Genomic DNA, 144,179 nt, shown 5'->3' with positions numbered 1-144,179 from the left:
ATTGACGATGTCTGAATAGAATTTTCATTTTTTTTTCTGTAAACATGGTATGTGTCACCATAGACTACTCCGTAGTCCACTTGCCCATTGTCATGATTGTGCATACTGTGGATATTGCATTTAAGCTTAAAACTCCGATTTAATTAATTTGTGCACAATTGATAGATTTTCACAACTGATCATCTTTTCAGTCACCGTACTCCCTCTGTATGTTAGCTTCCCAAGTGGAGTTTTAACTCGTAATAAACTGGCAGATTCTAAAATTAGAATTGTTCAGTATTGAAGTGCCATTATAGTTATGCCATTATGATATGTTGCATTCAATAATATAAGCCTACGTATACTCTACTTTTACTGTAACAAATATAATTATATTTTTCATAACCATTTTATACTAGTATTTTAATGTAATAAATATCAGTATAATTTCGAGTTCAACTGAATGCGTTCATCATGATTAAACGCATTTTTATTTATCAAAAATCAACTATGGCATAGTCTAGTGTCACCGTTGCTCAAAGCCAAATCCGAAAGCTAAAAATAAAAATTCATTTGCAATGAGACTTTAAATTAACATTTTGTTATCTGGATTAAAATGGGAGGACAAATGGTAACAGGAACAGCCATTCCACTGTACCGCGTATACAAAAATAGTATGGCCTTGGACACACACAATGGCTTAGAGCTATTGTGGTTTGGAAAATTACTCCCTAAAAATATCTTTGATAATGTTTTGTTTCAACTAGTTTTCCTCAAGTGTTTCATTCGGCGGAAATAATTTACATGCTAAGAAAGATTAGTATTTCAGCTAAATGGTGGTAGGTCCCTTTATTTCAATAGGCCTATATTTACTGATTTATGAGCGATCTTCAAAAATCCATAAAAACAGGCAGTACTGAGCTCTTTAAGGGATCTAGAATGAGCGTTTATGGCGTTTCGACAGTATTTTTTTATGGGACATGAGAGCACCTCAGACGTATCGAATTGCATTCTGAATACGAAGCATGTCTTTCTGATATCAAATACTTTTCATTTTTTGAAATTCACGATATAATACAAATTTTATGACAAGTTACTAAAATTTTATATTTTTCAAATTTTTGATATATAACAGTCCTCGAAATAAATTTTATAAATCTAATGATATATTCTTAAGGGCTGGGGTATGAACGTTTGGACAGTATTTATTTTGGGACATTAGAGCACATCAGACATATCGAATTGCATTCTGAATACGAAGAATGTCATTCTGATATCAAATAATTTTGATTTTTTTGAAATTCGCAATTTAATACACATTTTATGGCAAATCATTAAAAATTGATATTTAGCAGTACTTGAAGTAAACTTTATAAATCTGATGATTTATACTTAAAGTGTATGTAGGTGGGATGAAAAGCCGACGATCAATTGAAAATTTTTGACCTTTCGTATTGAAGATATGGATTTTTTTCCCAAAACACCAAAAAAAATTAGGTCTTTTAGAAATTATGTGAGTAACCAGATATTTGAAACACCTAGTAACGTAGTGTCCATTGGTGCTCCCCATTATGGGTAGGTCACAGTAAGGCTTTGCACCCCCAGCCTCTTGACTTGTAATGAGTACCGCAGGTTAGTTTGCGAAACTCCCCTGGTCGGGTAGTATCCCGGGGGTTCTTGCCTAGTAGCTAATTTGCATGGACCGTTGAGCGTTTTTGGGTTCGGCAAGGATAAAGGCAGATTCCCTTCTAAAAACCAATGGCAAGTTTATATACATGTACTGAGTTTACATTCAACGAAACGGGTTACTTTTATTTATGAATATTTACTTCGTTATGCTAATTAAAATTCAATTTGCATAAATCTAACTGAGCACCAGTGGTATTATATGAATTACTGTTATACGGCAGGCGCCCTCTATAATTTTCTCTTGCCATGTAACATTTGCATTTAAATCGAGCTGTAAATGCATTTTTACCCAAAATTCTATCTGAGACTTGTAACCAACTCGGATTCTACATGTATGTTGTGATCCTTTCCATCGTGTTTCTAGAATGTCCATGGTATTCCTTTTGTTTAGCTTGCTGCACGAGACCGTTATCTTGAGCTATTGTGTTGATAACGGTCTCTGGGCAGCTAGCTACCTCCATTACTCTAGGTAATGGTCGAGGCAACGAACCTCAAACAAAAGGAATACAATGGATAATCTGTGAATAGAAAAGGGCTAGACGTATATACCAAGATAACACTCATTGAAACAGCTCAACTGATTAAATCGGATCTTCTCTGGCTGTGCACATGTGACTGTTTTCATGTGCGATATCGCAATAAAGTTTGCGTATTATAGCTTCAGTTGGGTAACCGATTATAAAGGAAACGAAAGGAAACAATGGTATGTGTACTTTTGTTCACGAAATGAGACAAAGACCTGCTTTTTGTTAACCAGCATTCTTCAAAATGAGCAACATAATGATTGTTGACTTAACACGGTTAGGAAATAATTTCTTCATATTTTTGGTGTTATCTGTCGTTTACATATCCTTCCTAAAACACAAAAGTGCGACCCTCTCCAAACATCTAAATTAGCTAAAAATTTAGGACATGTTACAAAACTTTATTTTCTAGAACCTATTTAGAATAATTTAAATGTAGCTTTTACCGTTTTTTTTGTGGCATCCTTCAGAAGTGAGCGGTCCGATACCAATATTTTCGGTCAAATCTCCATTCAATTAACACGGGGAGTTGGCTAGCTATGCCTTGCCCTCACTCATATTTTACACAAGTGCGACCATTTCTGAACATCTAACCTAGCTGTAATTTTAGGTCATGTTAGAGAAATATATTTGCTAGAAGTTTTGGAGAATAAATAAAATATTGGCTGGTTATTTTTCACACAGTGATGTTAACTAGGCAAGTGTCCATTCTCCCAACATACATCATTTGTACAGGTCACGCGTCAATGGTGAGAGCACTGCATGTGTATTGTGTATAGGAAAACGGACAGTAACTGCAGTATGTTCGACGAAACGATTACTTTTCATTTATGAGTATTACCTCGTTATGCTAATTAAATTTTAATTTGCATAAATTGAATTATGTTTATTAATTGAGCACCAGTGGTGTTATATAAAATATTACTGTTAATGTTATACGGACTGCAGTAGCCCTCTATAATTTTCTCTTGCCACATAACATTTGCATTTAAATTGAGCTGTAAATGCATTTGTTTTGTAAGTCTACCTGAGACCAGAAACGAACTCAGATTCTACATGTATGTTGTGATCCTTTCCATAGTGTTTCTAGAATGTCCATGGTATTCCTTTTGTTTAGCTCGCAGCCCGAGACCGTTATCTTGAGCTATTGTGTTGATAATGGTCTCTGGGCAAGCTAACCACCTCCATTACTCTAGGTAACCGGGGGCAGAATTTTAAACAAAGAATACAATGGATAATCTGTGAATAGAAAGGGCTAGACGTATATTTGCAGATATACGTCTAGCCCTTTTCTATTCACAGATTATCCATTGTATTCCTTTTGTTTGAGGTTCGTTGCCTCGACCATTACCTAGAGTAATGGAGGTAGCTAGCTGCCCAGAGACAGTTATCAACAAACGGTTCAAAACAGACAATCACCATAGATAATCGGTGTCTTGTTGAGGTAATAGGTATCATGGTGGGTTCGCATGTTAGTCGCTCGGAAGGCTCGTCAGCAGGAAAGTCTACGTCAGCAGGTCAAAATTTGACCGCGGGGGGGGGCACATCAAAATGTTTGGTGGGTATGTACCCCGGAATTTTGAGGAGGTGGGTCTTTGGGAGCTGACGGCGTACCGGTAAAAAGGGGTCTTTTAGAGCTCTAAACCGGGCTGCGAACAAGTAAAATGGGGACTTCTGGTGCTGCGAACTGTCAAAATCAAGGGTTTTTCTTGGCTTTTTGGTTGAAAATCGCCTGAAAAAAACAAACCCAGAAATATGAGGAACTAGGCCCATGTAGAAGAAACTGAAAAGAAAGAAAGAAGCTAAATGGAACTGCCCAGAAGGGACAGGTTTAGAAAAATAAAATTTATTTACTTTTTCAATGATTCTACTTTTCAGTAATTCCTTCCCCGAATGGTCATTTGTGTTGAGTGCCCCCCCCCCTGGAATTTGACCCTTTTTCGGCGTTTTTGCATAGGCGTAGATCCCGGGGGCATGGGGGCAAATCCGGCCCCAATATTTTGCCAGGGGGAATGGTCCATACAATCACCCCCCCCCCCCATGACGCCTATAGGCCTATGTGGGTTTTGACTAAATGACCTCATAACCAAATAACCTAATTTGACCCCTTGAATAAGTTCATCAGGACTGTTAGATATCAATTAGGCCTATTGGTAAATTGTGCTTTACAAATCCACTTGATTAGGCCTACTCACGTTTTAGACGTTTCATCTTCCGTCGGAAGACTTCATCAGTTGTTATGTGATGAACCAGCGACACTCCTACTCTCATCTCCAGAGGGTGTACCATAGTTCTTTGTAATACCTGATCATATAGGCCTACTATATGATTGAGTGAGTATGCCCCTTCATCGCGGTTGATAACGTTGGCCCCCCGTAGTCTTACACTTACACTTATTCTTAGATTTGATGGGTTAAAATTATAGGTTTAAGCCTTTTAGTTCCCTATATCCATTCTTGCTCCAAAACTTGTCAATTTTGCCCTTGAATTGGTTTGTTGTCTTAACATTCACTACTTCTTTGGGAAGTTTATTCCATGTATCTACCACTCTCTGGGAGAAGAAAAACTTCCTCATGTTTAGGCCTTTGTGCAGCTGCTTCTTGAAGAGCTTAACGTTGTGTCCTCTGGTGTCTGTGTTGTGTGACTTGGTGAAGAGCTCCTCTGGTCTGATGTCTTATAGGCCGTTCAAGATTTTGAATACCTCTATCAGGTCTCCTCTTAATCTTCTGACCTCTAGCGGGTAAAGATTCAATTCTTCAAGCCTTTCCTGATATGGTTTGTCTCTTAAACTTGGTACCAGTTTAGTAGCTCTTCTTTGCACCTTTTCGATTTCTTTGAGTAAGGACTCCATGCTTGGACACAATACTCCACATGTGGACGAACATAGGCTCTATACAAGATGGAGAAACTCTCTTTATCAATGTACTTGAATGTTCTCTTGATGATTCTCAGACTCGTCATGGCCTTGTTGGCAGCCTTTGTACCCTGCATTGGTGGTTTGCAGTCATCTGTGATGTAAACACCCAGATCCTTCTCCTCTTTGGCCACCACAATTTCATCATCTCCAAGGACATAGGATCTCTCAGGGTTGTCGTTTTCCAGGTGCATGCATTTACATTTTGATGCATTGAAACGAAGGAGCCATGTATCTGACCAGTCCTTGAGTTGGTTGAGATCATAGCATCACTTCCTTCAGAGCTGCCTTTCTTGACCCTGTTGTACAGCTTGGTGTCGTAAGCAAACATTTTAGTTGTTGACGTAACTACCTCTGGCAAATCATTGACGTACAATACAAAGAGTATTGGCCCTAACACTGCTGACCCTTGCGGTACGCCACTCATGACTTTGGCCCAGTCTGACAATTCTTTTCTCACTCCAACCTGTTGTTTCCTATCCTGAAGGAAATCCTTGATCCAGTCTAAGATCTTGCCAGAAATCCCATAAGCTCTCAGTTTGGAGATAAGCCGTTTATGAGGAACTGTGTCGAAGTCCTTTGCGTAGTCAAGATATATGACATCTACTCCAAATCCTTCATCCAAGCTTCCTGTGATGTCTTCTAGAGTGGTGAGTAAGTTGGTCATGCATGATCTTCCACTTCTGAACCTGTGCTGATCTTCTGAGAGCAGATTGTGTTGGTTGACATGGTTGAGAATGGCATCTCTCAGTAGTGACTCCATGATTTTGCAAGGAACGCTGGTAAGGCTGACTGGTCTGTAGTTGCAAGCCTGATTTTTTTACCCTTTCTTGAATATTGGTGAAACTCTTGCCAGTTTCCAGTCGTCTAGGATACAGCCTTCCTCAAGCGATTTGTTAAAGATCCTGAACAGAGGGACAGCCATTTCATTCTTGCATTCTTTGAGAACGTTAGCATGTACTTGATCTATAATACCTGGTGACTTATCTTGCTTCAACTTATCCAGCTTCTTCACTACATCATCAAGAGTAAACTCTGCTCCACTGAGCTCTTCCATGTCTGGCTTACGGTCTGATAGAGTTGGTGGTTCCCCATCAGGTTCTTGTGTGAAGACACTCTGAAAGAAGTTGTTCAAAACATCAGCTGTTTCTTTGTCAGTCTTTGTAAGATCACCCTGCTCATTCTCCAATTGGGAGACTCCTGACTTGACCTTTTGTTTAGCACGAACATAGCTGTAGAAGGCTTTCAGTTTCTTCTTAAAATCTCCCATGATCTTCTTCTCATAATCTACCAGGGCTCTTCTAACTTTCTTCTTGGTTATGTTACTCTGCTTCCTATACGCCTCATAATGTTTGTAGGTACTGCTGTGTCTTTCTGTATCGCTGATACATGCTGTATTTCTTCCGAATTGACCGCTTTACTCCAGACTTCAACCATTGCGGCTTTTTGCTTTTCTTCTTCTTGAGGGGAACATGTTCTTGTATGGTTGTTTCATACGCTTCTTTGAAGATGTTCCATGCTTCATTGCAATTCTTATCTTTGAATTCTTCTTCCCAATTCACATTCTTGAAGTGGTTCTTGACCTTAACATAATCACCTTTTGGATAGTTAAATGACGTGGTCTCATTGTCGACTCCTTGGAAGTTAGACTTTGTTTCATATTCCCAGAATAGGCCATCATGATCGCTGTTTCCGAGCGGTGCTAGATGCTCAATGTTGTTTACCATCTGCTCGTCTCTGGAGAAGACAAGATCAAGCATGGATGGTCCACATTGCTTCTCCGACGGAAGTTGAAACGTCTAAAAACGTGAGTAATCAAGTGGATTTGTAAAACACAATTTACCAATAACCTAATTTGACCATTTTCTGAATCTGGATCACACTAGAGTTTTAGCCCCAAAAGTGCAAATTTTCACGCGCTTCGCGCAAATATACCGGGTATTCCACTTTTGCAACTGCATTTCAGTCGTCTTAGCTTAGACCTAGGCCTAAATGGCTAATTTGTCGCATTTATAGGCCTACTATAAATTTATTTTGGTCGCGAAAAAGTACTGGATTCACTTTACTTTTAAGAATTCATAGGCTTGGGAGCCCTGGGCGGGGGGGCGGTTCAGCCCACAATAACTTTGGTGCTGGGGCTGGAATACCTTTCAGCCCCCCCCCCAATAATCCGAGGTGAAGTTAAACAATTGTGATAAAAAAAAGAAGGAAATGGGTCTTTGGGACCTACCGGTATACCCCTCGCGCACCCTCCCCCAGTGTGACCCACACAATTTCAGCCCCCCCCCCCCGGCCATGCATGTTGAAAATCTTCCTAAGCCAATGGAATTGTTTTCCAACCCCATCCCCCCAATGTCGAATCACTTTTTTTTTGTGACGATATGGGTAGGGCCTACCAAAATAATAATATCCCAAGAACCCCCTATTTAAAATCTATGATGCAACTGAGTCAGTGCATCCAGAGAGCTAGAGTTGCATCATCATAAACTTTCTCCCTTTGTGTGACGTCATTGTCATGTGAGAGCAAGTCACGGGATCGCCACCCGGAAGTAATGTAACCACGCACGATCCAGTTCAGTTGTTGTTTTGTAAAGCGAAGCAGTAAGCGGCATTTGTTACACAAACTTCACTACAATCAGTTGTGTATTCGGTAAGTTCTACTTCTTAAAATTATCTTGGATTTACGAAAACTATATAAAGTATTTTATTATTGGGCTAATGTCGGGGGTTTACCGTGGACAAGTGATACAAGTCATGACAAATATTCCGGGCAAATGCATGAATTGAAGTTTATGTTGCGATCAAGATTTGCACAGTCATCATCATCATGTCATGTGTCATAACATTGTTCATCATTAGGCCTATTCAACATCATCATGTTCAATCACATCAATAAAATAAATGAGTGGTATTTACGATTGTTTAATTTCTATATATTTATGGTATATGTATTTTAATTTAGACATGGTCTATTCTTATACAATTGATATATTAACTACGAATGTGATATGAAGTTTTATGCATTTTTTTGTCTTGTCTCGGTCCCAGCCGATTTGTGCTCCTTCGTCACTAATCAAACCATCTGGCGACAACCTCATAAAACGTTAAGTTCCTGATTGGCTGAATTAACGCCGTAAAATAGTGTGTTGCCAAATAAGGCAAGTGATGGACAGCCATGCGGTGATATAAATCCCTGTTATTTTAAATCAACACAATGTATACATGTGGATGATGTGAGTACGTGTTGCAAGTCGCTGACATGAAAGGCGATATCAGACGATTGGCGCCTCGGTGGCTGCAGGCTAGCGTACATTTCGTATTTGCAGTATCTACAAAGTACGATGTTCATGTCACTTGAACATGTCACGCCCTAATTCATCATCCATACCATAGCCAATTCTTATTTGGAAATTCAGGTTTGTTTAGTGAAGGAGGAACACAAACCGGCTGGGACCGAGACAATTTTTTGTCAACCATGTCCATGTAACTCAAGAGCGGTCCTGCACAATACCCATCAAAAATTTTGAAATTTCAGTTCATGAAGCCCAGGGCTATTTTCACTTTCAGGGCTCTCAACTCTCATGCATGAGCGTGAGACTCATGAATAATGCTTCCTGGCAATTTCTTGCGTTCTCGTGTCGAGGTACATGTAGTAAAATTTCATGTGGAGCTGCCAAGTAGCAAAAATCTGATGGATCATCAAAATATTTTTGTACATGAAAATAACCAATATAGTAAAAAGGTGTTTTATTCCGTTAAATTACACATGAATTCTAAACTCAGCTCGGATTACTGTGGCTCGACTGCAAAAGTCTTGTGAATCATTCATTTGACTCAAAATTATAAAATGATGATGCAAATTCTAAAATTTGGGTTAATTTTTTAACATTATTTCCATGCCACAAATTGAAATTAGTAGGTTTTTTGATTTTTTGGCCATGTCATAGACCTACCTGTAAATGAGTACCGTACCGGTACATACATGTAATTTTAGTAATTTTTAGGTGAGTAGTCAATTACTTGCTAGCATGATGCTATTAAAGCGAGTGGTCGATTCACTCTCTAGGCCCGGTCTGAAAGAATGATCATTCATATTAACATGATCAATATGAAACAATTGAAACAATCACATTCTCATTGTAATTCTTATGCAAGATATAAACCGAGAAAAAGAAGATAAAGAAGCGACACTCCGTACAATTTACGTGCAAATGGCCTATACCAATGTAAGGACAGAAAATGTGACTCTCGCGCTAGTCTCCCACACTGACACTCGTCGTTCATACCGCTAGGACCACATAATTAACCGGTTGTGCAGGAGACCAGCTCAAGAGTCACATTTTTTTGTCTTCCGGAGTGTCGCGGTCCTGATATTTAATCTTGTGTGACCAATCAATTTCATCTGTTTCATTACGGTACTTATCAAGAGATAAGCACCTGATGTTTACTGAATGTGAATAGTTTCCTGGTATTGTTGTCTTTTCATATGATACAGGATGTCATTGGACATGTTGGTGGTTTATGTACACTTCCTTTTAATCTTGTGGGCAGGGCCACTGTTCCATGAGCCAAAAATATTGTGTGTGGAAGTTGCATGGTCTGATCACAGATAGTAATGCATCCAACTCCAAATAATAATAGAATCTATGGTCCGACTTCCAAAATCTAGAATCTGTGCAAAAATAGTTTGTGGTTCCAAAGCAAAGATAGCGCACATGTTCAGTTTTTAAGTTCATTGTACATTATGTACTTGCGTTCAATAAAACATTGAGGATGTTACATGTGTATAATATTATTGGCTGTGTCTAAAGAGTAATCTCAGCGAAAACGGACCCATTCAGCTGATGAAATTGCATTACTTCATAACTACTCAACATTTTCATAGGTGAAAATGTCAATCAGAGCAATTGCACCATGAAAATTTGCCAGATTCCGAAATTATATGCACATTTTTCAATGTTTTATTAGGTAAAATATCTTCTAGGGAACCCAAGAACAGAAATTTTTTTGCCGACTTAATGCCTTTGCTGGCTCCAGTTTTATAAGAACCTGTGCAGCAGACTACAGTAATTAATTGATTAATTTACAAATATCCGATTTCAAACTTGTATTATTACAGCTTTCTCTAGTTTTTATACCAATTTACAACCATGTTGCGCCTTCTGCTAATATGCGCCCTCACATTGGTGGCGCTCGCTACACCAATCCTTGACACCAAACTAGACAAACACTGGGAGATGTGGAAGGACCACCATAGTAAGAAGTATGAAGACAAACACAGTGAGCTGAAGAGAAGGCTAATCTGGGAAGAGAACTTCAAGGCAATCAACCTACACAACCTAGAGCACAGTTTAGGCATGCATACCTTCACACAGGAGATGAATGTCTATGGTGACTTGGTAAGACAGTTTCATGTGTGTTTCAAAAGATCTTTAAAAGGGCATTTTGTGATCCACGGCCTCATCCACCCACTTTTCTCAAAAAAGGTTGAGATTTTTATACCACTGGAAACCCCTAGCTACATGTTTATGTACAAAAATTGTTTGCAGATATAATTTGTTTGGCAAAAATATCGTCAGATTTGTTCTAGTACACTAGAACGTAATTACAACACTGGCCTAACACTGGAGGAATATTATAGGCCTACACCTATTAAAAAAAATAATGCATAGCTCGTAAGCACAAAATCGGAATCAACTGAAATTTTTGGAATAAGCTTTTCGTTGATATCTTCTGAAAAAACATCACTAAAGGGTACAGACCGTACAGTCTCCTACTTACATGGTACTACACCCCTGGCCAATTTTGTGCCTATTTTAGAATTTTTCTCAAAAATTATAGCACATTTGGTGACAAGTAAGATATTTATATATTTTAGGGGCAATGTACTTAAAATTGAGCAACTCAAAGCAATTAGTTTGATTTATTGATGAAATATTGGTTTTCCCTCATTTTTCACTGTAACTCCACATCTGTTGTCTGTGCTGAAATAAAATGTCCAGTGTAGCAGAATGTAGTCCTTGCCCCTATAATATACATATCTATACTTGTCCCCAAAACGCTAAAATTAAGGAGAAAAATGCTAAAATAGGCCCAAAATTGGGCAGGGGTGTAGTACCCCCTTTTAAAAGGCAACAATTTTGCAAAAGTTAATTTAGCTGTATACAATAAAACAACAGTTTTTTGGCCCTTTGAATTTTTTGAAAGAATTTGTTGGCAATTTTTTCCCCCAAAATGCGGTGATATTTTGCCTCAAACCGAATGACCTACATGGCAAGTCCATCCACCCATAGAACATGTTGTTTTTTTCTGTACCTAAGGCAGTAGCTTAATTAAATGTACTGCCTTGAACAGTAACTCCACAACAAATAGTGTATGCATAAAAGATGCAAGTCATACAAGTACAATCAAGGGTGTGACTTTGGACTGAATAAATTGCCTGCAATTCAGTACACAAAAGTGTTCCTGTATGCAGGTAAGGGGTCACATGACAAAGACATTGGATTGAATACACTCACTGACTCACATGACAAGTGGTATTGTTTATCTTGGTTTTGTGATCAGTGAAATGGAAATATCACAAACAAAGGATATCCCTGAACCCAAGGGTTGACTTGAAAGGTTGCAAGGCATGCATGGCAAGATATCTCAAGTACAGTGACAGTGTGATGATGTCATATGCGAGGAATGCACCCAATTTACAATATTTGGATGCATAATACAGAGCAGCTTGATACCTTCCAAACAGACATGATAGCAATATTGCTGGGAACAAAATGTGGGTCAAACCATGGATGTACTTAATACGACCATGGTCCAACTTGTTGCTTTTCAACCAGCACACTAAAGCTGCACTTTATTTTTTGATGATTAGAGAATAGAATTTGGAGAAGAACACCATCTTTCTTCTTACCTATTGATTTTTCTCCCTGCAAGGAAGTGCCAATAGGGCCATATTGAAAAGTGGCAACACTGTCAACAATATCAGAGCCTCGTTGATCTTTAACCATAGTAACCTCTTGATGGTAATGGTCCAGTAGATATTCTTTGTGTTTGAAGGAAACCTGGATAGTTGTACTGTCTGAATCAAATGACTAAACATGCGATGCCTCTATTTATAACCACAAATATCTGAAGGTTTCGTGTCACATTGTTATCATGTGATTTCTGTTCAAGGTCAAATGATCCATTTCTTTGTGAAGAAAAAGATAAAAGTTTGACAAGAGAACAAATATATAATAAGGATGTGAAAAGGCAAAATCGTGAACCTTAAACCATAAGATGTGTCCAGTGAAAACCATACCTGCTAACAACTTTTTATTCAACACTCACAGAAGCCCCTTACCAAAGTTGTAGAAAATATGCATGGACAGCCCTATCTGAAATCTTGGCAGGGTTCAAAATACACGAGGGGAAATGTAGCTCCCTGTAAAATTTCCCAAGTACACAGGTTTCAAGTGGCAAGCGGTGACCCTACAATGTCCTTTTTTCTGACTTTGGTATGATATCGGGAAATATATGTACATGTATGAAATAGGGAAACTCACAAGACTGACAATCCTCCCACTGAAAATTGTGGTTCGGTATTTAAGAATCACATGGTTGCATATCTATTGTTGCTGAAGGCCGATGAATGCACATTCATACATGTGACCAACAAGCAAGGTAACTGACACAAAATATGAATAGAATTCTCCATAAAGAAATATACAATTATAAATTTTCTTCTATGTTTGGGAAATTATAGTCCAGCTCTATAATTCTTTTGTTTTCTATGGATTTGTGACAAGTTTAATGGACCAATTCCTTTTAGCACCTCTTGTGACTCTCTGTTCATTTTGTGGGAACGGGTCTCAATTTTGAGTTTGCGACACATCCAGGGGGCACATCCCTGTATGTTTGTAAGTTTAGATTTGGCCCATTCTAACCATTTTCATGCATAGTCTCAGTCTGATCGTTGATAGTAATCTTGAGTACAGTACCTTGAAACTACAAATACTTTGGTTTCCCATTTCCGTGCACTTGTTTGGTCTGAAATGAAACCAAGTTTTGTTTTCAATCAGCCCTATTTTAGTTGAAGATAAAGTAATTTGTCATTTTTGGCCTTGCAAGCTAAAGCTTTGCATGCTGGCCATATACAGTAAGCAAAAGAATTAAGGTAGCAGTTGTGTTCATCCCTGTATATCCTAAATAAAGACAAATGTGTCAAAATTAAAACAAGCAGCAGATGCCTGCACTCTTTATCTCTGATTTAAGACCTTATTTGTTGAAATTGGTTGAGAAGTAAAAACAGTGATCCAAAACCTAATGAAGATATGAAATAAAAAGTTGTGTTTTTGTCTTCTAATCAATGAAAGCATGGCACTTTGTGTACAAGATCAATAGGGCATGCAATGTGGCAAACTGCAACTTTTAAATTTGAATCTTCCTTGGGTTTTTTGATCGTTGTGTCTTTATTTCTTGAACAATTTCAATGAATGAGGTCTTAAATCCGAGCAAAGATGCAGCTATATTGGCTGTTGGTTCCCATTATGACATGTACATGTATCTGCCTTTGTTTAGGATATATAGGGGTGAATGTAACTGGTACCTTAATTATCTGGCTTACTGTACATGTATGCTTCAACATGAAAAGGCAAAAGCCCAAGTTTTGAGATATATTTTCTCAAAATATCAAAAGCTATCTCAAGAACCACTGAACCAATACAGGTGTTGTTTATACTCATTTTAATGCATTTTTCATGCTGATTCCAAATATGGTCATTAAAATTTCACATACACAGGCAACATTACAGTGCAGTATACGTAGTGCATGTCATGTAGTAAATTGAGCACTGCCTTTTTAGCCATTAAACATGTCAAATTATTATAAATACACACTAAGTATGACAAATTGCACCTACAATTGTAATTAACCAATATATTTCAGTTTTTATGTTTAATTGAAACCAAAATAAATTATCAAAACCAAAATATTAGATATATATGTAAATAGAAAAATGTAGATATGTACCTAATTATGTACATTTTTGAGAAATGCTTGATATTTTTTCCTAGTTTTAGTATCTATTCCCTGATGATAAGTTGACATAGATTTGATGAAACAATAAATTATTGGCAATCCAAAGCAAATACTTATCTTATGTTTTTTGTCTCCATGATTTGATAGCAAATTATTACCAATCAGTGAATAACAATTAAAGTACCGTAATAACAGTTATTATATAAATGGTAACAAAAACAAGTATATAAATAATCTCCCTGCTGATGTTAAAACTAATGTAATTAACTGATTTCCAATTTTGATTTTTCTGTGAAACAGAGATCGGAAGAGTTCGTCCAGAGAAATGGTTTCCGTCAGGGACTAAAGAAGACGCTCCTTGGTTACAAAAATGAATTTTACCAAGCAACCGCTTTCCAATGCTGATTTGCCAGATACAGTTGACTGGAGAACCAAGGGCTATGTTACACCTGTCAAAGATCAGGTAACTATTATAGGACTTTAGGTTATTCCATTTGAAATTCACAATCCCCCTGTGGAATATTTAGCTGTTAGTCTTCCACAGAGGGAGTGTGTGTTTTAAATAGTACAGACAATTGGGTTTAGACATATAGCAATTGGAAGTTATAAATTCCATTTGAAATACTCTAGTTGTGGACGATACATGTAAAGGCATATACAGGAGAGTATTAGGTTCAAAAAAGTTAACCCATGCCAATCAATTTGAAAAACATACTCCCTCTGAGGAAGACTATTCTTATATCTTCCACAGGGTGATTTCAAATGGAATACCCAAATAGCAAATTTTCAAAGTATGTCAATTTTTATAGCATTTCCCCATTGTCAATTCAAATATGGTAGCCCATCCAGTACTATTGTCATTTTGTCTCTTCAAATATTGCCACACTTGCCGAGAGCAGTATTGATTGTTCGGGGGGAAATTATCTGGCTAAGCAGTCGCTTACTTACACTGCAAGGCAGTGAGAGCATACCGTAGAAACCCGTCTATAAGGAATAGAAGCGACTGTGATGATAGCATATTTCACGCTAGCGCCCTCCACAATATTATATCATTATGGAATTTGAGCAAATCATTTACCGACACAAGCAGGTATACAATGTATTATTTTATCTTTATTTCGCATCTCACGAGCATAGCTCACTTGGCAAGGCATAAGACTTTGGTTCTTTAGATCGGAAGATGGTGAGTTCGAGCCTCATCACGGTCACACAAACTTTTATAAACAAAATATTGTTCAAACTTTTCATTTATATTTTCTTGCATTTTCTAAAGACTCCTTTCGTGATCATTTTTTTTTCATATTTAGTTTAATTTATTCTATTGTTTTTCTTTTATTGTTTCTTTTCTTTGTCTTTTTTTCTTGTTTAATTTTATTTTTTCTTTATTTTTCTTTGATTCATATAATATTGGCAGGATAAGGAGAGGAGGAACTAAAGACCCATTCAGTGATTTGCTCATCCGGACGATCGTAAAAATCATCAAAATTCACCTTTGTCATTGTCATAGATGTGGTAACATAGCCTGCTAGTGGTTCAGCAGAAAACCGTGTGACACATAATATACATTTGGCTACATTTTATTATACGATAAATACGAATTTATTAAACATGGTAACAAATATTCTCTAGCAGATCGGTACCGCGGTTATACGATGGAACTGGTAGGCATAGGCCTATTATAAATTCGGGATATTAAATATCTTCCTGACGAGACAGATCTGCGCATGTGGTCAAAGACGATTCCTTACTAGCCACAGACCGTCCGCTGGAATTAGTTGAATCGCTATGGCTGTTGGTCGGACCTCTCATCTCTCCACATCGATTGTGACCTATCCCCGACATTGCCCTTATGAACTCACATCCTCCTGTTTTATTTCAATACGCTGGCGAAGTTACGTAATAATCGGATTAACTACCATAGCAATAGGTGAAAACAATTTTTGAATATACCGCGTTATACACTGATACGTTCAGGCGGTACCTCTTCATTGAACCATATCATGCTGCACCTGTAAGATCTTTGAAAATACCAGTATTGTATTCAATCTATGATTGCAGACATACACAGTACAGGTGATGAGTGTAACCTGCTTGTAGCGCAGCGCGATATGTTCAAAATTGTTTTCACCTATTGCTATGGTAATTAATCCGATTAATTACGCAACTTCACCAGCGTATAATGGCCGAATAAATTCTGACCATCACTTGGCTTGTTGGATTCGTCTATACTACAATTCGCTGTCGCAGTGGCGTAATAATCGCAATAACTACCATCAAGCAGATTGCACTAATCACCCGCGTATGTCACCAAACATAGATTGAATACCACTCTTTTCATAAATACTAATCTTACATGGCGAGTGATTAGCATTTCTTTGACAACTATGGTTTAATGCATAGGTGCCACGTGAACGATGAAGTGCAGGGCTATATATTCAAATTGTATTCATCAATTGCTATGGTAGTTAATCCGATTAATTACGTCACATCGACAGCGAATAGCCTATAGTATGGGTTCAAGTGGAACAAAAAATAGTGTACATGTCCATTGCTAGCTATGGTAATTAATCATGTTAGTGTTTACATCACTACTTGGTGAAGACAGAGAAGTGTGCCTTCTCTACCAACGCCTGTGATATAACAGGTGCAAGCGAAACAAAATTGAATGACCAGAATAGTTTCCTTTGTCAGTGAATTGATTGAAGTTTTTGAAAACACTCTATTCTTGATGGGACAATAGATTCAAATATGGAATAATTATTATTCCTCATCTATTTTTTTTATTGAAAAAACTGCAATTGTGGCAACAGAACAATATTTATTTTGATTTCATTTCAAGTAGAAACAAAATCGTGCTTAAGCCAAAACGCACCCTACCTCAAGAATTGGGATGGCACAAAGGTGCAACATAGGTTTTTATTGCAAAGACGAGGACAGACAAGTAGTTACAACACATCTGTCTAGCCGTGGGTTTCGCTATTATTTAGAATAAATGCTTTTACTAGTTTCTATAAAACCACAAAATTACTAAAAAAAACTATAAAAAAACTAAAAAAAACTATAAAAAAAAAAAAAAAAACACACCTAAAATTAAAAGTAGAAAGGTAGATTTGAAGAAAGATAAAAAGAACACGTCAAAAGTTAAAATTAAACGAGAATGAAAAAAAGGAACCGGTGCCCGGACCATGCTCTCTTCAGCATGTCTTCAGTTCCAAAGTCTGACGCTCTATCAATTGAGCTATACGATCCTGATATACTGAAACAGTCGTTATTATGTCAATACAATTGATTGGTGTTACAACATACTTAGATGGAATGCATAGCCACCCAGTGCCAGTATATATTTGCTCAAACTCCAAATACAACAAGCAACCAATTTTATTGAGGGCGTTTCTTAGGTATATCCTTGTAGACGGGGTTTTACGGTATATGTAGTATGTGTACATCCTTATCAAAATGATCCACTTGTCGGCTGCTACATGTGTCTCTTTACAAAATAGTTAGGGACAAATACCAAACTCAAGTGGACGTCACTTCAAATCATTCCCAAGTCACATGGTTTAGGAATACAGAGAACATTCCATAATCATGTGACTTGGTGATGATTTGAAGTGAAGTGGCATCCATTTAAGATGAGTCTGGTATTTATTTCCAGCTATTGTGTGAAATGAGGCACATATATAGCAGTCAACATGAACATGTACATCATTTTGGCTATGGATGTACACGTATATAGAAAACTCTCCTGACCCAGGATTTGTAAACGAGAGCTGGAAAATGTCTACAATATACATTACATGTACATTACCAGTCGTTATCCACAGACCCGAAGGAGGGTCTACATCTCAGAACCGAAGGAGGGTCTACATCCCAGAAAGTACAGCCAATGACGGGCTTATCTTCATTTTACAATGCATTCTTTTAACAATATTTCTTCTTTTTACAGGGACAATGTGGTTCATGTTGGTCATTCAGCACTACTGGTGCCTTGGAAGGCCAGTACTTTAAAAAAACAGGCACACTAGTATCATTCAGTGAACAACAACTCGTAGACTGCTCAACGTCTTTTGGTAATATGGGCTGCAATGGTGGATTGATGGACCAAGCATTTGACTACATTAAACAATATGGAGAGGAGAAAGAAGCTGACTATCCATACACTGCTGAAGTAAGTATGATGGCCATGTTTGTATGTGTTAAATGCTGTGCCATGCCATTTCCACACGGAATTCTGCGCACAGCATTCACAAAATACACAAAGAAAATGTCACACAGTTAGTGTCAGTGGGTTATGGGTAATGATACTTGGAAAACATCACTTTGCATTACTATTAAATCAAAGAAAAGTCTTTTGAAAATTAAAATTTGGCTATACTAGCACAAATGTGACGTGTCATGTCAAAAGGAGACACTTTTGGGCAGGATCATAAATGGAGATATAGCCAAAAATCTGCCGGTGGGTGATTTTTTCACAATTTGGGTTTGTTGCGAATTTGTGATGTTATTAATGTTAAAAATATTGTCTGATAGTTTCAGACCGGGATATAACTAGCATCTTGTATTTTTTGAGACATTTTCAAGTTAATTCCTACTCTCAACATTGTCAATAATATTTTTAAAGGCCGATATCTCAATTTCCAATTTTATAATACCATAACTTCCGAACTCAATATCTTCGCTTAGAAATGTCCGATTTCATTGGGGAAAACGGCGTTGTGGAGCAAAATATCTCTACATTTAAGATATGTAAAAACCTCAAAATTCAGAACCTGCCCAAAAGTGTCTCCTTTTGACATGACACGTCACAAATAGGTGAAAACAACATTATAATTTATGCCCTCCTTTGTGCTTTCATATCTTGGTATTTTCCAATATTTCATACCTTAGCGTGTAATGCTTCATGTCTAACTTGCCAACTTTTGTTCTCTTAGTAATAAATGGCTTTGCTCATCCCCATTTTCTGCTTTTATGAGGAGGAGGAGGTATACATTTTTCTCATACATTGGCAAGTCGTCACTGATTATTTGTCATTGTACTGTTTTAATTAGGATGATTCCTGCGTGTATGATGCAAGCAAAGAAGTAAGCAAAGATACTGGACATGTTGATGTCGAAAGTGGCTCAGAAAGTGATCTGCAAAATGCAGTAGCCACAGTAGGACCAATCTCAGTCGCCATAGATGCCAGCCATTCATCATTCCAGTTCTATTCCAGTGGTAAGTATAGGGTCCACAACTTATAAGTTCCCCCAATAAGTCGAAAAATATTTTTACTGAAATGTAAAAAGGTATGTATAGCTCTATTTGTTTTACATATGTGGACCAATTTATAGTGTCACACATCATTATGCGTTCAGTCACAATGGCTAATTGTGTAAGAAAAGAGGCCGTTTTAAAATTTGCACCTGAGTCCATAGCAGTCAGGTTTTCTTTTTCAAACACATGAATAGACCTGGCCTACTGTATTGTTTGAGAGTTGACTCCTATGGGCTCAGATGCAACTTCTAACACTGTTTGAACGCAATGACGTGTGGCGCTATAACTTCAAACTGGTCCATATGTGTAAAACAAATAAGGCTACCCATACCATTTTACAGGTGTGCATTCATCAAATATTTTTCGATTATTTGCAAAGGTATATAGGGGGGAACTTATAAGTTGTGGACCGTATATAATCGAGACTGAATTTAAAAAATCAATTTGCTTCTGATGTCATCTGTCAATCAAACTCGGGCATGGTTTGTTTACGATTTGTCGTGATGATTGAATTTCTGAACGCAGTAGATCACAGCGTGCCCAATGATTATTTTTTCACTTTCAAACAATGTAATCGTCGCAAAAGTTAGGTCTTAATAATAGGTTGAAGACATAACCGCCTCGGCTGAAAGATGAATATTAATGAACCAAAAAAATGTACAGCAAGAATTTTTGCACCACATCAAATGTTAGGGCTCAATGTAAGATAGAATGCATGAAAAAACTGGAGCCAAGCATCTTTGAACTTCTTTTACTTTGTTCAACCAGTGGCAAGACTCATAACATTGTGTTTTGATATCGATTATCAAGTATAAACATTAAAAGTAGGGTCCCACCCTCCACTTAAAGGGGAATATTGGAATGTCATCTTTCCCTGGGAAAGATTTGACAGCAGGCCAGACCATGGCCAGAGGGTAACATGAGTAGGTTTCTTTCACCTTGAAGGCAAGGATAGTCTTGCAAATATGGGCTAGCTTTCACATAGGCCATCCAATATGCCATGAATTAATAGGACTACAACTGGTATCTACTGGTATACTCCTATTTCCACATCTGTTGCTTTTATGTGCGCCTTTAAATCTACGGGCAAATGATGATTTTTTGCGAAATCCACTTTGTGTACGATGCAATAATGCGACCTGCTCCAAGCCCATGGTGGCCATCTTGAATGTGCAGTGAAGGTAAATTTCAAAACTGCTCATGAGGAATAATCATGGTGATGGAGTACTTATATGTGACATGATCAAGGGAAATGAGTCACTTGTCGCCCCTGGTCGAAAGTGAGTTTTACATACCGTATTTCGTCAAATAAACGCCCCCGGGGGCGTTACATTTTCCCAAGGGGGGCGTTTATTAGAGGTCATTTTTAGCACGAAAATTCACGTTAAAATCATTTGGTAAGCTTAAAAGTCACGCTAAAATGACGAACTATGACCTTTTGACACCGACTTTTGGTTCATTTCCGGGTTCGGATGCAGATTTTCGCCATTTATTGCTGCTACTCGTGAGCAACTTAGTAAGCTTACTACACAAGATAGCATGGAAATATCGGAATTTTTGAAACATCTTGGTTGAAAAAAGTGGTGGGGGCGTTTGTTTGAGGGGGGCGACTATTTGACGAAATACGGTATGTTTCTAAAGAGGACATTCAGAGCTTTCAGAAACTGAAAACCTCATCTTGATATGACTTTTTTTTGCAAAGTTATGTTAATTTATCAATCGCTGAAAACAATATAAAACAAACAAATTTTGACACCTTCTTTGCCAATACCTCAAAATCAATATCAGCCACATCCGACTCATTTCCCTTGATCGTGTCACATATATAGTTTCCCCTCACCTGCATAGCCAAAATGGCCGCCATTGTCCTACGCTCAACTCGCAATATTGGGATATGCACGTAGAACGTGTTAAGCCTAAGCCCCTGGGTGTATGCTATATCAATTATAGAGTTATGTGATGCAGGCAATATTCATAATTGTTTTCTAATTGTTATTATGAACAGGTGTATATAATGAGCCCTCATGCAGTTCACAACAACTAGATCATGGAGTCCTTGCTGTTGGCTATGGAACTGAAGATGGCCAAGATTACTGGCTAGTCAAGAATAGGTAAGTGCGATGTACCTCTAATTGCAGTAAGAGTCGGAGGATGATATAAGTACTACCCAACACCCCATGCACCTAGCCTAGCAATGGAAGGATACATGACATCACTGGTCTGCTACTGCATAGAATTGCATGGTTAAATTTGAATTTGGACAGTTTGTCAACAAGAAAAACGCTGTGATGATGCTGGTCGATTTCACATTTTATGTTATCTACAGAAGCTGTGAATTATCCTTTATGTGTGTAACACATCATTTTTGTTCTGAAATTGACCAAGTAATAATGACACACACACAATTTTAAAACAACATCTTTTGCACAGAATCCAGTGGGAATTGGAAAGTAAAATGTCAGTTGAAACTCTGATAACACAATTACAGTGTATGGTGGGAAGTCCTTAAATCATTCTCTGAGTAAAGAGTGTTGATGATGTGGCTCCTTCATGGATGCTTTGCTGCCAGGTGTGTTTGGTTTTTAGTGGCTGCACGGCAAATTCCTGATTGGTCAAATTCGCAGGCACAGTTTTATCCCTTACATGTTCATGTTAGGCACTTCTTTAACTTTTGAGTGTTGATAGGTTTGGAAAAAAAACCTCTCAATTTGCAATATTGTTTTCCACCCACATTTGGGGAAAAAATGGTATCAAAGGTTTGAACACATCCATTTTCTCAGGACTGTAGGAAAAGTGATTGGCTTCTGTATTTGTAAGCAGTTCCAAAGTTATGTAAATGCAGGAGCTTGAACACTAATTGCCAAAGACCCAAAGCAGTAGTGTAGCACCTTAGTAAGGGCCAGTACAGTGGGATAGCCAGTGTACAACAGCCCCTAGTTATGAAGGTCAATCGGTACACAACATTCCCTGGACTGTGTTTACTGATAATCCATTGACAAACTTGGTCAAAATCTGTGATGGACCTCTTCCTTTTGATCCTCTTCAGTTCAAATTAATTTAATTTTGACCCATTTAAGCATGAATATTGTAAAATTTGGTTTTTTTGGTGAAATTTGGGCTGGTACGCCACTAAGAGCTACTGAAGAACAGTTTTGTCAACAATAAAAACACTGTGAATATGCTGGTCGATTTCACATTTTGGTGTGACATGACATGCTTTTCGTGTTTTTTTTCCAGTACATTCATATAAATGTTTTAGTCCCCGCCCCTGTTCCGAAAACCTGGTTATAAATGCTACTGGGCCAGTATATGGTTCAACACTTGAGTGCGTAAAAGTCATCACATGCACAAACAAATTATAACTGGCCCAAATGGATCTAACTTTACTTTAATGGTTTATGGGGTTGATGTCTCAGGCCAGTTTGATTTTGCATAGTTATATCACCAGTATCTATGTGTGTAATTCTGCCCATTAAAAGTCAATCATGTTTTCCTCTTTTCTTTACACAGCTGGAACACAAGCTGGGGTGATAAAGGCTACATCAAGATGTCACGTAACCAGAATAACCAATGTGGTATAGCTACATCTGCTAGCTATCCAATTATGTAAGAACACAAGCCCAGGATAGCATACCACAGCCACCTTACAATTAGAATAGTTAGGGAAACTTTTGTATTTTTTTTTCATTTTTTCTCTCCCCTACAGGTGTCTTACAAATAACGATGTTTTTTGTTAAACAAAATGACAAGATAAATATCGGTACTCTTTTTCTCATTTCATTCTAAATTGGGGTTTATGTTGGTTTTGGTTGCATAAACCTGGTTTTGGATGCATAAACCTGGTTTTGGATGCATAAACCTGGTTTCTACCTTATGGAAACCAACAGTTTATGCGAAACTGAACCCACACACCACTCAGGAAATGAGAAGAAGTATAGGATGTTTCATGCAAACCATAGTGTTCAAAGGTCAATAAACTTTTGTTCTTTTTTGTTGTTTTAAAGAAACCATTTTGTGCCTTCTAGGTGCTCCTTCATTCATCGCTAAAGTAATGGTGGCTGCTATCATAGCATATAAAAGATCTTTATTTTCTTCTATTTAATATTTGGTGCAGGGTAACTTATTTTGTTTACACAATTTTCTGGTATGTGTTATTGTTTTGAGCAATAAGTATTTTTTTATTGTTATTATTGTTTAGTTTTTTTTCATAATTTCATTTTGCCTGGGTTCCACACATCTGTATAAAGCCTGTTGTACCTTGTGTATAATTTGTTTCTAAACATGTTAACAAATTGTAGTTAAACTACTGGAGAATATGCAAGTTTTTGTATGTGTACTTAAGTTGGGCATACTAGGCTAAATTACCAAAGGGGAAAAATTGCAAAGTCATTGTGCAGAGATGCATCCAGAGCAACAGTTTGATGTGTCACTGCCAAGTGTGTGAAAATGTTTAGTTTGCTCGCTTATTTGATCATATATGACTTAGTTTAACAGAGACTTAATAGAAAAGATGTGCACTGTTAGGTTTGATTAATCTTGTCCTGAATTTTTGAACCAGAGGGAGCAGGTTGCATTGAAAAGTTAGTATCCATAAGTTGAAAATTATACTTGCAATATAAAGTGTGCAAATTATTACTCAATGATGTTGCCACTCTCACAGTGTCACTGCAACTTGACAATTATATGGTCTTTGCCACTAACTTTATCCATTCAAAGGAGGGTTGGGGGACCTGTGGACAGCGAGCAGATCTAAACTTATGCCAGTGATAACACCCAGGGTACTACCTCTGATTACTATAGGGTAAACATTTTGTATCAGGGTAAATTTAGACAAGAGGGTATGGTCAAACAGTGTAATATTTGATTGACAAAGTAGCCAATATGGCTTGCATTCCATTGAATTATTTATTAACTCTGGTGAAGTTGTTTTTTTTCCAAAGTAGAAGTCGGTTTTAAAGTTGTAATATATAGCTCATTCGCTCTGTCATTAATACACCATATCAGTTTTTGGTATTTTCTATCACCCATGCATTTTATTGCACTATCATTGTACGCCTTTTGGCCAGAATTGCGGTTGGAAATTGAAATCCTTTGAACGAGTTTCAATAATACTTGGGATTGCATAGTCATCCATTCCAATGTTCACATAACGGTGATTTCAATTCCCTGTTTTCATCCCCTCTTGGGATTTCATTTCTCATGACGTAGACATAGCCTGTCATGATGCATGTGATATGTTATTGGGATGTTGGTTGGTATCATTGCATGGGTGAAATGAAATACAGTAAGTATTGTAAGACAATTCTGAAATACTGAAATACATGTATCATAGCTCTACGTTGCAAGGTGCTTGTTTACCCTTATCATTAGTGTAGTCTTTCAAGTCATGTATAGAAATGCTGCTACAGATCTAGATACCCACATCAAATTGTCACAAGAAACAACTTATTCGAAAGTTCAAAAGACCTTTCCCAGTAAGAATAGATTTCATTTAAACTGGTGATAATGCATCGGTGTTTGTGCACATTAAGAGCTTGTCGGATCAGTGTTTGATGACATTGTGCTGAATTGAGCTTTTACGGCATCCAAGTCTGGCTTGTGTGAAGTTTGTAATTTGTAATGCTCTCAGTCGTGATATAGTAACAGTCTTTCTTAGAAGTGAAGGTTACAATTCCAATTTGGAGTCACGCCACATGATTTACTAGCTTGAACTTCTCCATGAATATGACACATTCTACAATGTCACTGTGATTCATACTGATATCTTATCGGCCATTAATCCGACTATATTTGCATAACAGATAAAATAACATTGTTACAGCCATGGTGGGTACGTATGTGAACTATAATGACAATTATTATTATGCTTGTTAGCGGGTTCAAAGGGCTATGAATGTCATACACCCCCTATGGAAGACATGACATTAATCTTCCACACAGGGAGTGTGAATTTCAAATGGGGTTACCTGAATGGGTGACTCTATTTGAAATCCACACCCCCTATGTAGGTGATGAAATGATTAAGGTATTGTCATCTAAATGGGGTGTATGGATTTCAACTTGAATAGCCCAAGCTCCTTTAATTCAATGCTTAAAGCAGACTCCATTATGTTTCTGCTTGATTTTTAAAGCATGCTTATTGTTCTGCCTTTTTGATACAATCATGTCTAGTGTTGTGTGGTATAAATATGTAAAGAGTTTCTAGTAACAGTACAGTGACTTTTGTATAAAACAAAAGTGTGTCACTATAAAATAATTCATATAAATCAGACATGTTAAAAGGGCGTCACCAATTCCTTGGTCAAACAGTCAACCAGATATTATAATAACAAAAGGTACACAAAGTATGTTAGATTTCTTGTAGATTTAGTCAAAATTACAATCAAGAACTAATTGAATAATTTAATTGTAGGTCAGTGTGATAGGTTCTGGTTATGTTATAAGAAATCTTGCACACTTGTGTGATACATGGGTAGTGCAACTATTACACTATGAAATTCGTACACTCCCTATGGAAGACATGATCTTAATCTACACAGGGAGTGTGAATTTCAAATGGGTTACCTGAATGGGTGACTCCCATTTGAAATCTACACCCCCTGTGTGACTTCATTAAGGTCATGTCTTCCACAGGGGGTGTAAGGATTTCAACTGGAATTGTCCATTACAATGCTACCACCAGCTTTCTTGATAGCTCCATTGGTAACAATTCATGGGGAATGTAGAAATGACATCTGGTTACAGAAGATTTTCAGTGTTGTCCAACAGCATCTCTATTTTGCTGCCATAGCGAACACATCATTCCTTGGTTAATGGTCCATGCTTGGTTTACACACCTGTTAGTAACCCATTGGGTTTGTATTGCGATCGTTTTGATCATGGTTCTGAATGTAATTATAAGTGAACCAGTCGACCTGGAATTGGGCTTTGTCAGCGAATACATGACACTTCAGATATTCTCTATCATTTTGGATATTCTCTGTTGCCCTGGGCATGCATTCTCAAATCAGGGTGTTCTTTATTGTTGCAACAATGGTGGTAATATTGTGTTATTCCATTGTCTTGCGATGATGGATCACATGACCTCTAATCATTTAAGATGTTCCTAAAACAGTTGCAAGAAAGCAGACCCACATTTCCATGTTATGGGATATACATGTTGCATCGTGTATACAAGGTTCTTCCTTTTGCATCTTAAGAACGTAGAGAATATCTCAACCTTTTTTCTAAATCCAGTGCTAAATATTTTGTAAAGTTGAAATGAAAAATCTTGATGGTAAATTTTGTAAAGAAAAAACATTTTAAAATGATTGCAAAGTAACTATATCATGTTTATTGAACCATTTTGAGATGTATAATAAATAATGTCATTACTGTATCATAAAAGTGTTTTTTGAAATTAAATAAATTTTTCATACAAATAATAATAAGTTGTAAAGTGCAATTTCTTTCCAATTACATGTAGTAGTCATGCTACATGTATGTGTCATTCTTTGACTGTTACTCCCGATTTCAGGAAAAAAACAGCGCCATTTTTATTTGTGGATTAAAGAAATATTATCATCGGCAAATGAAATGTAGCTACATCCTGATCATTCAGTTAGCGCTAACTACCATAGTAGCAATAAAAGTAGGTTTTTTTTTTAATTTTTTAGGAAAATGGGCCAAAAACTTTTCTTACAATTTACACTTGGCACGAGTCTTTTAAGACTTGTGCCAAGTGTTTAAAAGCATTTTTAAAATCTTGAGTATAGGGTAAGAGTTTGCTCATAATTTTAATATTTTATGTTAATTTCGATAATTTACTGTAGAAAAGATAAGAAAATATTCAAACTTGTAATCAGTCTCTGTACAAGTTCTAATGATGCATGTTTTTGGCCCATATTTCCAAATATTTCATGATTTGCCAAACATTCGACTTTTATTGCAGATTTGGCACAACAAAAATATTTTTTGATCCAAAAAAATTAGTGATGTTAGGGGGCTGGCATTTGTTTTCTGGAAGGGGGTGGGTCCCAAATATAGGCCTACTGGGGGTCATACATTTTTGGAAAGAAAAAATAGGGGGTCATAAATTGTTTGATGACCAAAATGTAGGGAGTCACAAGATGACCAAAGATAGTGTGTTTATTTTATTCAACATGTTCAAAAAGACTGATTTCAATACAATTTTAGGGGGTTACGGTATGTAGGGGTGTGTGTGGGGGGGGGGTCATAAAAGTTTTGTTGCCGAAATACTGGTGTCGCAATTTTATTGACGCCAACTTTTTGTAAATTTGGGACCCCTTCCGAAGAAAATGCCAGCCCCCCCCCCCACTCTTTTTCTAAAGGATACAGGCCATCATGCTTACGAGCTTGACTTGAGTAAACATCGGAATAATATAAATGCCGCTTTCGAAATGTATATACCGCCCTCACCAAATTATTTTTCGGCAATTTATTAAGGGGTGGGGTATGAACGTTTGGACAGTATTTATTGTGGGACATTAGAGCACATCAGACATATCGAATTGCATTCTGAATACGAAGAATGTCCTTCTGATATCAAATAATTTTGATTTGTTGAAATTCGCAATGTCATACACATTTTATGGCAAATCATTAAAAATTGATATTTTTGATATTTAACAGTACTTGAAGTAAACTTTATAAATCTGATGATTTATACTTGAAGTGTATGTAGGTGGGATGAAAAGCCGACGATCAATTGAACATTTTGACCTTTCGTATTGAAGATATGGATTTTTTTCCCAAAACACCAACAAAAATTAGGTCTTTTTGGGAAAAAAATCCATATCTTCAATATGAAAGGTCAAAATTTTCAATTGATCGTCGGCTTTTTCTCCCAGCTACATACACTTTTAAGAATATATCATTAGATTTATAAAATTTACCTCGAGGACTGTTGTATATCAAAATGTGAAAAATATCAAATTTTAATAATTTGTCATAAAATTTGTATTATATCGTGAATTTCAAAAATGAAAATTATTTGATATCAGAAAGACATTCTGCGTATTCAGAATGCAATTCGATATGTCTGATGTGCTCTCATGTCCCACAAAAAATACTGTCGAAACGTTTAAAATGCTCATTCCAGATCCCTTAATAGGGCCTACTCTTTTTTGGCGGCGCTCTGCAATGTTAATGTCCTAGACAGGCCTGGTCCTAGACAAACTGGGCGGTCGATGTACCATTTTCTGTGGCGATCCGCATACAGGAAAATCTACCTGCTTACAAGCTCATAAACGAGCTTAAACGGATCCCCGGTAGATTAATTTCTTTTTGCAACCATAAGGGGATTTTCATAATGAAGGAGGGAGGTTTTCCCAATGTAAAATTAGCATTGTTAGTAGTTTTCGGGCTTTTCCAAAGTGCTCGAGCAAAAAAAGAAGGAGGCCATTTTCCCAATAGTGAGCCTGAGGTACGGTATAACCGGATAAACCCCATATAGGGTAGCTGCAGGTAATATGGGACAGCAGGTAATATGGGACACCTGTTTTCATTTTAACAAAAAGTAGCTTAGAGAAGGTAAACACTTTAAGTTGATTTGTTAAGTGTTTAGAGACATCAATTGTGCTTCTAGAAATGCAGTTTTGGAGTCTGTGTATCAAACTCTTGGAAATCAATGCCAAAAAGAGTGAAATTACCCAAAAATTATGTCGTTTTTTTGGCCTGATATAAAATCAATGACGTCACATTTTATGATTGTGTATCCAAAAACTCTGGTACTGAGGGGGCATTTGTCATTTTTTATGATCTTTAGGTGATGGGTTAAGCTTATCAGCAGGTAAAATTCCACTGACAAGTGACACTTTCCTTTTATAAATGATTATTTTCTCTGATTTTCAACTGAATGGGTGCAAGTAATATGGGCCACATAGGAAATTGTGTGCATTGTCAATGCGAAAAGCATAACTATTTAGAAAATTGAATTTTCTTGTAGAAATTTGCATTTAACATTCAAAATCATGTAACAAAAATGTTTTTAGAACAAAAGAGTGATTTTCTGAACTTTCATAGCGTCCAAACAAACATAAAAACAAGGTAACATTGCCTGTTTTATTGATCTTAAAGGACAGGTTGTTCATCATAACAATCTCTTGTGGGCATATCTTCTTTAGTTTTTATGCAAATAAGCTAAACGTCCTTAATGGTCCCATATTCCCTGCAGGTACCCTAGAATAACACACCGACTTGAAAGTGATAGGCCTACCTGTTCTCTCATGATGCACTTATGGTCCATGGCAAGCCCGATTCGACCTTTGTGGCATTAAACCCAGTTAACAGGATATTAATCCAGTAAATCGATTCAGTAAAGCAAATAAGCTCATGCATTCGATCACTAACGACAACCAGCTTCGGTCGATTACCCCAGCTGCAGCGTGTGTAAACTCTAATTTGCATAGAGGCTGTACGTGAAATTATTGATTGGCTCCAAACAAAGGATTTGAACCGGTGCACCGTAATCATGTCGCAGTGCAGTCCATTCAATCAAATGTTGTCATCAACCTATTTGATCGCAGTGCATTGTTATGTGTGTGAGACGAACTGTCGCGGTTGATTGCAATCAAACAAACGATGTCTTATGTATTACTTTGTTCCGTGATGAAAATCGTGATGTTTTATTTAATCACTCTCGAAAAAAGTATATATTTCTTTTGTAGGCCTATTACTTTGTTTTGTGATGAAAATCGTGATGTTTTATTTCATCACGCTCTAAAACAAACGATTTCTTATGTATTACTTTGTTTCGTGATGAAAATCATGATGTTTTATTTCATCACTCACGAAAAATTGATTTCTTATGTATTACTTTGTTTCGTGATGAAAACCGTGATGTTTTATTTCATCATCACGCTCTAAAACAAACGATTTCTTATGCATTATATTTGTTTTGTGATGAAAATCGTGATGTTTTATTTCACCACGCTCTAAACAATAATTATAGTTAAATGCATTTTAAGAAAAAATCTTATTAAAACAGTATGTTGTTTAGAAAAAATGTAGAAAGTGATGATGATGATGATGATGATGATGATGATGATGATGATGTCTCCAAAAGTGTCCCGGTTTTTTTTCTTGCCCTAAATCGTGCGTATCTATTAATAAGGCACTTCAATAATCAATAATCAGTCCCGTGACGGCCTCCACTAACTAGCTACTAACTTGGGTTATGGGCGCTGAATTTCATGTTCACTGTCACTTACTCATCAGCGAAGTACGACCCTTTTTCAACCACCTACAGTACCCAATTTCGGCATACTATGTAAGAAACTCATCATGACGATCGAACAGAGAGTACTTTAAATGTAGCTTGTACCGTTTTCGTGTGGCATTCTTCAGAAGTGAGCGGTCCGTTTACCAACATTTTCGGTCAAATCTCCATTCAATTAACACGGGACGTTGGCTAGCTATGTCTTGCCCTCACTCACTATTTTACCAAAGTACGAATATTTCTGAGCATCTAACCTAGCTGTAATTTTAGGTCATGTTAGAGGAATATATTTGCTAGAAGTTTTTGAGAGTACTTTTAATATTGGCCGGTTATTTTTCACACATTGACGTTAACTAGACAAATGCCTATTCTTCTAACATGGCACGATTTGTACAGGTCACAGCTCAATGGTGAGAGCACTGTGTATTGTGTATAGGAAAACGGACAGTAACTGCAGTATGTAATAAACTTATTTATAATGTCCCGGTTATATGTAGCTTCCCGAAACCATTCACTGTTGCTAGGCCTAAACTTAAGTTACTCAAAAAAGCTCCGTCAAATTAAAATAAGTCATAGGCCTACAAGATATAATTTTTTATTCAAGAAAACTAAATGCTGAAATGGTGTATTTATATTGCCAAAAGAACAGTGTTTCAACATTTTTTTTCTTATTATAGGCTATTCATTTTGTAAAGAATAAGAAATTGCATGACAAATGGTGAATTTATGATTTCGTGTTTTATCGTGATTAAATTAGTCATTAACGTGTATTATTAATTCAATGACTAATTATTTATCGAAAATATGATTTTCGATTATTTAAAATGTATTTACTATAAAATATGAATGACGCAAAAAGGGGTAATTTCACGGTGTTTGATGAAAGTCTAAAGGCATGGCACATAACAACAGGAAATGAAAACAGTCCTTTATTAGTTCATGGCATAATTGGATGGCCCAGAGTAAAATTAGCTTCATATTTGCAAGACTGAGCCGAAGGTAAAAATACTCATATTATCATATGACCACGGTCTGGCGGGCTGTCTGCTGTTTTCCTGGGAAACAAGAATTTCCAATTTGGGCCTCTAATTTAGTAAAGAAGACAAGATTGCTACGTGGGCACGTCGCAAAGTAAAATATAACTAGAGGCAAATGGTGGTCATAGACCACAAACCTAGCTGGGGCATGTTAGTATTTTGGAGGTATCTGACCCCTGAAAGATGTTCCAAAAATGTTCCCCTGGTCATGAGGTTTGTTGTCACGAGTTTGAGTCTTGTACTCCTTACAAATGTCCAGAAAATATAATTCTAAGATTTGACCCCAGATAACCTTTGACCTGATCCCTGCACAGTGTTCCAAAGTGTTCCCCTGGTCAGTAAGTTTGTTGTCACATAGTTTGAGCCCCGTACCCCTTACAGATGTCAAGAAAATGCATTTCAAAAATAAATTTGACCTCTGCATGACCTTTGACCTGACCATTGCAAAATGTTCCCCATGGTCATGAGATTTGTTGTCACAGAGTTTGAGCCCCGTACCCCTTACAGATATCCAGAAAATGAAATTATAAGATTTGACCCCAGTTAACCTTTGACCTGACCCCTGCAAAGTGTTTCAAATGTTCCTTTGATCATTAAGTTTGTTGTCACCAAGTTTGAGCCCGTACCCCTTAAAGTTGTCCAGGAAAAGCATTTCTAAAATTTGACCTCTGTATGACCTTTGACCTGACCCTGAATTTGAATAACTTATCCTTCCCTTTTAAGCAATTTATGAACAATTTTAAATTTTTACACTTTCGCTGGGATCCATGAATGGGTCTTTAATGACCTTTGACCCCAATTCCGTGTGCAAGTTATGGACACTGGGTAAAGCCGATGCACATGTGTAAGTGACGTCATTGTGCTATGTAATATGTGGCAGAAGGAGCATTTCGAAGGTATTTGGTTATATACCAGAAATGCCCCCTTAATGACCTTTGACCCCAATTCTGTTTGCACCTTATGGGCACTGGATATAGCTGATACATATGTGCAAGATACGTAATTGTAGGGTGTAACCTGAAGGAGAAGCATTTTGAAATTTCCTAGTTTTTGTTGCCAGAAGAAGAAAGCAGAATCGGATAGCATTAGAATACCCCAGCTAGGTAAGGGGTGGTGCAATAATTGTGTGTACCCCGGGGGCTGAATTATAGGGGGGCAAAGATTTTTGGCAGGCCAAAGGGGGGCAAGCAAGCATTTTGGCAGGTCGAAAGGGGGTCAAGCGATTTTTGGCAGGTCGAAAGGGGGGCAAGCAATTTTTGGCACAGATATTTTGGGCACCGTTTCTATATTACGCCCTAAAAGGCGTAGGAAAACGTTACGAACACGTTCAAATATGCAAAATTTCATTTTGGGCATATCAAAAGGGGGGCAAAGGTTTTTGGCACGTCGAAAGGGGGGGCAAAGGTTTTTGGCACGGCCAAAGGGGGGGCAAGCGATTTTTGGCAGACCATTTTGAGAATTCACCCCCCCCGGTACACATAATTATTGCACCACCCCTAAAGAAAGAAAGAAAGAAAGAAAGGATCGGATAGAAAAACAGGCCCTAACTTGGCCTTGGGGGTTGTTAACCCCCAGCTAGGTAAAAACCTAAGTGTACAGAGCAATGTTGAAATAATTACAGTACAATACATACAGCAGAATATGAAATGGAGCTGCATTAATTAAAACATTTTTTATATCTAAACCACAAAATGTAAAAAGATGCACACATTATGATGGTTGGACTTACAGCACTCATTTTAAATTGTTGAATTGACATATTTATGAATATCGACACGTATTGATCTAATCTAAATTTAAGTCATCCACCCAATATTTGAATTACAAAATTAATACAATGAAATCGATATAATTTTCTTACCTTGTTTGTTGCTCATTCAAGATGACAAAACACAGAAAATACAAATAAGTTTACATCAACTAAATATGTAAACAGTTATAATAGCAAATGCTCAAAGATCGTGAACCCCTTATACTCAAAACATTTCAGATTTGGGATTACATCTATACTGATACTTGAACAGAATACAGCAGAACTAAAACTGGTTACAAAAATTTCACAAAGTAATGTCCTTGTGCAGATGGTATGGTACTGAAACGAGAGTGTTGGTGTGGATGTGATCCCAATAATCTCACTCTCTTATATGGTTCAAAATCTGGTTTCTATTTCAAAACCAATTTCACTGGTGACCCCGTTCTTATCACAAGAGTTTATAAAATGTGGTGTTTTTCTTTCAATCATAAAAAGGATAATTGACCAGACAATTCTTGGGGACCATAAATTTGGTCAGAAATGTTCCTTTTTTATTTATTGTCTTCGCTCAGAGCAGTAGTGACCCACTGAAGGCATAATGGGTCGATGAACTGGTATATGCCCCTAAGAGTGTACTATATCTGGTATAATTTATTATAATAATGGTTGTAAACTGACATATTTTCTGTACAGAGATGTAAAATAGGACACTCTGGTAGCTTTGCTTTCACCTGCCATTATTTTAACTATTGCTTACTATACACTCTAAATTACAGGGATTTGAATTCAAATCCAAAAGACTTACTTACAAAACTTTCAAAGACTGTAGTTAGGACCAATCAATATAGGATTAAAATAAGTCTTTACAAAGTTTTATCAATTTCAGTCCCACAGGGATTTAAAAAATAAAACTTTCAGATTAAAAGTTTAAATTTACAAAGAGCAAATGTTAATACTTCGAAGACTTATTTTCAAGTTTAAAAGATTTAATTTTTAAATCCAAGGCGGACTGTAATCAGTGACAAAACCTTTGGATTAAAAAATAAGACTATCCTTAGACTTAAAATGTCAAATCCTTGAAAGATTAAAAATGCAAGTGACAGCAAGTCCATTGGATTTAATATTCAAGTCCTTTAAGATTTACTTTTAAGCATATCTGGGATTTATTTCAAAATAATATAAATCTTTATGGGGATTTAAATATCGATATTAATTACAAGTCTGTGTGACTTCTTATCAAGTAATACGTCTATTCACAGAAGTAATACCAAGTCAGGACTACTTCTTTCATAAAGTTCAAGCAATAGTCTGCAGTGCCATGATAATTCCAGTGTCACTGCAGTGGCCGAGTATGATCCTTCATGGAAATAAGCTTACCCATAACCCATTTATAAATTATATATGTGTATAGGTAAGCTTATACAGCAGAAGCATAGACTACTACCTTGGCGATTGAAGATAATGTTCACATTGGCCCTTCGTGCACAACAATGTAAGCTTTTTCATGGAAGATATGGTCACTGACATTGGCAATTACAGCATTTGGGATGCCATTCTGCAAAACAAATTCGTCCATATCACTTCATTCATTCGCTCGCCACCACACAAAATCGCAAAAGAAAGATGGCGGCTGAGCAGTCCAGGAAAACGTTTCGATTTGATCACGTGCACGCACCATCGCGTTGTGATTGGTTTAATGTTTAAGTCTTTCGAAATATTTAAAAATAGATTTTCATTTCCCGATCCCAAAAGTAAAATTTAAATCCAACCCCGCGTAAAATAAATCTTAAAGACTTAAAAATTTACAAGTCTCAACCAATATTTCAAGTCTTTCTAATTTAGAGTGTACACCAATCACTGTCACTATTATTCAAGTTTTTTGCAATAACCTTTCAATTCCCACTGAGCCCTTCCAAAATCATATTAGCCATCAATCCTCTCATACACACATTCCCTGGGCTTGGATGACGAACAGATGATAATTGCATTTTGAGAACAGGGTATGGGTTTTTTGTACCCATTATTGTCAAAGGTTATTCAATGAATATACAAATATATTGGGGTTCAAGAACTGTGCCCTGATAGATGAGCAAAAGAACATGTGCAATTTCACTTTGTTGTAGTTCGCAACACAAACTTAAATAACGGGCAAAACAGACACATCATTTATCGGTATGCCCTATCTATCTACCTATTGTGCAGAGCTACTACGGTATGGGTTCCTCGTACTAACTTTGTTGCCAGCGGAAGAAAACGGGAAGATTACAGTGGTTTGTTGCCAGCGGAAGAACCAAACGATTACAATACCTAGCTGGGGGGTGTAAACCCCCCAGCTAGGTAAAAATATTTTTCCGTAAACTGTCGGATGCGACACTTTAGGACGTATAAAATAAATGTTGGTTCTCGTCCAGAAGAATATCATGAACTGATGAGGGAGGGAGTGTTTTTTTGGGGGGGAGGGGCTATTTTCAACGGTAAAATAAGCATTGTCAGTAGTTTTCGGTCTTTTCAAACAGTGCTCGAGGAAAAGATGAGGCCTCTTTATTGATTTTTGTTTTTAAATGTGAGATTCTGAGGAATATACCCCCTATAGAATACCACAAAAAGGCTTGGAAGTGATCCTTGTTCTCTATATAAACTTATTTATATGTACGAAGTTTTCATAAATCATTCGGAAGTTTAAAAAAATTTAAAAATTAAAAAAAAAAAAAATCTGAAAAATCCCTGAAATTGAGGAGGGAGGGACGAGAACCAAACCAGTAGGGGAAAGTGGGGTAATGCCGGACTGTGGGGAATCCCGGACACATCGATTGCAGCTAAACGGAGAAGGGTGGCACTATTATACTACCTTAGGGTATTAGCTACCTCAAGGTGTACCTCACGTGTACTACTACCAGCGCTTTGGGTCTCGTCTTTCTTTGTGAAAATTACGAAAAAAACGAAATTGTCATTTTTGACTTTTTATCTGAACAGTGATTTATTAGCTGGGTGACAGTTAAAGCGACAAAGGACACAGATTAAGTATGGCTGAAAATTATGTTTGATACTTGATTGTTAGCTGGATGTATGAATTCTGGTATCTTAAAAATGGATTAGTAGAACAAGCACTGAAAAAATAAATCGAGACCGTGAGGGGTAATCCCGGACACACATGGGGTAATGCCGGACACTTGTTATTTCGAAAATATAGACAACAACAACAGCCCCCATAGTTGCATGCTTGAGGTAACAGAAGTACCTAATACATTCAGGGGATTATCATCCTACTCCACTTTCCCTCTTAGCAACAATCATGTGTCCGGGATTACCCCGTGTCCGGCATTACCCCATCATTTTTTTCCATTTTGTTTTTTAATTATAACTTATTAACTATAGATGTTGAGTTATTAAAAACTGGTTACTAGTTAGAACATTACTCCTGCTTTGCATTGATATGATTTTCACTGATGAACTTTATTTAATCTTGTACCTGTGTAGCCTTAACGAAAGGTGCCCGGGATTACCCCACTTTCCCCTACTCTTATCCCATACGGCATTACGTAAAACTATTATCTCCATTAGTGCACGGGGACTTAGTGGTGTGCGCCCTTTAAAGCGTTATTAACATGCTCGCTGACCTTTGTTGCCATAAATATCCAGTATTAGGGTACCTGCAGGTAATATGGGACCATTAAGGACGTTTAGCTTATGTGCATAAAAACTATAGAAGATATGCCCAAAAGAGATTGTTATGATGAACAACCTGTCCTTTAAGATTAATAAAACAGGCAATGTTATCTTGTTTTTATGTTTGTTTGGACGCTATGACGTCAAAATGACGTCATCGTCAAGTGTCCCATATTACCTGCATGTGCAGGTAATATGGGACACTGTGTTATCTCTATGGTGAAAATCAAAATGTTCAGAAAATCACTCTTTTGTTCTAAAAAACATTTTGTTACATGATTTTGAATGTTAAATGCAAATTTCAACAAGAAAATTCAATTTTCTAAATAGTTTTGCTTTTCGCATTGACAATGCACACAATTTCCTATGTGTCCCATATTACCTGCACCCATTCAGTTGAAAATCAGAGAAAATAATCATTTATAAAAGGAAAGTGCCACTTGTCAGTGAAATTTTACCTGCTGATAAGCTTAACCCATCACCTAAAGATCATAAAAAATGACAAATGCCCCCTGGATACACAATCATAAAATGTGGCGTCATTGATTTTATATCAGGCCAAAAAACGACGTAAATTTTGGGCAATTTCACTCTTTTGGCATTGATTTCCAAGAGTTTGATACACAGACTCCAAAACTGAATTTCTAGAAGCACAATTGATGTCTCTAAACACTTAACAAATCAAGTTAAAGTGTGTACCTTCTCTAAGCTACTTTTTGTTAAAATGAAAACAGGTGTCCCATATTACCTGCTGTCCCATATTACCTGCAGCTACCCTATTAGCTATTATTTTGATACAGCTTCGAGTATATTATTTTTCCGGTCAAGTTCAGATTATTTTGACGAGATATTATTCATATTATCTATATTATCACTCCATGCCTTATTATAATCAGAATTTCAAAAAATATCACGCCCAAGCCTTGTTTGCCGACATCCAGCAGGTAAGCATGATTTTTATTCCCGTATTTTGTATTAATTTGACTCGGAACATTGTTAAGGCTTTTTTTAAATTTTAATTTCATATGCAAAGAACGTGTAAACCAAATAAGCTCAAATAGCGCAAAGGTCATATTTGTTCAACTTTGTGCAGATATTTGTGGCTCGATATTAAAAAAGAACTGTCTTTAAAAGAGGCATCCGCGATATTTTATAACACGATTAGTCCTTAAGGGGCTATCATTTTCTTCGGAAGGGGGGGGGGGTCCCAAATTTACAAAAGGTTGGCGTCAATAAAATCGCGACCCCCCTATTTCGGCAACAAAAATTGTATGACCCCCCCCCCCATACACCTTACCCAAGCAGGCTAAAATCGTATTGTATTGTATTGTATTGTATTGAAATCAGTCTTTTTGAATAAAATAAACACCCCCTATTTTTCTTTCCAAAAATTGATGACCCCAGTATATTTGGGACCCCCATAAGGACCCCGGTACCGTTCAATATTTAGGCCTACGCCGGGAGTTTTAGGGGGTCGATTTTTTATGTTATTTTTTAATTCATAAATATTATTGTGTGTACTTGGATTAGGCAAAAAAAAAAGGGATAAAACATTTTACAAAAGAAGCCAGGCCTACAAAGCTTTTAAAATTAAACAACCTAGGCCTATATGCGTTTTCCTTTTCTTTTAATGCAAATAAAATATAATTACGAATGAAAACATTAACTCATTCTTATATCCTGTATATTTTTCCAACAGACTGTGCAGATGAACATGGCATCATCATCCAAATCGACCACTACGCCGCGCCGTCTAATTCTATGGACGATGCCTCGATCAACGTCCACCGTGTTTCAGAAATGTTTCAGTTTCCTACCAAATACACAAATCTTACACGAACCTTTTGTCTGTGCCTTCCATTTTGGTCCAGATAGGCATCCAGCACCCCCTGGTAGTTTTGTAGCTGATGACAATTTAGACCAGCACCACCAGGAGCTGAATAAAATCAAGGTGGAATTTCCGATGGCATTCAACGTTGCTCAATGTACTTATAAATTTCTTAAAGACGAAATGGAGATTGATTTTCCCGACAAGGAGCTTGTGTTCTGTAAAGATATGGCCTACGCTCTTGATGCTAAGTATGAATTACTACCAAAGGGCTACCGTCACACATTTCTTATCCGAAATCCATATCGTGTGTTTCCTTCTTACAAAAAAATGCTGGGCAAATTAATTGAAAGCATTGCAGGCACAAAAGAATTCAGATTTTGTGATCTTCAGCCTCCAATGCTTGCTAAAAACTATTGTTTTCAGGAGCAATACGAATTAATGACTTATGTCCAAGAACGTGGACTTGAATCGAATCCCATCATCATCGACGCAGACGATTTGTTGACGAATCCCACCTCCATCATGCGCCAATACTGCGAACTGCTTGGTATTCCCTTCAGCGAGACAATATTAGAGTGGCCTTCAGGTACAGAGATCATAAAGTCCTGGAAAGGAGCAAGAGAGCTTCTATTGGGGAATCTGCATGAGGCAGGTGGTTACTATGATGTAGCGATGAAGAGTACACGATTTCATCCACCTACAGAGATGCCGAAACGTGAAGATTTATCAGAGGACATACTAAAGTGTGTTGATCATTCTATGCCATATTATCAGAAAATGTATGACTTGAGATTGAAACCATAAGATTGGATAGTGATGCCTAGGCCTACATATATGTACAGAAAGTTTTTGGTGCATGTAATACATGCTCCAAATAAAGCGGGCCCTCGGGCACCGCCTGGCAATTTTGACAATTTAGGCCAGCACCACCACCAGGAACTGAATAAAATCAAGGTGGAATTTCCCATGGCATTCAACGTTGCTCAATGTACTTATAAAATTTCTTAAAGACGAAATGGAGGTTGATTATCCCGACAAGGAGCTTGTGTTCTGTAAAGATATGGCCTACGCTCTTGATGCTAAGTATGAATTACTACCAAAGGGCTACCGTCACACATTTCTTATCCGAAATCTATATCGTGTGTTTCCTTCTTACAAAAAACTGCTGGGCAAATTGATGGAAAGCATTACAGGCACAAAAGAATTCAGATTTTGTGATCTTCAGCCTCCAATGCTGGCTAAAAACTATTGTTTTCAGGAGCAATACGAATTAATGACTTATGTCCAAGAACGTGGACTCGAATCGAATCCCATTATCATCGACGCGGACGATTTGTTGACGAATCCCACCTCCATCATGCGGCAATACTGCGAGCTGCTTGGTATTCCCTTCAGCGAGAAAATGTTAGAGTGGCCTTCAGGTACAGAGATCATAAAGTCCTGGAAAGGAGCAAGAGAGCTTCTATTGGGGAATCTGCATGAGGCTGGTGGTTACTATGATGTAGCGATGAAGAGTACACGATTTCATCCACCTACAAAGATGCCGAAACGTGAAGATTTATCAGAGGACATACTAAAGTGTGTTGATCATTCTATGCCGTATTATCAGAAAATGTATGGCCTGAGACTGAAACCATAAGATTGGACAGTGATGCCTATGCCTACATATATAACTGTACAGAAAGTTCTTGGGGCATGTAATACATGCTCAAAATAAAGCGGGCCCTCGGGCACCGCCTAGCAATTTTGACGATTTAGGCCAGCACCACCACCAGGAACTGAATAAAATCCAGGTGGAATTTCCCATGGCATTCAACGTTGCTCAATGTACTTATAAATTTCTTAACGACGAAATGGAGGTTGATTATCCCGACAAGGAGCTTGTGTTCTGTAAAGATATGGCCTACGCTCTTGATGCTAAGTATGAATTACTACCAAAGGGCTACCGTCGCACATTTCTTATCCGAAATCCATATCGTGTGTTTCCTTCTTACAAAAAACTGCTGGGCAAATTGATGGAAAGCATTGCAGGCACAAAAGAATTCAGATTTTGTGATCTTCAGCCTCCAATGCTTGCTAAAAACTATTGTTTTCAGGAGCAATACGAATTAATGACTTATGTCCAAGAACGTGGACTTGAATCGAATCCCATCATCATCGACGCAGACGATTTGTTGACGAATCCCACCTCCATCATGCGCCAATACTGCGAACTGCTTGGTATTCCCTTCAGCGAGACAATGTTAGAGTGGCCTTCAGGTACAGAGATCATAAAGTCCTGGAAAGGAGCAAGAGAGCTTCTATTGGGGAATCTCCATGAGGCAGGTGGTTACTATGATGTAGCGATGAAGAGTACACGGTTCCACCAACCTACAGAGATGCCGAAACGTGAAGATTTATCAGAGGACATACTAAAGTGTGTTGATCATTCTATGCCATATTATCAGAAAATGTATGACTTGAGATTTAAACCATAAGATTTGACAGTGATACCTACATAAAATATAATATGACTGTACAGAAAGTGTTTGGTGCATGTTTACAGCACAGGCTCAAAATAAAACGGGCCGGAGGCACCTCCTGGTAGTTTTTAAGTTGATGACAATTTAGGCCACCAGGAACTAAAAAAAATCATGGTGGAATTTCCCATGGCATTCAATGTTGCTCAATGTACTTATACATTTCTTAAAGACGAAATGGAGGTTGATTATCCCGTTTCTTATCCGAAATCCATATCGTGTGTTTCCTTCTTACAAAAACTGCTGGGCAAATTAAGGGCTTGGGTATGAACGTTTGGACAGTATTTATTGTGGGACATTAGAGCACATCAGACATATCGAATTGCATTCTGAATACGAAGAATGTCATTCTGATATCAAATAATTTTGATTTTTGAAATTCGCAATTTAATACACATTTTATGGCAAATCATTAAAATTGATATTTTTGATATTTAACAGTACTTGAAGTAAAATTTATAAATCTGATGATATATACTTAAAGTGTATGTAGGTGGGATGAATAGCCGACGATCAATTGAAAATTTTGACCTTTCGTATTGAAGATATGGATTTTTTTTCTCAAAACACCAAAAAAAATTAGGTCTTTTTGGGGAAAAAATCCATATCTTCAATATGAAAGGTCAACATTTTCAATTGACCGTCGGCTTTTCCTCCCTGCTGCATACACTTTAAGAATATGTCATTAGATTTATATAATTTACTTCGAGTACTGTTATATATCAAAATTTGAAAAATATCAAATTTTTATAATTTGTCATAAAATTTGTATTATATTGTGATTTTCAAAAATGAAAATTATTTGATATCAGAAAGACATGCTTCGTATTTAGAATGCAATTCGATAGGTCTGAGGTGCCTTCATGTCCCACAAAAAATACTGTCGAAACGCAATAAACGCTCATTTTAGATCCCTTAATGGAAAGTATTACAGGCACGAAAGAATTCAGAGTTTGTGATCTTCAGCCTCCAATGCTTGTTAAAATCTTTTGTTTTCAGGAGCAATACGAATTAATGACTTATGTCCAAGAACGTGGACACGAATCGAATCTCATGGAGGGAAAAGCCGACGGTCGACTGAAAAATTTAACCTTTCATGTTGAAGATATGGATTTTTTTCCCAAAAAGACCTAATTTTTTTTTTTTTTTTTGGTGAAAAAAAATCCATATCTTCAATACGAAATATCCAAATTTTCAATTGATCGTCGGCTTTTCACCCACCTACATACACTTTAAGTATAAATCATCAGATTTATAAAGTTTACTTCAAGTACTGTTAAATATCAAAAATATCAATTTTTAATGATTTGCCATAAAATGTGTATTAAATTGCGAATTTCAAAAAATCAAAATTATTTGATATCTGAATGACATTCTTCGTATTCAGAATGCAATTCGATATGTCTGATGTGCTCTAATGTCCTACAATTAATACTGTCCAAACGTTCATACCCCAGCCCTTATTAAGTCCCTGGAATTTAGAGAGTAGGCATATACCCATGATAGCAATATTATACTATACTGCAAAGTAGTTAATCATAGGCTTTTGTTAGTTACTGAAAATTTGAAGCTCGTGAATTTCAGTTTTCGTTTTGGTAAGTTATATTGATTTTTTACATAAAACCTTGAGATGTGCGGTTGGGTGCCAATCTAGACAAAAGAAGAGTCTAAATTTTACGGTCTTAAATTCGCGGTAAATTGTACGGCTTCAATTGACTTGTGTTTGGTGTATATGCACTTACGCCTAGACGTAAGTGGCTTGTAAAAAAAGTCTTGCATTGAAATATATACTAACCATGTTGCCAAGTTATAAGCAAAAGTCTTTCATATTGGCGATGAAACGAGCGTCTAAAATAGTCAAATATCTCCCAATGAGGCGCGTACAATTTGGTAATCATGTTTTATATTGAAATGCAATACAAAAGAATTGCATTGGAGCAAAGATAATTTATTCTATTCATGGCAAGCTAATCTGATAATTGGTTGGGCCTATATGCAAGACTCGGGTTTATTTTAAATGTTTATTTTTGCAGAACTTATTTTCAGTCATGGATCATACTGATAAATTTCGCGAGGGGGAGGGAGGGAGGCCGGGAGATACTTAAGTTGAGACTGAACAAGCGAGAGTGGGAGGGGGTGAGGAAGAAAGAGAGGAGAGACGGAAAGACTAGAAAGAGAAGAATTCGAGAGGAGAGAGTAGGGACCGGGGACCGGGGAGGGAGTGGGGAGACTGATCATGGGGGGGGGCAGGAGGAAGCAAAATAGGGAGATAGACATTGATACGAGGGAAGGGCGACACTATGGCCCTGCACAAGTGCATTGGGGTGCGATATGCTCATAAGCGGGCCTTTTGTGATTTTAGAGCTTATTTTCAACGTTTTAAAGAAAAAAGTGGACTTTGTCATTCGGATTGGCATGCATCAAAGACGAGAGGGCGCTAGGCCATTAAAAACAGCGGTGTTGTCTCTCCGGTTACGGTTCGCTATCTCTAAGGTTCGCTATCTCTAAGGTTCGCTATCTCTAAGGTTCGCTATCTCTAAGGTTCGCTATCTCTAAGGTTCGTTATCACTAATTACGAAAAAGGTTCGCTATACCTAAGGTTCGATATCACTAATTTTGAAAAAGGTTCGGTATTTCTAAGGTTCGATATCACTAATTTTAAATAAGGTTCGCTATCTCTAATTTTAAATAAGGTCCGCTATCACTAATTTATTGAAGGTTCGCTATTTCTAAGGTTCGCTATCACTAATTTAAAATAAGGTCCGCTATCTCTAATTTTAACAATCCCGGTATCCCTAAGGTTCGCTATCTCTAATTTTAAATAAGGTCCGCTATCTCTAAGGTTCGCTATCTCTAAGGTTCGCTATCTCTAAGGTTCGCTATCACTAATTTCAAATAAGGTTCGCTATCTCTAATTTTAAATAAGGTTCGCTATCTCTAATTTTAAATAAGGTTCGCTATCTCTAATTTCAAATAAGGTTCGCTATAGCGGTCCTTATTTAAAATTAGAGATAGCGGACCTTATTTGAAATTAGAGATAGCGGACCTTATTTAAAATTAGAGATAGTGGACCTTATTTAAGATTAGTGATAACGAACCTTAGGTATAGCGAACCTTAATCGAAATTAGTGATAACGAACCTTAGAGATAGCGAACCTTAATTAATTAGGGATAGCGAACCTGAAACAAAATTAGTGATAGCGAACCTTAGGTATAGCGGACCTTTATTGAATTAGTGATAACGAACCTTAGAGATAGCGAACCTTCAATAAATTAGTGATAGCGGACCTTATTCAAAATTAGTGATAGCGAACCTTATTTTAAATTAGTGATAGCGAACCTTATTTATAATTAGTGATATCGAACCTTAGAACTAGCGAACCTTATTCTAAATTAGTGATATCGAACCTTAGAAGTAGCGGACCTTTTTTTTAGGTATAGCGAACCCTTTTCTCTATTAGAGATAGCGGGATTCTGATCTCCATAGACTTTACACGTTAGTGATAGCGAACCTTAGAGATAGCGAACCTTAGAGATAGCGGACCTTAGAGATAGCGGGATGTCACCGTCTCTCCCGCTTTTATTGACATAAGCAACTGCCTCTTTTGAAATAAGCTGATTGGTACTTCAAAGTTAACAATGAAGTCATGTTACAGTAAACTTACTAAATCCCTTGCGGACTTACGGAAACTGAAAAGATAAAACGAGCCTAGCAGCCATGACACGTTGTTACGGGTAATCGATCAGCAACTCTATTGAATTTATTTAAATGAGGTGCCTAAATTAATGTGGGTATACGCTGGCGAAGTTACGTAATAATCGGATTAACTACCATAGCAATAGGTGAAAACAATTTTTGAATATACCGCGCTGCACTGATACGTTCACGCGGTACCTCTGCATTGAACCATATCATGCTGATCACTTGCACCTGTAAGATTAGTATCTTTGAAAAGACCAGTATTGTATTCAATCTATGACTGTAGACATACACAGGTGATGAGTGTAACCTGCTTGTAGTGCAGCGCGATATGTTCAAAATTGTTTTCACCTATTGCTATGGTAATTAATCCGATCAATTACGTAACTTCGCCAGCGTATATGTAGTAAATAATTATACATCGACGGTAAAGTGTGCTTTTGTGTGCTGGCGAAGATTCAAGCTGAACATGCGCAAGGCAATTTCCCAAGCAATTGCCTGTTGCAGACCACTTTGGAGCACCTTGCAACAAGATTGCGCCGTGTATTTTGGATTTGCAAGTTGAAATTGATACCCCGAGCAACATCCAAAAAAGTAGAGACATGCTCTACTTTCAAGGTTGTTGCATGCAATCTAACCTCCTCCAGCCAATCAGCTGATCGGAAACACCAGCTGGTCAATGCATTCATGTGGGAAATGTAGGGACCAACTTGATTCACCATTGGTTTAATAAAGGAACGTGTGTGTTTATATTACATGGCAGAATGCTTATCAACATTATACATACCTGTGTGCTTTATTTTGTATTATCTTACTAGTGGTAATCTCATTCCAACGTTGTTGTCTTTGTATATGATTCAAAAAACCACCAAGTCCAAAATTTAAAATGAACCCTATAAAATCCCTGAAATGCTAATCGTCATACTTTATACAGTTTAATACACTCATTTGCACGTAAAACTTACCATATTAACCAGGTAAATCTAACTTAAGGAATTAAAATGATACACAGGTTTTTCTCTCAAAATCACTTCCCATGGACTTGAGTGGGTTTTGTATTCATGTATTCATATGTTGTTGTTGCTGTTTGGATTTTTGTTTTCATTCTCCGTCTCTTCTTTATGGTAAGTTGTGTAGATAATACAGGACAGGATGATGATCTTTTGCTGTCTGTACAACACAGGAGCCATTTTGATATGATTATGAAAATCATTAACCACTATGTTTTGAGTATATCCCCAAATATATGCCCATGCTCAAGGAATTGCAAGGCCCCACATTGCTCCGTGTATTTTGACCAATTGCTGAGCTTCATGGTCAGTGAGCTAAATAATGGGCCTGGCAATTGAACTTGCCTCGTGTATGTTCAGCTTCAATCACACCCGTGGGTTGTATGACAACATAAGGTACCTCTCACTCAATTGGGCGCTTTCGCATGACATTCTTTTGATCACTTATTGACAGTAGCCTGTCAGCGTTAATGTCAGGTTAGTTATCGATTTAATGGCGGAACCCTTTTGTACTGAACAAAAGATACCCCTGGATGAATACCTTGTCGGAAAATCAAATCGGTACAAAGGAACAATGCGTTACGTAATCTATTGCGCCTCCACGGATGATAGCTCCATGGTATCACCACAGTGGTATCACTCAATTTAGAAAACCCAACCAATTGTATTTCTTACCGTACCGTGCCCTGTGTATTAAAATTATTTCTATAACGATGACCTTAATAGAATAGTCTGATGTACATAAACGGTTCCAAAAAGTAAGTCCCCCTAAGACATTTTGGTATAATTCAAAAACGGCTTGGTCAATTCTCTTGTTTTAAAGTTTTGAACATAGACTAATTAGTTATCCATCAAGTGAGCTCGTTTCTGTTGCTACTTTTTATCATCATCGTTCCAAAATGCAACCATTTATAAAATTTTCGGCATTTTTCTACATAGGCTCTTTATGCTTCAGTTTGTGTTTGACAATTTTTTCCCTTTAAAGTGAGTAATTTAATCAAAAAGAAGCATAATTAAATTTAATTAAATTTAAGCTTTTCCTGATTTACACATTCAAAAACATTTTTTACGGTTCAGTGAATAAATTTAAATGAATGCTGCAGCTTATTAATGTCTTTCAATAATGAATAGGCCTTCCTTCATGGGCGATGGCTTCCAAGCATCGTTCTTCTCTGTTGTTGGTCAAGCTGGTTCCTCGCATGCTGCAGAATTTGCTGCAAAGTCCTTTAAGGTGGTGTTGTCCGCTTGTAACATGTTGAGTCTTGATAACGGCCACATGACCAATGAAACAAGTGTATAGGGATCCAGCATAAAAGATCTAACCAGGAATCTGTTGGTCCATTGGTTAAATTAATCAATGATCACAATATTTATCATTGAAGTTACAGTTGTTCCTTCCTAATAAGTTTAATTAGAACGAAAAACCTGTTAAATTCACGCATTTTAATGCATACAATAAGCTAATTAGAAAAGTGCAACTTTTGTTGATGAATAAAATTTCATAAATGGCTATATGATTACTCACTGAACCATAAAACATGTTTGAAATGTGTAAAAGTTAATTAATGAACATCTAAGTCTGGAATGAGCGTTTTGACAGTATTTTTTGTGGGACATGAGAGCACATCAGACATATCGAATTGCATTCTGAATACGAAGAATGCCTTTCTGATATCAAATAATTTTCTTCTTTTTTTAATTCGCGATATAATACAAATTTTATGACAAATTATTAAAATTTGATATTTTCAACATTTTTGATATATAACAGTCCTCGAAGTAAAGTTTATAAATCTAATGATATATTCTTAAAGTGTATGTAGCTGGGAGGAAAAGCCGACGATCAATTGAAAATATTGACCTTTCATATTGAAGATATGGATTTTTTCCCCAAAAGACCCTTTTTTTGGTGTTCTGGAAAAAAATCCATATCTTCAATACGAAAGGTCAAAATTGATACAACAATGGTGGTAATATTGTGTTGTTTCATTGTCGTACGACGATTGATCACATGACCTCCTCTAATCATTTAAGATGTTCCTAAAACAGTTGCAAGAAAGCAGACCCACATTTCCATGTTATGGGATATTAGATGTTGCATCTTGTATACAAGGTTCTTCCTTTTGCATCTTAAGAACGTAGAGAATATTTCAACCCCTTTTCTAAATCCAGTGCAAATATTTTGTAAAGTTGAAATGAAAAATCTTGACGGTAAATTTTGTAAAGAAAAAACATTTTAAAATGATTGTAAAGTGACTATATCATGTTTATTGAACCATATTTGAGTTGTATAATAAATAATGTCTAGTGTTTTTTGAAAGTAAATAAATTTTTCATACAAATAATAATAAGTTGTAAAGTGCAATTTATTTCCAATTAGTAGTCATAGGCCTACTATGTGTGTTACTGCCGATTTCAGGAAAAAACAGCGCCATTTTTTGTGGATTAAAGCAATATTATCATCGGCAAATGAGATGTAGTTAAATCATAATCCTTCAGTTAGCACTAACTACCATAGTATTTAGTAGCAATAATAAAAATTCCTTTAAAAGGAATAGGGCGGGCAAATGAAAAATTGTCAAGAGAAATGAAAGAATGAGTAAGTCTTCACAATTAAAAACAGGGAAAATATGACACAACATCGATTTCCAATGGGGGAATAACACAAAACGTATAAACAAAGTTAAAAGAGTTTTTAACTTTATACGTTTATACGTTTGTTATTCCCCATTGAGGTTGTGTCATATATTTTCCTGATTTTAATCTTATCTATTGCTTATCCTTTGTTCTCTGCTGGTCAGTTGGAACAGATATTTTCCCTGTTTTTATATTAACCCTTCACATCATAACAGAAGACGTTTTATGTTAACTTTTTATATAAAACATTGTTATAAAACTTTTGTAGATAATAGTTATTTAAAACATTTTCGTAATCATACCTAGAATTTTTTTATCATCAGATAGAAAGACTTCTGCTCATCTTCTCTGGTGAGACAACAGGGCTGGGGTATCTTTCCATATCAATGTTTAAAAATCTGTCATATCAATTTCCTCAATATGTTGTTTTGATACAACTTATGAGGGGAAAAGTTTGATTTTACAATATTTCGATATTATTTTTAACTTTGTAACTTTATTATGATTAACATAACTGTATTTCAAAGCGTCAAACTATATCATTATTTTGTCCCAACAAAAATAATCCAGGGAATAAAATATTCATTCATATATGTTTATTTATTTTATTCAACCTGGGCCATTTCTACTGGTGCACATGCATACTAATAATTTGTCTATTGTCTATAATACCTTATACAAGCATAATTTGTCATAAGATTTGAAAAGTAAATAGCCTATGTACACACTGAACACAGTGCACATACAAGCTGTATTTAGGTACATACGAAAGCTGTTAGTATAAAATAATATATATGACCTTCACGAAGCTATTAATTTAGCCCAAAGATTAGGAAAACTAGCAAAACTGGTGAACTGGTACTGTTCAAATAAAAACATCTGCAAATCTTGCTGCAATTTCCAAATAGTATTTCTATTACTTAAATAATTATTTTTGTTATTTCTTTTAATACAAACACATTACTGCCTATGACGACTTTATCGTATTACTTACATATCAAAATCAAGTAATAATTACAAAACTCGCCGTAAACTATCACCTCTGTGGGTGTTTGGGATATAACCGGCACGAATATTTTCTCAACACTGCGGCATGTGAAAAAGTAGGTCAATAGTCAGAGAATATAGGGCGGGTGCGGCACGCCGCACCCGCCCAAAAATAGTTTTTTAATAAAGACTGCACAAAAAGTAACGCAGCTGTTATAAACTCGGCAATAGCGTCAGAACTAACAATTGTGTTCACAAGATTTCAACATTTATTTACGCGCATTGTGATACCCCATTTGTCAAATTTTGTTCAATATTAGCAACACAGCAGTGATTTTGAAAGAAAAATGCCAGAATTTAAAAGTTGCAGCTATTTGTATTGATTTGAAGTCAGCGCGAAGATAATGGAGGGTCTTACGTGCCACAATGTTTGCGTAATAACCACGTACTGATCGCTGTGAAGGGCAACTTTTAAATTAGGATATTTTTCTTTTCAAAGTTTAAAAAAATAAATCTGAAAAATCCTAGAAATTGAGGGGACGAGAACCAAACCAGTAATTTTATCCCATCAGCCTTACGTAAAACTATTATCTCCAAAGCCTTATTAACATACGGTACTCACTGACCTTTGTTGCCATAATTATCCAATATTCTATATTATTTTTCCGGTCAAGTTCAGATTATTTGACGAGATATTAATCATATTATCTATATCACTCCATGAAAATAGGCCTACTGTCGGTTGCCTTATTAAAATCAGAATTTCAAAAAATATCACGCTCTGAAGCCTTGTTTCACCGAAGTCCGGCAGGTAAGCATGATTTTTATTCCCGTTTTTTGTATTAATTTGACTAGAAACAAGGCTTTTAAAAAAATTTCACACGCAAAGAACGTGTAAACCAAATAGCGTAAAGGTCATTTGTTCGACTTTGTACAGATATTTATGGCTCGATACTAAACAAGAATTGTCTTTAAAAGAGACATCCACGATATTTTATAACGTACACGAATTTGTAATTTTTGTGACTGAGGGGGTAATGTCACGTGCGTATATAGCCTGATATAGCGCTCGAGTGGGACATAATGATAGCGCATAATGAATTTATTATCGAAAAAAAAAAACCCAGATTGAATATTCACTCTTTTTTCCGAAACTGAAAGTCAAAGTAGATTGGGCTTATAGATTGGGGGGGGGGGGGGGATCAAAACCCAGGGTAGGCCCTAATAGGCATATTATGTCTATGTGGTAAGTGTGCCTGAGGCTTGAACAGACGGCTATGATCTTATAGGTAGGCTTATCTACCTTCTTCTTCATATACTAAACTAAAACACGGCTTAGAACTCTGTCGACGCTCCTCTGTCCCATGCAGCCGCGCCTTTGTCTTTTCACCCAATCAAATTCCATAATTCATCATACTTATTATTGTGTGTACTTGGATTAGCCCCCCAAAAAAAAAATCTCTAAAACATTTAACAAAAAAGCTGTGCAGGCTTAGCCCTACTATATTTTAAAAATTAAACAACCTCTGCGTATGTGCTTTGCATCACGGGCATTTTTGTTTGTTTTTTGTTTTTGAGTGACAAACTTTTGTTTTTCTTTTAATGCAAATAAAATAATTATGAATGAAAACATTACTCATTCTTTTATATATTTTTTTTCAACAGACTGTGAAGATGAACATGGCATCATCCAAATCGACCACTACGCCGCGTCGCGTAATCTTATGGACGATGCCTCGATCAACGTCACCGTGTTTCAGAAATGTTTTAGTTTCCTACCAAATACGCAAATCTTACACGAACCTTTTGTCTGTGCCTTCCATTTTGGTCCGGATAGGCAACCAGCACCACCTGGTAGTTTTATAGCTGATGACAATTTAGGCCAGCATCACCAGGAACTGAATAAAATCAAGGTGGAATTTCCCATGGCATTCAACGTTGCTCAATGTACTTATAAATTTCTTAAAGACGAAATGGAGGTTGATTATCCCGACAAGGAGCTTGTGTTCTGTAAAGATATGGCCTACGCTCTTGATGCTAAGTATGAATTACTGCCAAAGGGGTACCGTCACACATTTCTTATCCGAAATCCATATCGTGTGTTTCCTTCTTACAAAAAAAATGCTGGGCAAATTAATGGAAAGTATTACAGGCACGAAAGAGTTTAGATTTTGTGATCTTCAGCCTCCAATGCTTGCTAAAAACTATTGTTTTCAGGAGCAATACGAATTAATGACTTATGTCCAAGAACGTGGACTTGAATCGAATCCCATCATCATCGACGCGGACGATTTGTTGACGAATCCCACATCCATCATGCGGCAATACTGCGAGCAGCTTGGTATTCCCTTCAGCGAGAAAATGTTAGAGTGGCCTTCAGGTACAGAGATCATAAAGTCCTGGAGAGGAGCAAGAGAGCTTCTATTGGGGAATCTGCATGAGGCAGGTGGTTACTATGATGTAGCGATGAAGAGTACACGATTTCACCCACCTACAGAGATGCCGAAACGTGAAGATTTATCAGAGGACATACTAAAGTGTGTTGATCATTCTATGCCATATTATCAGAAAATGTATGACTTGAGATTGAAACCATAAGATTAGACAGCGATGCCTACACAGTAAAAAATATTTTAAACAACTTTTTAAACAACACTGTTTACGCCGGTCACTCTAACAACTTCTGTTCAAAGTTTAAACAACCTTGGGTTGTTTAAACTTTAAACATCCAATTGTTTAAAATTTTAAACAATTTTTTAAACAACATATTTTAAACATCTGGATGGGTTGTTTAACTTTAGTTGTTTAAATGTACACAATTTTTTTTTTTTCTTTATACCTCAGTGAGGTTGGCGAAACGCCTTTATTTTATTTAGTTTATATATCAAGCTCAAAAACTTGCTATTCCACAATATTGCGGCTCAAAAGCCACGACATGTAAATTAACATTATCAAAACATTATGTATAACTTATTACAGTATATTCAAATGAACCTTAAGTTCATCCCAGACATTTTGATTTTCTTTTATAATTGTTGGCACATTTTCTGCATTTGTTGTTATTTCATTCAATCTTTCTACTTCATTAATAAAGAGCAGTGGTATAGGAGTAAATATATTGGTTTCACTATATCTTATTTTGGCCTTGTAAACTGAAAACGATGCTATAATTAAGAGCAGGTTTACAAAATCAAAATGTGAGTCTTTCTTGTTCCAACCATAAATAATATGTTCTAGAGACACGTTCAAATGTGTGTGTGTTGTAATTAACACGCATTCTTTAAAGAAAATCCAAAATGATGTATTTTTCCTGCATGATATGAAAAAGTGTTCATAGTCCTCACGACAATTGCAGAAACAGCATTCGTCCGAATTACTAATCTTCCATTTCAATAGGTTTTTCTTACACGGTATTAGGTTATATAAAAGGTTGTATTGAAAGTGTCCAATTGTTTCGAATTCTATTTTTTATTTTAAAAGTGAAGATTTGTCTCCAAGATGATTTACTTGTATTACAATTGAAGTGATCTTGCCAATATTTAACGCAAATTGGGTCGCATTCTGATGGCATTAAAAGTTTATATATTTGTTTTGTGGATAGTTTTGAAATGTGTAGTTTGGTTTTCCCAACTTGAAATAATCGATCATTGCCCTTTGTTTTGTTGAAATCTACATGATTATTTAAAATTAACGTTTTCCATTCTTTTGGTATTGCTGTCAGTAATGTATGTAAGTTAAAAACATCATTTGGACACCGAACTATTTGTCTTAGCTCAAAAAGAGTTATAAAACGATTATTGATTACAATATCACTTAAGTACATGATACCAGCATCTTTCCACTTCTTAAACATAAGCAACTTATTTCTAAATTTTATGTACCATTATTGTACCAGATTATTTGATCATGAAGTACTCTTGCTTCGTGTAAAGAGGCATCAGCATTCTTTTTTTTTCAACATAAACCAAGATTTTAGTACCTCTGTGTAGAACTTGGGAAATTTTTTCTTTTGTTACTTCCGATACATTAGAGGACTTACATTCCAAATTAAGTACAAAATCTAGGCCTCCTATTTGATTAAACCAAAATTTTGCTATTTTTATCCAAATACCATGATCATTTTCGCAAAGTAATCTTGAAATCCATTTAATTTTTAGAGCTCTTATTTGGCTTTGCAGGTCTATCATTTTCAAGCCACCATATTCCATGTATCCCGTTATCGTTGTTCTTTTGACTTTTTTCCTCTTTGAACCCCAAATAAATTGAAAGAGCATTTTGTTTGCTTCTTTTATCACATAATCTGGTACATGTATAGAATATGCACAATATAGTAGTTGTGAAACACCAAAAGTCTTGACAACTGATATTTTACCATAATATGATAGCCTGGCTTTCCATCCGTTCAAAGCAAGTTCCATTTTCTTTAATTTTTCAGACCATATCAATTTATGACATTTCTCAATATCTTTTCCAAAATACATACCTAGACTTTTAATAGGTTGTGTTGACCACGAGATAGTTGTTTGAGGAATGTTAGGGGGACTGTCTCCCGACCAAATACCTTCTGTTTTGTTTTTGTTAAGCCTAATTCCCGCAGAATCACTAAATTTTTCAATTGCTTCCAATGCTTTCAAAACTGATGTTTCATTTCTGACAAGTAAAGTAGTATCGTCAGCCAATTGGACTAACTTAATCTCTAAATCAGACTCATTTCCAATTTCGATACCCTGTATTTGCTGGTTTTGTTTAATATCCCCAGATAAAAATTCTACCGCTATTATGAATAAAAGGGCCGAGAGAGGACATCCTTGCCTAATACCTCTGCTGATTGTAAAAGATTCGGATAACCATCCATAACAGAAGCACAACTATTAATGTTACAATATAGAGTAGATACCCATTTTCGGAACTGTTCACCAAAACCCATTTTGATTAAACATTTATCATGTTTATCAATAAACGGTATTTCTAGCGTATCGAAAGCTTTTCGAAAGTCAACAAATAATACTGCACCCTCCTGTTTATTATTCGTACAAAATTCTATCGCATCTTCTATCAGACGAATATTTTGGCCACTAAAACGACCATTCACATACCCTGTTTGCTCCGGATTTATCACTTTATCAAGAACTTTGTGTAATCTCAGTGCTAGAGCCATCGTACATATTTTATAGTCATAATTGAGCAATGAGATAGGACGCTAATTATCTAAATTCGATCTATCACCCTTTTTGTATAGTACATACTGCAGTTACTGTCCGTTTTCCTATACACAATACACAGTGCTCTCACCATTGACGCGCGACCTTTACAAATAGTGTATGAAGAAGTATATTGCATTTGCCTAGTTAACATCAGCTTATAATTTGCTAGAAGTTTGGAGAATAGTTAAAATATTGGCCGGTTATTTTTCACACAGTGATGTTAACTAGGCAATGCCCATATACCTATAACATACACTGTTTGTAGAGGTCACGCGTCAATGGTGAGAGCACTGTGTATTGTGTATAGGAAAACGGACAGTAACTGCAGTATGATTTAGTAGTAGTTCATTAATACGTGTTTTGGCGCAGCGCCAGCCTTCTATTCTAGCTTAAAAATAAAAAATATGCAAATGAGGTAGCTAATTTGCAAATTTTTCGACAAAAATCACATGGGATCTTAAGACTGCCCCTTACCACCATCCCACCAAGTTAAATCTCTATACGCCTCACCAGTTCCAAAAAATGGCAAAAAGCCTTTTAAAAATAAACAAATATGCAAATGAGGTGGCTAATTTGAATATTTTGCGACAAAAATCACGTGGGATCTTAAGACTGCCCTTTTACCACGACCATACCAAGTTACATCTATATACCCCCTACCAGTTCCGAAAAATGGCAAAAAGTGTTTTTAAAAATAGACAAAAAGGGAAATGAGGTGGCTGATTTGCATATTTTGTGACAAAAATAGCATCTGATCTTAAGACTGCTCTTAACCATCACCCCACCAAATTACAATTCTATATGCCTCACCAGTTCAAAAGCAATTCAACAAATAAAAAAATAGGCAAATGTGGTGACTAATTTGCATATCTTGCGACAAAAATTGCATCGGATCTTACGACTGCCGCTTACCACAACCTCATCAAGTTCTTCGAAATTGCAACAAAAAAAAAGTTAAATATGCAAATTACCTAATTTGCGCCAAAAATTGCATCAAGTCTTAGGGCAGCCACTTTTTACCACCACCCTACCAAGTTATACCCCAATACACCTCACCAGCTCCGAGAAACTGCCGCTTACTACAACCTCATCAAGTTACATCCCTATACGCCTCACCATTTCTTCGAAATGGCAAAAAAAAACCAACAACAATTTTAAGTTAAATATGCAAATTAGCTACCTAATTTGCATATTTTGCGTCAAAAAATGCATCAAGTCTTAGGGCAGCCACTTACCACCACCCTACCAAGTTACACCCAGATACACCTCACCAGCTCCGAGAAACTAACCTGGAAGCCAAAGGCATTTAAAAACAAAGTTCACACAATACAAATGTATAAGACCCCATTATAGCATAAGGCAATTTATAAGTCATTTTAAATGATTTTAAATGTGACGTATAAAATTTGTCTTTAACACAGGGAGATATAAAATGTAGGGATGTGGGTACTTTTTGTTCAATTTTTGTTTGTCTGTTTACCCTGGGTCGCTGAAACAAAGAATTATATTAATTAAATCACCTAATTTATAATTAATAAAGGACAAAGAAAGATAAAAGCAAAAGTATGCTTCATTTAGTTAAAACAATAGTAACATCCCTGTTGTGTACAAAAATATAACTCTATACGACAATGCAAATCAGGATCAATTCATGGACTAAGTGCACAGGGAAATGTTGAGTATGTAAATTAAATGGAACAGCCAAAATGCCAATGAGTATGTAATTTAACTAGAACAGCCTTAAATTGATATCGATATTAATATTGACGTCACAGATTCGATTTGTCACGTGATCGTCAAACCTGTACTAGAAGGTGTCAGTTCTGCAGGAACTGACACAAAAACAAACCCTGTAAAGAATTATTGCACTGTACAGATCACCAATTTCACTTTGAACTTTGCTCTAAACTGAAATCTTTTGTACTGGGTTTCATAGGTGTAAACTTTAACATGGTATTTTTTGGAGCGGAAAATCCTATCAATTACATTATGCTATAGGCCTACGTATGTATTCTGTCGTCATTAGTGTGTATACGACATTGGTAGCCAAACGAGAATAGGGGAAGATTAATTGCTACAAGTTTTTGTGTGCCGTAAACCAGGTAACATTTTCATATTTGATCGCCAAATGCACGATATTTTAGTAATTAATGAGGCCAATATAAGGCAAAATACTATACACAAATCTTTCTATCTTTCAATATAGAAAATTATTATATAAATTATTTTGCCATAAACTCATCAGACTCTAATTAAATGGGGATGGAACTAATGGCGACTTTTTAATTTGTCTGTGTTTATATGAGGCTAGATTGCGCTGTGATCAGTTTTATAAGACGGATTGTTTGCCATTATTATTTCCTCTTAATTATCAAAAGAAAAATAAATTTATTATGATTAAAAATCTACCAGGGTTTGAACCCACAACCTTTGGATTCATAGTCCATGCCTATAATAGATCTGTGAGAAATGCGTTTGTTCATCATACTTATTGATTACGGAATAAAGCCTATACACACGATATACACTTGAAATCTTGAATACATGAATTTAAAACCCACCCAAGTCCATGGGAAGTGATTTCGAGGAAACAACCTGTGTATCATTTTAATTCCTTCAGTTAGATTTACCTGGTCAATATGGTAAGTTATACGTGCAAATGAGTAGATTAAACTGTATTAGGTATGCCGATTAGCATTTCAGGGGCTTCGTGGGGTTCATTTTAAATGCTGGACATGGGTGGTTTTTTGAATCATATACAAAGACAATAATGTTGGAATGAGATTACCACTAGTAAGATAATACAAAATAAAACACACAGGTATGTATAATGTTGATAAGCATTCTGCCATGTAATATAAACCACGCACTTTCCTTGATTAAACCCATTTTTTTCAAAAGTCGCTCTCCAGTAATGAATGTGCTACATGTGGACTTTTATACATACTGGATTTCAATCAATGTGTTCCAAGACTCAAATCATGGACTTTGGTGGTTCTTTCATACATGCTATTTTTCACATGCTCAATAAACACAGAGGATGAATTTTAGTTGTTCTTTCATAAATATGACAGGCCTATATATAGCAACAATTTCCCATGCTTAACTCAATTTGGCCAAAGTATGGACTTGGGTGGGTTTTGTATTCATATATTCACTTGTCTATTACTATAGTACGTTTAAGGGACCCTTGGACTATGTTTGCCGGAAGAGAGGTAGAAGGTTAGATTTGAGGTGCATGTGCTTGGTTAGAATGTTAAATGAAAGTTTATACTTGGCATAACACCTACGGACATGCGCAGATGTTTGACGATGTTAACCTTGCGTGCATGCTTCATACCTAATTCGTTTATTTACACACGCCACACAAGAAGCATATTCGAAAGGCTAGCCTCGGGCGACGTCGCAGTAGATGTTGGTAGATGCAAGTATGAATACAACATCATCCAAGTGTATAATCTCTTATAATCTTTAGGTCCGAGAAGTACTAAAGTTTGTTAATGATGTTCTATATACGTCAGTGGAGAATTATGCTATGCCACCGCATCCGCAGTAGGCATATATGATACAATGTCATCATACACTCGGACAAGTATTCAGAATCAAAGGTCTTTTGACAGCAACGGTTGGGTACACATTCTCTAAACGCTGAATAAATAGACAGATTTGCACTACAGCCCTTTAGTTCAGGCCACGCACACAGAATATTTTGTTTACTCCCCGACAAGCATTACAAATGCAGGCGTGTATTAAACATGTTTAAGGGGTTGTTTGGAATGACAGGTGAGTCAGGGGTCAAAAACAAAATTTTTACCTTTTTGACCTCAGCACATGTGTATGTATGATCTGCCATACAAAAATTAAAAAAACAATACCTCAAAGTATCATTTTTTAATGTTTTTAGTCATAATCACGCTTTTCTACAAATATCATCTGTTTGTACCGGGGGCGTGTCTGTTGCCAGGTAGGCCTACATGACAGCATAGACACACGTTACAACCTTGAATAATAATACAGAATTGTGACGTTATATTCTTCTTAACCTATCTTAGAACTGCCTATTATTTCAATTGTTATACTGTTCTGGTTGGTTTATTGCATATACTGTATAGAAATTATGCAATATGACGTCGAGCATGACAGAGTCATCTTCATTCAAATAAAATTCAGGTACCCGTAAGGTACCACGGAGCAATTCGCACGATAATACAATAAAACAGATGAAAGGTATGAATGGTTGTGGAATCGAATTGCAGACCTGTCCCTCTGTCACCTTAGAACTGCATCTCGTAGGCAATGGTAGGTAATAAACCAACCGGAACGGTATAACAATTGAAATAACAGCATGTCTTGGTCTCAATTCAAGATGTGCAATTTGGACACACATGGGTGACCGGACAGCGTTAATCTGCATTTTTGGGAAATCATTTATTGGGGAGTTGTGAGTTAGTTTGCAGAGTTTTGCACGTTTTTAGACGTAACATGATGATGCATGTATGGGTGGGGGCTTGTGTTAGGATGTGGTTACCTCATCATTTCGGCTTAAAATGTTCGGAGTGATGTGTGCTTTGTGTGATAGCACCTGTGCAAAGTTGAGGACTTATTTCATTTATTATTAATTTTCTAATAGACAGACACGTATAGCAGAAACAGTTTCACCTTAATTTACTGGTCTTCCACATGATAGTTATTTATAACAGGAATGTACAACATTTAACACCATAATGTGAAATTCTTGTCAAATTTGAATCTTGAAAGATGATGAAATAATATACGTAATAACATTTAAAGCCGAAATGATGAGGTAAATGAAATAAATAAATAAATAATTAATAATTAATTAATTAATTAATTAATTAATTAATTAAATAAATAAATAAATAAATAAATAAATAAATAAATAAATAAATAAATAAATAAATAAATAAATAAATAAATAAATAAAATTCATCCGTTATCCTCTATAAAAACAGCAACTTTATTTGAGTCCAATAAGGTGCCATGGGGCACGTGTAAAATTCACAAATATGTTTTTAAAAAAAAGGTTTGGGAAATATCAACGTTAAAATTTCACGTTCAAACGTCGTCACTTTATGCCTTCCAAATAATGTACATTTTCCTGATTTTTGCCCTTAACTGGTGGCATTATTTTCATAAAGTCATTGAGGTTAAATGTTTCAGTTAATTAAACATTAATGCAATATGAAGGTCTTTCTTTTTGTTCACAATTAGGATAAAACTTAATTAATATTCAAGACAGTGGTAAGTTATGGGTTACACGCCGATATTCTGGAGGTCATTAGTCCAAAACCCAGTAATTTTGTTCTATACCCTAAACTTCACTAACTTATAACCTAAGCTTTAATCCTAAACCTAAACCTAGCCCTATAACCCCAAACCTTAACCCATGACTCTCTGAATCCTAACTCTCACTTCTAACTCCTCACCCGGCCCCACGCAACCCTTAATACACACACACCCCCACCCACCCACCCCACACCTCACACACCGCGTAGCACCCACATCCACACACCCACACGCCATCGACCATGTCGACTTCAAACATATCCCCATATCCCAAAGACCTCACTCTGCTCTAACTCCTATTCTACCATATAATAACTCGTCATTAAAAAACTCAAACAAAATTTACATGCTGCTGGAATATGATTTTTAGCTGTTGTTTTGTTGCTCCTCCTACTCGTTGGCTGATTTATACTTCAAGTGACAGAAGTCGTGAATTATGGAGGGTTTCATTGAACTTCTACCAGCAAAATATGGAATAATACTAACACAAGACACCAATCGAGATGATGATACCAGCCATAATGGAAGGCTTGTATTTGACCTTCTTATGAATCCAATTTCGTGGCGAGAAGTTATAAAGGTAATGTATATTTCAAGAAATTTGGGTTCAAAATTCCGTATCAGCTCGTATCATCAATTCCGTAAATATGGCGTATAGAGGCACAACTTGACAATAAACTGAACTATTTAAACGTAAAGGACGCACTGGATACACATAAATTTGTGTTTCCTTGCTGGCGGAATAGTTGCAAAACTCTTTTTTGTCAAAAAAGTTGGACAATTTATGAATTATGATTGGCAAAATAGCGAAAGGAAATAGACTTTTCCAACCATGTAAAACTACACTGGGTTGTTGACATGGTCGACATACATTAAGGCATATGCATGTTCCTAAAGTAGGAGGTAAGTACTATAATTAATTGTTTAAAGTACTCAACATACCAGCAAAAAGTCATATGGTCATCAGAGTACAGGGACTTTGTGAAATACTGGGTACAAAAAGAAAGAGCGTGAGCCGATTTGCAACATCAAATATAAAAGCCGATTTACATAATTTTCCATGACCTTACAGAAGCGATCATGCTCAAATATAAAACTATAGAGTTTGGTCCTTGATATGCACCATCAATTGTGTACTTGTGATCAATATTGCTAGGCAAACAATCACAGCAAACATGCCAAAATCCTCCCATTTCTCCTCCATTTACAAACAAATAAACCCATCCCTTAACGGCAACTTGTTCCCACAAAGTATTCTTCACACAATTGATATATCTCCCATGCCATTACAGTTGATATAAGACCCTTCACCAACCATCACACAGGTATTTCATATCTTTAAACATGGCAAATATATCTGTGACATTATTTCCAGCTTGAAAACTTTCTTTCTTTCTTTGAAAAAGAAAAGGTGGAGGGAAATCCCATTTTGTTTTAGACTATGTTTTCACTAATACAAGTTATAGGCCTATGATGTAAAGGTATTAAAAGAAAAGAAATTGGTATAATATTATTAAATGAAGAAGAATATCAAAGAAATCATCCAACTCACACATTACACTTGAGGCAGGCCTTTAATTATTATCATTATAAGGCCTACAGTAAAAATACTTATAAGATACTGTATGCTAGTTCCGCTAAACAAGAAACTTTTCGTGCTTGGCTGATCCTCACTTGATGAAGGTCATATTGATTTATCGTCTACAGAGATGCCTCCTCTCCAGGCCAATGGTATGTTCAAATCAATCGGTTGGACGATTATTATAATAAATACGTATCTCCGATCAATGATGAACCTTGCCTCCGGCTATGCTATTTTTGCTTCGTAGAATTGAAGCAGGACTTGTGAAGCATAGATGAGAGGGTGTTTTTGCGTGTATATTTTTGATGGTTAATATATTTTCAATCTTAAAGGTTTTAATTTTCATAATTGCAATTTGTTAATATGATACAAAAAGCACGTATAAGTCTATAATTGTAAGAGTATTGGATAATTTTTAATGTTAATAATTGTGAAATTCCGGCGGGAGAGATAATTAATAAATGTGTATTTCAGCGATTTCCGCGATTCCTGCATTACCATTTATGAATAGAATACAATAGCGAATTTCAATAGATTTGAAGTGGAAATCTATTTCGGATAAATAAACCTCGGTTGCGTTGCTAATTTTCACTTATTCTTTTTCATTAACTAACCGTTATTTTTTAAACTTTGGGAAAACTCGACCGAGTTTTTTTAATAATATCATAACGAGCTGCAAACAGTCATGAAGATGACAACATATTTTAATGCGTAATTTTTAATGTTCTTTTTTATACTTCATTTATTGCGTCTTATGATATTTCCCGGGTGATATTTTCATCAATTTTTCCCCACTTCCATTCATCAATTAATTAATTTAAATCTATAATATGATTTCAAATGTCATTACAGCTCTAGTTTTGATCAACCATGTTCCGTCTTCTTCTAATAAGCGCCCTCACATTGGTGGCGCTCGCTACACCAATCCTCGACACCAAACTAGACAAGCACTGGGAGATGTGGAAGGACCACCATAGTAAGAAGTATGATGACAAACACAGTGAGCTGAAGAGAAGACTAATCTGGGAAGAAAACTTCCAGACAGTCAACCTACACAACCTAGAGCACACTTTAGGCATGCATACCTTCACTTTGAAGATGAATGTCTATGGTGACTCGGTAAGAGAGTGACAGAGAGGGAGAGAGAGAGAGAGAGGCTTTCGTATTCCCGTAATTGTTTGGACACCAAACGTGTTTTCACTATATAAGTGGGGACAAAAATTACAAAGTGGGACATGGCCTTGTCTCCACAATTACGGTAGGCCAGAAAAGTGAGAAGCGGTTTTACAGAGTGGGTACTATTATAGGTAGGGGGTCCCCATGTATCTCGTCGGGGGTGTAGGGTATGGGGACCGCATTGAGCAATTGCGCCCCTCCAAGGAAGCGATGAAAGTCAAAATTTTCGCGCGCAATTCAGCGCAAAATCATTTGAGAAATCATTTAAGATCGATATTCAACTTCATTATAACCAAAATTAATTAGAGGTACGGTAGGCCCTATTTGTCCAAATATTCTCGCGCTTCGCGTGCAATTGTTTCAAGATAGGAGGGCGCCACTGTGTATCCTAAGCCCTGGGCGCCACAACCCTTAGCTACGCCATTGCCTATTTGTGATATAAATATAAATTAATGCTAATTTCAAGGCTAGCCAAAAGGTGCGCTAATAGTACGCTAAAGACGCATCTTTTTTGACAAATTGCAAATTAATGTTCTAAGTCAGACGGGCGCAACTAGTACGAATAGCGCTAATTAGCTCTACATAGCGTTTCAGCGATACTAACGATAATTAGCGGTACCTAGTACTCTGTCGCTAAAGTACTAAATGGAAGATGACCCAGTGCTCTGAGAGGGGTGCAATTAACGTTAAATTAGCGTTAAATAGCGCGATCTAGCGTTTTAGCGTTAATAACACTAATTTGTGATACCTACCCTGTCGCTAATTCGCTAAATGAAAGAAGGGTCAGGGGAAACGCTTAATTTTCCGTTTAAAAAATCTAAAAAGTTTTATCCTGTAAATTTTCTCCGGGCCTGTAACTTTTCAGAGTTACAGGCCCGACTGGCCTGTAACTTTTTGAGATATATTTCTAACACTGTAGACCATTTGGCACCCAAAGTATGAAAGATCGAATCCCGGGACCGAAATGACCAGAACGCTAACTAAAATGAACACTGACCCTATAAATAGGGATATTGCAATGATTATACATCCATTTTATTAACACCTAACGAATATCAAAAACATATGTCACTTAAATGACCCAGGCCAAAATCACCTGCTACCGAGTTCAATCACCACCAACACGCAAACAAACTGTTTATTATATCATCATCATCATCATCATCATCATCATCATCAGCCGTATTCAGCCCACTGCAGGGCGAAAGCCTCCCCAAGTTGGCACCAAAGTTTCCTGTCATTTGCTTTTTCCATCTACCTGATCCCTATGAAACTTGCTATCTCATCCCTCCATCTGACTTTCTGTCTGCCTTGGTGTCTTGAGCCCAGCCAAGGCCTCCATTCTGTGACATTCTTTGTCCATCTATTATCTGTTGATCTTGCAAGATGGCCAGCCCATGTTTGGCTCCTGATCCATGCCACTGTTTTCCTGTCCCTTTTGGTGTAGCCCAGCATACATCTTTCCATGCTATGCTGTGCAGTTTTCAGTTTTTGCTCCATCCTCTTAGTAAGTGACCATGTTTCAGCTCCATAGGTCATGGCTGGTAGTACACATTGGTTGAAAACCTTTCGTTTCAGACAAGTTGGCATCTTACTTCTCATGATGTCATTGAGCTTGCCAAATGCACACCAACCAGCCCTAGTCCTCCTCTTTACTTCATCCATGTGATTGTGAGTCATGTTGATTAGTTGTCCTAAGTACACATATTGGTCTATTTATATAGACCGACTTAATTATTATTTATTAATTAGTGCAGTAGCGCTATCAATCAAATCACGATACAAAATCATACAAGAATAAATCTAAATATTACTACAAAAATCTCTTTTTGCTATGGTTACTTATCTAAGCCTGTTGATCTTGAGATCTGATGAGATTCCTTCGATGGTCTCAGTTCTTGATCCAAGATCCAGCAATTTCCAAGATCCTGTCTACCCAAGGGAAACCCCTGATCTACTACCACATAACAGTCTCATTCCAAGTCCTGAAGACTATATATGTTTTCACTATCCTAGCTGCTATGCTAGTGTTTTCCAAATGGTCTTCTATGTTAACCATAGTTATTCTCCTCTCTCGGAGATCTCTTGAGCAAGCTTTCTGCTCCACTTGACAGACAGATAACACAATATGTTGGTCCAGCAAAATACCACAGTTCGTTGATTTCGAGTCTGTCGCTTCTTTGTGTCGACAGCACAGTCAATCATTATTGGCTCTACTACCGCCTTTAACGTATTTTATTCTCTGCAACACACAAGAAACGCAAACCGAAGTTTGAATACAATCATGACAATGGTAACTTTTGTACCACTACTGGCTGACATAAATTTCACAGAGTTCCCTCTTAAAACTTCAATCTCCTCTCTAGATTATTTATTATCAAGGTTTTATATCTAATTTTTTACCATTCTAGAATAATATATGTATGGCATTTAATCATCCCCATATACATGTATGGGACATTACATCATTCTAAAAATAACTAATTACCTCAACACAAACCAATCAGAATCTTTCACCTGTGTACATGATTACTCTTGTGGTTACCATTTATTATGTAGGATTAGTTTAAGGGGTACTACACTTGTGCAAATTTCAGATTATTTTTGCATTTTTCTCAAAAATAATAACACACTGGTAACAAAAGTTATGTAGATTATTGGGGCAGGATCCCAATTACTACACTGAAATTTCAGTGACTCAAGACAAGCAGTTCAGTATATATGATCGGAAATGAGGTACATCCTAGCGGTACCTAATTTTTTTATCATAAATAACGAACCACTTGTCTTGGGTCACTGAAATTCCAGTGTAGTAATTGGATTCCTTGCCCCTATAATATACATAACTTTAGTTACCACTCTGTTATTAGTTTTTGAGAAAAATGCAAAAATAGACACAAATTTATCGAGGGGTGTAGTACCCCCTTAATAGAATTTCCAGAACATTCCATGTATAGACAAATGGAGATAAATATCAAAATAAGTGAAAACTAATATCTGATGACAAAACACATAACTATTATAGAATATCTTGGGGGCACATAACAGTCTTAAAATGAAAAACAAAAGACGAAATCGCTTTTACGATTCAGTAACCAACGTCACGCGAGACGAAATTGACCAAAGATTTGACAAATATCAATGAATGATACAAATGTGAAATATACTGATACAAATATGAAATTCAATGATCGAATAATGAACATGGTTTTCAGTTTGTGCGATTTCGAATTTTTTTTTTCGGACGAATTTAAACTTAATCCTTTTATGGATGTGAATGACACAAGTGCGAAATACTCAAATAATAAATCACGAAGTTATTAACTGATTTTAATTTTTTTTGTGTGTGTGTGAAACAGAGACCAGAAATGGTTTCCGCCAGTCTACGGAGAAGCTCCGATTCATTGGTCACAAATGTTACCAACGAAGCAACTATTCCCAATGCTGATTTGCTTGATGGTGTTGATTGGAGAAAGGAGGGCTATGTTACACGTGTCAAAGATCAGGTAAAGATAGACTTGAGGCTATTCAATTTGAAATTCTCAAGGGGTAAAATCGGTTTCAAATAGAATAGACAATTGGGTAACTTCCATTTGAAATACTCAGTCCGATTGTAGAAGATAATGAGAAACATAATGAGCAAAGGAGCAACCATGTGAGCAAGATGAGCAGCAGGATGAGCAACAAAATGAGTAAGATGAGTAGGATGCGGGGTAGGATGAGCAGTAGAATGAGCAGAAAGAGCAGACATATGATGATACTATATAAAGACTAGTTTCACCCAGTTCTTGTCATTCGCAGATTAACCTTCGAAGAGTCAACATGGCTGATATTTTCGCATTCAAAACTATGACAAATGTTTTGATCGATTCTATAACTTTAGGAAGCAAGTGAACACAATGCACAATGAGTAAGAAGAACACTCCCAGGTTAATGATTAGGAATCAGAGAATTCAGAGATGTATGATTCCGAACGGGGAGAGGCATCATCTTAACACGTTTGGAGACCTCTTTGTTTAAGCGTGCCCATTCTTCCTTCCCCCCATCTGCCTTTGTTGTCTTTCTATCATTAGCTAGGTTTAAGGTCTGCTGAGAGATCCATGGCTGTTTCCGTTTCTTCTTTCTGGGGATGTACTTCTTTGCTGTGCTCTAGACTGCTTCTTTCATGTCTTCCCACAATTCATTTGGGTCTGCTCTTCTTCATTAACTTTCAGTAACTCGTCAACGGTCAAACGTGTTCTTCACCTCTACTGAATATTGAGTGGGGATGTTGTCAACATCATACCTGGTAGGGGGTGCATTATCTCTCTTAGCTTTCAATCTTAGTTACACAGCCGTAGTTACACAGCCGTGACGTTAGTCACGGCTGTGTCTTTTTTCTTACAGGTTCTTCTTCTTCTTTCTTCTTTCTTTCTTCTTTCTGTCAACCATTACATTTGCACTAGCACTCACATGCTTACATCGATTTTGACCTAACTTGGTCACAATGATCATTGAACGTGCCCCTACATGTCACATGAAACTTGTTGTGTCAAAGGTCACGCAGGGGGTCATAGGGGTCAAAAACGTGATTTCAACTCAAAATGCATCTTCTCCTACAAATTACGTAGGACAGTGACGCCACTTGCACACATCTATTGTTATTATCCAGTGTCTATATGGTGTACACAGATTTGGTAGGGTCAAAGGTCATTAAAGGGTCACTTCCGGTATAAAACGAAATACTTTCAAATTTTTTTTATTAGCTAAGGAAAACATAGGACAGTAACGGTATGTTCACATATGAGTTGCAGTTATCCAATGTATATGTGGTATTTTTTATTTGGTCATTAAGGGGTCATTTCCGGAATAAAATGAAATACATTTAAAATGCATCTTCTCCCACAAATTACGTAGGACAGTGACACCACTTGCACACATGCATTGCTATTACCCAGTATCAATGTGGTGTACACAGATTTGGGGTCAAAGGTCGTAGGGAGGACAGTTTTTATGGTCTACTGAGCTCAGCAATGCTCTGCTGTCTTCGATACCGCATTGTATCGGAGAGGTACCTGGCTTTTATCAAAGCCCAAAGCCATTAAAGCCTGTAGCAAACTCTTTTAGGCTCCGCTCAATTGACAACTCTGCTCCGATACAAAGCATTGACCAAAATATCGATCGAATCAATTTTACGACCATGCTTGAATTAACAACCACTTGAAACCTAATTACACCACTTTATGTAAACATAAACTTACACACATTATTTACTTTCTATTGAGCACAGACACGACGAGAGACATGCTTATTTAATGACCACTTGAGTAGTTGATAAGTGGGTCGTTATGTACTTACTGAACACAAAGGAAATTGATTTTGGTTTTACCATCGACCGTGTTTATAATCCTGCTGCTCTGCTGAACGCTCCGATAGATATCAGCAAACTCGTATACTGTTCGCTTGTTCCTATCGAACGCTCTAGCGTACATGAACCATTATGGAAGAAAGCAAAGCATTGCTGAGCTAAGTAGACCATAAAAACTGTCCTCCCTAAGGGGCCACTTCCGGTATAAATCGAAATATCTTCAAAAAATTGTATTAGCTAAGAAAAACATAGGAGAGTGATGGTATGTTCACACATGAATTGTGTTTAACCAATGTATATATGGTATTTTTTATTTGGGGTGAAAGGTCTCACAAATTACGCAGGACAGCGATGCCACTTACACACATGCATTGTTATTACAGATTTGGGGTCAAAGGTCATTAAGGGGTCACTTCCGGTCTGAGACGAAAAACCTTCCAAAATGGCCCTTCTGCCACAAATAACATGCCAAAATAATGCCACGTGCACGCATACATTGACATTAGCCAATGTCTATGGGGTTTTCATATATTTTGGGGTCAAAGGTCTTTAAGGGGTCACAACACGGCTGTATTCGTGGTCTTAGACCACAGCTAAGTCTAGTTTCACTTTGGCTACAAGTAGCTGATGGTTTCTAACAGTGCGTCCAGAACCCCCTCCACACTCTGGTTAGGATTACCCAAATTGGGGACTTACTTACTTAATACAAAAATATAGAGAGAGAGGAGAGATAGTCACAACACCAGTGACGTAACTTCTATGGGCTCTGGGGGCCGCGCCGCGCCCCTGGATACCCTTTCGACACGATAATACTTTGTTAGGAAAGAAGTGGAACCTTTACCCACCATGCGCAAAAATTGACATTTGCGACTCTAATTCAACTTGAATATACCAAATTGTTATGCACATGCGCGGTCGCACCACTGATATTGTGTATTCTTTCCTCTGTGCGCCACAACCCCTAGCTACGTCACTACAGCTAGTGACGAATCTGCAAAAGTAAAGACATTAGAGAAGATGAAAACATTTTTTATATGAACTTTGAAACATGAAATAATTTTGATCTGAGACACTGTAAGTTATTCGGTAGGTCTATGGCTTTAGCTCTGCACCGTGCCCACATAGTCCGATGAGTAGGACCTGTTTTTTCTTAGTTAGCAACTATATGCTCCAGACTCTGATCGCTCAAGAAAGATTAATTGCGAGCGAAAGTCCACTAACCGCCCCACCCGAAAACAAGAAATGTCTTTAAAAAGACAATGCCACGGATGCAGACCATGTGTAAATTAATTTCCGGATGGGACATACATGTATGGGTATTTATTGGTAAATACCACCAAGGATATAGGAAATACAAATTTACTCTTAAAATGCGTGATAAGTATATCTAATTCCGAATTGTATAACAAAAATCTCCATGTATATCAATCCAAGACAATCCGACAATCGATATTCAGTTGACCTCAGATAAAAGTATCATTTGGTTCAATTACAGTTTGAGGCTACTTTTAACCAGCCGAATCACATGAATGTTCTATTATAAGATGTTTTGCTTAAATCTTGTTGGACCAAGGACATTTATAATTAATAAATAAATTTATTAATTAATTAATAAATTCATACAATAATTTATTTATTTACCTTCCTATCTATAAGTACAAGTCAAATGGGGTACATTTGTTCAATATTATAGCCTACGTGTACATGGTGTATAAATTATGCCCATGTCATAACTATGCCCTAAAAACTTTATTTTGCATGGGATTTTTCCTGTTGGAAAGACAAAACTGATGTTTTTAAAAGATATCAATTATTTTATCAATAACATTTTGAGTCCTTTTTTATCCATAAAACGATAAAGGATAGGAGATTTACTGACTCCCACATGGTCCATACTAAGATTTTTTAATTCTGTATACAATATTAGATCTGTTATCAACATGATCACAACCAAACATATCATGCTCTGCTCAGCGCTCTTGTAGGTCTGCAAGGATACTACGATCTGTGATACTACTGACAACTAAAGTATTGTTGATAAGAGAGAAAAGATGCCAAACATTACTTCAGAAAATATCTTATTTTCATCAAAATGTTAACAATTTGAACATGTTTGGTGTCAATCTGAACTGAAATTGAGTCATGCACCTGATTTTGTTGATTATAGCCAAATTTATCCACAAACAAAACACATATCCAGCACATTTAATAACTGCCTAAATTATTCTAGTTAAACAAAGTTATCGCTACTACTCCTAATCCTCTATATATGTATACAAATACAAAACTGCTGGCGAAAATTGTTTATCTGGATCTCATAGACGGTCAAGGTCATGTAGATAAGATTTAACTCAATAGTCGGTGAATCCCATAGTGCATGCATGTGGTTGAATAGAACTCAGGACGAAGCATATAGGTACAAACAAAGGAGCCAAGCTTTGTCGACTAACATGAATTCAATTTCATGCATAAGCAAATTAAGCAAATTCCCATGCTAATCTGGCAACAATAGCAGTATGAGGGAGTATGAGTCCAAATTAATGACATGAATTCCACCAACATCGGGTGTAATAAATAAAGTAATTAAAAGATAAGAGACCCACATAGCACCCAATTGGGCTATTTTAAAGTGGAAATTCCGTATTATAGTCACTGCCGTGGCAAAAATTTTGGCACGAAGATATAGGGATGATGACGCTGTGCCGGGCACCCTGGTCCAAAATTACGCCACTGCACAACACCCGTTTGCATCACACTAGCTTTGACCTGACAACTGTATCCTATAATTGAGTTGTGATCATCCCAAGAATCGGGCGCCTCTAGCCCTAGCAAGTAGGGTGAAAGGCTAGTATCCTAGACAAACCATGGATTGAACAAACTTGCAACTAACCTAGCCAAATAGGTTTGGCACAACAGTCTTAAAATTAATGACAAAAGACGAAATTGCTCTTAGATTCAGTAACCATTGTTACACGAGACGAAATTAAAATTTGACGAATATCAATGGTACAAATGTGAGATATACGAGGGGCAGTCAGTATGTTTTAAGAGTTGACTCGTGACGTCATATGTGGATTGTTTTCATGGCATTTCTCAATGATTACATAAACACTGTACCTTTGTCTTTCAAACAACACATGTAAAAATTATATCATACACATATTTACGTAACAGCATTAGCATAAAATCAATATACTAGGGACACTGCGAAATCACGCAAAAAGGCGGGCCTTTTAAATTACAGAAAAAACACGTGTTTACAATGTCCGAAAACAGCAAAAGTACAAGGTGCATATGGCTAGTTTTGGGCAGGAATAAACACTAGGTCTTCCGTTTGCATTTGGTAAAATATGAGACTTGTCATTAAACTTTGGTGGAAATGGGACGTCTGGAAACTTCAACAACTTTAGGGCTTGAATGGAAGCAAAATTATTCTGCAAAATGGCGAAAATGAAAAAGCAGTTATTACAAATTACATTAATTATCTCCAAAATGAAACAGACTAAAATATAATGACTGGTCACGTGTGAGAGCTGGTACTCAGTGCGATGATAACTGATGTAAATGAAACAACAATCTGCGCATGCGCAGGTGGGATGACCGATACAACATGGTGGAAATGCATGAAAATTGCTAAATTCCATGTAAATAGGGCCTAAAATATTACAAAATGCTATGAAAATTGTAATTTAAATATTCATATGAATTTTTATGGATGATCTCAACCTGAAATGAACAGAAAAGTTTTAAAATAAATTTCTCATTCAAACGATGGCCTCTCTCTTTGTACCTCTACTTTTTGTATAAATGTAACAATGGTAGAATAACAGTTATATTTTAATCACGGATTCAAATATTTTCTAGGGAGACTCCCGTTTAAATGTTTGGATTAAAAATTAAATTTCCACGTTTGCTATTTTTGGCAATATCAAGATTTTTAAAGAAAGAAAAGCCTTGTTTTTGTCAAAAATAAGACATATTTGACCACGCATTTTAAATAAACTAAAACCTTTACAGCCCAAGAAACATGGTTTAATGAACTGGTAGTTTGTGTTCTATTACTGTTCCAAAAAGCAGCATTCTCCATTCTTTAACTAAGTTTAATATATACAGAAAAAGATGCCAAAATTCAACCATTTCTTTTATCCTTCTTCAGAAGGAAATAGAATATTATCATAAATTGGAAAGATTCATTCTTTTAAAAGATTCAAAATACCGAGTTTATCAAAATAAATGGCAGGTTTGGAAGGGACTTTTCAACTAAACATTTTGTTCTTATTGTAAAAGCTAGACAATTCAAATGCTATATAAATATGTATGTGAGAGTGTGTGTGTACTGGTACTGTTTATGTATTGTTTAATATTTAAAAAATACCTGGTGTATAAAAATCAAAATTTCTGTATTTATCTGAGTAAACTATGATTGTAAAATGTACACTGGAAAAAAAGAAATTAAAAAAAAAATTCTTTAATTCCCGAGAAAATATAGAAAATACACCAATACCTCATTTCAGCCTCTTATTTCCCTTAACAAAAACGCCTCAATTTTACCAGGTGACTCTAGACCATTGATTTTATGCTAATGCTGTTACGTAATCATGTGTGTGATAGAATTTTTACATATGTCGTTTGAAAGACAAAGGTACAGTGTTTATGTAATCATTGAGAAATGCCATGAAAACGATCCACAAATGACGTCACGAGTCAACTCTTAAAACATACTGACTGCCCCTCGTACTGATACAAATATGAAATTCAATGATCGAATAATGACATTGGTTTTGAGTTTGTGCGACTTTAATTTTCGGGAGTATTTAAACTTTCCTTTTATGGATGTGAATGACATGTACGAAATACTTTGGGAAAACTAGGGAGAAAGGGTGATGTCAAGGAAGTTGGTTACTTTCAGATTGCAGTCGATGGTGATTTTTAGGCCTAAGTCGCTGAATGTCTTAGCGATATCTTTCCGTGCTCGATCAGCTGCGGTGCCCGATGTACTTTTGATAACTGCAAGTCCGTCGTCGCCAAAGATATTCCGTAAGTATTTCTCTCACGTCCGCAATACCCATCTCATGTCGCCCTCTACGACAGACCAAATTTTTCTATCACGTCCGCATTAATAGGATAAGGCCTACGGTAAGTAGCGTATAGCCATCAGTTGTCTGATGATCGCATTAGCGAGAAACTCAAATAAATAAATAAATAAATAAATAAATAAATTATGAAATTATTATCTGATTTTAAATTTTTATTTTTGTGTGAAACAGAAACCAGACATTGTTTCCGCCAGGGTACGGAGAAGCTCAGATGCTGATTTGCCAGATACAGTTGACTGGAGAACCAAGGGATATGTTACACCTGTCAAAAATCAGAATCAGGTTAAGATAGACTTTAGATGAGTTGACCTCAATGTTTATCAACAAGGGCCAGGGACTGGTATTTCCATATGCTCCAACGAACCATGTGGCGGGAATTTTAAAACCACGGGCCCCGAACAAAATATGATGCGCGCGCATACTGCCAGGCAAAAAACAATGGAAATTGTGATGATGCGTGCGCATACTGTCAGGCATTGACGTCAGAAGTCAACTCATCTAAAGGTTATTCCAGGTGGTGGCCGCATTGCATTCTCTAAATTCAGTAAATTTTCATCGTCAACCGTGTAATTGAACGTGATTATTTTTAAATTTTAAAACACTTGAAATATCACAAACAAATAGGCCTATGATGATAAATAATATAAATACAAGCTAAAACCGTTGGGGTTCGATAATGAACCCCACAAAACTAACCGGCTATATTGGAAAATGCCATACGGCCGGGCGGTTTCACAAGTTGCCGGCTCGATCATGTCATCCGCCGCCTGGGTTATTCCATTTAAAAGTCGCATTTGAAAAGTCTTTTACAGAAAGGATATAATGGGTTTCACATAGAATAGACAATTGGCAGTGGCGTCACAAGTGGGGGTGGGGGAAGCTGTCCCCCAAAAAAAAAAACTGTGAAAAACAGCAAAAAATAGGGAAGGGGAAGGAGACAAAAGAGGAAAGAAAAATTGAAAGAAGAAAGAGAAAAGGAAAGAAAAAGAAGGGATGAAGGATGAAGAGAAAGGGAAAAGAAGAAAACAAAAAAGAGGGAAGAAAGAAAAAGGGAAGGGAGAAGAGAAAAGGGAACATCAAGGATAACTGTTGCACAAATTTTAGTGCAGATTCAAACAAATCTATACTACTTTCATTGTGAAATTTGTACTCTGAAATTCTGATGTTTTAGCGTCTAATATGCCAAAAACCAGGAGCTTCCTCCGCCCCGAGACGCCCTCCGGGCCTTTGCCCCTGGACCCTAAGACGGACCTCTGGATCCCACCCGTTTTACGCTTCACGGCGAGCCGCTCGCTCGCACATAAATAATTCAACTTTTGATCAGAAATTGGGAAATTTTAAAATCTCCCCCCGGTAGGTCAGGTCTGGTTACGCCAATGACAATTGGGTATTATAAACTTCCATTTGAAATACTCAATCCGATTGTGAAAGATAATGATCAACATAATGAGCAAATGAGCAACCAAAAAAAATGAGCAGGATGAGCATGAGCAGCAGGATGAACATTGAACAACAAGTGAGCAAAAAGAGCAGGATGAGTAGTAAAATGAGCAGAAAGAGCAGACATATGATGATACTATATAGTTTCACCCAGTTCTTGTCATTCGTATTAAACTTAATGGTGTTTGCCGCAATGCGCCTCATTTACTCATATTGTGTCACATAGGCCCTATGGTCAAATTAAATGCACATTGTGCATAATTGTTTTTTGTTGGGAGCATAATCTTCAATTTCAAAATAGGAAGTACCATTTGATTTTTGATTTTAAAAAGGAGTTTTTCTTCATCTTCCCCTATTCCTTTTAACCATATTTCTTCTTTTTACAGATCATGGACACAGCAAAAACACTGTTTAAAATGCCCGTTAAAATGTCGCTGTTTAAAACGATGTTGTTCAAACTAAAAGACAGTCCTTGAATTTTAAACAGTGTGTGTTTAATTCATGAATAATAGCCTACCAAAAAAGGAACTTTTAAACAACGTTGTTTAAAAAAGATCGAATTTTTAAAAGAGGGGTTTCCTTCCTTGAAATCAGGGTCAGATTCATCATCATGGCGGATGACTGTGTGATTGACTAGCTCCAAAAGTGGGAAATGCCAGACCTAATTGATACATTCAGGGGTAAGTGTTTGGTTTAAATATTGTTTGATGTGATAGAGTATTATATGAACACACAGTTGTGTGTTGTACTTGTACATGCTAAATGATGCAAGCTGTGCAGTAGTATGCAGCCGTGACATTAGTACAGTGTGAGTGTAAGCTTAACCACATCAATCAATATTTTTAACACTCACCTCTGAATGTATCACATTCACACTGTTCATGCACAGGTGCCCCGGACAGGTGCATGGGGCTGATGTGCATGTTTTACAGTTAGTTCTTCTTGCCCATTCTCCCAAGTAAATTTATTTCAACAAACAAAAATGTTAAAACTTTTAAACAAGTTTAAACAACTATGTATGTTTTAAACAATTGTTTTAAACAACAGCTTTAAACAACTGTGTACATTTAAACAACCAAAGTTAAACAACCCAGATGTTTAAAAACTGTTGTTTAAAAAAATGTTTACAATTTTAAACAATTGGATGTTTAAAGTTTGACAAAGTTGTTAGAGTGACCGACGTGAACAGTGTTGTTTAAAAATTTTAAACAGTTGTTTAAAATATTTTTTACTGTGTACAGACACAATGTGAATCAGGTTGGGCATTCAGTGCTACTGGGGCATTGGAAGGACAGCACTTTGCCAAAACAGGCACACTAGTATCATTAAGTGAACAGCAACTCGTAGATTGCTCAAGGTCGCTTGGTAATATGGGCTGCAATGGCGGATGGATGGACCAAGCCTTTCAATACATTACAGATAACGGTGGAATTAACACAGAAGCTGCCTACCCATACACGGCTCGTGTAAGTATGATAAACCATGCCATGATATGTGTGCCAAACAGAATTCTTTAACACATGTACGAGGGCTGGGCTGATATTCATAAAACCACGCTAGGCCTAGTTGACAGCTAAAATTGACTTTAGCAAGCTGCTAAGCCTAGCTGATTGCTAATTCTTATTCATAAAACCCAGTTAGAGTTAGCAACATTCTAAAATTTTGCCAAAACTTAGAGTTGATCTGGGGCAGCGCTATAAGTCACTAGTTGACAACTAGTCTTAATGATTTTGAACTAAGTTTGACATGATTTATTGTTTTAATTTCATATTAACTGTTGTCAATTATGAAAAATAATGTTCTCAGAATATTCTGTTTCTGAGGTCTTCAGTGTGTTTTACACATAAGAAACTGTCTTAAAACACACAACAAATTTAGGGTGAATGAATAAACATTGAACTAAGCCAGTATTGTTTAACCAAATTTGCACAAGAAAAATGATTATGATATAGTTAAGTGGATGCATGTTGTTTTCTATTTGATGAAGCAATATAGTATGTATAGTATGTTGTTACAACAAACCAAGGACTTAACATGTATATGAACTTTACTTGTTCAGAGTATCTTTTTAATTTAATTTGCCGTAACAACCTTGTAGGCCTATATAGCTTACAAAATACACATGTAATTTTATTAACGAAATCTCAATGAAGACCATCAGCAATGAGTCATTACATTTTGATCATTTTGACTGTGGTTCAGAGCTCAAGTATAATAGACATGTATTATATAAGCCTATTGTATTAGAGGTTACACAACTGTTGAAGGCCATATCACCCAAAACACCCAAATAAGTTATCAGCTAAATATTTCTAGTTGATAGCTAGTTAGCAAAGTGTTTAGCAAGGTTTTATGAATAAGAAATTAGTTGATTGCTATGTAGCTATCAACTAGTGGATTTAGCATCTTGCTAAGCACTAGTTGGTTGCTAATTTAGCAAGGCTTTATGAATATCGGCCCTGGTCAATAAGTTCCCGCAACTATGGTGTATCTCCGCTCATGCATGACTTGGATGGCTGTTACTTACGCTAAATTCAAGTTTGTACTTTTGTCTTTCAAAACGAATATGTATTAGCGATGCTGAATGCTTGATTACGTAATGACATTAGCATAAACACAATAGCGTATGGGCACTGCCTGATTTATGGTGAAAAGTAGTCAAGAAAATCTCGCGCCAAATTGAGGTATTGTTACATAATTCCAAATATCTAGAGAATAAAAGTATAGAATCTGGCACGGTTTTTGCAGCTTTATAGAACGATAACATAGGCATGATGCTGGACTCTTTTTAGACATATACCATTTTTATTAAAGAAAAGAAATCGTGTTGAATATCTCCAATTTTGAGTAGGCTTTATCACCCATTGTTCTTTACATAATAAGAGATAGAAAGATTAATCGATGACAACATTTAACCAATGGTACCTGTTTTGATTGGGTATCTACTGATTATAAAAAAGGGAGGTCCCAGTGGTGAAACCATAAACATTTCTTTCTTAATAAACCCTTAATTTCAAAAGGTCATGTTTTTGTAATTAAAGTAGCACACCATAGAGAGGCTCTGGATTGAATAAGAAATTTGAATTTCGAAAGGTGTTTCTAATCTTAGCATAAGACTTGGTATAGCAATTCACTCACACAGCTACTGTTCCGCAAACCTTGTATTAGTCATATTTTTAGCGCGTTTTTGATGAATTTTTACTTTTTTCATACATTTTGGTACTTTCAATCATGCATACCATCAACGCATGCGCATATTTCTATTTTTGTTGCAACAAATTCTATTGGCCTGACTGTGATCTCTAATACCATACCAATAACCATATTTGGTTTTGTTTTATTTTGGAGATAATTTGGATTCTTTCTTCTGCCGTGTGGGCTCTTTTTCGCGATTTTCACACCATTTTTGCTTGTTGTTATAGGCCTATTTTTGGTGAAGTTCAAAGACTGTCCCTTTCCTCATCTGTTGACGGATACATTTCTTCTTTCACAATTATCAATTGAATATACTCAGATTACCTCATACCAAAAATAAGGCTTGTAAACTGCTTTGGTCCTTACTTCTGCTTTTTTTATTACACGTTCCTCAAAGCCAATTCAAATTTCTCGCCAATGTTGACAATTGTCAGTGTACATATAGCAATGACTTTATGCAAATGAGATTACGTAATTAAAGGTACTCTGATACTAATTGTAGTGCGTTTTGAAAGACAAAGGTACAAACTTTATTGATCGTAAGTAACAGTCATCTAAGTCATGCATGAGCGGAGATAAATAATGGTTGCGGGATATTATTGACCAACCCTCGTAACATGTTGAAAAGTAAACATGACGTGATGCATAGGCCTTACTCATGTGATGCTAAAAATGGCAAATTACTTGTTGAGAGAGAAATTCCGGGATTAGACCAACCAAATGCACATGCGCATGCTCACAGATAGCTACTGATGTTGATACTATACATATGGGCAAGTGAATTGGCCAAGTATCATTTGCATATTTTTCTCTTTAACATGTTAACGAAAACGAAGAAATATTTGTTCTTACTATTTTATGTAAGTAACTGTAAAACTATATCGTGGTGTAGATTATTCATCCAGTAGTTCAAAACATTATTTTGTAAATTAAATCTAATACTGGAACTAAAATTTGCAACTCACTTTGCTACGTTGCGTCCGAAAACTTCGGACTTCGTCAGGCATCTGATTGATGATGTTGTGACGACGTCAGGTGTTGTGACATCAGACGTCAAGGAATGTCTCTTAACGCCGGGTCCCATGCGTGTGACAACTGAAAACGGGGTCCCCCTTTCTTGTTGATGGCGGCCCATTGGCGGACTCCTCCACTAGCTTCCACTCTCTCCCAAATTGATTCTCTGACTCCTCTTTCGAACCACCTCTCCTCTCTATCAAGGATGACTGCTTCTTCAGGATTGAAGAAGTGTTCAGTGTTCTTATTGCAGTGGTTGTATACAGCGGAGTTCTTAGCCATACTGCAGTTACTGTCCGTTTTCCTATACACAATACACAGTGCTCTTACCATTGACGCGTGACCTCTATAAATAGCCTACGTTAAAAGTATGGGGATTTGCCTAGTTAAAGTCGCTGTGTGAAAAATAACCGGCCAATATTAAAAGTACTCTTCTTAAGTTCTAGAAAATATAGTTTTGTAACATGTCCTAAATTTTTAGCTAATTTAGATGTTTGGAAATATGCGTACTTTGGTGTTTTAGTGTATGTTATAGGTAATAGTACATTGCCTAGTTAACTTCGCTGTGTGTGAAAAATAACCGGCCAATATTAAAAGTACTCTTAAAATTCTAGAAAATATAGTTTTGTAACATGTCCTAAATTTTTAGCTAATTTAGATGTTTGGAAATATGCGTACTTTGGTGTTTTAGGAAGGATATTTAAACGACAGATAACACCAAAAAATATGAAGAAATTATTTCCAAACCATGTTAAGTCTGCAAACCACCATGCTTCTCATTTTCAAGAACGCTGGTTAACAATAAGCACGTATTGTCTCATTTCGTAAACAAAGACCACACAGAATTGTTCTCTAGCGCTCGCTTTATAATCGGTCACCCAACTGAAACTATAATCCCAGCTCATTGCTCCATTGTACGTGTAAAGCAGAAACATATGTTGTGTGTATTTAACCAGAGAAGATATGATTTAATCAGTTGAGCTGTTTTCAATGAGTGTTATCTTGGTTTAATACTAATAATAGCTTTTAATGGGGTTTAAGTCTTGCGCTCGTAGGGATTGTTTTCGGACGCAACATAGCAAAGAGGAGTCAGAGAATCAATATTAGATTTAATTTACAAAATAATAACTGTAAAACTCCCGGGGGGGGGGGGGCCCTTCCATAGTGGATACGCATCATGTGCCTCGGGAATGACCCCTTTTTCAAACCGGCTTGTACCCAATGACCCCTTTTTTGTGTTATGGTCCTACCTATTACCCAATGACCCCCTTTAAAAAATCCATGTACTCAATGACCCCCTTTTTCTATTTCCTGCTATACCCAATGACCCCCCTTTTAATTCCCAAATTTAGGTGGTATTTGTGTTCTCCTCCAGAAATAATGAGATTTTTCACATTTCCAAGGTGGCCAAGTTCTTTTTACGCAGTTTGGCACTTATTTATGTGTACTTAATGATACTCTTTTGGCAATCCTGTACTCAATGACTCCCATTTTACTTTTTGTTACCCCAATGACCATCCTTTTTCAAAGTTTCATACCGAATGACCCCATTTTTATTCAGGTTGTGTACTGAATGACCCCATATTTTTGTATTGTACATTTGACCTGAATGCCCCCTACTTTTAACATGGCCGAGGCACATCCCTGCCATTTCAGATAGGGAGTGCCCCCCCCCCGGGGTAAAACTGTTAAATGGGCCTCATAAAACTGTGTGCAGAGTACAGAATAGACGCCACATGCACCACATATTTTTTGAATCTTTTCTGATTGGCCGCTTAATAATATTGTTCTCGGCAGGTTTGGTGCAACAAAATACCAGCAAATACCACCTTCCCCCATGCGCTGTTGTTTGATGTGATCATTTATTAATTTTCCTCACAAAACATAATATTAAATTCTAGACGTGGATATTACCAACAGTTATCACACTAATAAACACATAATTGTTTAGCTATTTTTAAAATAGATTTTTGTTTCTATATGAAATCATTCATCTTTTTCTGCGTTTTGTTGCAATTGTTATTCTATAAACTGTACATTATTTTGTGTGCAAATTGAGGGCGCTATTAACATATATTTTGAACATATATTGAATTATATGAGTTATTCCCTAATTTCATGATTAAAGTTGTTTTAAAACTTTCCTTGTCATTTGTTAGTCTGATGTTGTAATACAATAATACATGTAATACATAATACATGTGCCTAGCCCTTAGGCCTTGGGCTACAAAGCTAAAAAACAGGGTTCACTACCAAAAAAGGGTACAAATGCTTTTTGAAAAGCTACATATCCGCGGTATGAAATGTCATGATAGACATCTGAAAGTAGTACCTTAGTCTCAGAAATCAGTCGATTTCTGAAAGTGGTGAAAACCCTTTATTGTCAATTGCCATACACAATACATAGGCTTAGGAACCGGTGGGCTGGGGGGAGGGGGCTTAGGTTTTGATGGAGGCTGGAATACCTTTCATCCCCCACCCCAATAATCCTATGTGAAGTTAAAAACTTGTGATAAAATAGAGGGAAAATGAGTGTTTGTGACCTATATTCACTGAGTTGCAAAATTTTCTTACTCCGAGGGGGGAAACGGGCACCCCAGGGTAGCCCACCACACATTTTTTAAGTTTCAGCCCCCCACCCCCATGTTGAAAATCTTCCTAAGCCAATGCAATATGGATAACAACGCATGGAATTTCCCCAACTAAATGACTTAGTAAAGGTTTTCTTATTTGGCTTAATTTTTAACCCCATTTTGCCATTAGAATCAAAGATGAAATAGGTTCTAAGTTAGCAGACAGTAAACATTTTCAAAAACGTATGTCCCATCGTCTAATTTCTAGCACTCCAATTTATATAATTTTAAAGTTATCATAATATCTTGTTTTTGTAGTATTCTGGTTTAAAAACAAAGTTAGATGACTTTACTTAGCAATGCACTGTTATCTTGACAACATTGCTTCTACATAAATCGATACTGCATTAACACTAGGTATTTATATTTTTGAAAACACAGCAACAAAAATCAAAATGAATTTCAATTATCTTGTTACTATCTTGATGTAACCATTTCAAATCTTGAAACGCTCATCTTCCCACATTCAAACAAGTTTCCAGTAATCTCTTTTGTTGCAATATTTTGGCGAGTTTTGGTTGGGATATCATATCAGTCAAAACTATAGTTCATACATTTTAAGTCGTTGCAAACATGCTGGTAACCAGTATTTCAAAAAAGGGTGTAGCTTTGAATTGATGTGATGGGATTTAATGCTGACACACAGATTGTTCTACGGTTTCACGATTTAAATTACTAAATGGCCCGAGAAGGCATTGAGACAAACAGTATGCATGTGAATTGTTTCTAAGGCTATCGAGAATGAAAAGAACAGATTAACTTTTATATCATGTTGGTCTCCCTATGCTATGGTGTCTGATCTCCGCCAAATTCTCCCTTTTATTATTAATTCCCCGATTTTTACTTACCCCCCCCCCCCCACACCTTTTTACAAATATTTCCCCCTTTCTAATTTCCCCCTTTTTACAAATAGTTCCCCCTTTTTTGTAAATAGTTCCCCTTTTTATTTTTACCCATTTTGTAAATAGTTCACCCTTTTAACAATTTAACAAATAATTCCCCGTTTTAAATTTCCCCTTTTTACAAATAGTTCCCATTTTTGTAAATAGTTTTCCCTTTTTTTATAAATAATTCCCCTTTTAAATTTCCCCTTTTTTTACAAATAGTTCCCCCTTTTGAAAATAGTTGTTCTATTTTTTACTTTCCCCCTTTCTGTAAATAGTTCCCCTTTTAATACCCCTAGTGTAAATACTTTTTTTTTCATTTTTACACTCAAGAATGGTTTATCCCATTTTCACTTTTAATAACATGTCGGGTTATATAAAGGTCATGAAAACGTTTTTAAAACGTTATTGAAAATATTTTGGGCAAACATTTTTTGCAAAATATTTTGTCAACCCCAAAATAACATTCTGCTTAGAATGTTTTGTATCAAGTTTTCAAGAATGTTTTTGGAATGTTATTAAAACGTTTTTGTACCCTTTATATAACCCGACATTTAAACGTTTTCTGTAAAACATTTTTGTTTGCTGAGCAGTAGATTATCAAAAATGTTTTTTAAGGTTATGAAAACGTTTTATACTCTTAATATACCCTTTATATAACCCGACATTTAAACGTTTTCTGACAACCTTTTATAACCTTTTGCGAATGATGTCGAAAACGTTTTGTGTTTGCTGGGATCGCCATAGCACCATTACCACATCAACAAAAATATAATTAGATTAAACAATTTACTGCAAGTCTTCAGAGAAAATTAATATACAAATATTTAAAATCACGTTTTACTTGCACAGCGTTTCTAATTGCAATTACAAATAAAAGCTGAAGTGAAAATAAAATAGTCTATTAAAAAAGTGTATTTTTAAAATAAATATTGTTTACACTAGAAAACAGGGAGGGGTGTAGGCCTAATCATTTATGACACAGGTATTTATTTATTTATTTATTTATTTGTTTGTTTATTGAAATACGTAAATAAATAAAAAGAAAGAAAGAATAAAGAATGAAATAAATAGCAGGCCGTCTTGGCAGTGAATGATAAAAACAATGAAGACAATCCAACAATTCACTTCATGTGTTAAAACATGTATTTTTAATACTCAATTATTTTACTAGGCATGGCTTTTACTATTGGGCATGGCCGTCCATATGGTAACATCATAACATTCATGTCACTACAAGATTAGTTAATTAACCCTCTCCATGCGGGTGTCAAGTCAAGGTGTTGAGTCGACTTCAGACGACAAGTTTAAAAACAAATTAAAAAAATTCAGAATTGTAAATTGTCATGACCATATTTGGAATCAGCATGAAAAATGCATTGAAATGAGTACAAACAAGCCTAGTATTGGTTCAGTGGTTCTTTAGATAGCTATTGATATTTTGAGAACTATCTCAAAACTTGAGACTTTTTATGCGGAAGGCAATGGCCAGCACGCAGAACATTGATGACATTTGCGGAATTTTACCGTATCTCGTATTAACATAATTATTAGAAGTCCTTCGGCTTTACCATGCATCCGTTTACGAGCAAAACTTCTCAGCTGCGAATCTGGGGTTTAGCGGCACAAGTGTATCATTTATCGAGCAAAACTGTGGTTTTGCTGCCCATTCTTGGGTTTAGCCACGAAACCCTAGATGATACACTTATGCTTCCATACACGTGTATGGAAGCATAAGTGTATCATTTCGAGCAAAACCCAAGAATCGGTCGCTTTACCCGGGTTTCGCCAGCCCATTCTTAGGTTTTGCTCCCCCAAACTAAGGAATAGCTCACCAAAACTCAAATCGGGTAGCTATTCTAGGGTTTTGCTGTCCATTCCTAAGAATGTGCAGCAATACTATGGTATAGCCGCCGAATCTTGGGTTTAGCCAGACAAAACTCAAATGCGGGTAGCTTTTCTAAGGTTTTGAAGCCATTCCTAGGAATAGCCCGCAAAACCAGGGTATAGCACCCGAATCTTAGGATTATCTCGGTAAAACTCAAATTGGGGTGCAAATCTAGAGTTTTGAAGCCCATTCCTAGAATGGGCTGTTGAAACCCAGGTATAGCGACCAATGCTTGGGTTTTGCTCCCCAAAACCAAGGAATGGGTAGCAAAACCACGGTTTGGCTCGCTAAATGATACACTTGTGCCGCTAAACCCAACTTTCGGTAGCGAATCTAGGGTTTCGTGGCTAAACCCAAGAATGGGCAGCAAAACCACAGTTTTGCTCGATAATGATACACTTGTGCCGCTATTGAAACCCCAGATTCGCAGCTGAAAAGAAGTTTTGCTCGTAAGGGACGCACCATTAGATACTCGGGGGGTAGTAAATTAGGGTCGGGTGAAGAAATTTTTAGCGATGTTGGGTTTTTTTCGCCGCACATTTATACACAGTTAGGTGGGGGAAGTTTTTTTTTTAGTGTTAGTGGGGAAAGTTTTTTTTTTTTGCTCATGTAGTGGGTGAATTTTTTTTTTGAAAACCTACCCCCACCCTGAGAATCTAATGGTGCGTCCCTAAACATGGTAAAACCGAAGGACTTCTAGTTATGTTAATACGACATTCGGTAAAATTCCACAACTGTCATGAATTAACTAACCTTGTAGTGACATGAATGTTATGACATTACTATGTGGACGGCCATGCCCAATAAAAAAGTGTATTAAAAAGCCATGCCTAGTATTAAAATAATCGAGTAAAATACATGTTTTAACACATATGTTGGATTGTCCTACACCCCTCCATGTCTTCTAGTGTAAACAATATTTATTTTCAAAATACACTTTTTTAATAATAGAATATTTTATTTTCACTTCAGCTCAATTAACATGATTAAGCAGTTGTATTTGTAATTGCAATTAGATACGATATGCGTGTAAAACATGATTTAAATATTTGTATATCAATTTTGTCTGAGGATATGCAGTGATCAAATTGCGGAATCACAACCGATTCAGTGTTTTCAGACCCGATTCAGGGTTTCCAAGCCCGATTCAAGGTTTCCATAGCTAAACCCTGGAATGGGGAGCGAAACTAGGGTTTTGCGGCTAAACCCTGGTTTTGCTCGCTATTCCTAGGAATAGCCCAAAACCATAGAATCGCTACCCGATTTAAGTTTTACCGAGCTAAACTAAGATTCGGAGGCTATACCATGGTTTTGCGGGCTATTCCTAGGAATGGGCTTCAAAACCTTAGAATAGCTACCCGGATTTGAGTTTTGCTTGGCTAAACCTAAGATTCGGAGGCTATACTATAGTATTACTTCTTAGGCTGCGTTCACATAGAAGTATACTATTCGGGTATACGGTGCACGATTTGCAGGTGCACGCGTATAGCTTAAATCGAGCAAGGCAATTTCACAGTACCGGGTCACATAAGGCTACGATCACATAGAAGTATACTATTCGGGTATACGGGTCACGTTTTGCAGGTGTACGCGTATAGCTTAAATCGAGCAAGGTAATTTCATAGTACCGGGTCACATAAGAGGGCACTATTCAGACTATTCGAAAAGGCCGTATACCTGCGTATAGTAGTATAGTGGGAATCGTGCGTGTTCGATTTTAGTGCAGCGTATACCGTCCTAATTTTAAAACTAAACCATATGTGGGTAAATTCATTTTTTTTTAATTAGATGCACTATCTAATTCTGCACATTATGACACCTCATTGAATGCAATGTGACCTCAAGAAGTAAAGTTACAAGCATTTGATTAGACGAAGAAAATTGGTAAACTGACCTATCATGCCTATACTCGCTATTATACCGCTATACGAAATACGCTCATTCGATCAGGCTGAGTTCACATAGTATACTCCTATTCGCTACTTGCACGGTTCCGCCATTATGCACTATGTGCGGGGAGAGCCTCGAACTGGCAGCATACATGTATGCTGCCAGTTCGAGGCTCTCCCCGCACATAGTGCATAATGGCGGAACCGTGCAAGTAGCGAATATGAACTCAGCCTGATCGAATGAGCGTATTTCGTATAGCGAATACCGTATACCGTATACTTCTATGTGATCGCAGCCTTAGGAATGGCCTGCAAACCCCTAGAATTGCTACCCGATTTGAGTTTTGGTGGGCTATTCCTTAGTTTGGGGAGCAAAACCCACGAATGGGCTGGCGAAACCCGGGTATATCGACCGATTCTTGGGTTTTGCTCGAAATGATACACTTATGCTTCCATACACGTGGAGTGTAAGCCTTGAACATTCTTCGATCGTGCATACATGTACTTCGATATTGAAATAGTCCAGCATACACGTTAGCATGTGATTGTCTGATACAAATTCTTGAGCTAAATAAAATGAATAAAATGATACTTATTATGTAATTTATGAATTCTATAATTCGAATCAATTAGATTAATATTAATCGTTAGTATTTTGGACTTTTAAAAAAGACTAGGGCTTACTACTTAATTCTTCATCTAACATATACTAATTCTTTTTAGATTTTACAAAATGGGGAAATTCAAGAAGGGGTATTACTTTTAAAGAGGGATAACTATTTACAAAAAGGGGGAAGTATTTTGCAAAAGGAGGGGGTAATTTAAAATGGGGAAATGATGAATAAAAGGGGGAATTTGGCGGAGATCAGACACCGTAGTATGCATAAGTGCGTATATTTATGGCCTTTACAATATTTTCTTATGTTGTTGATTAGGTATGAGGTATATATTAAAATAAAAAAATATAGCTATATTAAAGGTCATATATATTGCTCGGACAACATCATATCATTGGCAAGCTAATATTATGAGGACAATGAAAATGACTCCTTTTTTTGAGAAAATAAAACGTTTTAAAATTGATATTCCACAAAAACCAACTTAAGCGATGAGTTCCTTCGAACGAGACACATTTGACCTAGAAAAAAGTTGACGTTATGAAATGAGATGTGCCTGCTTTGAGAGAAGGGATTATAAACATTCTCAATGCACAGAACGTATACGGTTGTTGTTCTCAGAAAAAACTCTGAATTAAGTATTACAAATTTAATGGTTTTTCAACATTTGGAGAAAATCAGCCGCTTCTTTTTTATATATATATTAGTAAATTGTGATATTACAATTCATATGTATATCAATATCATGAGAAATATTTGGACTAAAAAATAAAGAAATATTTTGAGCCTAGAATTTCAGCGTGATCAATCTGAGACTAGTATATGTAGTCCACAAACTCATGTATCTGATATCCCTGTGCGATATTGCAGTGCTATAGGTATTATAGTTTCAGTTGGATGAAATATTACAAAGCAAACGCATAATAACAATACTGTGTGAGGCTTTGTTTCCCAAATGAAAACAATAGTCTGCATATTGTTATGGTAAATAATAGTACAACTCATTGTTGCTAATGTCAAACTTGTCAAAGTGATTGTGATTGTATCACACAAGTAAATGAGAGCATGATAGTGTCCGCTTCATTCACCGAATTCATCGGCCCGCTGCCTTGAAAATTAATTTCGCTTTGAACGGGGGAAGAACACGTACGAGCCCGAACTTTACCAACACAATTTCTCTTTTTTTTCAGGAGAAATACGCATAAAAAATTGCAACGAGTGTCAACTTGTAATGTAATAATTATTATCTTCGAATGGAGATAAACTTGTTTTTGCAATAGATATGCCCTTTAAATGAACTCCTAGTACAAACTAGAGCGGTTCTGGGCTTTCGCGGTTCTCGGCATTCGCGGTTCTCGGTAGTGTGGGTTGGTCCGTGTAAGACGTTTCTGTTCAGAACCTTGTGTGACCCTCATGTTTTGTTTTACCTCTGTGTTATTTAGGCTATGTGTTTTAAATGTATTTGTTGCTTGTCTGTCTGTGCCATTGTATTAACCAATGTAAGAAATATTATAGAATTTGATTTTAAGATGACCCTATGGTAGAGAGGACTTGTGTGTAGCACGGATTTGAAATCTTCATATCTTTTTGTGGACTGTAATTTGAGGGTCAATCACAATACCTGCACCTTGATGCGCGTTGTTGAAAAAAAAAATGCATTTTTTTTTATTTGAAAGGAATTATTTTTGGAAAAAATACTATAGGACCGGTCCCCAGCACCCGAACCGCCTATGTTATTGCTAGACCCCTCTGTATACTAGACAAAGTTGATATTGCCGCTAGCGTAAATCAACTTCGCCATTACAAAACATAATGCACGAGTTTCGATCAACATCATCCATAATAGCCATAAATTTGTCTGGTTGTTGCAGTACGACGGCAACTTCGTGACCTCTTTTGTTCGATAGAAAATTTTTACGGGTTGGTGAACACGGGTTACGTAACTAAATGTTGAAAATTTGGCCGGCAAACATGTTTTAGCGAAATAGCTCCAGAAATGGAGATAAGGGTCGTTTTTGCTTAAATTGTGCACCATGATCACGGATAAGATACCAAACATTTGTGCAAAGAACAAAAACGAGTAAAAGTTGAATAATTTTGAAAATAAAGAAGCTTGAACATGTCCAAAGTGGCCGGAAAATGAGAAAAATTGCATGTCACGATCACCAAAATGGTTATATCTACAACTATGAGCAAACGCCGGTCTTATGCTTTTCTGTAATGATAGATATTAACTAACTTGAGCTTGTATTAAATTTTCAGCGAAAATGATTGGTGGAACAATCGAGTCGTAGGTTGGAAAGTTACTCTCAAAACGGCTCGTGTCTCAATCGTGCGTGTCCCGTTAGTGACAAGTGTCACTAGCAAAATAGCAGCCGGCCTTGTCATTATATCGAATAATAATCGTCAGAATCGTCCAGTTGACTCCTGTGATATTTCTTTATTCAAGTAAAATACTGCATTGACTTAAAAAATATTGAAGCCAATATAAAAAGTAATATCACCTCATTTGACTGAACTTAAAAGCAGTTTTAAAAGTATTATTGTTGATCGAGTCCCTGAATGAGAAATAAGATTGCAAAAGATACGAGTATGTTCAAGCAGGTTGTGATGGTTTAGTGGTTGACGCCGTGGTTTGAAGTGCGAGAGGTTGAAGGTTCGAATCCTACAGCATTTCGATTTTTTTTCTCACTTGTTCAGTTAGGCCTATGGTGTAGGCCCGTCAGTATTTTGATCAATTAAAAATATTTCTATGCAACACGTTTGCAATGTTTTACATATTAAAAATAAGATAGCGTCAGCCATAATTTACGAATTTCAAACCTGATATTTTGGAATAATATTTTTAATATTTTTACACCGTTCTTACACCATACCCAGACATACACATAATTGGAATCAGCGTTTCGTTGTCTAGAGTAACTTTAATTATCTTCAATAGAACACCACAAGCGGTCAAGATAAAAAAAAATGATTTCTTTCATTTTACCTCATTATTTCTGCTTCAAATGATCAGAAACCCCCCGGGAGAAACCCTTCCTGAAAGTTGTTTACTAATATCATAAATATTTTCAACAAAAGAAGAAAACCCGCTATGGTAGGGTTCGAACTTCCAACCTCACGCACTTCAGGCACCGACTTAGCCACTACTGTCTGTTCAATTAGCTTAGATTCTTGAATGTTTAAGATATTTGAAAAAATATAAAATTGTGGCCAAAGTCATCAAAGAAAAGTGTTAGCACAGCCTTAGACCCAACGTGATTTATACTTTTCAAATTCCCAAGTTCAATTTAAAACCCAATTTCTTTTCAATTTTGCCTCATTTTAGGCAGTTACTTGGGTCCATCAAAAGGGTTCGCGACCTTTTTACAAATCGAGTGGGACGGTCCATTCTCAACTTAGGGCATAGACCCTATCCAATTTAGCAAAACAATCTGTCCACCAACCAATCTGTCCTGCCATTTCAATTGTTATACCGTTCCGGTTATTGGATAGGTTCTATAGGTGATGATGGTCCACCGGTTTTTGTTAAACGAAATTATATGGCGCGATTATGCATAACATTATTCTGAGCATTTTTTTTTCCTAAACAAGGACATTAAAATTATGGATTTCGTTCTTATTTCAACTGGTTTACAATGTAAATTGAGTTTTGTTTAATACCATCATTCCTTCCCAAGAATATCAGCATTCGCTTGACATTTTCAGATACAGTGACTTTACAAGAATTGTTTTCTGTAACCTGATTGTTTTAAATAACATTTTCTTGTACAAAAGTTCTTTTGTTTCCAAATGTCCTTCTCATAGTTTGTATATATTCAACAAACAAAACGAAATAACAAATTGAAAATAAATAGTTTTTATAGTGTAGTTTTATATTATAGGCCTATAGGCCTACACCTTCTCAGACCCATTCGCAAAGTAAATAAATAAATAAATAAATAAATAAATAAATAAACAAATAAATAAATACGCAAGGAATGTATTTATATAAGCTGGGCCTATTAGTTCATAAATAATATCGTAATGTTTCAACAGTAGGATTTCAACACAAATAGGCATACTGGCAAATATAACTAGTATAGCTATTTTGCTGGACAATACTTCTTGATGCGGATGGTCGAATAAATACTATCTCAGCGCATTGTGACATTCGTCCCCATTGCTCTAAATGGATTGATTCAAAAAGTTTATGATACCCGACGTTCTACGGCTTGTTATAAAAATATCGCGGAAAAGACCAAAATTGAAAAGAAATGGGGTTTTAAATTGAACTTAAGAATTTGACAAATATAAATCACGTTAGGTCTAAGGCTGTGCTAACACTTTTCTTTGATGACTTTCACCACAATTTTGTATTTTTTCAAATATCTTAAAAAATCAAGAATCTAAGCTAATTGAACAGACAGTAGACCATCACAACCTGCTAACTTATTCTCGTACCTTTTGCAATGTTATTTCTAATTCAGTGTATCGTTCAACAATAATCGTTTATATACGTCTAGCCCTTTTCTATTCACAGATTATCCATTATATTCCTTTTGTTTGAGGTTCGTTACCTCGACCATTACCTAGAGTAATGAAGGCAGCCAGCTGCCCAGAGACCGTTATCAACACAATAGCTCAAGATAACGGTCTCGGGCAGCGAGCTAAACAAAAGGAATACCATGGACATTCTAGAAACACTATGGAAAGGATCACAACATACATGTAGAATCTGAGTTGGTTACTAGTCTCAGATAGAATTTTGGAAAAAATGCATTTACAGCTCGATTTAAATGCAAATGTTACATGGCAAGAGAAAATTATAGAGGGCTCATGCAGTCCGTATAATAGTAATTCATATAACACCACTGGTGCTCAGTTAGATTTATGCAAATTAAAGTTTAATTAGCATAACAAAGTTTTTTAGACATGCCATGGTTGATAAGATTTATGTTCCACCAATTTGTATGAACTATTGGTGTAGAAGATTCCCCAATTACAATTTTGATTGGGAAAAGATTTGGGGTTCAATACCATGTTGTACCAGTGAGGCCAGACTTATTTCACTTAATTGGAAAATTATTCATAACATTTATCCTACAAAAGTTTTATTATGTAAAATGGGGAAAGAAGATACAAATTTGTGCAATTCCTGTAATGCTGTTGATCATCCAGAGCACTTCTTTTTCATTGTAATAAGACCACTCCTATTTGGGAATTTGCTAACAGGGTTATTACACAAAGGCTTGGTAAGAACTTTAGGCTTTCTGTTGAAAATGTTTTATTTAATTATCATAATGACATTACCAGTGATCGGTCAAAATATATCAATTATGTTATATGTGTTGGCAAATGTGCATTGGCAAATACAGATACGGGGATCATCCTTGTCTTCTGTTCCTCTTTAGGCAGGAACTTCGTATGAGAGGTTTGGTCTGCGATGACTTTAGCTAGTTGATCGCAGATGAACAGTTACTTGGATGACTTCCGTGTCTGTTCTTGGCTCTGTCATTTTGCTTAAATTATTTGTTTGATTTTCTTATTATATACATGTATGTAAATTTGTTTTATAACATCTACTATTATATATGGATTATGTGCAGTGCAATAACTTTTGTTGTTATAATATTTATAGTGTATTTAATGTGAATAAAAGGCATTTTGCCTGACATACTATGTCAAAAGATAAAAAAAAAAAAATAACGAAGTAAATATTCATAAATAAAAAGTAACCGTTTCGTTGAATGTAAACTCAGTACATGTATATAAACTTTTTATTGGTTTTTAGAAGGGAATCTGCCTTTATCCTTGCCCGACCCAAAACGCTCAACGGTCCATGCAAATTAGTTGCTAGGCAAGAACCCCGGATACTACCCGACCAGGGGAGCTTCGCAAACTAACCTGCGGTACTCATTACAAGTCAAGAGGCTGGGGGTGCAAAGCCTTACTGTGACCTACCCATAATGGGGAGCACCATTGGACACAACGTTACTAGGTCTTTCAAATATCTGCTTATACTCATATTTTTCTAAGATATAAATTTCATGGTGTTGAAACAGATTGTAGTCCACGTTGACAACTCTATATAATTTGCATTATTCATTAATTATTTAAATAACAATGGTCACGGGGTGAATAAACTCCAGCGGATTAAAGCAAGTGAATAACCTACCAAACCACTTCAAATACAATTGTCAATTGAGATCAATTCTGTATTGATTTGATTAAATCACTTGCATTTGTCATTAAATAGACTCTCACGCAGGACACATGGGAAGAATATTACACTATCTCGAGGTGTTTTTATTTAGGGAAAAACCCACAACTTTAACAAAATAATACATCAGTTTTTTCCATTTTGTTTTTTGGAAAATGAATACACTTTTACAACAAATTCGTTTATTTTTGCTCGCCGCATATGTAAGATAAACGGTTCAAAACAGACCATCACCATAGATAATCGGTGTCTTGTTGAGGTATGGTTCGCATGTTAGTCGCTCGGAAGGCTCGACCGCCTTCCGAGCGACTAACATGCTCACCATACCTCAACAAGACACCGATTATCTATGGTAATGGTCTGTTTCTCACCCTTTATCTACTACATAAACTGTTTGTAAGTTCAGTCAAATGGCTTGAAATTACGTTTTATATTGACTTCGATATTGTGTATGACAGGGCAGTATTTTGTATGAATAAATAAATATCACTGTAGTCAACTGGACGATCCTGACAATTATTAATCGATTATATGGACAAGGCCGGCTGTTAATTTTGCTGCTGACACTGGTCACTTATGGTCACGCACGATTGCGAGGGGAAGCCGTTTTGAAAGCAACTTTCCAACCTACGACTCGATTGTTCCACCAATCATTTTCGCTGAAAATTTAATACAAGCTCAAGTTAGCTAATATCTATCATTACAGAAAAGCATACGACCGGCGTTGGCGCATAGTTGCAGATATAACCATTTTGGTGATCGTGACATGCATTTTTTCTCATTTTTAGGCTACTTCGCGCACAATAAACATTCATTGTCTCCACAATAATTGGACTTTTACACGTTACTGTTTGCCTTATACTCATGTTTCATATCTTATCTATGGGCTCAATATGGAAATGAAGGGAGAAACCACTCGTGTATTCCATTTTTTTGATGTTTTCTGAAAAAGTGTATTTGCCACCTGATTTACAACATTACGTTACGTAACAGCAAAGGTCACGCCGGTAAAAATTACCGGAAGTGAGCTAAGGTGCTGTCGTACTGGTTGGAGGTTAGTCCCGACCCTATCACTCGTGCAGTACATAGAGGTGACTAATGTACAAAACTGGTCATATTCCATGTATTTACTCAATCGGGACGAGACAGAACACGAACTAGAATGCTATACCGTAGAAACCCGTCTATAAGGAATAGAAGCGACTGTGATGATAGCATATTTCACGCTAGCGCCCTCCACAATATTATATCATTATGGAATTTGAGCAAATCATTTACCGACACAAGCAGGTATACAATGTATTATTTTATCTTTATTTCGCATCTCACGAGCATAGCTCACTTGGCAAGGCATAAGACTTTGGTTCTTTAGATCGGAAGATGGTGAGTTCGAGCCTCATCACGGTCACACAAACTTTTATAAACAAAATATTGTTGAAACTTTTCATTTATATTTTCTTGCATTTTCTAAAGACTCCTTTCGTGATCATTTTTTTTTCATATTTAGTTTAATTTATTCTATTGTTTTTCTTTTATTGTTTCTTTTATTTGTCTTTTTTTCTTGTTTAATTTAATTTTTTCTTTATTTTTCTTTGATTCATATAATATTGGCAGGATAAGGAGAGGAGGGAACTAAAGACCCATTTAGTGATTTGCTCATCCGGACGATCGTAAAAATCATCAAAATTCACCTTTGTCATTGTCATAGATGTGGTAACATAGCCTGCTAGTGGTTCAGCAGAAAACCGTGTGACACATAATATACATTTGGCTACATTTTATTATACGATAAATACGAATTTATTAAACATGGTAACAAATATTCTCTAGCAGATCGGTTATACGATGGAACTGGTAGGCATAGGCCTATTATAAATTCGATATTAAATATCTTCCTGACGAGACAGATCTGCGCATGTGGTCAAAGACGATTCCTTACTAGCCACAGACCTATTCCGTGCACAGACCGTCCGCTGGAATTAGTTGAACATGAACCATTCGCTATGGCTGTTGGTCGGACCTCTCATCTCTCCACATCGATTGTGACCTATAATCCCCGACATTGCCCTTATGAACTCACATCCTCCTGTTTTATTCCAATACGCTGGCGAAGTTACGTAATAATCGGATTAACTACCATAGCAATAGGTGAAAACAATTTTTGAATATACCGCGTTATACACTGATACGTTCAGGCGGTACCTCTTCATTGAACCATATCATGCTGCACCTGTAAGATTAGTATCTTTGAAAAGACCAGTATTGTATTCAATCTATTATTGCAGACATACACAGTACAGGTGATGAGTGTAACCTGCTTGTAGCGCAGCGCGATATGTTCAAAATTGTTTTCACCTATTGCTATGGTAATTAATCCGATTAATTACGTAACTTCATCAGCGTATAATGGCCGAATAAATACTGACCATCACTTGGCTTGTTGGATTCGTCTATACAACAATTCGCTGTCGAAGTGACGTAATAATCACAATAACTACCATCAAGCAGATTGCACTAATCACCCGCGTATGTCACCAAACATAGATTGAATACCACTCTTTTCATAAATACTAATCTTACATGGCGAGTGATTAGCATTTCTTTGACAACTATGGTTCAATGCATAGGTGCCACGTGAACGATGAAGTGCAGGGCTATATATTCGAAATTGTATTCATCAATTGCTATGGTAGTTAATCCGATTAATTACGTCACATCGACAGCGAATAGCCTATGAGTATGGGTTCAAGAGGAACAAAAAATAGTGTATGTCCATTGCTAGCTATGGTAATTAATCATGTTAGTGTTTACATCACTACTTCGGTGAAGACAAGAGAAGTGTGCCTTCTCTACCAACGCCTGTGATATAACAGGTGCAAGCGAAACAAAATTGAATGACCAGAATAGTTTCCTTTGTCAGATAAATTGATTGACGTTTTTGAAGACACTCTATTCTTGATGGGACAATAGATTCAAATATGGAATAATTATTATTCCTCATCTATTTTTTTTTTATTGAAAAAACTGCAATTGTGGCAACAGAACAATATTTATTTTGATTTCATTTCAAGTAGAAACAAAATCGTGCTTAAGCCAAAAACGCACCCTACCGGCCATTCCTCAAGAATTGGGATGGCACAAAGGTGCAACATAGGTTTTTATTGCAAAGACGAGGACAGACAGTTTACAACACATCTGTCTAACCGTGGGTTTCGCTATTATTTAGAATAAATGCTTTTACTAGTTTCTATAAAACCACAAAATTACTAAAAAAACTATTAAAAAAACTAAAAAAAAAAAAAAAAATAAAAAACACGCCTAAAATTAAAAGTAGAAAGGTAGATTTGAAGAAAGATAAAAGAACATGTCAAAAAGTTAAAATTAAACGAGAATGAAAAAACGGAACCGGTGCCCGGACCATGCTCTCTTCAGCATGTCTTCAGTTCCAAAGTCTGACGCTCTATCAATTGAGCTATACGATCCTGATATACGAAACAGTCGTTATTATGTCAATACAATTGATTGGTGTTACAACATACTTAGATGGAATGCATAGCCACCCAGTGCCAGTATATATTTGCTCAAACTCCAAATACAAAAAGCAACCAATTTTATTGAGGGCGTTTCTTAGGTATATCCTTGTAGACGGGGTTTTACGGTATATTTGTACACAAATACGGCTATACCCGCATGTTATCGGTGTACCCAAACTTACAGTCCTTATTTGCTGAGGACTTAAAATAAAGAAATTGTAAAAAGTCGTCCAATTGGGCAGAAAATGTTTAAAAAGTGCAAGTCCAAGTCACAAGCTTTAATTGAATGTAGGTTGCACTGTCGCATCACTTAAAATAAAGAAATTCTAAAAAGTCTCCTCCCAGGGGAGTCGTCTATCTTACTCACCATAGGTTGCTGTTGTCAGTCTCTCTTACTCACAGTGAGGCTATGCAATATGATTAAGGGGAAACTATTCCAGAGGGAGTATGTAAATTAAATGGAACAGCCATTTCAGAGAGAGAGTATGTAAATTAAACGGAACAGCTTTTTTGGGGGACATTTTAGAGGGAGTATGTAAATTAAATGAAACAGCCAATGGGTATGTACTTTAACTGAACAGCCTTAACGCTTCACGCTGGTATTTCCAATTATGATATATATAATACGATCTGTCTGTTTAGTCCCACGTGGATGGGTGTGTGGGTGTTAGTAACAATATAACTCTCAGGTGCTATCTGTGTACAAATTCTGAGCCCGGAAGCTGCTTTCTTTGATGAGAAACGGCCCGCCCTTTGTTTTAACATTTGGGGCCTTGGGCCCATAATATTTGCCCCAAAGGCCCAAATGTTAAAAAAAGGGCCGGCCGTTTCTCAGCAAATAAAGTAGCTACAGGGTTCAGATTTGGTACACTAATAGGTCTTAAGCATTATATTGTTACATGTATATATCAGCCCAGTGTGTCACACAACATGGGCCCCAGGGCCCCAAACGCTAAAAAAATAGGACCGGCCGTTACTCAGTAAATAAAGCAGCTACAATGTCCAGCTTGTGTCTACTGATAGAACTAGAGAATTATACTTAAACATATGTAATTGAAACGCCAGCGTGAAGCGTTAAGGATGTTCCAGTTAAATTACATACCCATTGGCTGTTCTATTTAATTTACATACTCCCTTTGAAATAGCCCCAAAATAGGCTGTTCCGTTTAATTTACATACTCCCTCTGAAATGGCTGTTCAATTTAATTTACATACTCCCTCTGGAATAGTTTTCCCCTAATCATATTGCATAACCTCACTGTGAATAAGAGAGACTAACGACAGCAACCTATGGAGAGTAGGAGAGACGCCTCCCCTGGGAGGGGACTTTTACAATTTCTTTATTTTAAGTGCTACGAGAGTGCAACCTACATTAAATTAAAGCTTGTGACTTGGACTTTCACTTTTTACACATTTTCCGCCCAATTGGGGGACTTTTTATAATTTCTTTATTTTAAGTCCTCAGCAAAATTAGGACTGTAAGTTTAGGTACACCGATAACATGCGGGTATAACCGTATTTGTGTACAAATATAAGGCCGTCTAGTTTTTCATTGTATTGCTTTAACTAGGAAGGTATTTGCAAGTATACCGCAAGCAACGTGGGAGCCACAACTACCGGATATGTACCCCTAGGCCCATATGCAACCGAAAGTGATCTGCAAGTTGCAGTCAGGATAGGACCAATATCAGTTCTCATAGATTCCAGACATTCATCATTCCGGATGTATTCCAGTGGTAAGTACCCGGGGGTCGATGTGACGGGTAAGTTTTTCAAAATATAGAGCAAATCTTATCTTTTGTCCCCAAATTTGCCAAGTTTATATATAATACTATCATGAGTAGCTGATATAAGAGTTTTACTTTCATTCAAAATAGGCCTACAACGTGAACGCACGACATTGATTACATTAATAACAAGAAATGTCTTTAAAAAGACAATGCCTCAAGAGATTCCAGCGGGCACCATTTGTTATTAGCTTATAAGAGATACTTGAAATGCTAGCTTTAAGCCATCTTGCAATGGTAATAATTCTGATGTATTTAAATGTATTTAATGCAGGAATACCTGCATGCCGGGTGGTAGTGCGAATAATCAGTCCCAAAACTAAATATTCATTTACTGACATGATCGATGGAAACTGCATTTTTCAATATATTGATGTTGTAGCCTTCGTACTGAGTGAAGAAGGCTACACACAAGGAAACTAGGCTATAATCACGTATCATGTGCCCCGGATGCGTATAGATAATAGAGGGTCTCCTTCAACTCCCAACTTGTGACCACAGAAATAGCTTAATAGCTTGAAATATGGACACCAGAAACTTCAGGTTGAAAGTCAAAAGTGTCAATTGGTACACCTTTATACAGAAGTTATCATACAGTGATAGTAAGATTTTTTCAAATGAAATCTCTTTTCTGTAAAATTGATTGCTGTGCTGAAAAATGTTGCATAATGGGTACTTGCTTTTTTGTACAGTAATTCATTGTAAGGTACCGTCAATGATGGTCACAGAATTGGGAAAAATACATTTGCCCATTTTTTTTTTGCTAATTTATTTCCTACAGACATGGTTGACCCCTCATTTTTGAAGTTAAATAATCACCTTTCTAAACAAAACAATTAAGGCTGCTTGGAAATTTGATGATCATACCTAGCATGGAGGACAGGGCTAGGAAAAAAACCCTTTTTTTCTAATAATTTCTCCGCAAGCGTCATTTATGTCGACAAATAGTTCACAAATCCACAGCAAGGTTGCAAATATACCATATGTCACTCCGAGTGCGACATTTTGTACAGATAAATTTATCACAGGTGTTTTTCTATTAATTTGGCCATTCGTCTGCATATTACCAAAAGTACCGTCATTTATGTCGACAAATTGTTCACAAATCCACCGGTTAGTTTTAAGGATATAATACATGGCATAAAATATGACACCAGGACCAAAAAAAAGTACTAAAAAGGCTACTTGGAAATTTGATGATCATACCTATAGAAAAATTATCAAATTCGTGTAGGCTACATCGTGGAACATACTCTTTGCGTGGCTGTGCGTAGTAAGCAGTTGTACGCATATAGCCTCGCTAATATGGACGCGTAGAGTAGCGTTGTACGCGCGTGTAGTTGGCATGATTAGCCGTAGTTGAATGTTCCACGATGTTCACAAATTCAATATTTGTTCTATAGCATGGAGGACAGGCCTAGGCAAAAAAAACCTTTTTTTCTAATAATTTCTCCGCAAGCGTCATTTATGTCGACAAATTGTTCGCAAATCCACAGCAGGGGTGCAAATATACCATATGTCACTCGGAGTGCGACAATTTGTACAGATAAATTTATCACACAGGTATTTTTCTATTAATTTGGCCATTCGTCTGCATATTACCAAAAATAACGTCATTTATGTCGACAAATTGTTCGCAAATCCACCGGTTAGTTTTAAGGATATAATACGTGGCATAAAATATGACAATTTATCAAAATAAATTTATAATGAACGCTTTTGTGGATATTTTCCAATACAATATGTGACCGTACACCACGAATGAGCCGTAAATGTCCTCAATTGTATTCAGTTACAGTGTAAAATGGGCATGAAGGTCATATTCATAGGTATTTCAATTTGGTGCTAGGTGTATCTCATTAAATGAGGTACACGTAGCACCAAATTGAGGTACCTATGAATACGACCTTCATGCCCATTTTACACTGTAACTCAGAATACAATTGAGGACATTTACGGCTCATTCGTGGTATACGGTCACATATACATCTGACATGTGATTGTGTATATGATTTATGTCTTCAGTACGAATTCAGCTGAGACTTATCTCAGGTTGTAGTAAGAAGCTACAAATTTCAAATGTTTGAGGACTTGTTCTCATTGCTTACATGTATTTTCACATCATATTTTGTGGTCAAAATGATTACAAATGTGTAAATTTGCAATCATTTCGTCGTGTGTACGGCGATCGTTGTCAGTGCTACTAGTTCAACAGTTGACGCAAATTTTCTCCAACATGGCGGATGTCGATTCAAATGCTAATTTACGTACCCTTATCAGCAAAAATACAGCTGATTTAGCCAAAGTGAACATGGAGTCATCGGTTATAATATATATGCCGAGCATATTGAGCTAACACCACAGCTACTTGGTTTTTCACAATATACTAGTAATAAAATAAAGAAAATCAGTAAGCTTAACCCATCGAGCTCTATTAATAGCTCGATGCTTAACCTGATACGAATATACCTAGGGGAGACCGGGGCAAAGTGGAGCACATTTTTTTATCCAGCCTAATCAGGATTACGAAGGAAGGCAAGGCAAAACTTAAGGTTTACAAGAAACATATTTGGTGCATACGCACCAATATGAACCTCGCGCCAATCGGGCCGTCTTCACGTACCAGAGGTAAAGTTTGACATATCGCACGACTCTGGAATATTTGGTTAAAAAGATAGAGGTTTAAGTGCACAAAGTACAAAAAAGTAACTATATCTCATTAACCAATGATCCTACAGATTTACCCGGACAATCGTCACGCTGTTGGCAGCTGTGATCATTCAAGTCAAATGCAATTTTTACTATCATGCTATCGTAGTTTGTTTGTTTGTTTGTGTGTTTGTTTGTTTACCCAGGTTGGCCCGTGATGGACACATGCTATTCCATGGAAAATCCATGGACCGTTCCAAGCTCATACAATAAAAATACACAAGCCTGGATAGCCCGTGCTGACCCAGATAGTACTGTAAAATACGTTTATAAAATTACATACAGTTCATGTGATCCCTGGTAAGCACTTCTCCAGGCGGTTTCTGATTGATTTGGATGAGAAATTTTCATAGAAGTGGGAAAATTTTCAATTCTCATACTTTTGTCCAATTCTCATCGCATTGAAAGATTTCTCATAACTTTGAACTATACAGCCTGTCTCAAAAAAAATTGTGCAAGTGAAAGGCGCCCTCTTTGGCAATTAGAAAATACCGTCGTGACATGATGCTTACATCAACGTCAAGGGCACAGTCTTAGCTCTCAAATACCGTTTGTTCTGTTCAATTTGCTCTTTTTAATCTCGAGATTAGCCCTGGACCCAGTGCCGTGACCAGTACCCGCTGGAAGTAGTCCTCTGAAGTGGCGAACCGCTTCGCGGCCTCGCCGGGCGCGCTTTGCGCGGCCTCATAGTCCGAGGAACTGAGCCAGTTCTATCTCGAGATATGTTTAGTTAACAACGAAAGGGTAAAATCACAATTGTGCCAGTTTTACAGATAGCTGATGATAGCTGATGTTGATGCGTCTAATGCACTCCCCCTTTGGGACTCGTGCATTAGACGCATCAACACCAGCGCGCGTGCATTATTTTGTCTAATTTCATTAATTTGTCAAATTTCATGAACTTGTCAAAGTTCATTAACCTCAAGTGTGCAATATGTGTTTGTCTTTTAATGTATTTAATTTTACAGCAGAATGTGAAATATCTATTTATCGTTTATTTTGTCGTAAGTGGAAAAAGAGAATCATTATACCTTTAGCATGATAAAACATTAAAAACAATTTTGTATTGTTGTGTAATTGATGCATTCTTTTGATTTCACGAAGGAACTCTTGTTAAACTTGATGCTATCATTGATTTACACGTACAGCCCTCTTCCCTAGTAAAAGTGGCACAATTTGGATTTTACCCTTTCGTTGTTAAGTACGCATATCTCGAGATTAAAACAAGCAAATTGAACAGACTAAACGGCATTTGAGAGCTACGACTATGCCCCTGACGTTGATGTAAGCATTATGCCACAACGGTATTTTCTAATTGCCACAGAGGGCGCTTTTCACTTGCACAATTTTTTTTGAGACAGGCTGTATACTCCCCATTCCAGAAAAAAAACAGAACTAATTTTTTTTTGGATTAAAAAATTTATTATGATGTTTTGCCAAATGAAACATAGTTAGTCCTAACTAACAATAAAATTCAAATTTTAATATTTTTGCAATTTGAGGGAAAACGGTCCAAAAACATGCAATTTTGCATGCTTTCTTACACTTGTAGTCACAAAATTGTAAGACTCGGCACAAGTCTGTTTTCCAAAAATTAGAATGCATAACTTGAAATTAGCCTTTGTTCAAGTCTTTGGGCTTGATTGTCACAGAATACGAAAAATGTCGAAAAACGCCCTATGTTTTTGGCCTTTATTTCCAAAAATTGACCAAATATTAAAATTTTACTTTAATTGCAAGTTAGGACTAACTAAAGGATTAGGATTTAGCTATGTTTCATTATGCAAAACAGGATAATATTTTTTTAATCCCAAATTCATTTAAACCATCATATGCCCAAATAGCACATTTGGACGTAATATTTTTAAGTGAAAAGTTCACAAAGGGAGAATTTTTGGCCCGCTTTTGCTGGAATCGTGGAAATACCGTAAACGTTCGCCTAATGGCGCTATTGGATTCATAGAAATGTGCAGATGATGGTGGATGCGATATCGCTATTTTTGACGTCGCCATTGGATTAACACATAATCATGAAATCTTCACAAACAATTCTAAATTTGTTATGTGGTGTCAAAGCAAAATTATCTTACTCTAAAACCGGTGGGGTTCTGCAAAGTACCCCACTGCAAGTATGTTAATTGTCCATTTATAATCGCTAACCGTGTATTGTGAATGGGGCTGTCAGCCCTGTATCTTCGCCAGCCTCGTACGTCCGTGTTGCGTGTCCTATGCCGCCTGGAAATGTGAGAGCGCCCTCCTTGTAAAATCTCAACAGCATTAAGGGATCTGGAATGAGCGTTTTGACAGTATCTTTTGTGGGACATGAGAGCACAGCAGACATATCGAATTGCATTCTGAATACGAAGAATGTCTTTCTGATATCAAATTATTTTCAGTTTTTGAAATTTGTTTATTTTTAAAAGGCTTTTTGCCATTTTTTGGAACTGGTGAGGCGTATAGAGATTTAACTTGGTGGGATGGTGGTAAGGACAGTCTTAAGATCCCATGTGATTTTTGTCGCAAAATATGCAAATTAGCTACCTCATTTGCATATTTTTTTATTTTTAAAAACGTTTTTAGCTAGAATAGAAGGCTGACGCTGCGCCAAAATACGTATGTAAGTGTATAATAATTTAATGATAAATGAACTACCACTAAATGTTCCTGTCAGTGCTGCAGTGCAAAACTTCTCATGCAATTCCATTTTTAACATTACATTCAAACAAAAATTACATTGTAAATGGAACTGACACCAATTTTTTTTCAGGAATATCTTGTTTCAGGTATTCTCAAAGTGCCCTTGGCCTTAATTTGTAAATCGATTAATACGTTATACCTAACTCGTTTTGGTAAATCGTTCTATAACATTATAATTTCCATTTTGTTTAATATTCTTCAGTTCAAAATAACACCGTTCTACTGTCTGACCCGTTAGCCCAGTCGGCAGAGGGTGCGTCTTGAATGGTGAAGGGTACTGGTTCGAATTTTGATTACTGCCCCACTCTTATGTGAAGAAGGGTCAAGAATTTTTTTTTTAAATTTAATTTTAATTTTCTTATTTTTATTTAGATAAATAGGCACTGCGAACAAACAGAAACAAAAACCGCGGAAAAAATTTGCTCCGCCTGCTACCTGCTGAATAGTTGTCGAGTGCACATAAATATGGAAAGTCATTCAAAAGCGCCTTATAACATGTCCTCATTGTGTTGTGGAATCCTAGCCAGTATTCAATGATAGTCAGTCATTTATCTATAGAGGCCTTGCATGCGCTTATCGATTGGCTCCAAACAAAGGATTTGAACCGGTTTCTTCCCCGTAATCATGGGGCAGTGCAGTCCATTCAATCAAATGTTGTCATCAACCTATTTGATCGTAGTGCATTTTGGTATGTGTGTGAGACGAACTGTCGCGGTAGATGCAACCATGCTTTTGTTGAATGCATTTGAGTAGTCCGCCATAATTACGTGATGATACGTCATATGCACAACCTCTATTGGTCGTTGTATGATTTTGTTCGTTCACTCATTCAAATTTTATTTATATCATTTGAAGACTGCGCCTATTATAATACATCCTCCGTGGAACAGTTTCAAACAAATATAGCTAGGGATTATTGGGGCAGAGGGTATCTTTTGAATCCTCTTAGGTCATTTTTGTTGGAAGGGGGTCCCAAATTTACAAAAAGTCTGCGTCAATAAAATTGCGCACCCCCTATTACGGCAAAAAAAATTGTATGACCGCCAACCCCAAAATTGTATTGAAATCAGTCTTTTTGAATAAAATAAACACACTATCTGTGGTCATCGTGGGACTCCCTACATTTTGGTCATGACACATTGTATGACCCCTCCTATTTTTCTTTCCAAGAATTTATGACCCCCGTATATTTGGCACCCACCTTTCGAATAAAATGATACACTTCTTATGACCACTGAAGCATAGGCAAGGACACTCGCGCGAATTGAAAGACTTGTCGCTCGCGACAGTTCGTCTCACACACATAACAAATGCACTACGATCAAATAGACATTAGTTTGTAAATTAAATCTAATACTGGAACTAATTTGCAACTCACTTTGCTACGTTGCGTCCGAAAACATTGGACTTCGTCAGGCATCTGATTGAAGATGTTGTGATGACGTCAGATGTTGTGACGTCAGACGGCGAGGAATGTCTCGTAACGCCGGGTCCCATGCACGTGACAACTGGAAGCGGAGTCCCCATGGGACCCGGCGTTACGAGACATTCCTCGCCGTCTGACGTCACAACATCTGACGTCATCACAACATCTTCAATCAGATGCCTGACGAAGTCCGATGTTTTCGGACGCAACGTAGCAAAGTGAGTTGCAAATTAGTTCCAGTATTAGATTTAATTTACAAACTAATGTTTTGAACTACTGGATGAATAATCTACACCAAGATATACGATCAAATAGGTTCATGACAACATTTGATTGAATGGATTGAGTTACTCTATACAACGAAAAAGAAACGATAAAACCTATAGAAAAACAAAGAATCATACAAAAAGACACAAAAAAGATAAAATAATAAAAATATATAAACAATGTTAAAGATAAAATCAAGAAAATAGAGAATAAAATTTCCCCAAATCAGAAAAAAACATTGACAGACATCATAATCTGTCAGAAATTACTGCATGAGATTCGACCCACCAATCTTCCCCACAAGTTCTCTTTATCCTCGCACTATAGACGAATCCAAGTAGCCAAGTCATGGTCAGGATTTGGTCGGACATCTTTGGGTAGCCGCTAGCACCAACCTGGTGTTTTGAGCGTTCAATTGTGCAAATAAAAGCCGCCTAACACCTAGAGAAGATGCAAGGACGAGGAGGTTAATAGAATAATAGCTAATAATATATATAATGGAGAGAATTCCGCAGGTAATCCCGTCGTATCTACATAGTCCTTTTGTTCGCAAGTACATCAATGCATAGATACCGCGTATAGTTAATCCGATTATTATGTCACTTCAACAGCGAATAGACCATGCTGTGTGTTTTGTCGAAGGGAACTGTATTGTGTTATTCTTTTGTCTACCTGTGTTTTCGCGGAAGGTGTAAAACGGGTGATGGAATGCAGTTTAAAATTTCCGCCAAGGCCGAATCATTTCACATTTTGAGTGCATTGTAGCCGACGGCTACCCAACTAAAGGCTGCTAGTCAGGTGTAGGAATGCGTGTATTTGGATTCGTCTATAGTCTAATGCTCTGCTCACTGGGCCACAACGTATCAGGTGAATGATTACCGTATTTTCGATCATGAACAAGTTTGTTTGATCTTGTTCATAATTGTATGTGTCGATAGCGTTCACCCTACTACACGTATCCTTAATGATCAGTGATAGTCGGCTTTTATAGGGATGGCGCTCTCTCATTTCTATGAACTCCATAGCGCCATTAGGCGAACATTTACGGTAGTACTATTAGGCCCTGGGCTAGAAACCGAAACACTCCCCTCCACCTCTTTTTTTGGAAACCTTACCCATGTGGGAATTGAGATCAGGTTGTCTACAAAAATGTTGACTTTGGGTTAAGCGGTGAGGGCGCTTTTTTCAAAATGGGCGCCAGAATCCCATATAATGGCACTTTAATAGCAATTTGAAGTCATTGTGAAATTTATTTTATTTTATTTGCAAATATGGTGTAATATTGACCTAAGCCTACTTTTTTTTTAACAAAGAACAATGATAGAGGGAGATTTTTTTTATTTCAAAATGGCCGCAAAAAAGCCTTAAAATCCCATATAATGGCATTTAAATAAGAATTTGAAGTAATTGCTAGTTGTTTATTTTATTTTATTCTATTTGCAAATATGGTGTAATATTGATTCAAGCTCACTTTTGTAACTGAAAAGCTCTGATAGAGGGCGCGTTTTGGAAAATGGCTGCAAAATGCCTTTTTAGTACATTTAAAAATGTACTATAAATCTAGCTATTTTTGAAGTTATAACCGTAATTTCGCATAGTAATCCAAGTCGTGCTATAAAAAACTTGATTCAATGAGAAAACGGGTTTTAAAAGAGAGGTTATTGGTGCACTTCATTTACGCCGGGGTATAGCCGATTTATCGCTGCTAACAAAGAAGCAGCTGAGAAGATCATCTCTGCAAAGAAGCGATCTCCAAGGGCAAACTTTTCTCGTGATCCAAAAGTCATAACGGCAAAAAGCCATATCAGGGAGATATACGAGGTGTATCAACAGGACACTACTGGTAACAAAAGAGAGGAGTACAAGACGACGAAGAAAAACCTTGATGCAACAAAGTTATTGAGGCAGATCTAAATGGCAAGTTGCAAGAGGTTGAAAGAGCACATGTCAACTCCAAACATGGTGAAATGTGGAAACTGATAAACGACATCGCTGGTAGGAATGCATGCAGTACAGGTCTCTTGAAGGGAAACACACAAAGCGAAATGGTCACCAATATTGGCGTTTGTTTAGTCTCCCCTATATACAGATCTTCGCACCCACTGTCTTGCCACTGAAGTTATTACCTGCATAACCAAAATGGCTGCCACACCCAACTCGATCCCAATAAAGCCTAGGCCCTTGGGTGTATATGAATACGTTATGTACTGTGCAGGCAATACATGTTCACTTGTTCTTCAAACACTTTAATAATTATATTCTAATTGTTATTTTAAAATTTCAACAGGTGTATATTATGAGCCCAGCTGCAGTCAGACTCTTTTAGATCACGGAGTCCTTGTTGTTGGCTATGGAACAACTGAAGGTGGCCAAGATTACTGGCTAGTCAAGAATAGGTAAGGATGATGTACCTCGATCTACTTGCAGTAACAACTAGAGGGCCTTATATTTGTACACAAATACGGCTAGACCCGCATGTTATCGGTGTGCCCAAACTTACAGTCCTTATTTGCTGAGGACTTAAAATAAAGAAATTGTAAACGTCGTCCAATTGGGTGGAAAATGTGTAAAAAGTGAAAGTCCTAGTCACAAGCTTTAAATTAATGTAGGTTGCACTCTCGTAGCACTTAAAATAAAGAAATTGTAAAAAGTCTCCTCCCAGGGGAGTCGTCTCTCTTACACTCCATAGATTACTGTTTGTCAGTCTCTCTTATTCACAACGAGGCTATGCAATATGATTAGGGGAAAACTATTCCAGAGGGAGTATGTAAATTAAATGGAACAGCCTTTCAGAGGGAGTATGTATATTAAACGGAACAGCCTATTTTGGGGCCATTTCAGAGGGAGTATGTAAATTGAATGGAACAGCCAATGGGTATGTAATTTAACTGGAACAGCCTTAACGCTTCACGCTGGTATTTCCAATTATTATAGTATAATACGGATCTGTCTGTTTAGTCCTACGAGTGTGGGGTTGGTGGGGGTGTGTATGTGGGTGTTAGTAACAATATAATTCTCAGGTGATATCTGTGTAAGAATTCTGAGCCCGGAAGCTGCTTTATTTGATGAGAAACGGCCGGCCCTTTGTTTTAACATTTGGGGCCCTGGGGCCCATATTATTTGACTTATGAGGCCATGTACATATGTTATAAGTACAATTCTCTAGTGTTATCAGTAGACTCAAGCCGGGCACTGTAGCTGCTTTATTTACTGAGTAATGGCCGGCCCTATGTTTTAGCGTTTGGGACCCTGGGGCCCATATTATGTGATATATGTACATATCGTCGGTCGCAACACATAGTGACGTATGTGCAGGACAAACGCAAAATACATTTCCGAGAAAAACGCGTTTGAAGGAAATGCTACTAATAACATAGTCAGTACTCCTCCAATATTATCTCTCAGTGGACCGATTACATTTGAAATTTAAGTTAAAGGATTAAACTATTCAACTGTAACTTAAATAGTTAAAAAGGAACGCTTTTACATGATAAATCTAGCTCTAAACTTATACGCCACTATGTGAAACGGAAGATTTGGGGGTTTCGGTGGATTTTTGAAGCATAAGTCGCACGTACGCCACTATGTGAAACGGAAGATTTGGAGGTTTCAGCAGGTTTTTCAAGCGTACGTCGCACGTAAGCCACTATGTGAAACGGAAGATTTGGGGTTTTCGGCTGGTTTCTGAAGCGTACGCCACATTATTGACGGATGATGTGCCTAAATGTCATCAAATCCGATTTTCGCCGTTTCACATAATGGCGTATGATGATCGTACGTCAGTTTGTGAAAAAGAAGATATTGAATTCTTACGGGATTGTTAACATAAGTCAATTAATTAATTAACGTTATTTATTAATTAAGTATAGTTGAGCTTTCTAACTTGGTATACTTGAAGAACTTGATAATTTTTTTTTTTATAAATATTATATAAAACCGTCGGGCCAAATTTCATAAAATTGACCAAAATCACCGTACGCCACTATGTGTTGTGACCGACGATATAACAACGTAATTCTCAGGTGCAATCTGTGTACAAACTCTGAGCCCTAAAGCTGCTTTAATTGATGAGAAATGATCGGCCCTTTGTTTTAACATGTGGAGCCCTGGGGCCCATAATTTGTTTACTTATGAGGCTCATGTACATAGGTTTAAGTATAATTCTCTAGTTCTATCAGTAGACTCAAGCTGGGCATTGTAGCTGCTTTATTTACTGAGTAACGGCTTTCGGCCGGCCCTATTATTTTAGCGTTTGGGGCCCATGTTGTGTGACACATGGGGCTCATGTATACATATAACAATATAATACTTAAGACCTATTAGTGTACCGAATCTGAACCCTGTAGCTACTTTATTTGCTGAGAAACGGCCGGCCCTTTTTTAACATTTGCGCCTTTGGGGCCCCTAGCCTTGAACATCTAGGGCCAAAATGGGCAAAAGGCACATCTACAATTTAGGGCTTATACATGTGTCACATATGAGCCCTAGTGCCCTTGTAGCTTTAGAGCTAGCCTTGTCAATCTGTTGCCCCTTATTTTAAACATTTAGGGCCCTGGGGCCCATAATATATAACATATGGGGCTCATGTATACTTGTATTTATAGAGTACCCCTGGTGCTATCAGTGTACCAACTCACGGCCCTGAGGCTGTTTCATCTGATGAGAAACGGCATGGTTTGTGTTTTTACATTTGGACCTCTATTGAATAAGTGCGCCCACATAATCCCACTTTTTTTTTACTTACAATCAGTTATACCAAGGGGATGACACTAAATTCACGGTTGTTCTATTAGCAACGCAAAACCTATGAAAAATTCCACTGGTTTACTAGCTAGAAAGTGAGGCCAGTTATCGATCCGTTATGAATAATTCATGTTCGACCCCTTGGATCATGTTAATTGATATTAGCAAATAACAACGTTGTTAGTTTTGCGAACTTTGCCTGTTCAATGAGAGTATAGCGCGCCCCAATACATCTGGGCACAAACCAGGCGAAAACGATCCAGTTTAATGAAATGGCGGACGGGCATTCCCATCAGGCACCAGTGATATGTTTTTTTTCAAAGAAGGTCTATTAATTTGATATGAAATGACATTTTGCAATAGCAAAGTCAAAATTAGAACTTGAGGTCAATAATATGAAGGAAATACGTGACAGAGGCAAGGTGTGAAACACAAGTAGTATTTGAAGTTAAAATAACCATTGATACCCGACCTTCCATAGCTTTCCATCATGGCGCCTTGTTCGTCTTTATGTATTTCTATTATGCTCTCAAGTAAAATAAAATACCAATCTGCACTAAGCAGACAGAATATATCTTTTAAATGCTGACAAATCGTGGTTGGCTGCCCATATTATATGAAGAGCGTTTTTCCAGAACTCACTCAGTCCACTTTTTGTCAAAATGGAGTTGAGCTCATAGCATCCAAGTTTAAGGTGAGCTCTAGCACACTGACACTACCCATTGTTCAAAAGTCACTCGATCAGTCCCCTTTCTACAACCAAGGCAATACCCACTGTTTTTCCAAAACTCACTCATTTTCAGAGCAAAACTCACTCAGTCCACCAATCTCTTACACAGACACTGGTTCTCTGCATACGCGTGTGTATTGCTGTGCTGTGACATGCATAGTGTTTGCCACTAGAGTGTGTGGGGAGTCTGTTAAAGCCTGTAACCAGTGAAAAGAAGTTTATAGGGGAACTATATGGCAGAAATAAATGTTGCTTCTATGTTGGAAGATTTTAATACACTAGTTAGAGAAACTGCCAGAGGAAGGAAGAGAGCCCGGGGGGGCACTTCCATGACAGATATGCATCATATGCCTCGGGATAGACCCCCAGGCTTGTACCCAATGACCCCCTTTTTTGTGTTATGGTCCTACCTATTACCCAATGACCCCCTTTAAAAAAATTCATGTACTCAATGACCCCCTTTTTCTATTTCCTGCTATACCCAATGACCCCCCTTTTAATTCCCAAATTTAGGTGGTATCTGTGTTCTCCTCCAGAAATAATGAGATTTTTCACATTTCCAAGGTGGCCAAGTTGTTTTTACGCAGTTCGGCACTTATTTATGTGTACTTAATGATACTCTTTTGGCAATCCTGTACTCAATGACTCCCATTTTACTTTTTGTTACCCCAATGACCATCCTTTTTTTCAAAGTTTCATACCGAATGACCCCATTTGTTTCAGGTTGTGTACTGAATGACCCCATATTTGTGTAATTGTACATTTGACCTGAATGCCCCCTACTTTAAACATGGCCGAGGCACATCCCTGCCATTTCAGATAGGGAGTGCCCCCGGGGAAGAGAGGTAAAAAGAGATCAAAGAGGTATAAAGCCGGGGTAAAGTTGAAAGACCTCGAGTGGCTTGCAATCACATAGGACAGCATGCATCTACTTGTTCAGCTTCTGATGTACAAGGTTAGTCTAGTCAATAGAGAGCTTGCGAAATGACGTTACTTTAACTTTAACTTTAACGTCTAGAGGATTATAGAGGATTATGTATTCAAAACCACCTTGGTTTTGAATACATAATCCTCTATAATCCTCTAGACGTTAAAGTTAAAGTTAAAGTAACGTCATTTCGCAAGCTCTCTAATGTATCATATTACGAATGAAGTGCTGTAATGCATTATTGCATGCATGGGAATGGTTGTACATGTATTAAGCCAGTGCATCGACATTATGGGTATGATGGTATGTATGTTTAAGTCCATGGACTGAGTGAGTTCTGGAAATATTGTTCACTTTCGGCTACCATTTTTTTTTGCAAACAAATACTTATTGATTTCTGTTGTTTTTATGTCTAAGCGTTTTAGCTATTGGTCTTTAACTTAAGTCACTCGTTAATTCAAAGCAATTACAACTACAATTAAAAATAAACAAACAAACTTGATTTTCTCAAAATGTGGTCAAGTGGACTAAGTGAGTTCTGGAAAAACGTTAAATTCAATGTTTTATGAATATAATTCTACCACGCAGAGGGGGTCACACAGCATAATTTCACACTACACGATTTAGCTAGATTTGGAGCTCTGCACTTCAAATTCACGTCAATTTCAAAGTCTATACACTTAATATATTTAATATAATACTGTACTTATTTTTTTTTTATAACAAACTGGAACACGAAATATACTAGCTATTACCTATACAGAAAGGGGATTTATACACATTCACTCAGCAATTCGACATGCCTGGCGCATCAAGACATTCTCTGTCCGTATAACATGACTGTCGCCCTCAATACGTCTGGGCACAAATTTAAATAACAATACGCTATTTACATATGAATGCGGCATCATGCTAATTTCTAGTGCCGCTTCCAGGTATTGTTCTATGGTTATACATAAGCCCCTTTAGCCAATCTTCCAAAAAATAAGATGGGATCATGTTGGCGCACACTCTTATTATACGAAGAGGAAGCAAGTACAGAGCTAAACATCACATCTCTCCATCAAAGACGCCAAGTGGCAGCAGCAACAGTCTTCTACAAAATGCACACAAACTCGTGTCCGCCAGATCCGAAGGCATAAACAACTTATTTCACGTGTATGATGTTTAATACTGTACTCCTAAGCTGCTGTGAACCGCTGATTGGTCAATCTTGTTGTCTTTTGTAGTGCCTATGTGTCTCTATAAATTCTTGAACTGTGTCGCTCTTAAAGGGCTATTTTTCACTCTAGCATTTTATAAGTTTAAGCCCATTCGGATAAAGTTTAAAATTTGGCATTTGACCTTTGACCTCCGATTTCATAACACTCCGAGTTTATAACACTCCTTGTATTTTTCTCGATCTCCCGTATGAATTTGGCGATATTCGCATCAAAACCGATGGAGCCTTTTACACACATACCCACCCCCTACATACACCCCACATAGGCACGTCCCCACACACAAACCCACCCCACCCCCACACACACACCCCAACACCTACATACAAAATACTAGTTCTATTATAATAGGTCAGTGCTTTGAGAACCATTTTGACCTATTTCAATCCATTACCAGGTTTACAACTACCCGAATTTAAATATTTTTATCATAACAAGAATAACGACTGCGTCAAGACTTCTTCACACAAAACACAAAACTATAGGCCTACCTATGCAAACCGACTTATTTCCGTAATATCATGTTTCTGTATAGTCCGACACGCCGCTAGTCCGACAACACAAATTGCCTATACTTGTCGGTCCGAAAATGAAAGGCACGGCGCTAGTCCGAAAAAAGCAAGCGCTAGTCCGAACTTGGATGTGATATGCATCATTTTACATAATGCATTCCTCTCAAGTATAAGAGAACATCACTTCTTCTAAAGGAGAAGTCCCTATACATAATGACGATTAAACATTACAAGTTGTTACGAGTCGTTGATGACTCAAGTCCAAAAACAACTTTTACCCAAGGCCAAATTCACTTCAGAATGCACAACAAAACACACTGTTTGAATAAGTTAACAATATCTGAATGAAAAGTATGATTTAGCAATAGCTTTGCGAGTGAACATAAATAACAATAAACATCTACCAAAAAGTAATTACCCCCTGTAAAGTGTGCTGAGGCTTGTGGATCAACGTCTAGGCGTTGTGCCTGTGCGTAGCGCACTTTTAATCACTGCTTTTTTTTTAAACAATGGCCATTATTCCTAAACGGTTAAGGGATCTAGAATGAGCGTTTATTGCGTTTCGACAGTATTTTTTGTGGGACATGAGAGCACCTCAGACCTATCGAATTTCATTCTGAATACGAAGCATGTCTTTCTGATATTAAATAATTTTCATTTTTTGAAATTCACTATATAATACAAATTTTATGACAAATTATAAAAATTTTGATATATAACAGTCCTCGAAGTAAATTATATAAATCTAATGATATATTCTTAAAGTGTATGTAGCTGGGAGGAAAAAGCCGACGGTCAATTGAAAATTTTGACCTTTCATATTGAAGATATGGATTTTTTTCCCAAAAAGACCTAATATTTGTTGGTGTTTTTGGAAAAAAATCTATTATATTCAATACGAAAGGTCAACATTTTCAATTGATCGTCGGCTTTTCATCCCACCTACATACACTTTAAGTATAAATCATTAGATTTATAAAGTTTACTTCGAGTACTGTTAAATATCAAAAATATCAATTTTAATGATTTGCCATAAAATGTGTATTAAATTGCGAATTTCAAAAATCAAAATTATTTGATATCAGAATGACATTCTTCGTATTCAGAATGCAATTCGAAAAGTCTGATGTGCTCTAATGTCCCAAAATAAATACTGTCCAAACGTTCATACCCCAGCCCTTAATTGTATGCCAAATTTGGGATATGCAGATGAAGCAGAATTTATTCTGCGCATTATAACACCTCGGTTGTTTCAAAGGTCCCAATATCCATGTTGCAACGTACATTTTAATGAAAGTAACCCAACATTTGAAAGTTGCAGTAAAATCCTATTGCCTTGTATTCAGTGTTACCGTGTATAGAGGCCATTTTGGTTTTGACATAGTTATGTCACCAGTATGTGTGTAATTATCTTACCTATTAAACCTGATCATGATTTAATGTTTTTATTTCTTTTGTTTCACAGCTTCGGTACAAGCTGGGGTGAAAATGGCTACATCAAGATGGCACGTAACAAGAACAACCATTGTGGTATAGCCACGGATGCTAGCTATCCAACTGTATAGAACACCAGCCCAGAATAGCCTACCACAACCCCCTTACAATTACATTGGTACTATATTTTTGCTGAACTATGAAATGGTATAAGCCTACATGTATATTAGTGTATGTTACTTGCTACTAACTTACTGAGCAACCTTTTGGTCTGAAATGGACATAGGCTCAAAATACCACAAATGTATGACCCCCTCACTCTCGAGTGGTATCCTATGAAAGAGAAAAAAGTAAAGAATATAATGAAAGTATTTCCCCACCTGGGGTGACACTCATCATAAGACCTGGGTCAATATTGATATGGGTCCTTTTCACATCTCAAAATGCCACGAAGGTATAACCCCCTGAGTGGTGTCAAATGATTGATTGATTGATTGATTGATTGATTGATATTATTTTATTGTAAATTCGTGGCCCGAGGGCCAAATTACATAAAATAAATTACAATATCAAAATACACATATAAAAACAATCAGAATTAAATATTAAAGCAAGAAATTGCACATGATAAGAAACACGCAAAACTATAAAATTTGAATTAACATTATTTTAGAAAATTGCATATATAAAAGTCACAGTAAAATTATTATGAATATTGCACTTTTTAACATTTTAAAATGACATGAATAGATTAGCATAGAATAGTATAGTACATTGCATGCAGAACAACTCTGGGTGGCAAAGAAAAAGCAAAAATTATTTATTAAGAATATCAACAAAAAAGGAAGAGGACTATTTTTGAAGCGGTTAGTCCTGGTCCTAAACTGAGAAAAATTATTACTCTTGCGCAAAGAACGGCCATGACACTCCTTTCTGGTAGGAGGGATAAGGGAACTTGTGCGATTAGTTTTGGCAAGCCCTTCGGCAAACCTAAGACAGTGCTCGTCCCTCCTATCAGAAAGGGTGTCAAACTTGCAAACTTTAAGCGCATCACTATAGGATAAATAGAGCCGACCCAGGATTGTTCTGCATGCACGTTTTTGAATGGCTTCTACAGTTAGCAGCCTGGACAACCGATTCTTTTGTTATGCAAGGCTCACTCAGTCATTTAATGAGGCAATACAAACGATCGAATTTGGTGTTGAAATGATCGGCCGGGTCAGAGCACAGTTTGCCGTTGACAACAAATGATTTAACATCGGGTTCTTTTTTGCGACCACGAACAAAAGACCAAAAGCGTTTTTTACTGTCGTCAGCAGTGAGGAGAGAATGAAGGTAGTTACTGTAAGCAGCTTTTATACCATTTGATACCCTGTTACGAGTTTTTTTAAATGCAGCCCAATCAGTTTGTGATTGAGAAGACTTCGCCTTGCGAAAAAGGGCATGTTTATGAGTTATGAGTCTGTGCATTTCTGGTGTAATCCAGGGCTTGGGACGTTTTCTTTGAGTGCGAGAAGGTATGGAGTCCCTAACACATGCCATGAATAAATCGAGAAATTGATCCCAGGCACCATCGATGTCGAGGGGGAGCAAGACGTCCCATGCAGTCCGGGAAACAAGATTTTGCAATTTAATCTTGTCAGCCTTTGCATAAACAAAGCATGTCCGGAGAGGGTTTTGAAGGCGACTCGGAGTACCACGGATGCGAAATTTCACACCCAAGTGATAAGACTTGCCAAGCCCATCAGTGACGTCAACGTTGCAAATACGGTCCGGTCTTGATGTAAACAGCAGATCTAAGATGGTACCATCTTCAGAGTTAATAGCAGAATGGCGGGGACAAGTAACCTGATTAACAAGTTGATGGAAGTTATTTGCATTTGCCAAATTGGCAAGTTCAGGAAACAAGGGGTGATTGGAGTTCCAGTTTATATTAAAGTCACCTACAACTAGGATACCACTGTAGGGTGTAGCAGTCAGCTCCCAGAGCATGGTTTCAAGGTCTTGGATACCATTTGTAACTTCCTTAGGGCGGTAGACTACACCACACAACCATTTCTCATTTTTGATTGTAAATGACACCCATTTGGTTTCAAGCAGGGTATCAGTGAGAGGGTGTTGACAACAATGGGATCTAATTCAGGTAACAGGGCTAGGAGAACACCGCCACCTCTGCGGTTTGGACGATCACTGCGAAAGATTGAGTAGTTCTGAAGCACAACTGAGTTTGGAATTGAGTCATTCAACCATGTCTCTGTTAAAGCACAAACTGATGGTGAGCTTGTCTGAATAAGTGTTTGAAATTCGCAGAATTTGTTCTTGATACTCTGGGCATTGAAGTGGAACCCCAACATATAATTGTCGGAGTGAGATAATGTAGAGTTAATAGTCTGAGATAACTTGTGAGTCCGAAAACTCCGAAAAACTTGAACCAGAAGAATTATTGAAGAAAGAGTCTGTAAATGGTGGGAGTGGATCCGAACAAGTTACGCAAGTCCAGACGAGTGAGTTCAGAGAGTGGAACTGTTGCATAGACAAACCGCTGCACCTGCGGTGGAAGTGATCACAACATGCTGTGCACTGAACACGGTATTTATTGAATATTGGCGTATTACATGTAGAACACTCTTGCCGTGGTCCAGCATCTAAATTTTGAGTTACGCCTTTTCAATGTAAAATTAATTTTCTCGGCCAAATGAAAAGCAATCCTTTTCATTGTTTCAGTAAATGTCAGGAAAAACTGTAGTGCTTGATACTGTATTTTTTTTTCAAATCCTAGTGTTAAACTTAGGCGTGAAATTTAGTCATTTAGTGTAAGATTTTCGATTTTGATAGGCTTAAACTCTGCCCGCGAGCCTTTTTTTTGGATCAACCTTTTAGCTTTTCAAAGTAAGATAGTTCGCTAATGAAGGATTTTTCCCAACTTTCTAACGCACTAAGCGATATATCATAGTTTTGTCAGAATTTCCGTTTTGATTTCACCATCTTTCACTGTTGGCTGAAAAAATTTCAAAATCAACGCTGAAATCTAAGGCTAGTACTAGCATTGTGGATCGATATCCCTGGGTTTAATAGGAATACCGGCATGGCTATAGTGTTGCCAGAACTTCAATATAGCAAAGAAATTCCCAGACCTATAGCGCTCCTACTGATCATGTTTAACCAGAACACCCAATTGGGGATTTAATCGCTGGTCGGGCAATTTGCTTTCAATGAAAAATTGACCTGGATAACAACAAAGGAAATATTGACTATTTCTGCTGGTTGCTCTCGAGATCAAAGTACTGATTTGACATTTTCGGAGCATGAATGGAAAAAGGGTAAAACAAAAACGGAAATTCTGACAAAACTATAACATATAGACGCACACGATGTGCTTTACAGAGGTGGGAAATATCTTTCTGTAGCAAACTATTTTAGTTTGAGACGCTAAAACATGAATTCCGTAAAAAGCTCGCAGGCGAATTCAAGGCCTATAAAAATCAAAAATATCACACTAAAAGACACAATTTGATGCTTAATTTTAACACCAGGATTTTTTTTAAATGTATATCCAAGCACCAAGTTTTTAACTGACATTACTGAAGAAAAAAAAAATTATTGCTTTATATTTGACCGGAAAATTAATTTCATAGCAAAAAGGTGTATCTCTGAATTGTGCTGATTTTTACATGTATCGATCGACTTTTAGCGCGACTAAGCATTTCTAAAGAATTGGTTGTCCAGGCGGCTGACTGTCTATTTCATTGCTCTGTCATGTCTGTTTAGCAGAGATACCAGAATGCCACACTACATCAGCGTACTCAAGAATTGGTCTGATATATCCACTATATACGACACCAAGCTCTTGGGTGGAGAAACCAAATCGTTTCAAGGTTCATAAGCTTTCATAGCATGAACAACCGGGAATTAGCCTTTTTTAACATCACGTCCATCTGGACATTCCATTTAAGGTTGTTCTGTAGCCACACACCAAGAACCTTGGCTTCGGTGACGTAGGATAGTGGTTCAGTCCCAATACTTATAGTCGCGATGTGGTGGCAATGGATTAGAAAAAAACAATTTGCATGGCTTGACACTTGCTGGGGTTCAATTTCAGGTGGCTGTCACTAACCCACTCTGAGAACTGATCAAGATCATCCTGAAGTGAACTAGCACAACCACCGGAAAAATTCTCAGCAAATGTCAAGTCATTAACATATTTCCAACAGCGACTACTAGCTTCTTGGGCAGCTTCATTTAATAATGAAATGAAATTTAAAATGAAACAGAATAAGTAAAGAATAAAGAGTTGAGGGATATGTGGACAGTGAGCTGAGCAGATCTAAACTTATGCCAGTGCAAACACCCCTGGTTATACTATAGGGTGAACATTTTATATAAAGGTATATTATTTAGACAAAAAGGTATGGTAAAACAAGTGTAATATTTAATTTACAAAGTAGCCAATATGGCTTGCATTCTATTGATAACTATGGTGAAGTTGTCGTTAAAAGTCGGGTTTAAAGTTGTAATATATATCCCTGTGGCCTTACGAAACAGTTCTGCAAAGCACTATGTAGCTGTATCAAGTCCAATTAATTAATTAGTATTATTATTTATATCAGGCTTTTGAGCGATACAATAAAACTGTATATTGTACAATATTTGCAAAATACCCGGATGCAATACAATATTTCTTGAATATTGTACGCGTATCGCGTACGCGTCGCACGTTACCATGGTGACGGCACCAACACGCGTCATGATACAACAGCACAACAATACACTACAGACATCGTAACAGCTCACAGGAGATTTCGTACTGTATAAACAAGTAAAATCACAAACTTAATTCGCGGCAATTCTGGATGAGGATAACCTGAGGAAATATAATCCACATCTACAAATAAACATATATATAATTATTCCGCAAATGTCTTTGGAGAGTAAAGAGCAGAAAACAAGAAGGTCAAAAGGTAAGCTTACATTACAATACACATTGGTTACACCCGGTGGCTAGGTAAGCTTAAATTTTAATTTTACCGCATAGCAAAAGCCTGATATAAATAATAATAATAATATTGAATGGTTTATTTTCGTGTGATACAAGAATATATTGCACTCGATAGAAAAATATTGCACTCGTCTTCGACTCGTGCAAGAATATATTGCACTCGATAGAAAAATATTGCACTCGTCTTCGACTCAATATTATATAAATACCGTAAAACCCCGTCTACAAGCATTATAGTGTTTTTTATAAAACCTTAATTAATTCGAAGCAAGCGTTAATATACCAATACAATAGATCGGTCTTAAAATAATACTTGATTGTATATGCTTGGATCCGTAATTTATTTGCTCAAACTCCATAATGGCGACTGGATTAATGTAGCTTTCATCAGAAGCACACTATATGCTTGTAGACGGGGTTTTACGGTATATCACTCTGTCATTTATGCACCACATTAGTTTTTTGTATTGTTTATCACCCATGCATTTAATTGTACTTTCATAGAGCGTGTTTATAGTGAATATACCGTATTTTGAGTATACCGTACACGATAATCCTTGTATATATACCGATACCCTTGCTGTTTATAGTGAGCGTGTTTATAGTGAATATACCGCATTTTGACTATACCGTACACGATAATCCTTGTATATGTACTAATACCCTTGCTGTTTATAGTGAGACACAGTTACCGGACAAATTATATACCAACTAACATTATCGTACATTTGCAATGACCCCGAGGTCACACGGGGAATGTGTAAATATTGTGGCGCGAGCTATAAAGAGCCCATTCAACAATATGATCATGGCGGTGAACATGTAGCTTCTGTTTTGATAACTCTTGGGGGTGAGAATCGTTCCGAATGTCCTGCGCGCATCCTACGCATCATGAAGAAGCTCCCACTTCCAGTAATACCGCACACAATTTATACTGGTGTGTTTATAGTGAGAATATCTCGCCACAATATCCTTCGGTTTAGAAGGATATCGATGTACCGTACATACATATACTGCTAGTGTTTATAGTGGGCAAGTATCCGGATAATCTCTAACCGGGTAGAAATTGTACCGCAATGTACCGCACATCTGCTCCCACTATAAACACGCTCAATCAGCGTGTTTCTACTGAGCAGACGGTTGCGGGTTAATTCGAGTGAATTCGGGGTGATGCGAGGAATACGCGGTAACGGCCCCAGCAGAAACAGATCGGGTGAAGGTTAATGCGCGGTAATGCGAGTGAATCCGTCAACCACCTATTGAGGTGGTTAATAGTGGTTAATACGCGGTAACGTTCGCAGTAGAAACAGTACGGGTGATGATTTTGCGGGTGACACCGGAAGTTAGCCTATTATAATACAGTGTGAGCATTCAAAATCTGACCTTGAAAGGTCACAAAAACTATTTGCTGGACTTCCGCCTTCCCACTAAATATGTGGGTAGTGAATTGTTACCCTGCATTAACAGCGCAGTAGAAACGACCCAGTGAATGCGAGAGGATTGAAATGCGGGTGAAGGTGAATTCGCGGTAATGCGAGGTGCTCAGTATAAACACGCTGAATGAGACACAGTTACCGCACAAATTATATACCAACTAACATTATCGTACATTTGCAATGACCCCGAGGTCACATGGGGAATGTGTAAATATTGTGGCGCGAGCTATTCAGTATCGAAGTTACGTAATGTTACTATGTCAACGGGAGCACGCGCTAGAGTAATGAACCACGATCGAAATGATCACCACATAAAGTATATGGCACTCGAAGGCATACCAAAGTAGCGTGATCCGGTAACCAAGAGAATTACGTAACCACTTCGATGCTGAATAAACAGCCCATTCAACAATATGATCATGGCCATGATGGCGGTGAACATGTAGCTTCTGTTATGATAACTCTTGGGGTGAAAATCGATCCGAATGTCCTGCGCGCATCCTACGCATCATGAAGAATCTCCTACTTCCGGTAATACCGCACACAATTTATACTGGTGTGTTTATAGTGCAAATATCTCGCGACAATATCCATCGGTTGAGAAGGATATCGATGTACCGTACATACATATACTGCTAGTGTTTATAGTGGGCAAGTATCCGGTTAATCTCTAACCGGGTAGAAATTGTACCGCAATGTACCGCACATCTGCTCCCACTATAAACACGCTCATAGAGCGTGTTTATAGTGAATATACCGCATTTTGAGTATACCGTACACGATAATCCTTGTATATGTACCATTACTCTTGCTGTTTATAGTCGGACACAGTTACCGCACAAATTATATACCAACTAACATTACCGCACATTTGCAATGACCCCGAGGTCACACGGGGAATGTGTAAATATTGTGGCGCGAGCTATAAACAGCCCATTCAACAATATGATCATGGCGGTGAACATGTAGCTTCTGTTTTGATAACTCTTCGGGGTGAGAATCGTTCCGAATGTCCTGCGCGCATCCTACGCATCATGAAGAAGCTCCTACTTCCGGTAATACCGCACACAATTTATACTGGTGTGTTTATAGTGGGAATATCTCGCCACAATATCCTTCGGTTGAGAAGGATATCGATGTACCGTACATGCATATACTGCTAGTGTTTATAGTGGGCAATTATCCGGATAATCTCTAACCGGGTAGAAATTGTACCGCAATGTACCGCACATCTGCTCCCACTATAAACACGCTCATTGTGAACCTTTTGGCGGGAGTTGAGGGGTTGGAAATTGAAATCCTTTCAACGATTTTCAAAAATACATGGGATTGTGTAGTCATGGTAGTCATCCATTCCAATGTTCACATAATCTTTCAAGTCATGTATAGAAATGCTGCTATACAGTTTGGATCAAATCTATTGATATCCACATAAAATTGATTAGCATAAGAAATAGCTTATAAGATATATATAGCTTATTGGAAAGTGGCAAGATTACTTTCCCCCAGTTATAAGCAGATTAATTTTTTCATGTAAAACGATGACAATGCAAAGTAGTGTTTGTGCACATTAAAGCCATTATGTACGATCTTATAATATGAAATTGGTTTGTTTTTTTTAACCTGATTTTTTGGCATATTTGTAATGTTTACACATGTCCCAACTTGCACCTAAATGAAATCGGCCAAATTTGTTGTCTTTGTAGGTCAACAGAGCAAAAGTTCGACATATTATCATAATTTAAAAATTATGATAATAATTATGTCCTCCCATGGGGTTTCTTTCACTTTACTTTGTTATTTCAACCTAAAATGGACAGCAACCCTTCCCGTCAGTTATTACTAATATTATTTCAACATTTTGAATAAAGAATAACAAAATCAAAATTAGACGGAAATCGTACATTAAGGGGGTACTACACCCCTGCCCAATTTTATGCCTATTTTTGCATTTTTCTCAAAAATTATAGCGAATTGGTGACAAGTAAGATATGTATATTATAGGGGCAAGGACTACAACTACTGCACTGGAGATTTTATTTCAAAACAGACAACAGTTGTGGAGTTACAGTCAAAAATGAGGGAAAACCAATATTTGATCAATACTTGCCTTGAGTTGGCCGACTTTTCAGTGCAGTAGTTGTAGTCCTTGCCCCTATAATATACATATCTTACGTGTCACCAATGTGCTACAATTTTTGAGAAAAATGCAAAAATATGCCCAAAATTGGCCAGGGGTGTAGTACCCCCTTATGGCTTTAAGAGCTAGTCAGATCAATGTTTGATGACATTGTGCTGGTCCTACAAGTCTGGTTAGTGTGAAGTTTGTATTTTGTGTCAGTGATACTCTCAAATCACTCATGATTATGGTCTAACAGACTTTCTTAGAAGTAGAGATTACAATTCCAATTTGGAGTCGTAGAATCTTAAATTAAGCTGTAACACCGCATGATTTATTAGCTTTTACTTTTTCATGAATATGAGACAATCTACAAAGTCACATTCATAGTGTCATCAGCCATTAGTCTGAATATATAATTTGCATAACAGATAAAAATAACTTTATTACAGCCATGGTAGACACTGTGCATGTGAACTATGAAATGATAGATATGCTTTTGCTGTGACTTTAAGGGGGCACGCAGGATCACTCAATGTCGGAAATTTTAGACATTGTTTTGTATTGTATCTTTAAAAGTAATAACAATAAGTACATAAAAGTATACATTTTCAGAAAGGAAATGACACGAGTAATCCAACTAGCTTGGCAGATTTATGCAAAAATGAGCATTTTTTGAGAAAAAGCGCCAAAATTGATTTTCCATGCAAATTTTTTTTCGGTCCGCCATAACAACTTACACTAAATATCAAAATGGATGAAAATTGTAAATTTCTGTTCTTAAGACACAAACCTAGAAAGTGTTTTCTTAAATTTGTGAAATTTTGATGGTAAATTTCAATGGTAAAGAAAAACATTTCAAAAAGATTGAAAAGTGACTATATCATGCTTATTGAATCATATTTGAGTTGTATAATAAATAATGTCATTATTGTATCATAAAAGTTATTATAATATTAAGTTGTGAAGTGCAATTTTTTTCCATTGCGTCATTCTTTGACTGTTACTCCCGATTTCAGGAAAAAAACAGCGCCATTTTTTGTGGATTAAAGAAATATTATTATCGGGAAATGAAATGTAGCTAAATCCTAATCCTTCAGTTAGCACTACCATAGTAGCAATAAAAGTAGTTTTTTAATATTTTTGCAATTGTAGGGAAAATGGGCCAATAACTTTTGCAAAGTTTTCTTACAATTAGCAGTTGGCACGAGTCTTAAGCATTTTTAAAATATTGAGTATAGGTTAAGAGTTTGCTCATAATGTTAATATTAATTTTATGCTAATTTCGATAATTTATTGTAGAAGAGATAAGAAAATGCTTGTAATCAGTCTCCAAGTTTTTGGGTTTGTCACAGGATACGGTGCTATATGATGCACGTTTTTGGCCCATATTTCCAAATATTTCATGATTTGTCAAACATTAGACTTTTATTGCAGATTTGGCACAAGAAAAATATTTTTAAATATTGATGTTAGGGGGCTGGCATTTTCTTTGGAAGGGGTTGGGTCACAAATATACTGGGGTCATAAATTTTTGGAAAGAAAAATAGGGGGTCATACAATTTTTGATGACCAAAATTTAGGGAGTCACAAGATGCCCACAGATAATGTGTTTATTTTATTCAACACTGATTTCAGTACAATTTTAGGGGTTAAGGTGTATCGGTGGTGGGGTCATAAAATTTTTGTTTCAGAAATAGGGGGTCGCAATTTTATTGACGCCAACTTTTTGAAAATTTGGGACCCCCTTCCGAAGAAAATGCCAGCCCTCACCATCCCCCGCCCCTCCTATTATTTTTCTGCAATCAGGAGAAGTTTCGAGCAGTTAAAAAGCAGGGCGAGCAGCAGCGAACAGCAAATACATTATGCAAGAAGAAACAACAAGTCCAGATATACAAAACAGGACCAGCAGAGTCCTAGATACCTAGACAAAAGGCAAGAGCATTAGAATTGCATGTACTGTGGAAAAGAGCACAAACTAAGTAAAGAAGCATGTCCAGCTTATGGAAAAACCTGTACCAAATGCAAGAAGAAGCACCATTTCAGTGCTGTGTGTTTATCACAGAAAACAGTTAACAGGGTCGACCAAGGTGAAGATAGACCAAATCTCAAATGACTCCAGTCATATAAAAAGCACATTGTTTTCAAAAAGGTGCCCACAATTGACCTCAAGTATTTGACCAACATATGACATTATAACCTGACACAAAAGCCTCATTTGAATACAAGTCACACTATTATTGACAACTAGCCACTTCCCACAAATCAATGCAGTCAATACATGTGTGCTGACGCGTGTACTATTGTATACGGCAGCAGATCTGTGATGTGAGCACTGCTATTTGGATAAAGAGGTGTCAAAAGCAGGTGAATTGTGGGATGATGTTCAATATTTCCTTGGATGCTGAAACAGGTGTTATATCCAAAGAGCTTTTATTAATAGACATAGAGTGACAATAGATTAGGTAATGCTTTGTTCGTTTGATGCCGATCAGAGTTTGCGACAGGCTATTCATAAAAGTGGTACCATTGTTTCGAACAAAGGGGCTCCGCCATTAAATTGGTCACTGATCCGGCATCATATTAACGCTCTACACAACAGGGTGTAAGGGCATTTATGTGTAAAGTGGTACCATTGTTCTCACGTATCCCAAATGTGTGCTTGTGTGGGTCTGAAGTCTATAAAGGAGGCTTTAGCTGTCGATGCAATCATCTTTACCAGTCACCTGACATCAGAGAGCGTGTTTATAGTGAATATACCGCATTTTGAGTATACCGTACATGATAATCCTTGTATATATACCGATACCCTTGCTGTTTATAGTGAGACACAGTTACCGCACAAATTATATACCAACTAACATTATCGTACATTTGCAATGACCCCGAGGTCACACGGGGAATGTGTAAATATTGTGGCGCGAGCTATAAACAGCCCATTCAACAATATGATCATGGCCATGATGGCGGTGAACATGTAGCTTCTGTTTTGATAACTCTTGGGGTGAAAATCGTTCCGAATGTCCTGCGCGCATCCTACGCATCATGAAGAATCTCCTACTTCCGGTTATACCGCACACAATTTATACTGGTGTGTTTATAGTGCAAATATCTCGCAACAATATCCATCGGTTGAGAAGGATATCGATGTACCGTACATACATATACTGCTAGTGTTTATAGTGGGCAAGTATCCGGATAATTTCTGACCGGATAGAAATTATACCGCAATGTACCGCACATCTGCTCCCACTATAAACACGCTCATTATGTATTAAGGCTGCCATGTCCACATATCTATATTACTCTATAATGGAATTATACATGTAAGTATACGAGGCCTATAAAGGTTGTTTTTAACAAATTTCCATTTCATTTCATTTTAAGAATATTGGCGTACCCAAAGAGGAGAAGGGGGTTGGGGAGTGGCAGATTCACCCCTGTGAGAAATCTTGGGAGGGGAGGAGGGAGGAAGAGGGGAGGAGGGGATATGGAGAATGAGAGAGGGCTGGAGGAAGGGAGAAAGAGGAAGAAATGAAGAGATATAATAAAGACAAGTGGGAAAATAATGGGAATGAGAGAGGGAGGGTGAGAGGGGAAAAGGAGAGCGAGGGAGTGATAAAGTGTAGATCTATGAAACAATAAGTACAGAAAAAAAGAAATGAATGGTGAATACATTTAATAATTATTATTAGGCCTATATAATAACTAAACACATAACAGCAATGGGCAGCCATTCGATGATGTTAATGCCTATATTCGTTACGTAATTCAAACGCCCAGTCAGATGTATTTCACACCTGCCAAACACAAGTCACCCAATAGAGGTTATCCATCCAATTTTTTCTATAAGTTGCATATCCTATCAGCGACTGCTATACCTTGTTGAGGACTTTCAAAAGAAGTACCTGCATATGCATCAATCACTGCTTGAAAATAGCCCGCCAAAGTCAATTCATGCCGATAACTCCGAGGTCGAGCATTGAATTGGTTTGAATGAGGAATATTACGTGAATCAGCACCTTTTGTTAGTAGTTATAGAAGTCACGCATGAGTAAAGTGGATAACCTCTATTTCGAAAACTGGACGTTGAATGTACACTCTCATGAATACTGATTGGCAATATTTTCCAATATGTCAGCGTTCTAATCGGAAACAATAGAACAATAGACCCTGCAGAGCGTTGGTTATATCATTGTCTGGATTATCGTTTGTTGTGAATATATTGATATTTATGGATTTTCTCTGCCTTGTGATTAAAACATATTGTCAATGAGAAGGGATTTTATGCTCAGCTGTGTTAGAAATGTTTATGGCGTGATCTGGCAATGTCACGTGCCCTCACCATGCTCACCTAGCAACTGTAAACAACATAATTATATGTAGCCTAGGGCAAAAATGAATATACTACAATCATTTTTAAAAGCACTTTTTAGGCACAAATTTTGCAATTTGAATATCTGAAGTGTTTAATACATTTATGTACTTCATAAATTTGCAAAAATGGAAAGTATGGACAAGTTGGATGGAAATTATGGAATTCATGTATCCTTAAGGTAATATATATTGGAAGATAAATAATTTAGTATGCTTGCTGTCGTTGGTTATATATATTTATATTATGCTATAATTGCTATGAAAGTGCTATGAAATACATCATTATTTATCTCAATTATATTGTCTTAATACATATAAATTTGTTGAATTGTTACAAATAGCTTATTAAATGGTCCGCATGACTGTGAGGGCAATGCTGAGTCTATTCCTTGCTTTGTTAGCTCTTTTGTTGTGTTTCCTAATTCTCGAGACAATTAGTTCTGTATTTTCTAGAATCATTGTAGCTAGTAAATATGTTCTCAGTTTGCCCAACCAGTTGCATGCACTTATGCAATCTTTTGCAATGAACTAGTGTTATGTATTAAAATACTACTTGTACAATAAGTTCACTTTTATTGCACTTGACTAGTAAACCCACACAAATTGTGCGGTTATTCAAAGTTGCTTCAGTACTAAATCATTGAACCTTGTGGTATATGGTTCACCTATTCATGAGTTTGGCTTTAGTTGCATAATGTATATGTTCCACCATTCATTTGCATTATATCAACAGGTAAAGACGCTCAGAAGACCGTGAACTTGTCGTGTGACAGTACTACTGTACCTGCAAACCTAGAACTGTGGTAAGTTAATCTAATGTATCTTTAATAATACTATCCACATGATATGTAGAGGGAATTATAAAAGCTATGGTACACATATACTAGCTACATAATGTAGGTTCATCATCCCAAACACCAATATGGTTTGAAAGCTAATATTTCAACATGTTCAACTTATGAATAGAATTACGGTATATATTAATTAGCAACCAAATTTCATGAAATTTTCAGGCAAGCAAACTTCAGTTTATATTATTTAACACGACACCCGCTTTTGATATCCGCAGTTTTCTTGCTTGAGGATATGAACATTCTTGTGATTGTGGCACGCATTTTTCTCATTTTTCGGCTACTTTGGGTATGTTCAAGTTTCGTTATTTTCCATATAGTTATGGTGCATTGATTTGGTGGTGTGCTCTCTGAAGAGAAGGGTGTTTGCTACCCTTGCATGGTGGGTGTTGCAAAGGGCAAAAAGAGAGGGTACAAGCACGACGGTGTGTTCAAGGGTGACCAGGAGGCTATTTGCACAGACCTGCTTTATGTCTTGTTTCAGATAGTTTCTATGTCCTGGATGTTTAATAGGTTTTGGGGTAATATTAAAATCTGCGATGGTTCCTGTGAAAGAATGTTTGCTTTTGTATTTATTTGTAACAGTCCTTATTTGTCTGGTATCTTTGGTATGCTTTGACATTGTGGTGATGAGTGGGTGTGTGACTGGCTGCAACAACATACTTCTGCACCGGCGCGGTATTTGGCCGGGGGGGCGGGCACATCAAAAAAATGTTGGTGGGTACGTTCCCCCGGAATTTTGAGCTGGTGGGTCTTTGGGAGCTGACGACTTGCCGGTAAAAGAGGGTCTTTTGGAGCTGCGAACAAGTAAAATCCAAAAGCGAAATCCAAAAAGGGATGTATTTCCGGGGGAACATATACCGGAATGGTCATTTGTGTTAAGTGCCCGGGGGTATTTGGTGGCCTGACTATTCTAGATCTTCTGACAAGTGACATGTCTCCTGATCCACTTACATTTTCCTTGCAACCCACATGGCAAACCCATCCCTTGAAGGCGAGGGTCTCAATTACTTTTCATCCTTTGTGAATTTTTTTAATTGTGAATGCTTTGTATGCTGCTAACATGACACACTGGCAACTATGCATGATTACACAGAGACACCCAAAATTCTTGTACACATTGAAAACCAGTCAGGTGAGGCATGACACTCCCTAGTCTGTCTGCTTATTTTGGTTAAGTTCCCAGTCAGTGCATTCAGCAATAACCCATACCACCAAATTTAAGTTGTGCACCCGGTTGTGTACTATTTTACCCCATAACTGCGTGGGTTCAAATTAACCAGAACTTTTAAACCTTAATGTACGATCTTTTTTCTGAATTTATCTTTATTTTTTTTCAAAACCGGCATATTTGTAATACTTATACATGTTCTAACTTAAATCTATGAGCAAACTGTCAAATTCGCCCTATTTGTAGTAAAACGGGACGATTTTCTGTTGGTCCGACATAAAATCATAATTTTTTAGATTATGATTTTCGGCCACGATCGCAAACCGTAGTCTCCTACGAAACTAGTTTGGTTCCGCTCCTTCCACATGTGGAGGGAGCGTAGCCAAACTGGCCGCATAGGAGACTAACTCTGAGGCCGCACTCGCTGTCCTAATCCAAATAGTGCGAGATATTTCGAGTGATAGAGGTGAAGTTTATGATGTCGTTTTTTTGCAAATTCCCAATGTTTTTCGCGGTCAAATGTATTGGGAACTTTCATAATGATTGCATATTATCATTTTGAAAGAAAAAAAGAAAAATCTAAAAATTTAAAAAGATCGTACATTAAGGCTTTTTAATTGATATTGTATTCAAATGAACTTGCAATGTACCACCTTGCCAATAAGCTATGAATTATATGATGAATATACAAAATACAGTGAACTGATGAGTCAGACACTCCCACATAGTAATTAATGCCCTGATCTGTGCCTTGGTTAAGTCCTCAGTTATATATGTGTAACAGTGTAACATGTGTATGTTCATGATATTTGACACCACAGGTGTTCCAATATCTGTGTTGCCACGTACTGCATACTATATTTGACACCCCAATAGTTCCAGCATATAGCCTACTAACATAGTTTTCATAGGGATGTGATCTTCAAAACCACTAGTCTAGGTGATGATAAACCTAATTTGATCTCTTTCTGTTTTCAAGAATTGTTATCATTGATGTGATGTACATGTTAGTAGGCCTTACATGTTTATTTTTGTTTTATAATATTGATTTGATAGGGATTCGAGTATTACACTCTAAAATGTGTTAATAATTGATTAAGAACCTATCAACACTAATGTTTTTAGAGTGTTTATATTGCAGTCTTCAAGTATGTAGGCTATACCCCACATGCAGCATCGCGTTAGCTTAATTTTTGTTCAAAGTGGTGTCAAGCCCGGGGGGTCACTCCCATTGTGGCCTGTACACCATCCGCGATAATCAACTTTTGAAAAGCACCCTAAACAAGGATTTAACCCTTGGCTAAAACAATACCCTAAACAGGTAACGGTGCCTGTTTTAACGCCTTGCATCTAATTTCATACCCTAAATTTCAGTTCTGTGTATTTGCCATTGCAATTTTGCTACCCTTTTTCCGATTTTTCTTGTTTTTGACACCTTAAACACGATACGCGCGTATCGTGCCTACCCACGAAAAACTACCCTTTTATGCGTTTTTATTATCGCGGATGGTGTACAAGCCACAATGGGAGTGACCCTCCCGGGTGTCAAGCGCATTTGATGTAAACTGAGCATTGATAGTCGGATTTTCATAAAATGTGGTGCATGACGTTATCACAGAACCTAAAGCGTCAAAACCATCAAGGTCATATCAAGGTTTACAGTTTCTGATTATTGATAAGCCTTTGATAGTTGGATTGTCATGAAAGTTGGTTGATATGAAATCCATTAAGCAGCAAACATTCCTAAGATTGTCTGAATATAGATTGCTGGATTGTTGTAAAACTCGGAGGATGTGATTTTAATTGAGCTGTTTTAAATGTAGACCTATTTAGCACATATTTTTCAATTCAGCTTTCAACATGAAAAGTTTGAGTATTTCCTAGTATGTCATTGGTGGTATTTACCAATAAATGCCAATATTTCGCACCCGGTTAGTTGTGCAAAACATTCAAATTTACTAGCATTCCAAGTACATGCAATGCAAAATTATGAAACATGGTCGTCATCCATGGCGTTGTCTTTTTAAAGACATTCTTTGTTTGAACTTGATGTCAATCAAGAATAATATATATTGGGGGGGCATCTGCAAATGTTCCTACCTCCCTATCACTCACTTGTGGACCTCTCTCTTCCGAAGAGCATTAAACATGTTGAAGCTAAACCACTTGACGGATATTTTTGTACTTGATGTCAATCAAGAATGATGTTTATATTACATGTAGACTAAAAACTGAGTAGGTGGGGCATCTGCAAATGTTCGTACCTCCCTGATATGTAAGTGACAAATAACAGCAAAAACAACTCACATATTTGTCTATAACTTTGGTCAATGGAACAAGCCAGGGGATTTCAAGTGGGTGATTATTGATTGGCAAGTGCCATATTTAGGCATAAGTACAGTCCACCATTCAATGTAGAGGATGGGCTAGACTTTCTCGATTGATTTTGCTGGAGTAATTTCCTGTTAACCAGGTTTAAGGGGGTACTACACCCCTCGATAAATTTGTGTCTATTTCTGCATTTTTCTCAAAAACTGATAACACACTGGTAACAAAATTTATGTATATTATAGGGCAAGGAATTCAATTACTACATTGGATTTTCAGTGACCCAAGACAAGCGGTTCGTTATTTATGATAAGAAATAAGGTACCGCTAAGATGTACCTCATTTCCAATCATATATACTGAACCGCTTGTCTTGAGTCACTGAAATTTCAATGTAGTAATTGGATTCCTTGCCCCAATAATATGCATAACTTTTGTTACCAGTGTGTTATTATTTTTGAGAAAAATGCAAAAATAGTCACAAATTTACCACAGGTGTAGTACCCCTTAAGTACTGCAAAGGTCGAATCATGTTTGCTGTGCAGAATAACTGCACTATGCGTACAATAAAATTATCATTGTATGCTCCATTTTATATAGTTTATATTTGTCTTTGTCTTTTTCAGGAGTATTGTGTCTTGGATGTTATCCAGATATAAATGCTTGATCATCAAAGCACTATCAGTGTACTAGTTCATATGGGAACAGCAACATAACAATGGCAGATAAGAAGTACAACCTGAGTAAGTATGATAATAATTATAACGATCAAATACTATGAAGATATTTTTGGGTGAACTTTGTAGGAAAAATCAAGTTTGAGAGAATTTGACATCATAGAGGGTGTCCTTGAAACAACTATATCATTGGAAACTTTAATTGTTAGGTATTTTAATGTTAGAACCAAACATAGCTAAAAATCGATGTTTGATTGCATGTAATTGCTGCTCCGTTCTTGAACAACAATTTCCGAATCACTTCGCAATTTTTGATCCATTCCTCTGAGTCACACAGAAGTTCTGTGAACTCAAAACTAAACCATACTAATAAACCAAGCCTGATATACTTGTACTGACTAACCCACCAGAAGAAGGCCAATAAAAAAAATCACCCACCACTAATAATTGCAACTGAAACCATTTAATCATCATTCATTTCAGAAAAGTATATTAAAGAACATATTAAAAGTCCTCGAAAGTCAATAGCGGAACAGTGCCTAATTAAATCCAAAATCGCTGCTTATGCAGGGGTGAAATTTCAAATTTGGTCAATTGTTGTTATTGACTGTTTGGCTTAGCGCAATATGCTCATTGCTCAGTCAAAACTAATGGGAAATCCAAAGAACTTTTGCAATGGATTATTACATTGACTCGTATTCGGAAACTATGAATGGCCAAGTGGTACAAAAAGCATGTAAGACAAACGTGTAAGGTTGCATCTTATACGCGTAAGATTGCATCTTATACGTGTAAGATTGCATCTTATACGTGTAAGATTGCATCTTATACGCGTAAGATTGCATCTTATACGCGTATGATTGCATCTTATACGTAAGAATGAGGTTGGATTCTTAACTTGACGAATCACAGAGTAAGAAATCACAAACATCCAATCATCTTACGCGCAGCAAACGTCGACCAATAATATGTAAAGACGTTTTTAGATTTGTAACACCCACGACTACGTGTAAGATTTTGAATAATAGTGATGGACGATACGCGATATTATTGGCATTTTCTAAATTTGTTTGAGTGTTACAATGTCCTGTATGGTATGCCGAAATTCTGTCAGGAATTGTTTCGATTTGTTGGACCGTCATGGATACAGCCCGATTTATCTCACTTTCTAGTTACTTTTTATCAGTTATCGGGAGTCAATTTGTACTCAATATCAGTTAATTTCAAGAGATGTAAGTAAAATCATCACGTTTGCGAAATCCACTGTTGTACATATCAATATCGAGGCTGAGATTATTCGACCATCCCTAATAGGCAATTCTTACGCGTGTAAGAAATGCTATGCGATATTTCATTGGTCGAAGATGAATACGCGTAAGATGATTGGTTGTTTAGGTATTAAATATGTGTTCTTTAAATATGATTCGTCAATTTAAACATCCCGCTAGATTCTAAGACGTATAGATACGATCTTGCACGTATAAGATGCAATCTTACACGTGTAAGATGCCATCTTACACCACTTGGCCATTCATAGGAAACTAATGACTCAGACTCGGACTCAGGCAACTCGATTACAACACTGGTACATGTAACTGTAGCCTTTTTCCAATCTGCTGAGACAAAATTACAAATATATGATACAGAGATATGCCTACTTATGTAGGGAGCTGCTAATATAAACAATTGAACTATGAAATTATATCAAATTAAATTCATGTAGAAACTTACGAATGTGATCATAGACAAAATCAGGAATCATGTAACTGAAATTAAAAATTACTTATTAGTTTTGATACATGTAGTGAAGGATTATTATTTGATCATAAACTTACCTGCAAGACGAGTACGGATTGAAGTAAAATACTCATTTTAAAAAACGTTTGCAGTTTCTTTCTCATTGATGTATGCACAGCCATTCTCACTTTTAACACTAGAGGTTGTTGTATAAGAATTTTTAAGGAAGAAGTTCCTTGAGCAGATCACGATTTCTTATGGGAGAAAAGGAATAGCAGAACATGGCGAAAAATTACGTACTTTTACAAGGCAAAAAGCAACTTTTCTAAGCATTGTTGACATGGTGTCTTCGCGAAAGAAAGATTCCTATTATGAAAGACCCAACTTTTGAGACGGTTTGTATGTTTGAAGGTGCTACATTAAAAATAAGGCGCCCGGTTTTACCGCCGCGTTCAGCAACTCATATCATCACGACATTTGTGAACAAACCGTGCTCGAGTTTGATTGACAGATGACGTCAGACGCAAACTAGTCCTTTTATCTTTGTCTTTCATTATAGTAGCTGTTTTTCAGCAAATAAGCAGATTCAGATCGGATTGTCGGATAGACCTTGAGCGTTAGGTCTATTGCCATTTGGTCTAATACAAATTTCTTGACGCATGAAAGATTTGTGCATACCTTGTATAAAGTGCTTAAAAAAATTACATGTAATTTTCAAGATCGGCATTTCTTAAAGGTTTCAACTTTTTGTAATTCAGACTGACGTGAAGCAAGCGCGAAGCCATGGCCGCCCTAGATCCGCCCAGTACCACCCCAACCCACCCACAACGCTTTCCTAACGACAGCGTTTACAAAGTTTGCCCGGAAGCTTTCCATTTGCTGCAGGCGTGCAGTGACTTTTTACTCCTAAAATAGCCCCTGGGCGGATGGTTGAGTTTTTAATATTGTCTAAACGAGATACACCCAGGATTTTTCTCAGACACATCATCTCGAAGACAAGCAGACAGTTCTCATCTTCCTTTTTCAAGGCCCGGGTTTCTGCACCATATAGCAGGATGGAAAGAACAAGTACTCTGGACAGTTCAACTTTGGTTAAGCGGCGAATATCCTTTGCACTCCAGATTGGTTGTAATCTTTGAACTGCACCTAGCGCTTTGCCTATTCTGTGTTTGACATCCCCCTTGCATGTTCCTCGGCTAGATATTTTTCCCCCGAGGTAGATGAATTCGTTTACTTGATTTAGATTTTGTCCATTAATATTGATGTTGAGCTGGATTTCTTGTCGACTGATGACTTGAACTTCTGTTTTGGAGATGTTGATTTTGAGCCCTAGGTTGGAGCTATTTTTGAATACCTTGTCCACAAGTATTTGGATGTTTCCCTGGGTGTTTCTGCTATAAGAACAATATCGTCGGCGAAGCGGAGGTTTGAAATAAGCTGGCCTTGAATATGTGCTCCTATAGTGATGTTTTCAGTTGCATAAAGCATAACCAGTTCGAGGAGGATATTGAAGAGTCGGGGCGAAATTACGCATTCTTGGCGTACACCCACTATTGTATGGAACCATTCCGTAAGGTCACTATTTACTCTCACTGCATTGTTGGATTTGCTGTAGAGAGCCTTAGCATATTTATTATCTTAAGTGGAAATCCAAAGAAGCTAAGTGCTTTCCATACGCCCTCGAAAGCCTTCTCAAAGTCTATATAACAACAGAATAACTCCTTTCCCTGTTCAAGATATTTTTCTGTCGCAGTGTGAACAGTTGATCCACAGTCGACCTTCCTGGACGGAATCCCGCTTAAGATTCGGAGATCACTTCTTCAGCTTTCTTTAGTATTCTTCTTTGGATAATTGTGGTGATGATTTTACCTGCATGGCTTAGTAAACTAATACCCCTATAGTTACCACAGTCCAGTTTATCCTTCTTCTTGTAGATAGAAGTAATGATGGCTCTGCCCCAGTCGTCAGGAAATGTTTCATTTTTCCATATCAATGGTGTGCAATATTTCCACGCCTATTTCTCCGGTAGCTTTTAGTTCTTCAGCAGTCACATTCTCATAGCCAGTCGCTTTGTCATCGGTAGCACTGATAACCTCCTCTTTCAGGATATCTGGTTCTTCCTCATTCATAGCCATTTGTGGAATGCTATTGGCCATTTCAGTGTTTATTGGATTTGTTTGTTGTAAAGTTCTTCGTAGTTCTCTTTCCAGCGACTTTTCACATCCTCTATATTCGTTAGCACTTCCCCCTGCTTGTTTTTAACAGTTTGCATTTTAATGCTGTGTTTAATTGTTATCTTCTTAATGGTGGAGTAGACTTGACACATAGATCCTTCAGCCAGGCATCTTTGCATCCCTTTCTTTACGTTTTATATCTCGTGTAAGATAATTGTATCTTTTCCGTTTGCTTGTATCTGTTTTCATCTGCTGTTTCACTTTTGATCGCTCTTCGCTCAGACTGATGACCTCCTGGCTGATCCATGGCTTTGGTTTTTGAGGTTTTTTGAAACCCAGAAGCTTTTTAAGGTGTCACTTATGGCAGTTTTGATACCATTCCACATGGTATAAATACAATGTGTTTTGTTTTTTATCCCCATTTTTTCTTGATTTTATCTTTGTAAAGCACCTTGACTCCGGTTTTCCGATTTAAGGGGCTTAAAAATTACTATCACATGTATGATGGGCCCAAGGCCAGTGGCGTAACTAGGGGGGGGGGCAGTGGGAGCAACGTGCCCCGGGCGCCACCCTTAGGGGCGCCAAATTGACCAATTCAGCATCGATTCTGCGCCCCTCCGAACGATGAAAGTCAACATTTTCGCGTGCTTGGCGCGCATTTCAGCACAAAATCAATTTAAAAACATTTTAAGACCAATATTCAACTTCTAGTAACCAAAACTAATTAGTGGTAGGCCTTTTTTGTCCAAATTTCCCCGCGCTCCGCACGCAATTGTTTCAAGAATGGGGGGCATTATGTATCCTTAGCCCTGGGCGCCACAACCCCTAGCTACGCCAATGCCCGCGTCTAAGATATTCTCGGGGGCGCCAATTTTGTTTGTTGCCCCAGGCGCTAACAACCCTAGTTACGCCACTGCCCAAGGCAGGATCTTAGCTAGGATTTGACTTTCACCAAAACTGTCTGTCCAATTGTTCCCCTGAAAACATAAACATGTCTCTGTCCATGGGGGTTGAGTCAGTTCAAATAGCTATTTGGTCCATTATTTGCATGGTCTAGGTTCGAGTTCACAGAACTTATTCAAGCATTATTTTTAGGATTTAGCACATCATGTCACAGTCATTAATTTTGCCTGTCCCGGGAGTGTCCAAAATGAACATCCTGGCCGCGCATTTTAAAACAAAGGGGTGGTCGTTCGTCATCAAACAAAGCAGCTTCAGAGTCACAAGTTGATATTATGGACCCAGGGCCCAAATGTTAAAATATTCACAAAACAAGTTAGACCTATGTGCAAATGTAAGGCCCTCTAGTGTTATATTTTATCTTAATCTGTTATACAGGGTTACGTCAATTGAGGTTGAAACGGAAAGCTCTTAGTGTCCGACTACAGCTATGTGCCAGAGACAGAAGACAGGTGAGTTTCTTCATCATAAATTGCAACCTACTCCGGATACCAAAAATCAAGTTGACCAAAAACCACATTTTTGACCAAAAATCACATTTTTGACCAAAAATCACATTTTTGACAAAAAAAATCACATTTTACCAAAAATCGCATTTTTTAGCAGAAATCACATTTTTAGCAGAAATTTTAAGCAAAGTCATGTTTTTACCAAAAAAATGTTTTCTACTAAAAATCATTTTTTTTCACTAAAATCATGTTTTTGACCAAAAAAGATTCTGAAGACATAATAATGATAAAATTGGACGGATACTTTCGCATGACACCTGAATTTATCGATCTCCTCTCGCGTGATATTTGAAAACTCTAGAAATTCAGGTATCACGCTCAATCCGGCTGTGAAGTATGCTGCAGAAGAGTTTCCCTGCGAGGCTTAGTAGGATATTGTGCCTCTATAATTGGCACAGTCTAATCTGTCCTTTTTGAAAATGGGAACAATGATTGCTTTGCCCCAGTCCTCTGGTACACATTCGGATTCCCAGATCCTTCGGCATAATTTATGTATCATGTCTATTCCTGTATCACCAGCAGCTTTTAATTCCTCTGCTGTGATACCATCATGTCCAGCTGTTTTCCCTTCCTTAAGGTGTTTCAAAGCTAACTCCACTTCCTCTCTGAGTATTCCTTGTTCAGGATCACTGGATTGAGTATTGGATAATGTCTGTAGTATGGTTGAGTCAGTTGGACCTGGCATGTTATAAGTCTCAATAATTTTCTCTCCATCTATCCTTGATTTTTTCCCTCGTCAGTGAGAATATTTCCTGCTTTATCTTTTACACTTTTCATCCGGAGAGTTTGTTTCCCTGTTAGGGTTTTGACTTTTTGGTAGGCCTGTCTAGTTTTAGAGGCTTGGTGGCAATGATTTACCAAAAATCACATCTTGACCAAAAACGCATTTAACGAAAAAAATCGTACTTTTGACCAAAAATCACATGTTGACCAAAAGGTAACCACTTATTGAACAAAAATTGAATTTTTGACCAAAAAGTAGTAGGCTACATGTTGCCACACAGATGTAGACTGGGGTCGAAATCCGCGTTCTAAGGGTTTTAACCCTTATATTAAAATATGGCATCATTATACACCAATCCGAGAAGCGTTTACTGTATTTGGCCCTCTATTGACGGCAACACAGATGTACCAGAGCGGGAGATTTAATTCGTAATTCAATACTCATGATTGTGTATTGAATATCACTGTTGTGTACAATTCCCGGGTACAATTCTGTATAGCACACAATAAATAATGGATGGAACCCCCGACCTCGGGACACCGCAGTTTTACATCGGGGACACCGCAGTAATGGCGAAGTCGGATAGGTGTATAGGTTGTTTGATTTTTGTTTGTTCTAGGAACGAGCTATTCTCCAGAGAAGACTTCGAACAATGTGGCGTCAGGAATGTCAGTTACGAGATAAATATGGGAAGTATCTTCTTCAGCAAGACCTAGAAAAAAGTGAGAGAGGACATGGATGGGGGAGTGACAATGGAAACAAAGAGATTGGAAAGGTAATACAGATATCTGTCTGACTACACAAATTGATTACATCATAATTTGTTTTGTTAACCGTCTAGGGCACTTAACAAAGTCATTTTGAGTGGGTGCTTATTTTGCCACCCCCCACCTGACACATCCCCACACATGTGGGGCATATGTTATCGCCCAGCTGGTTGCACACGCAGGCGACGTATTTATTCAGCACTCGATCAGTGAGCTCAGAATAAAACCGGGGATACTCGGTTTTCTTATAAATGTTAAATTTTATTGCAATTAAAGCACTTGCTTAGTCTTCCACAGGGCATTTATGTACACCAATGGCCATTACAATGGTGCAAAAAGTAGAAATTCGAAAAAAAAGGCGTTGCTGTGGAGCAACTGTGCCGCTCCAACACAATAAATGATCCACTTGGTATGGTGATAGTATTATGGTGGCCTGATGCGCTGTATAGTTTTATGTCATGTTATTGGCATATTTATTATTTGTATCAAACCTGTGTTATATACACACCATGAATACGATATATATGATCCACAACTTATACGGTGTAAGTTCCCCATAACAGATTTTGAAATAAATCGAAAAACATTGTCCAAAATCTAAAATGTGTGGCGCATTGTGAGACGCCAAGTGCAATACGTTCTAACTGCCTTTGGTGCGCATGATTTGAACATAAATCAAACAAGAAATATCACAAACCGATAACTTTGCTTTCATATGCTTAAAAATATAAGATATAAACACAAAATAACATAATAAACATAAAATGGTATAAATTATTGGCTAATTTGGGGATGCTTTAGACACATAATAGGCCAAACACAGTTTAATTTGTATCATGCTCCACAAAAATAGATAATACATAAAAGATTTAAAAAAATTCTGGCCTAACTAAAATTGGCCATAATGTAATGCATCTTTAAATGAATCTGCCTTGTGATTGATCGCCCATATCTCGCTATGGTTTTTAAAAATCTTCCCAGGCGGCGGATGACATGATCGAGCCGGCAACTCGTGAAACCGCCCGGCCGTATGGCATTTCCATATACTCGGTTAGTTTTGTGGGGTTCATTATCGAACCCCAACGGTTTTAGTTTGCATTTATATTATTTATCAACATAGGCCTATTTATTTGTGATATTTCAATTCAAGCGTTTTAAAATTTCAAAATAATCCCATTCAATTACACGGTTGACGATGAAAATTTACTGAATTTAGAGAATGCAATGCGGCCACCAGCTGCATAATTACGTACCATATCTCATAATGTAGCTAAAAGTACGCTTTACAATGACTGTGTTACGTGACGTGTCATGCATTAGAATGATTTACGTGGACGCTGGCCGTCATATTAATGCATAGACTATGCCATAGTCGAATTTTATTAAAATTATGTTATTATTAGTCATGATGAATCCATTTCGTTGAACTCAAAATTATACTGATTTAAAATTTAAAATTAAAGTATTCAATAGTAAAATTGTCATAAAGAGTTAAAAATATCAGATGATTAGTGACAATAAAAGTAATTGAATGCAACATTATCTTGCATAATTATAATGGCTCACTTTAATACTGAACAATTATTCTGATTTTGGAATCTACCAGTTTATTGATAGCGAGCCCGTGAAAATCCGACTATGGACTTTGAATTTTAAGCAGAACTTTACCCCGGGACTTTGCTCTCTAAAAACACACTGTCAAGCACATTTGTTAATCCAGGTGATGGCCGCATTGCATTCTCTAAATTCAGTAAATTTTCATCGTCAACCGTGTAATTGAATGGGATTATTTTGAAATTTTAAAACGCTTGAAATATCACAAACAAATAGGCCTATGTTAATAAATAATATAAATACAAGCTAAAACCGTTGGGGTTCGATAATGAACCCCACAAAACTAACCGGCTATATTGGAAAATGCCATACGGCCGGGCGGTTTCACAAGTTGCCGGCTCAATCATGTCATCCGCCGCCTGTGTTTATCAGTCCATTAACCACAAGTACTAAGCATGGTATAGTACAAGACGCGCTAGATGTTTGATAAGAAATTAACTTTCGCGTCAACACAAAAGCGCCGCAAATACCACAGATAGTTGTGTACGGTGTAGTTAATGGTAATGGCGTGGGCCCGGAAGATTCAGGTGGTGTATGACGTGCAGTCCCTAAATTCAGTAAATTTTCATCGTCAACCGTGTAATTGAATGGGATTATTTTGAAATTTTAAAACGCTTGAAATATCACAAACAAATAGGCCTATGTTGATAAATAATATAAATACAAGCTAAAACCGTTGGGGTTCGATAATGAATCCCACAAAACTAACTGAGTATATTGGAAAATGCCATACGGCCGGGCGGTTTCACAAGTTGCCGGCTCGATCATGTCATCCGCCGCCTGTAATTATGCTTTTTCAATAACCTGCATTTGCGTTCGCGTATTTAAAAGTGATCAGAGACCTTGCGAAATGAAGTTACTTTAACTTTAACCTTAGCGTCTAGAGGATTATAGAGGATTATGTATTCAAAACCACCTTGGTTTTGAATACATAATCCTCTATAATCCTCTAGACGTTAAAGTTAAAGTTAAAGTAACTTCATTTCGCAAGATCTCTATTATCTGAGATTTGATTGAACACATTGCGTATATTCATGAAGTTAGGAATGCTGTTTTAACATGAATTATTTTTGGCAAATCAGTTTATATTACAGTATGACTTATAATGTAAAGTATTACTATTTTCTGTTTAATTACAGATGCATGAAAGAGGAAGGTGTCGACAGCCTTGCAAGTTACTCCATGGCTTCTTTGAAGAATCATCTAATCTCACAGCCGTTTTCAGAATGGAGCCAGGTGAAACCACAGTACAACTCAACGGTTTCAACAGCAATAACAACAATAACAGCAGCGGGAAAAATAGCAGCAGCAACAGCAACAACAACAATGCCAACAATGGCAGTAGCAGTCCAGGTAGTAGTAGAGTACAAGTATTAACAAAGGAAGGACTGTTTCGCAACATTCTTCCAAATATTGATGCAATGTCTGTATTAATAACTGATTACAAAAGTCATCAAGTTCTGTGTTCTGTGCCTTTCAGTGAAAGAAATGAGCTGCTCTCCCAAAATATTAAAGTTTTTAAAATAGGTGAGCTAGAACAGGACCTGAGTGAGTCATATGTTGGAGAAGGGGAATCCAGCATTGGGCCAGAGAAACAACAAAATGCTTCCCGCCATGGTGTCTTGGCTTTGGCATACATTGTTGAATTAGAAAATCATTTTGTTACTGTCATTTTAAATCACAAGTACCGGTGTGTTTACTTTATTGATTCTTTGCCAAACACAAAAGGTCTGCAACAGTATCCTGAGTTGCAGGGACTTTTAAGCTTTTACTATCCAGAAAGCTGTTTCAGAGATATTTTCTGCCCTGAACAGAGTGAAAGCAACTCTTTAGCTCATGCATATTTAAATGCTCGTGTATTGACATGGGGATTTAATGAATTGATATCAAATGAGGAAGATGTTCAACCATTTCTTACCAATGTTGTTCAAGATCCAATATTGTGCACGGCAAATGCAAACTCGTTACAATCATATGCTAACTTACATGTTCTGTATGATGAACAGTATTTGAACAATGAAACAAAAGTGAATGCAATCATTGCAGAGAATGTTCATAAATATAACACACTGGAAAGAGTTCAGATACAACTAGAAAACCAAGGACTTGTCAAAACTCGTAGGGAATTCTATTACGTAAAGAACAAGTACATTGAAAAATGTTTAGACTTGTTTCTTAGTGAAGTAGAAGATTTGTATGGAAACAAAGCTGACCAATTAAATCACGCAATGCAAACAGTGCATAGTATTGATGGGATAGAAGGTACTGATTTCGACAAGATAGCAAGTTATACATTATTCAAACAGTGCAAAGATAGCTTGATGAATGAAACACAAAAACTAGAATTTTTTTCTAAATTTTCAGGAACGTGTTTGAGAATAGGGATGCATGCTAATGAACTATTCAGAAAGAAGTCTCACTTCATTAGAGAACTCATAAAGTGTCTGAGATACTGCTTTGTAAATAACTTGTTTGAAAAAATAGTAGAAGTATCAAACCCGATTGACTTCATCAATGAATTATCATCAGAACTGAAGGATC

General features: G+C 37.0%; 6 protein-coding genes across 7 annotated transcripts; all 6 read left to right on the top strand.

Moving 5' to 3' along the window:
* The first annotated feature begins 7,617 nt into the window (after nt 1-7,617).
* LOC140143003 (digestive cysteine proteinase 2-like) lies at nt 7,618-23,371 on the top strand. The gene is given in 8 exon segments (XM_072165031.1): nt 7,618-7,756; nt 10,226-10,505; nt 14,429-14,527; nt 14,529-14,591; nt 18,075-18,296; nt 19,177-19,342; nt 21,387-21,492; nt 22,892-23,371. Coding segments are annotated over 7 exon segments (1,005 nt in total). The 5' UTR covers nt 7,618-7,756; nt 10,226-10,256; the 3' UTR covers nt 22,992-23,371.
* Nucleotides 23,372-37,933: 14,562 nt separating this feature from the next.
* LOC140142316 (uncharacterized) lies at nt 37,934-39,690 on the top strand. Its single transcript, XM_072164285.1, has 2 exons — nt 37,934-37,999; nt 38,755-39,690. Exons 1-2 carry the CDS (start codon nt 37,934-37,936, stop codon nt 39,688-39,690), a joined length of 1,002 nt encoding a protein of 333 aa, XP_072020386.1.
* Nucleotides 39,691-39,901: 211 nt separating this feature from the next.
* On the top strand, nt 39,902-40,525 carry LOC140142315 (uncharacterized). The gene has a single exon (XM_072164284.1). The coding sequence runs from the start codon at nt 39,902-39,904 to the stop codon at nt 40,523-40,525; it is 624 nt and encodes a 207-aa protein (XP_072020385.1).
* Nucleotides 40,526-40,691: 166 nt separating this feature from the next.
* LOC140142314 (uncharacterized) lies at nt 40,692-41,363 on the top strand. The gene has a single exon (XM_072164283.1). It carries the CDS (start codon nt 40,692-40,694, stop codon nt 41,361-41,363), a length of 672 nt encoding a protein of 223 aa, XP_072020384.1.
* Nucleotides 41,364-51,419: 10,056 nt separating this feature from the next.
* On the top strand, nt 51,420-52,401 carry LOC140142313 (uncharacterized). The gene is given in 3 exon segments (XM_072164282.1): nt 51,420-51,483; nt 51,486-51,903; nt 51,905-52,401. Coding segments are annotated over 3 exon segments (915 nt in total). The 3' UTR covers nt 52,338-52,401.
* Nucleotides 52,402-56,934: 4,533 nt separating this feature from the next.
* Nucleotides 56,935-115,518, top strand: LOC140142988 (cathepsin L2-like). Of its 2 annotated transcripts, XM_072165015.1 has the most exons (8): nt 56,935-57,045; nt 62,685-62,951; nt 66,368-66,514; nt 73,623-73,733; nt 76,133-76,357; nt 98,317-98,482; nt 107,920-108,028; nt 115,231-115,518. In XM_072165015.1, the coding sequence occupies exons 2-8, from the start codon at nt 62,703-62,705 to the stop codon at nt 115,328-115,330; spliced, it is 1,107 nt and encodes a 368-aa protein (XP_072021116.1). In that variant the 5' UTR covers nt 56,935-57,045; nt 62,685-62,702; the 3' UTR covers nt 115,331-115,518. The 2 variants fall into 2 exon arrangements, with proteins under 2 accessions (XP_072021116.1, XP_072021117.1); XM_072165016.1 differs by lacking the exon at nt 66,368-66,514 and having other exon boundaries at nt 56,936-57,045; nt 115,231-115,513.
* The last annotated feature ends 28,661 nt before the right edge of the window (nt 115,519-144,179 follow it).

This window comes from Amphiura filiformis, chromosome 20, assembly GCF_039555335.1.
Source record: "Amphiura filiformis chromosome 20, Afil_fr2py, whole genome shotgun sequence".
Taxonomy (NCBI): Eukaryota; Metazoa; Echinodermata; class Ophiuroidea; order Amphilepidida; family Amphiuridae; genus Amphiura; species Amphiura filiformis.
This window is presented reverse-complemented; position numbering and strand designations above follow the sequence as displayed.

Coding starts and splice junctions, on each gene's coding strand:
- LOC140142316 (XM_072164285.1), top strand. CDS start 37,934: ATGCCTTATTATAATCAGAATTTCAAAAAATATCACGCCCAAGCCTTG. Junction 38,000..38,754: donor TGTTTGCCGACATCCAGCAG/GTAAGCATGATT, acceptor TTTTTCCAACAG/ACTGTGCAGATGAACATGGC.
- LOC140142315 (XM_072164284.1), top strand. CDS start 39,902: ATGGAGGTTGATTATCCCGACAAGGAGCTTGTGTTCTGTAAAGATATG.
- LOC140142314 (XM_072164283.1), top strand. CDS start 40,692: ATGGCATTCAACGTTGCTCAATGTACTTATAAATTTCTTAACGACGAA.
- LOC140142988 (XM_072165015.1), top strand. CDS start 62,703: ATGTTCCGTCTTCTTCTAATAAGCGCCCTCACATTGGTGGCGCTCGCT. Junction 98,483..107,919: donor ATTCCGGATGTATTCCAGTG/GTAAGTACCCGG, acceptor AAATTTCAACAG/GTGTATATTATGAGCCCAGC. Junction 108,029..115,230: donor TACTGGCTAGTCAAGAATAG/GTAAGGATGATG, acceptor TTTGTTTCACAG/CTTCGGTACAAGCTGGGGTG.